This window comes from Polyodon spathula, chromosome 2, assembly GCF_017654505.1.
Source record: "Polyodon spathula isolate WHYD16114869_AA chromosome 2, ASM1765450v1, whole genome shotgun sequence".
Classification (NCBI taxonomy): Eukaryota; Metazoa; Chordata; class Actinopteri; order Acipenseriformes; family Polyodontidae; genus Polyodon; species Polyodon spathula.
In genome coordinates this window covers 41278603-41422781 of record NC_054535.1, presented here as the reverse complement: position 1 = coordinate 41422781, position 144179 = coordinate 41278603, and the positions used below count along the sequence as shown (strand labels likewise).

The 144179-nt window shown below is 37.2% G+C and overlaps 4 protein-coding genes and 1 pseudogene across 4 annotated transcripts; 3 read left to right on the top strand and 2 right to left on the bottom strand.

Moving 5' to 3' along the window:
* Positions 1-32499: 32499 nt before the first annotated feature.
* LOC121296508 (bone morphogenetic protein 2-like) lies at positions 32500-38260 on the bottom strand. The gene is made up of 4 exons (XM_041222146.1): positions 37945-38260; positions 36661-37273; positions 35614-35706; positions 32500-33617 (listed from the first exon to the last, which is right to left on the bottom strand). Exons 1-4 carry the CDS (start codon positions 38222-38224, stop codon positions 33485-33487), a joined length of 1119 nt encoding a protein of 372 aa, XP_041078080.1. The 5' UTR covers positions 38225-38260; the 3' UTR covers positions 32500-33484.
* Positions 38261-51341: 13081 nt separating this feature from the next.
* On the top strand, positions 51342-105776 carry LOC121296502 (FRAS1-related extracellular matrix protein 1-like). The gene is made up of 37 exons (XM_041222131.1): positions 51342-51541; positions 73991-74487; positions 76187-76281; positions 76664-76974; positions 77332-77528; positions 77609-77932; positions 78167-78275; positions 78535-78666; positions 79660-80004; positions 80223-80365; positions 82217-82413; positions 82752-82842; positions 83454-83621; positions 83933-84141; positions 84581-84674; positions 86825-87077; positions 87418-87612; positions 88060-88245; positions 88932-89128; positions 89367-89592; positions 89907-90051; positions 90397-90538; positions 91058-91253; positions 93133-93397; positions 93807-94221; positions 95532-95733; positions 95896-96040; positions 96450-96579; positions 97121-97193; positions 97610-97759; positions 98137-98369; positions 99124-99171; positions 100102-100269; positions 100652-100783; positions 101041-101156; positions 102197-102282; positions 103273-105776. The coding sequence occupies exons 2-37, from the start codon at positions 74254-74256 to the stop codon at positions 103473-103475; spliced, it is 6555 nt and encodes a 2184-aa protein (XP_041078065.1). The 5' UTR covers positions 51342-51541; positions 73991-74253; the 3' UTR covers positions 103476-105776.
* Positions 105777-111072: 5296 nt separating this feature from the next.
* LOC121327960 lies at positions 111073-113149 on the top strand. Its single transcript, XM_041272351.1, has 2 exons — positions 111073-112046; positions 112381-113149. The coding sequence occupies exons 1-2, from the start codon at positions 111486-111488 to the stop codon at positions 112675-112677; spliced, it is 858 nt and encodes a 285-aa protein (XP_041128285.1). The 5' UTR covers positions 111073-111485; the 3' UTR covers positions 112678-113149.
* Positions 113150-115268: 2119 nt separating this feature from the next.
* LOC121326584 lies at positions 115269-124962 on the bottom strand (annotated as a pseudogene).
* Positions 124963-137854: 12892 nt separating this feature from the next.
* LOC121296494 (60S ribosomal protein L34) lies at positions 137855-143468 on the top strand. The gene is made up of 4 exons (XM_041222120.1): positions 137855-137965; positions 138040-138139; positions 142493-142596; positions 143345-143468. The coding sequence occupies exons 1-4, from the start codon at positions 137901-137903 to the stop codon at positions 143427-143429; spliced, it is 354 nt and encodes a 117-aa protein (XP_041078054.1). The 5' UTR covers positions 137855-137900; the 3' UTR covers positions 143430-143468.
* The last annotated feature ends 711 nt before the right edge of the window (positions 143469-144179 follow it).

Genomic DNA, 144179 nt, shown 5'->3' with positions numbered 1-144179 from the left:
CAAGCACCGGTAACTGCCGGAACCACCACCACTGCCAGCATGGTTACTGCTGGAGTGCCCCGCATTGTTGTCAGGGAGGATACAGCTGGTGTACCCAGCGCCTGAGTGCCCCACACCACCATAAGCACCAGAGTGTCAAGCGTCGCCACCAGTGTCCTGAGTGCCCGCCGCCTGAATGTCCCCGCGCTGTTGCCACTGCCAGCTGCACGTCCGGAGGAACCAGCTTTTCCGCTGTCAGATTGCCCCGTGCTGCTGCCAGGGGTGCCATGGTCGCCATAGCCGCTACCAGTTTTTCCACTCTCTGTGAGGGATCCCCGATGGGTCAAGAGTCACTCGGGCTTAGGGGGTAGAGAGGGAGTTAATGGGCACCCTACCCTTGAAGAAGCCCAGGGGTCATCAGAAGGGTTAAACGGGAGCCCCTGACCAAAGACCCAGGATCACACCGGCAGAAAGAGACTTCCTCACTGCGCTGCCCACCAACCCACCCATCAGAATCTGGATGGGAAACACAGAACATGAGTGGAGGGGGTTTGTGTTTAGGGGGGTGGTGACTGATTACGGCCATATGCTGCACTGCGCCCTGCAAACTTTTTGGTGACAAAAAGAAGCTAAGGTGGGGGCAATGTAGCGATCCGGGTGCTGTGAGAGCGCACAGTCGTGCTGTAACAGAGCTTTCGACTCTGGTTTGGGTGCCGTGAGAGCGCCCAGTCGTGCTGTAACAGAGCGGTCGCCTCTGGTTATGGTGCTATCGGAGAGCGCCCAGTCATGCTGTAACAGAGCGATCGACTCTGGTTTGGTTGCTGTGAGAGCGCCCAGTCGTGCTGTAACAGAGTGGTCGACTCTGGTTTGGGTGCTGTGAGAGTGCCCAGTCGTGCTGTAACAGAGCGGTCGCCTCTGGTTTGGTTGGTGTGAGAGCGCCCAGTCATGCTGTAACAGAGCGGTTGACTCTGGTTTGGTTGCTGTGAGAGCGCCCTGTCGAGCTGTAACAGAGCGGTCGTCTCTGGTTTGGTTGCTGTGAGAGCGCCCAGTCGTGCTGTAAAAGAGCGGTTTACTCTGGTTTGGGTGCTCATGAGAGTGTCCAGCAGCGTGTGTCTCGTTTGGGTGCTCGTGAGAGTGTTCACCAGTGGTGTGTGCTTAAATTAAAAGGATTTGAAGAACAGGAACCAAGCGTGTCGTCTCCGTCCTTTCTGCCTGCCAGTGAAACACTACAATATCATTCTGCAAGTGCCCATCAACAAGCTTTAATTGTCTTGCAGCTGATTAACATGAACAGACTACTGCACTAAACACTTTAACATGTCAGCATTTTGCTAAAAGTTTTTTGATTGCCTGCTATAAATATCCCCTTTCTACTTTCAAGAAAAGTAAATCACCTCAAAACAATGTGCTTATTCTAGCTGGATTCAATATAACACAAGACACACATAGCATTTTACATTGTCCCAGCTCAAATGTTCAATGATAAAATTTGAGCTAAATAAAAAAATAAATAAATAAAAGCCTATATTTGTAACTTTTAAAAGGAAATCTGTTTTCTCTCTACACTTCTGCATTTCTTGGAAGAAATGCATGCCTTTTGTTGAGAATTGTTTTCTGATTTTGATTCAATTTGGAACCTTAGTTTTGTTTTTCAGAAACATAAGCTGTTTTTGGACTCGTTTCGGCATCCTTATAGGAGTCTCGATTTTGAAATAACGTTACATATAATTTTTAGTTGGTGCAGCAGTTTTCCATTTACAGTACTTAATCTAGCAATTAGAAAAGCCATATTTTTTTCCTGTTTTCATAGGTACATTATGATCCTACCTCAGCTGGGGGTACACAGTAGACTAGATTATTTGGAAAGGGGCATAAGGCCTAAAAAATTTGAAAACCACTGCTCTGGTACCTTGTTTTAATTATTTTTTTTTTCACTGCTGGTGCCATAAATTAAAAGCAGGTGTTGTGTTATTTTGACAAAAGCTGAAAACCGAGACTTTATAAAGATTTTGAGCAAAAGGTTGGGACACCGGGACCTTTGATGGAAAACTGGGACTGTCCTGGCTAAACTGGGATCCCTGGTCACCCTAGGCAGGCTGCATTTTCAGTGTTTTAACACAACCTAAAAACTTAGTGGAAACCCAGTATAAGACAGACTTACGATATCAGTAGTGGAAACCCAGTTTAGGACAGCTGTATGATATCAGTAGTCATGCAAGGCCAAATTGGAACTCAGACAATATTTAATTATACTCTCTCATACATTAACATTAATTAGGTTATTTGCATTTGGAACAAGTTCTCAGGCTAAAAGAAAACTCCATGGAAACACATACAATTCGAAAGTACCACCAAAATAGAGTGAGAAAAAGATGAGACTTATTTTTATTTTTCCATGGAAATTGCCCCATAGTTGGCTGACCCAGCCTTGTGTCAGATAATACACTGTGGTATTACTTTGATAAAGGTCACTATGTTTGCAGGGCTTGGCCGACTGGCACTAATGCTCAACGATGGATAGCGGTCACATAAATGCACATCTCACTGGGTGAGCTGAATCCTTTCCAGATAGGCAGCTGAGATGTCAATATATTTATGTCAACACCATCTGGATAATGTCACAGTAGATAACCCCCCGCATTTGTTTGTGCTGTGACCTCCATTTAGACCTCAAATAGAGGTTGAAAGGTCAAATTAGCACTCGCAGAGGTGAGGATGGGTACAACTTTTTGTTTTCAGTGACCACTGTATGTATAATGGGATTTAGTTATGTGGTTTTGTGACTATGCTGAAAAGGGATAGCCAAACATTAAAGACTAAATATGGTAGATAATTGCTACCCTAGACTTGATAATTGTTACCCTTGTGTGTATTACTATTACTGGTACTTTGTTTATTTCTAACAAAAAAAAAAAAAGATTTTTTTCTTTGTAACATGATTGTAGCACGCTGTAATTAGACGAGTTTGAGTTTGTCGAACCACCACTGCCACATTCATATTTGCAGGGTTATATAAACTTTTTATGATAAATGTGTTTGCTGACCATGAAATCGACCCATAGGACATGCGTTTCTTAATTTAAACCTCTGGATATATCAGTGATACAATCTTTTTTACATTTACAAACCATGACATAACCCTTAGATTATTTTAGTTAATTGTAATACTTTCAGCAAGCATATTGGCAAATAAAATGATTGTGTCATTGGAAAATTTCAAAAACCTCCCTCTGTTGCAGAACAACAGGATATGGAAGCAGTGACAAACCTAACCTTTTTACAAAATGTTGGTCAAACGTAATGGTGTATATACATACATAGCAGAGTACCCATTCGATCAATAATTTAGACATTCAAAAATAGATACTGAACTACCAGAAGTAGAGACACAGGGCAGGATTTTCAAAGGTTTGTAAATGATAACTCCAGCGTTCATCAGGAAATTGGTAGCATTAATTTTGGCATTTTCAAGCAGTCGTTGTGCCTATTTCGTTATTAAATAATTGTCACAATGTGATTTCCCAATTTATGTTAATTTGCGAAATAATGTTAATATCTTAACGAGCAGTGCTTCTTGCGACATTTGTTTGTTTGCTTGGAAATTTATAAGCAAATCCATGTTAATTGTTATCATTTATCAGGAGTTAATTTGCACTTGGAGAAACACAGTTTTAATTAATGAAAGAGTACATAACTCACCTTGAAACAGACATATAAGAGACGCCAATGGTACAGAGAGAGCGAGAGTGTACAGGACCAGGGTTCATTTCTTACATACAGTGGCTCTCAAAAGTATTCACCCCCCCCTTGGACTTTTCCACATTTGATTGTGTTACAACATGGAATCAAAATGGATTTAATTAGGAGTTTTTGCCACTGATCCTCACAAAAAAAGTCCATAATGTCAAAGTGAAAAATAAAATCAACAAATTGTTCTAAATTAATTACAAATATAAAACAGAAAATAATTGATTGCAGAAGTATTCTATATTATATAGTATTCTATATACCCCCTTTGCTATGACGCACCTAAATAAGCTCTGGTGCAACCAATTGTCTTTAGAAATCACATAATTAGTTGAATGGAGTCCACCATACTGCACATCATCCTGAGAACACCATCCCTACCGTGAAGCATGGTGCTGGCATGGATGCTTCTCTGCGTCAGGGCCTGGAAAGCTTGTGAAGGTAGAGAGCAAAATGGATGTAACAAAGTAGAAAGAAATCCTGGAGGAAAACCTGCTGAAGTCTGCAAGAGACCTGGGACTTGGGAAAAGAAAATTGTAGTGTCCAGATGTACAAAGCTGGTAGAGACTTATCCAAATGGACTCATGGCTGTAATTGCTGCCAAATGTGCCTCTACCAAATATTGACTTAAGGGGGTGTAACAAAGTGCCCGCCCCTGTGTATATTATCTGTTATGTGTTGCGTGTGGTGTGTTTAAATGTTGGTGTATAGACATTGGTACACGGGATATAAACGGGTCTGTGTAACACGAGTGTTTAAAAATGTATATGTGTATTTAGGCACGAGGATTGCACAGCACTTCACGTGCAAGTAAAATGTAGTAATATGTGAGCACGGGGAATTGCACTTTATTAATTCACGTGCTGGGATTCAAGTGAATAATTAACTGGTAATTGAATCCCAGCACAATAGTATATATAGATGCACGTTGTCACATACTGGCGGTTGGGTGTTCGGTGAGCGGAGAACGGGATTGGAGACGGAGGAAATTAGTAGTAGTAGTAGTAGTAGTAGTAGTAGTAGTAGTAGTAGTAGTAGTAGTAGTAATAAGAGGAGAAAGTATCCGCTCACCGTGTTTGTCAGTGTCTGTCCGTGCACCGTTTTGTTAAGTTTAGTCTGTTTTCGTTTGTCTATTTATTTTGGCGTAGAGTGCCGTGTCCTGTGTTTTTCGTGTTTGTGTAAACCTTTTATTTTGTATTAAACCGGCGCCAACAGGCGTCTTCATCACTTCATTTCATCCGTCCTGTGTTTTGTGTATTGCATTACTTTTCCTGGTTCTGACGCCGCCCACTTCGGCCGTCTCTGTGACAGGGGGTTAATACTAATGCAATCAATTATTTTCTGTTTTGTATTTGTAATTAATTTAGAACAATTTGTAGATTTTATTTTTCACTTTGACATTATAGACTTTTTTGTGTTGATCAGTGGCAAAAACTCCTGATTAAATCAATTTTGATTCCATGTTGTAACACAATAAAATGTGGAAAAGTCCAAGGGGGGTGAATACTTTTGAGAGCCACTGTACTACCTCGATAATGCAATATTTGTAGTTATGAAAATATTTGAGCCTTTTCTATACCTGTGGTTATGAATGAGATTTATTAATTTATTTTAATCTTACTGAACGTTTGTTTTATTGCTAAAATGATATACCATTATTTGCACCCAGTGTAATGTTACCACCAACACATTATCAATGCAACTGTAGCCTATTTGAATTCTGCATACGTACATTATATGACTTTATATTTTATTTGAATTATACAACTGAAATCTTGGTTTAGGAAGCGGCATATTAGATATTACAGTAAAGTTTCCTTAGGTGATTGTGGCTTTGCAATGCATCATTGGCTTTTAACACCAGTGTCTTATCCACACAAGAATAAAGAACAAGTGTCAAGGACACACACAGATCCACTAAGAATGTAATCGAGATCATTGACATGGAAAATGCCTAAACGTATTTCGGAATGTTGTCACACTGCCCCCGCACTTTCTGTACAATGTACACCTTCACTGTTTGTATGCATATAAAATGGTCTTATAATACTGTATGTGTTCGGTGGCTACATATTATAAAAAAATTGTGTATTGGGCTAGGGGATTCTATCGTAATTTTAAAAGCTTAATAAATATATAATGAAGTGTTACGTACATGGTGTACATGTATAATAACTAACAACTACAAACACCAATGGCACTTGAAACGTTTGTATGTATAGCCTACAATTGTACATACTAAAATACATACAGAAGTAGATGTCATCATAGGAAAATAAATTCCAACCAATATACATTGCTGGCTTACGGTATTTTTTTCTTTTAAAAAATGATTGCACATTAAAGTTGTATATAGTAAGCTGTGACAAAATATCCCCCTAAATGAGGGTAAATGGCTAATGGGGTTTAATTTTATTTTTTTAATTTTATTTTTTTTTAATCCGCACTGTCCAATTTTTACCCACACGCCAGATAATCGTAAATCGGCATTGTATATGTGAAGTTATCTAAATAAATGCATGACAAAATGCACAATTTTAAATGACGTTTACAAATTATACACAACTAGATATTCCCAGTAATTTTTATTTCCATTTGGCTGCTGCTCGCTGGTGGGAGAGCCTCCTCCCTGTACTCTAGTAGTAGTTCCATAACTGCAAATTGTGATTTCATTCATTTTTCTTGATCTCGTTAACATGCATTTTGATTAACGAGTTCGCCTTGTCCACATGAAGTACTGTATTGTTTACTTAGTGCTCCAACTGAGAGAGGTTTATTTTGTTTGTTTTATTAGCTGTTGTTTCGTCACACCAGTTTAAAACTGTAAATCAAGACTCCAACCTGATAATTTACACTGTCCTCAAATTCAAAAACAGATTTATTGCCCGTACACATCATAGCACTTGATCAAGTCAGTTTGCCCCAAAATGATTCTTATAAGCGGATTGCTTGATTCTTACAAGCTGAGTATTTTAGCATGGTTAGTATATGAATGATTTTGTCCCAGTGGCTTTGATCACTATATGCGGTTGATCCTTATATCAGTGATTCTTATAAACAGAGGGCACTGTATTCACATACATTATTTTTGTCCAGAAAAACACCAAGTATAAAGTCAGGGAACTAGTAGATATGGTCATACATACTAGATTCTGGGCATATATGAGGGTGTAAGTCTGTCTGTACATTTTTTATCGATCGGTATGTTCCACTTTCCATTGTGTGCATATATCTGGAAAACAACATATCCAACTGTGATGAAACTTGGTATTAAAATGATTTCTAAATTATTGAGAACATTATATTCCGGGGACATACTGGGTGCCTGTCTGTCTGTACAATGTTGTTTCACCTTTATATTTACATGGAAAGCTGCTTATTAAATGTTGATGAAACAGACCCAACATGATATAGCATAAGTAATTGAGAGTGGCAGATTCTGAGGATATATTGGGGTGTCTGTCTGTACCTACACTTGTCCATCTGTTACTGTAGCAGGATAGCGTCATGGCCCAAATTGTTATTGGCAGGATGCAGGGAGAGCATGCGCTTATTAATGAAGACACAAACCAAACAGGAATAAACACGGTTCAGGGACCAAAATAAAATGTTTTATTGTGTGAATTTTATGTTTATATATTGTGTGTTGTGTGTTACTGTTGGTGTATAGTCATTGATACACAGGATATAAATGGGTCTGTGCAACACAAGTGTTTAAAATGTATGTTTGTATTTAGGCACGAGGATTGTGTGTTAGGTGAGTGGAGAATGGTATTGGAGACGGGGGTTATAATAATAATAATAATAATAATAATAATAATAATAGTTAAAATATCAGCTCACCGTGTTTGTCTTTGTAGTCCATTTTGTTTGTCTCTTTAATTTGGCAAAAGTGCCATGTCCTGTGTTTTTTGTTTGTTACAACCTTTTTATTTACTGTTCTGTTCATTCATTAAATGCTGAGCGAAACCAATCGCTCAGCTCCACCAAACTCCACCTCTCTGTTGTTTATTTCCTGGTTCCTGTTTCTGGTCTGACGTCACCCACTACAGCCATCTTTGTGACAAAGGGATATAATGTGGAATATTTAGCATGAGTGTTGTTAAAATATATAGTTGTATTTGGGCACAGGGATTGCACAATCACTTCACGTGCAGATAAAGTATGTAATAATATGTGAGCATGGGGATTGCACAGATTAGTTCACACATTGGGATTCAAGTGAATAATTATTTAGTAATTGAATCCTGGAACAACTGTATATATAGGTGCACATTTCATTCACTCAGGGTTGTGTGTGTTCATGAGTGGAGAACAGGCGAGAGAAGGAGAGTAATTGTAATAATAAAAAAATAACAAATGCTACTCATGCGAGAGGACTTGCACTATATTTGTTTAGTGTTCGTTCACTGTGTTTGTTTGTCTGTTTTGGCCACTGTGCCATTTTATATTGTTAAGACTTCAGACTTTTTACTTATTAATACATGCAAGCAAGCACATTTCATCATTTCACTCTCAGTGCTGTGTGTGTTTCTTTCGTGTCTGACATCACCACTAAGGTCAGCTTGCCACAAAAAGTCACACACCAAAACCACCCTTCCCCTTCACCTTCACCTCCACCTCAACCCTCACTCTCACTCTCACCCAGCTTCCACCTTCCCCTTCCACTTGCCCTCCATCTCCACCCTCACCATTCCCTTCACCACCACTTCACCCTCACCCCACTTCCACCTTCCCATTCCACTTCCCCTTAACCTCCACCTCCACCCTCACCATCCCCTTCACTGCCACCTTGCCCTCACCCCCACCCCCACATACCTTCCCCTTCACCTTCCCCTTCCCCTTTACCTCCTCCTCTACCTCCACACTTACCTTCACCGCCACCTCACCTTCACCTTCCCCTACACTTCCTCCTCCACCTTCACCTTCACCTCCACTTCCACCCTCACCCCCATTCCCACATACCTTCCCCTTCACCTTCCCCTTCCCCTTTACCTCCTCCTCTACCTCCACACCTACCTTCACCACCACCTCACCTTCACCTTCCCCTACACTTCCTCCTCCACCTTCACCTTAACCTCCACCTCCTCTACCTCCACCTTTAGCTCCTCCTCCTCCTCCACCTTCACCTTCACCTCCTCTTCCTTCTTCACCTTCACCTCCACCTTCACATCCACCTCCACCTCCACCTCCACCTCTACCTTCACCTTCACCTCTTCCTTCACCTCCACCTCCTCTAACTTCACCTCCTCCTCTAACTCCTCCTCCTCCACCTTCACCTTCACCTCAACCTCCTCTACCTTCCCCTCCACCTCCACCTCCTCTACCTTCACCTCCCCCTCCCCCTTCACCTCCATCTCCACCTCCACTTCAAAATAATAGATCTTTATTTGTACAAACTGTGCACTGTTTACAGGCAGAGCTTCTGCCCTGCCACAGTCAAACTTACATTTTTGAATATAGGTGGAAAACAACTTAAACAATTGTTTAGAAAATTGGCATTAACATTATTTAGCAATAAATTGAGAGTATCAGATTTCTGTCTGCACATTAATTTGTCATATGCCACATTTACATTTTTATATCTGAAAACACAAGTTATTTCACTCAGTGTAAATCACTCATTTTAATATACTTTTTCATGCTGATAAAGTCTAATTTGCTTACCTTTAGGTCTTAATTACCACATGTAGTATACCATGTTCATTAAACTATTCATTGCATTTTTTTTATACTGTTCTGTACATACTGTTAATATGTATCGTTTTCATTATACCGAGGCTGTAATTTTGAATTTACAACTGTGGCTGGGGATGTACTTGCTTTAAATGCAAAGTAATAGAAACACAGTTCATTATTTCTTTAGGCTTTTTGAGTATAAAACCTTAATTATAGAAGCTTATCTTCTCTCCCTCCTCATCCCAATCTTTCTTGCTAGTGCATGTGTGTTGCATTAGTGATTCCTAGATACATAATTATTTATGGATTAGGAGCTGTGAGCAATTTATTTATATACTCACAATGTATGTATAATTGTGTTAACTTTTTAGTGATGTTTTCTATTCTGAAGAGTGAATGCCTTTAACTTTACTTACCAGACAGCAATCAATTAACCTATCTGTGGCAGGCTGGGCAAAGCCCTGCACATAATTAGAGAGAGCGGGGCAAAGTCCTGAATGTAATTAGAGGGGGCGGGGCAAAGTCCTGCATGTAAACTAAATATGTTGTTTTGTGTTTGTTTCGCACGTGTGAATGTTTTGTATTGTTTTGGTTTTGGAATAGGTGTTGCTGTTGTTTAATGATTTAAAAAAAATAGTGTTTTGTTTATTATTGTTGGTTTAACTGTGCTCTGGCAAAGGTGGTGAGACTGCATGGTCAGCAGCAAATTAATTAGCAGAGTTGCTGTCAACCACATTGCAAATTTGGAGATGGTCATTAAATTGGTCATCATATTAAAACCTGCAGCTTTTGCTGGTCGTGTGGGTGTTTGGAAGGAGGAACGTGAGTGAGCCAAAAGAAAATCAAAAACAAAAGTAAAAAGAAAAGAAAAGAAAGCAATTACTACCCATGCTGGGCAGACCAGCACAGTATTAGTTTGGGTATTTGTGTTCAAGATTTGTTGTTGTTTAAATATTAATTTTAGCTCTATGAGCAGTAGTGTTCTTGTACAGCCTTTTATTTATTTTTGTTTTCAATAAAAACGACACACCAGCGCTTTCATCCGGAGTACGTGTTTGTGTGTCTGTCAGCTGTCTGATCTGGGGATGTTGTTACTCACCTATCCTGTCACACCGCCATTTAACCTATGCCCTTTATACCGTATATAAACTAGGGTTGTGCAGATATTTGAGTTTTCTAAGTACAGTAATTCAGTAATAAAGTAAAATGTGTCTGCTTCTTTGAAATGACACCATAAATAGGGTCATGTCATTAAAAGAAACATTAATATTGGCCTTGGTACAATAAAAAAGATAAAAAATAAACAAAGTTAAATTAAAAATAGCAAATGTATTCGCAAAATACAATTCGTGTCATAAGGGTGCATTTCTTCTCTCAAGATAATTTTGAGTCTTTCAAGATGTATTGTAAGCGGGGTCTGAAAAGTTAATGAGCGATAGATTTTCTTATTCTTATTTATTGTGCATAAATATTTGTTATCCTTGTGCTCTAATTTTGATTGAAAATGTATTTAAAAAATAACCCCAAATTCAGTAAAAAGTTGCCTATAAAAAAAACAATTTCCAAATTGTGAATTTACAAAAAACGATCTCTATAGGATTGTAGTATTCATCCATCCTTTAGTTCTATTTTTGGATAGCCACCTGCAGTGTGCTGGTGATTGAGGAACAACTTTAACATCTGCTCCTCTTAATCAAAATGTCTCCCGAAGGTGCACCCTAACACTGCCTCGTTTTTCTCTTTATATCCAAGTGATCACACATACTGTATACTGGCATCTGTTAGGTCAATGATGTATTGCTTTGAATATCTAAAAGGAATTTGATTTCCATCTGCATTCACTACGTACTACAATGTTAAATAACCTGAAAGAGCTAATGTATTTATTGTTGTTGTTGCTCATCAAAATTATAAATTAAAATGGGACATGGCCCATTTAGAATTATTTCAAATACTTGTTATTCAATGAATGAAATATGTAAAAAAAAATATCACCACTATTTGATAACAGCAAAGTGAAATGCAGGGCGTTCATCTCGACTGTATTGCATGCAAATCAAGCGTAACTAGGCTTGTTGCGCATTAAACTGGTCAATGTGAACAAGGCTATTTATTATCTAAACTTAAGAACAACTCCTGCACAAGGCTAGGGGAGCCTAAGTGACGGGGCTGCACTAAAGCTCATGGAAGCTAAGACAATTATATATTTTTTAAGGTAAGTAAATATGCCTTTTATGGACAGAGCCTGTCTTGATGGCTTCTCTCGAAACCTTCTTGTCAGATTGTTCCATTTTTACTTTGAAAGCCACTGCACTGTACAAGTGTCATATAAATAAGTTTCTGCAAATCTAGCATCATGCCTGGTAATTGTACCAGAGCTTTAGAATGATTGAGACCTGCAGTTGCCAGTGTTTTCAACATCCTATATCTCTTGTAGCTGACCATTACCCAAGGTATCAAATTCGAGGGACACCATCAATAAAACTTTTTGCTACTCTGCTCAAAGTTTACATGTCCAATGCTTTGAACGCAAATAAATATTGCACATTCCATTTTTGGATTGAGATCATGCATATTTTCATGCTCTTAGTTATTTCACTTGGGTATAAACCCATTTGTTCTTGTTGATTTAGCAGTATATTTGAATATGGTATGCTACGGTAGCCGTGAATTGCAAGACACAAATATTAATTCAAAAACACAAATACAAATAAAAAATTGCAAATACAAATTGAAAAACAAATGCAAAAAAACCCCAACAGAAATGCTAATTCAAAAACACAAATACAAATAAAAAAAAACAAACACAAATACAAAAGCAGAAAACACAAAAGTAAAAGCAAGAAGCACAAATACAAACACAGAAAACACAAATACAAAAAGCCCACAACACACAACGGAAATACAGCAACATACAGCCACTCCCCCAGATACTCCAGCACTATCTCTGGAGAAATTGGAGCTGTTTAGAAAGTGCAGGTTGAGTTTTTACTAACTGTGGCCCTGTCCACACTATGCCTTTAAACCATATTAGTTGCATTTTAAGCCAGTGTTATAGGCTAGTTCTCACCACAGTGTCAAAGGCAGCAGAAATTTCGAGGAGAATTAGGACAGAGGAGAAAGAAACAACATGGGCAGAGTTTAGCGAGTTAGTGATCAGAGAGACCCAGTAGGATGACAGAGAGGGTGATGGGACAACAGGCCCTGGAGAAGGTGAGGTCCAGTTGACTGCCAGGAGGGGATGGAGAGAGGGAGAAAAAGGAGTGAAGGAGAGGAAGGAATCCAGCAGAGTGGGTAGAGTTGGAAAGATGGATATGAAAATCACCCAACAGGACAGTCGGGTAGACAGGGATGGGAGGGAGGAGAGGAAATAGTCGAGTTCATCAAAAAAGTGAGCGAGTGGTCCAGGGGGAAAGTAAAGTACAATTAGCAGGACTTGACATGGAGAGGTTAGTTGGATAGCATGGAATTCAAATGTGTTTACAGAGGGTAAGGAGAGGTCAGAGGGGACAGAATCGAGTAAGGAGGAAGAGAGCATCATTCATAGAATGTTTTAAACTGCTACAGATTTGTACTCAACAACTTGACCTTCCAGTCCTTATCAACAATCTCAAATACTGTTAAATAATAAAGTAGCTTGCAAGATCTGCTTCTGGGAGCCCCTGGTATTGTGCATTGATGAAAGAGTCCTCGGGATTGTGTTCTTCAAAGGATCAATAAAGTTTTAATATATGTTCTGCACCCACATGTACCTGGTGTCTACTACTTCAATCCCCATTGGCAGAGTCATCTCATTTAATCTTTTTTTTCCCTACTATTATGAAAATAATTTATGATACTAAGCCTTCAGGAGTTGAAAATATAAAAACAGCTGCAAGGATTGCATGTCTCTGGCACTTGGAGATCTCTGTGTGTATACCACCTACGTATATATTTTCCTAATTTTATAATTTTTTCAGTTACCAGGGCATGTTCATATAGTGCAGATATTAAAAAATATATAAATACATACGATGCTCTGCATACTACTTCATAATCAGATCTTCCCAGAGCAAGATCATATGCTAATATCATCAGTATTTAAAAAATAAATAAATAAAAAATAGCACTATCAACATGACCATTGTAACAACAAGCCCCCTTAAAAAAAAGAAAATATAAAGACAATTTACTTAGTCAACTAAATGTACTGTAAGTTTAGTAATATCATGTCAAAGCCCATAAAAGGACAATCGCTGTTATACTTATTTGTACTAACTTACTGTAACTTAAAATAGTATTTATCGTTAACTTTGGAGCTGAGAAGAAAATGACACTCCTTGAAAAAGAATTAAGGGGGAGAAAATTGTATTAACACTATAATGTGGATTCAAAATTAGCCTAAAAAAATCCATTTAATTTTGGGTGAATAAGAATAATATAGTATAAACAAAAGTGTATTTGAAACTATCCGTAGAATTATTTATTTGTTTTATTGTTTACTTCCTTGTTTATGAAATTGTGGATGAAATCTGTAATAAACTGTTTATTAATTGCACACTGACTCAGTGCTGTAAATGTAACAGCTTTGTTTAACCAGAAACGGGTCCTATGAATGTCTGCCTGACTGCTATACCTAGCACTGACATGACAATCCGATGAACCATGACACCTTCAGCCATTGGAGCTCTTAAAGGGATCATGTTACAAATAACAACTTTACCCTAAACTTAACGAAACGTAACAGATCTGTGAATGTACTACATCCCTCACTGGTGGTTTTTACTTTAACACTAAACTGTTTTTAACACCCATATTGCTACAGGTCCAGTCCCTGAGGAGTCCTGTGCATCCTTAATGATCAGTGCAGCTCTGGTGCAAGAGCTACAGCTGGTTCTGGCTGTAGGTCTAGTAGTAGAACCTCTGATTGAGCTTCGGGGTGTACTTTTGCAACAGTGTAGCCCTCCTCCCCTTGCAATTAGTCCTCCTCTGGCCTTTACACTGTGTGAAACATCCTCTACATGGCACTTTCTTAAGCAGTCTTGGTGATAGCGGATCAGTCTTCCATCTATGAGCTTCACTCTGTTTGAGACTGGTCCCAATTTCTCCAGTATGGTTCCTTGCGTCCACTTATCTTCTACTCCAAAGACACTTGCATAGACTTTGTCTCCTACACACAATAACCACACTTTTGTTTTTTGATCATGCTGAAACTTCTGTTGAGCTTGTGCTTCTCTCACTCTCCCTCCCGCTTCAGGTCCAAGCAAATCTAGGCTTGAGCGTAGTCTATGGTTCATTAGTAATTTCACTGGTGACAATCCTGTTGATGTTTGGGGTGTGATTCTGTAGTGGAACAAGAACCTGGACAACTTGATGTCAGTTGTCCCCTCCTTCATCTTCTTTAACCCCTTCTTCACTGTCTGAACTGCTCTCTCCACCTCTCCATTTGATACAGGATGTTTGATGCCATTTTTCTAGCAGAACTGCTGGAACTCTTCACTAGTGAATGCTGTACCATTGTCTGTCACTAGCATCGCCGCAGTCCATGCATTGCAAATGTATGCCTTAACTGGTTGAGGGTAGCTTGTGAAGTCGAAGAAGACATGATACGGAAATCCATCCACTTGGAATTGGCATCGATGAGGATGAGGAGCATCTTCCCCATGAACGGACCTGTATAATCCACATGCAGTCTTGCCCACGGTCTGTCTGTCTGCCGCGGATGGAGTGGTATGGGTGGAGGCACAGTACGTGTGCTCTACAAGTGGTGCACTCTTTTATCTTCTTCTCCAGAGCTTGGTCCATGCAAGGCCACCAAACCATACTTCTGGCTAGGCTCTTCATGCACGAGATACCTGGCTGTGCTTCATGAAGCTCTTCAATTACTTTTTCCCTGGCTAACGGTGATACAAGGACTCTGCTCCCCCAAAGCAGACAGTCATCATGGATACTTAACTCAGTCTTCCTTCTAAAGTAAGGCTTCAACTCTTCCAAATCCACTCGTACTCATAAGCCACAAGTAACAATACCCCCTGAATTCCACCTGAAGCTTTTTCACTGAACAGACTCAAAAAGGGCTTGTGATCTGAGCAGATTGTGAAGTGATGTCCAAACGGGTAATGATAGAACTTCTTCACATCAAAGACAATGGCCAGAGCTTGTTTATTCAGCTGAGTAAAGTTATTTTCAGCAGGAGCTAACACATGGAATGCAAAACATCAGGCATGGTGTGAGGCAATACTGCTACAACTCCATAGTGTGATACATTGCATGCCAGTATCAATGGTTTCTTATAGTCAAAATGCACCAGCAACTGTGATGTTTATAGTAGCTTCTTTGCTAACTTGAATGCTTTATCTTGCTTTGGTGTCCAATGCCAGGACACCTGCTTCTGCAGCAAATTATGTAATGGTGCCAGTGTGGTAGACATGTTTGGTAAGAAACGATGGGAGTAGTTAACCATTCTTAGGAAAGACTTCAGCTCAGTGGTATTCTTGGGTGCCAAAGCTTTTGCAATGCAACGAAACCTGTCTTCTGAAGGGTGCATGCCATTTGCATAAATCTTGTGTTCCAAGTATTGCATTGGAGCTAGGAAGGTACACTTCTGCTTCTTTACTCTCAATCCTGCCTCTACCAGTCTTCTCAATACTTCTTCCAGTAATTGAACGTGCATCAATTGGTCAGGGCCTGTAATAAGCATATCATCAAGATACATTAAAAGCCTGCTAATAAGCTCTCTAGCATGTGCTGGAGTATTCCAGGAGCCAACGACACTCCAAAAGGCAACCTATTGTAGCGGAACAAGCCCTTGTGAGTGTTGATGGTTAAGTGTACTTTGGAGCGGTCCTTCAAAAGCACCTGCTGATAAGCAGGGCTCAGGTCCAGCTTCGTGAAGCATCCAGTCTGGAAACCTTGTTAACCGTCAGCTTATAGTTGCCATAAATATGTGTTGAGCCATCTGTCTTCCCAATTGGCACAATAGGCACAGCCCATCTTGAGAACTGAACAGGTTTGATGCCAGCTTCTTCCAACCTCTCAAGTTCAGTGCTTACTTTCTCTTTTAGTGTGTATGGTACTGTGCAGGCTTTAAAGAATCTGGGCTTGACATTTTTGTCCCCTTCCATGATAGCCTTGGTTCCTCTTAAGTTTCCCAGTTCGTTTTTAAATACAACCACGTATTTGTTTAAAATGCACCATGGTGGTTCTAACATGGTATAAGTTAGACCAATCTAACTTGAGCTTTTTCAACTAGTTCCATCCCAACAAGCTAGGTCCATTACTCTTGACTATCAATAGCAGTAACATATACAGCTGCTGGTTATATTGTACTTTTACTGAAATAGTGCCTATCATTTTAATGTTATTAAAATAAACATGTAATGCATGTCGGATTTAGTGATGAGAAACAGAGTGTAGCTGTATTATTATTATTGTATGTGAATGAATTGTGCAGGTATTGCAAACTGAATCACATTTAAACCACTACTGGCCAGTAGAATAACTTGGCAGTCGTTTTATAAATCGCGTGTTAAGAAATTTACCGCCAACTTTATACATATGGGCCAATGTGTTATGACCCTTTAGGAGTGTGATTATCACAAATCCCCTGGAGTTGTCTTAATGCTTTTACACATTTTATATTAATAGCATATTTAGAAAATATTATTTCAATGTGCTGATTTATTTTCTTAATGTCCAAATGTGCCTCAATGCCACTGAGAAAGAATTACATCATAATACTGTTTACTCAGGCTGGTACAGTGAACAGAAATTTTACCAATTCCTTTTGCAGATTGGGTCTTTGTTGAGTGGGGTACTATCAAAATGTACCCTGGGTACATGTTTATACATCGAAGTGTCCCCTGGTTTAGTCTAAGCTATTGTTTGGAACCTTGGCTTGTTACAAATGTTACCCTGCCTTTCAAATTTCTCAAAAAATAGGAATTGCTGCAAGCTGTTTATTTTCCTCTCAGACACGACATGTGCTTTACAGTTCCCAACATAGCCGCCGCCAATCAAACTATTCTACCTCAGGGCAAATTGTTTGATTATCTAACGAGAGTTCAGACATATGCAGCGGCCAATGTGATGAGAAAGAGAAGGGAGATGAAGGAATCAAGATGTTGATATGCTGAGATAATTTATCCTATTATCTCAACATAATAGTTTGAAATGTCAAGATGCTGAGAAGTTATTTTGTGATCTTGACCTAACACATTTCAATGTATTTATTTTTTCTACTGTCCTTAATGAGCCAACGTTATTTACCAATAACCTGTGCTAAAGAATTGCCTTTGCAAGTTTCATCACCATTGAGTGGTTCACTGTGTGAGAAAAATGTAAGTGTGACATACAGACAGCATCTATAAACCCCAGATTATGATACACTCAACAACTTATACTAAAGGCAGTCCTTAGAAAATTGCATCACACCAAACAGTACAAGTACGCAAAACTCCAAGTATGAAATAGATGTACGAACACTCACCTCTCCTTTACTGGGGGAATAATAGCTTCTGAATCATATATACCACTTAGCATTTATTTTACAATGGGGGTAACCAACCCCAACACCATAACAGAAAAACTGTTTGTTTCTGAAAAGCATTTGTATTATTTGCCTACTTAGAGTTGAAAATTAAAAAAATATACTGTATAAACTACATCGAGATGAGGTTTCCAAACATTTGGTCTTATTTTGAAAATGGAAAACACTACAGCTTGCTGAATGCATCCCTTCTCTTTGTAGTGAAACATGTGAGACTTGAAACCAGGGTACATCTGTGGCATGACAGCTTTGTCTAAACCAGGGTATCTCTGCAGGGTACTCCGGTTGACCCTATCTGCTTTACCTTCAATCTTTTTTGTGCATCATCCAGATGATACAGGACCAATACAACTCATTTCGAAGTATACAATAGTTGAAATGTTGTTGTACTAGCATAACTAGCCTTTACAACTGTAGCAGTTGTAGATTGATTGATTTGTAGTTCTAGCTTGTAAAGCAATTCAGTCTGCCAAAGGACTGATCATTTCGAACAAAGTCCCATTCCCTTTCATATCTTGGCTGTCGATTACAGAGCTTCACTACTTCTTTTAGAATTATTCTGATACTACACGGGACTCATGGAACGATATTCATTTTCCCAAACTGGCACTGGCTTACCCCCTCTAGGCATTCCCCACATTAAAAAAAATATGCTAAATAAATAGCTTTGAGAATCTAGCCCATGCTACCTATGATTTAAATCCTGTTATTGATGTGCAATTTTAATGGCATTGATAACACCTGTTCAAATCAGGTGCCTGCAGATCAGCTGTTTTAAACAAAGAATAGTTTTGTTTCCTTTGAATGAGTCAGAGCTCTGGCTGCATCCCTGACATAAAAGAGACAATACATCATGGGTTGTTTATTGATATGTCTGAAATCCTGGGTGAACAGAAGTAATCTGAAATCCAGTTTGGGCAAACAACTTAATCCAAGCTTTGTGCAGGTTATTGTTATATGGATTTGTTAGTAGATAGGAAGCTTTGGGCTGTGAATGCACTGCTCAGCTGGGAGACAAAGAGAAATGCACAGTTCAAAATCCAATTGTGCAATGTACTTGATGGTCCAGGACATTGCATTGGCATGAAATGTTCAGCTCTTTATATAAATAAAATTATGCATCAATGGCAACATTTTCAATAATAAAAAAGCATCCTGTCACATATAAAAAACACAGATCTGCTAAAGAGTGTGAGGCAAATTAACCACCACCTTAGTACATCATGAAAGCATGTGTCTTGTGAATAACAAGAAACAAGTGAAATTCAAATTAACAATAAGATATTGCATTCTCCTATAGAACAAATATGTGTTTTAAATCAAACCAAACACAAAGAAAAGAACATTCGGAAGTACATTTAGTACAATAAAAATAATATAAACAATAAAAACAGCAAAAGAAAAGAACATTTTAAAATGATAGCAAATAAAGCAAAAGACAAAGCACTCAAACCAAATAAATATGGATAAAACTACATATAATAAGTATCCAGTCAATCCTGGACAGCACCGGCATGTGCTCACACAACTATATAGGTGTTATCAATGCCATATATATAGTTTTATCCCTATTTTCCTCCCTGCATAAAACAGGTGGAAACGCACATATTGTTTAATTTAATTGCATTTGTTAATTGTTTAATTATCACCCGCACCTGGGAATGATCGAGAATTAGTGCCATTTTGTACAAGCTGCAATTGTGACAGAACACTGTTTGGAATTCCAGAGAACAGAGCATTGCACTAATCAATCCTAGAAGATATGAAGGCATGCATCAGTCTCTCATCATTGTGCTGTGAAAGAACGCTTCTCACCTTGGCAATATTTCTAAGGTGAAAGAAAGATACTTTAATTATATTCTGAATATGTGGCTCAAAGGAGGTCAGGGTCAAAAATTACACCCAGATTCCTCATTTTCTGAGAGTATGGGAAACTGTCCTCGTGAAGGCAGACAGATCTATGTTTTTTTATCTTTTGATCCCAAAATCATTATCTCTACTTTATCTGAATTTAACATAAGGAAATTATTAGACATCCATAGCTTAATGTCAGCAAGACAGCTTATCACATTTTTTATAGAAGATACACCACCTGGCTTTAGAGACAGATATAGCTGGGTGTCATCAGCATAGCAATGAACGTTGACCCCATGTCTACGGACAACGTCACCCAAGGGCAGCATATATAATTAAAATAAAATTGGCTCAAGAACAGAACCCTGAGAAACGCTACAAGTAACCTCAGATAGTAAGGAGTTGTCGTCCCAGATTTTAACATATTGTTGCCTATTTGAGGGATATTGATTTAAACCAGGACAATACAGTGCCGGACAATCTCACAAGATACTGGAGACGGTCAATCCAGGTGGCATGGTCAATGGTGTCAAAAGCTACACTTATATCTAAGAGAACAAGAACTGTAGGTGAACCCGTGTCTGCGGACATAAGGACATTGTTCACCACTCTTACTAGAGCAGTTTCAGTCCCGAGTGGAAACCCGACTGGAATTTCTCACATATGTCATGGGCTGCTAAAAAGGAATTTAGTTGGTTAACTACCACTTTCTCTAAGACTTTAGATAGAAAAGGGAGATTTGAAATAGGCCTAAAATTATTCATTTGTAGGTTTTTTAAGCAGTGGTCGTACTACAGCAACCTTGAAAGACTCAGGAACAGTGCCTTGTGAGAGAGAGCTATTAATTACATTTAAGACAGTGTTATTTATTTTAGAAAAAATATCTTTGAGCAATTTAGTAGGAATGGGGTCCAAATCACATGTGGTGGTTTTAGTCTTACCAATTAGGTCAATAAGATCTGGTTGATTGATTAAAGTAAAAGAATCAAAGGTGTGGTCTGATAAAGCAGGACCCAGGCAAATCATTATGTCTTTATTGCTGAGCGGCCTGTTTAAGTTGTCAGTAGTATTAGAAATCTGATTTCTTATATCATTATTTTTTTGTTGAAATGGTTAATAAAATCATTGCTGCTAGCTGAAGGTGGTGCACCCAGAGAGCATTCTTTCTGTTGATTAGTTAGTTTGGCTATTGTTTTGAATAGGAAACTGGGATTTTCTTTGTTTCTATTAGGTTTGAGTAATAAGCTGATCTTGCTGAAGACAAGGCTGCTTTGTACTTCAGAATACTACAGTGCCTATAGAAAGTCTACACTCCCTTGAACTTTTTTTTCACATTTTGTTCTGTCAATACCTCAGAGTTTCATACATTTAAATGAGGATTTATTTCCACTTATCTACACACCATACTCGATACTGTTAAGAGGAAAAAAGTTTTCTGCGAGTCGGTTGGGATAGGTCTCTACCAGTACCAACTTTGCATACCTAGATTTGGCAATATTTGACCATTCTTCTCTACAAAACTGTTCAAGCTTTGTCAAGTTCCTTGGGGAGCGTTGATAGACAGCAATCTTCAAGTAATGCCACAAATTTTTAATTGGATTTAGGTCGGGGCTCTGACTGGGCCACTCAAGGACATTTATCTTTTTGTTCCTTAACATATCCAGTGTAGCTTTGGCTGTGTGCTTTGTGTCGTTGTCATGCTGAAAGGTGAACTTCAATCAAAGTTTCAGCTTTCTTGCAGAGGGCAGTAGGTTTTCCTCAAGGACTACTCTGTACTGTACATCATTCATTTTCCCTTCTATCCTGACAAGTGCCCCAGTCCCTGCCAAAGAGAAACATCCCCATATCATTATGCTGCCACCACCATGCTTCACAGTAGGGATGGTGTTCTTTGGGTGATGCGCTGTGTTGGGTTTGCGCCAAACATAACGCTTTGCATTTAGGCCAAAAAGTTCCATTTTAGTTTCGTCAGACCACAAAACTTTTTGTCACATGGCTACAGAATCTGATTTTTTACATACGTCAAATGGGATTCAAGGTGGTCTTTCTTGAGTAAAATACAGGCCAGATTTGTGGAGTACTTAGGATATTGTTGTCACATGCACACTTTGACCAGTCTTGGCCATAAAAACCTGCAGCTCTTATATAGTTGCCATTGGCCTCTTGGTAGCCTCTCTGATCAGTCTCCTTCTTGCTATGTCATCCAGTTTGGAGGGACTGACTGATCTAGGCAGGGTCTTGGTGGTGCCATATACCTGCCACATCTTAATAATCGTGTTAACCGTGCTCCAAGGGACATTCAAGGCCTTTGATATTTTTTATACCCGTCCCCTGATCTGTGCCTTTCAACAACTTTGTCCCGGAGTTCTTTTGAAAGCTCCTTGGTGCTCATGGTTGAGTCTTTGCTTTGAAATGCACTACCCATCAGAGGGAACCAACAGGAACTGCTGAATTTATCCTGAAATCATGTGAATCACTATAATTTAACACCGGTAGAGGCCACTTAACTTAATATGTGATTTTGAAGGCAATTGGTTTAGGATTGCTATTACAAGGGGGGTGGACACACCAAACCAAGCTATTTTAGGTTTTATTTTTAATTAATTTTCTACAAATTTCTAGAATATTTTTTTCATTTGGAAGTGGTGGGGTAGGACGTGTAGATAAAAAAAATAAATAAAAAAATTAATGCATTTTAATTCCAGGCTATAAGGCAACAAAAGGTGAACATTTTGAAAGGGGGTGTAGACTTTCTATAGGCACTGTATCTTTTCAAGTGAGAAGAGACTTGCAGTTTGGTATCTATCTATTTGCGTTCTAGTTTTCTGCATGCACGTTTAAGTGCACGTGTAATTTCATTGAACTATGGAGAAAATCTTGTAACAGTAACTCTTTTGTTTTTAATAAGGGCAATAGTATCAAAAATAGTGCTCAAAGTGGTATTATAGTAATCCACCTGCATATCCTCTGATTCTGCCAGGATTGGCGGTTGAGTAGGCAGTGCTTCCAGAAATAAATCAGTAATCTGTGAGTTATGAGGGCAAACTTTAACAAAGTGCATTGCTTTTTTAATAGAGCTAGGCAGGGATAATTAAAAAAGGATAGCTGAGTGGTCAGAGAGTGCAAGATCTGTAATATTAGATTTTGAATATTTAAACCACCAGTGAGAATTAAATCTAGACTATGACCATGAATATGGGTGAGACCAGTAACATGTTGGGGAAAACCCAAATTAATCTACCAGTGACCTAAAAGTCCCAGCAAAGGGATCTAGAGCCACATCAATATGTATAATAAAATCACCCAATATTAAAATTCTATCATGCTTAACCATCATTGTAGATAATAATTAAGCAAATTCAGAGAGAAAAAGAGAATTTGGTCTGGGGGGTCAGTAGATTACTATGTAGATAGATTGAGTTTTTTTTTTAGAGAAGCAGTAAGTAGTTCGAAAGATGTATAAACGTCATTATTCTCTTGGTAAAAATCGAGTTCTTCACCAAAAATGGTAGCAATGCCACCACCCCAGCCTTGGTTACATGCCTTCTGGTAGAAGGAGAAACCGGGTGGACAGGCCTCTATTAATGGGACAGTCTCGTCCTGTTTTAACCATGTCTCAACCAAAGCCAGGATGTCTATTTCTAATTCCAGAATAAAATCATTAATTTGGAGAGATTTATTACCCAGAGATCGTGTATTCAGTAATGTCACATGAAAAGAGGTTGGTGTTGAATTAATAGAATTTTCACTAGCTGTCAATTTAATTTGTATTAAATTTTTTGAACATGATCTCTGGAAAGAAGCTGGAAATTGATAACGAGGAAGTGATACTACAGTGATAGGGCAACCAGTTTGTGGCGTTTGTATGCATGGCTGGGAATTCACAATAAAGTCTCCTGGAAGCTTAATGAGTCAAAGGTTTTTAGAACAGTTTTGTGTATTTTCTACTAGTCTGATTGAGCATCTCTTGTTAGGATGCAGTCCATCTCTCTTACAAAACACAGGTCTTTCCCAGGAAGCTTTCCCAATTATTAACAAACCCTAGATTCTCAGAGGAACACCATTCTGCTAGCCAGTTGTTTAATGAGAATAGTCTGTTTAATGAGAATAGTCAGCCTCTCCTAATAACAGGTAGGGGGCCAGAAAATATAATATTCTTTTGCTTCATGACAGAGATATCAAAGTATTTTTTAAGGGTCTCAGATTCTCCATATCCAATGTCATTTGAAACCCTGCTATGTTTTTTGACCAAGTTTTTTAGTTTGGCTGAAATTCCAAGAACTCTATCACCTGACCCCTTCTGACTATTCACAAACAGCATGTTGGTATTTCTAACAATAGTCTCCAATAAAGAGCATCTCACTAAAGGTGGTATCAGAATTATCTTCTGTGGTGAGAGGGATAAATCTATTGCAATTATTGATTTTTGAAGACATAACTGTGAAAGTCGCAGCTCTCGACTTTTTTCTTTGATAGATCCATTTGTCTTGACCTCAGAAGTGTCGTGGTAGAGCGGCGGGAGGGGATGGAACCCCTGTATTTGACATGAAGTCTGCTGAGGCATGCTCCTCCTCCACTCCTTTATTTGTAATATTGACAGTCTCACTGTGGGTAGTACTGATAAATGAATTATCAATAAACTGTTTGAGTTGATCAATGTGTTTGAGGCTGCAAATTTGTTCTTCTAAATTTATTTTACTGATTCCTGAATGATACTGCAATTTGAACATACATAGGTATCCAGGTAATCATTACAGCTAACAACAGTAAACATAGAACATGAAATACATTGCATAGCTTTGTCATTAGGGTTTAAAGACATCATAGCTCCACAGGAGGATTGTACTCACTCAAATCAGTAAATACTGCGTCTTTTATTGAGGGCAAAAGTCAGCGACTAAGTAAAACTCTCTTTTTCCAGTAGAATGCTGCAGTCCTCTACTCGCAAACTGCAGGCCTCTGAGTCCAGAGCTTTCCTGCCTCCTGGAGCCAGGGACCAGGGTGGTGCAGCTCCTGGCTGCTGCTGGACTGGGGCAGAGCCTCAGGAATAGTGCTGGTCTCTGCTGCTGCTACTAGATTGGGATAGAGCCTCAGGAATAGTGCTGGTCTCTGCTGCTGCTACTAGATTGGGATAGAGCCTCAGGAATAGTAGTGGTCTCTGCTGCTGGATTGGGACAGAGCCTCAGGAGTAGTTGTTGTCTCCTCTGCTGCTGCTGCTGCTGCTGCTGGATTGGGGCAGGGCCTCGATCTTTAGTACTGCTGTGGTGGAAAATGCTAGAGAACAGGCCTCAGATCCAGCCTCTCAGTGCTGCTGTTTGTGGAAAATGCTGGAGAACAGGCCTCTATTCCAGTTTCTCAGTGCTGCTGTTTGTGGAAAATGCTGGAGAACAGGCCTCAGATCCAGCCTCTCAGTGCTGCTGTTGGTGGAAAATGCTAGAGAAAAGGCCTCAGATCCAGCCTCTCAACAAAATACATGTCTGGTTAGATATTGTAAACAATTGTTATACAAATATAAAGACAAAAATCTAATATTGATTAGCTTTAGCAATACTCTATACAGTCATTATTTATTTTTTTACATTTTTTTTGGTAAATGCTTGTTCCATTCCAAAAATAGATTTCAGTTAATCCTTTTGTAATAAGCAGAATAATTATTGGGGGACTTTTCCTACTAATGCACCAGTAATCACAATGATCCTGTTGCTGATGCTTGACTCCTGAGCATTCATCACATCGCCCACTGTGGTCTGGAATGACCCATTTGCAAAAATAATGGATGCCTTTGTTTAACCAGTGTTATTTCAGTTGTATATTTTTTTTTTATTTCAGTATCTAGTTCTATTACATTTTATAAAAAAAAAAAAAAAAAAAAAAAAAAAAAAAAAAAAAAATCAATATCAATCTGGTTTTAGTTTGTTTGGTTATGAAAGTTATTGTCAATTTCAATTTTAGTTTTTGTTTCAGTTATCATTTCTATTTTAGTTTCAGTTTAATTAGTATCAGTTTCAGTATCATGCGTTTCACTTTGTCAGTCATCTGTGTTTCTGTTGCTTTTTTTCTATAAAGCTCTTTCATCCTGTGCTTTTGTCCAGCATAAGACCCATACTTACCTATCGACTACAGAATGGTAAGTTGAATGGTAAGACTTTCTTCTTTGAACCGTATGGTTTGCAGTTTGCCTGCAACTCTTACCTTTCCATTTAATTCCATGGTCTCAGATGCTAGTTTATTACAGACTGTTTTGTTTAGGACTGTATTTAAGGCGCATGTAAAAAAAATGAAATCACATTTTCAGTTTAAAAATAATTCATTTTGTAAAATGGTGGTGTATATTTTCAAAGCTTAGTATCTCTGCCGAGTTAAATGAAACCTGCAGTAGGGGTGTGCCGATACTTACATATTTTCCAAGTAATTGCCTTTCAGAAGTTGAATCTGTTAGGTAATAATTAAATGGAATAAAACCAGTTATTTTCTCAACACAAAACAATGTGGTCCCTCGGTTTCCCTTGTTTACACAATTATTGACTATTAATCAATTACAATCTCAGAGTATTATATATCCTGTCGTGATCAAACTAACTAAAACGCTTTTGTTATGAAATTGTCTCTGATTAAACTGATAAAAAAATAGATATCCCAGTTTCCACAGCAGTAGTTCTTGTTAGTGTTAAGGAAAGGCCATGTTTGTGTGACGAGTCTGTTGCATTTGCTAGTTTGTCATTGTCAATTTACAGCCTAGGTATAGCAGGACAGCACTAAAATGTCAGTGCACCAAATGAGAGGAAAATTCACTTCCAGTCAGCTTTTAGTGCAGAAGTTAATTACCATTGATTGGTACTCGGTTGTGAAGATAGGCAGCTTTTTTTGCTTTGAAATCAAAATAAATAAATAGGCATGTTCTGATTTATTTAATACCTGCCAACAAATACTTCTTAAAGGCAATTACTCAGAAAATACAAGCATCAGCCCACTCCTAGTCTGGAGCTGAAATAACAGATCACAAATTTACTTAAACAACAAAACTCAATTAAGGAAACAGAATGCAATGCAAAAAAATGCAGTTACAATGCAAAAGCAAAGCAGATTTGTGCTTCTGAAAATGTTGATAGTGAGAAAAGGTGTATCAGTTTATCTGTATAACTGCCAAAGAAAAATAACTATAAGTGACTTGGGTTTTACCACACAAAATTGATTCTGCAATGTATACTGCCAAGGCTGGTCCAACAGTGGGTACTACACTTGTGGGAAGGATTTCTCATTAAAATCTTCTGTAAGATATTTTGAGAGCCATGGGTCTGAGTGGGCTAAAAAGGACATTATAGACCGCTCAGGATCTTTCAGACAATCAGAGTGCATGTTTCACCTTCTGTATTCCACAACACATCATCACGGAGAACCCCTATTCATGACATCAACTGTGCCACTTTCAGTTTTTACTGTGCTGCATTCTCCACATCTGCATGGTGGAAGTCGCCTGCTTAAAAAATCATACCTGAGGCACCTCTCGTAATTCCATTCAACCTCATTCAATGCAGTGACATCACAATCGGTCGCATACCTCAGCCACTTAACAGTAATCTTTTCTTCAACCTTTTCCGTCTTATTATTGAAGTTAACAATGTACTAAATAATTACATTTCAATTTCAATTTCAATTTCCATTTGGTAATGGTTAGCAAACAAATATACAGTAGCTGGATGTTTGACTTGTGAATTCACAATAAAGCAGCATATAAAATAGGGTGGTGAACGTCTGTGTATGGTTTACATCAACACTTGTAGTACTTAAATGGACCTCAGCTTTCAGCCGTGGTCCATTCACTTCTACTTGTGCTGATATTCTGTCATACACAATATAACCTTGTAATAAATCCCTCATCTAGAGACTTCTGCAATTTTGCAAAATTTTCCTACTGTACTTTGCATCCATTCTTCAAATTAATTGAGGCTGTGGGTGTGTATACCAGCATTTCCAGCAATGGCAACACAAAGAAATAGGAACACATATTGCACTGACCCTGATGTCTGTCAAGGAAAAAAAAACAACCTATGCTTTCTGGCTAAACCATATTCTTATTGAATTAAATCTGATTGAGTGTCACAATAAAGTGTAACAATTAATTTGTGGTGACATATGATAATGTATAACGCTATTATAAACTAACAGACCTCTCAAACACAGTTGGGAATGGTTTCATGGACTTATATTTCTCTCAGGTTACTGAATAAATACTTTTATTATATAACAAAAGCCTTTCTGTGCTGCCCCAATTTAGCTGTTCATGATATTTATGTTGGTACTTCTGCTTAGTCTTTCAGTGTACAATAATAGCACTAATCCAAGTTTCTTGGTTTGTTTAATATTAGAACCCACACCTCATATAAGTCTGTTCTAATTACCAATGTTGATAAATACTTATTTTTGGGGAATAAATCTTTTTATTTTGTCAACATTTTAATTTTTCCACAAAGGTGACTTCAAACACAAATAGAATATATTGTCAGCAACTACCAAGGGACTTACAGTTTAAAAAATGTATAAAGCCCATAGGGTGTAAATGACAAAGTAAATTACCTATCACGTCAAAGTGTTTTGCAGAAGGAAGAAAAAAGGTTGTAGATGCTGATGATATTATTGCCAGAAGATGAGCTGTAATCCTATTTTAATCGTTGTCGGCTTTATTAAACAAAAAGCAGCAGGTCCAGATCTTTTAGGGCATTAGCGCTGGCCCCAAGCAGATCAGCATTGAGTAACCAAGTGCACTTACGGTGCCACATTCGTAACATTTTGCAGTTTTGCATCCTTTGTCGAAAGCACTGCTGCCTGTTGCTCAGTATTTACTGTCCGGTATTAAAAGAAAAATAAGCAACTAGAACAAGGCATTCAGTTGAGGTGTGTATAATGAATAGATGAATTGCTCTGTTACTTGTAGTACAATTATTTAATTAATTAATTGTCTGACTGTTTCTCCTACATTTCTCCACAGTTCTCTTCCTATTGCACTGTATTTGGTTACTATAATAAAGCAGACTGTTTGCTACCCAGTTTAAAGATAGTCATTTGAGTTGAAGACACACAAGCTGCCTCCCTGTTGTAAAACCTTCTTGGCACTTTGCCACTCTGTGAACTGAACATGCAGGTCCCTCCTACTACCTAAGATGTATTCCTACCAGCAGGAGTTTATGAATAACATCTGCAAGATTTCCTGACTCCCACAGTGGAAGAGGTAGGGGCTGGTGAGGCAGAAATCACTGTGAAGAAGGCATTGCATTGCACATGTTCTGTCGAATGCCCAGTACGTTAAATGGCAACATTTTAGTTATATTCTGTCTCCTTGGTAATGCAAAGCACTTGAATAAAGCAATGACAGATTTTCCGAAAACATAGCGGACAAAAGAACCAGTATAAAACGCAAAGTCTCCTGGGTGTTCCTGGAATGGCAACCACCACCACTACCCTGGCCTTATGCAGGTCATGATGGGACGAGCTTGCTCCTCACTAACTAACTAGCTGAATCTATATTTTTGTCTTCAATGACTTCAAAGAATAATATGCACAATCAAAGTTGCCATAAATATGGATTTGGTTTGGAAAATCTTTCTGTTCCAGGTATGTTGTATAAAAATATTAACCAGGCCCACATTAACTGCCAGTTCACAATATTAATCTCTATACCGACTTTCAAGTGCATCTGTTGAGGCACTGCATTGTGCACTACAGGCAGCAAAAGTTATTGTTTTCACAAGAGTTCTTATCTCTCAAACTACTACAACACCAGCTTTTCTACACATATAGCTATGGCCAAAAGTTTTGCATCACCTGGAATTTTTGGATTGAGATCATTAAAAAAAAAAAAAAAAAATATATGAACATAATTTAGATATTTTATTTAACATGTAGTCAAAGAAACTACAAAGTGATATCACAAAAGTCTACCAGAAGCCAGAATAGCAGTACAGTATATCATGTTAGATTTCGAAATGTCACATTTTTACATTTTTGTCAGTTAAGTATATGGAAAACTACAAAGCAGTATGTAATTCAGCATGTTCACGTAACATTATGCAGCAGGTTTCATTTGACTTTATGAAGCAAAATATGTTAATTCTACAGGGTGATGCTAAACCTTTGGCCATAGCTGTATATCACTTGTTGGCTTTAAGAAAACAACTCATCAGAAATCATCGGTATGAGCATGTGCATTGTGCCATCTAGTGGAAAACTCTTACCTCCTAGAGATGATAACCATGGAACTGTACTCTTTAAATTAAAACTAGTTGTGAGAGAATGTCCAAGTACAATATTACACACACACACACACACACACACACACACACACACACACACACACACACACAAATATTGCGTCATTGTACCAAACTTACAGTTCAATGTCAAATAACTTATGGCAAGTGTTTTTCTGGATAACCCACACACTGAAAATAACCAAGGCACTTTACAAAACAGAAAACTACTGAAAGAGCCTTGCCTGACCACTTTCAAAGCAAAACACTGTTGTAGCTAAAAAAAATAAAAAATTCTTATTTTAAAAGATGACCAGATAATTGACTATCATTTTTCAGAAAAAAAAAAAAAAATTGCCTAAGCATTGGAGTTCAACATTTAAGTTATCATAAAAGAGAACTACAGTATCTCATCTGCAGGAGTAAACTAATTCCTGCCACAGGCTAGGATTGTTGCGCTTTTATTATGGCAAATAGTTTTGTAGTTGTTATTTATATACTTCAAAGAAACACTCAAATTAAAATGTAATCCCTGCCACACTCACACTAGCAAATCCAACTGAGTGCTGGGTCTCAAAATTAAACCCCGATTACCTCAAGAAAAAAAGAACAAAAAAGCTTTTGTTTTATTCTCAAATATACTATCCAAAGATACACCCTGGAGGGAATCTGTCCAGAGCCTTTGATATTTAAAAAAAACAAAACAACAAAAAAAAAAAACACAGAACCCATTTAATCTCCTTTATATACTGTATGAAACTATAAATCATATTAAAATAATCCCTATCATGCTGTTCCGGAATGATTAAAATTATAAACTGGATTTGTATGGTCATTCACACTGTACGTAAAAGAAAGACTACAAAGAAGAAGAAAAGAAAACTGGACCTTTAATACCCAGAAGACATGTGAGGGATGTAGATTTATCATATTATCTATAATCAATATTGGGTGTGTAGTTACCAAGTGTCAAAGGAATCTGATCAATAATTAAAATGTCAGCCGCACTGTAATTGTTGACTGGTGCTTGAACTGACACGATGACATAAAGCTCTAGTTTCTGGCAAGGACAAGCTCTTTGGATTGGCCTTTGCCTCCAAATGCAGACATTACATGATTCTCTTGCTGAAGTGATGCAAATGTTGAAGAAACAGTAAATAAAAAAGCATATATCAGCCACTTTTCTTTTTATTCAATTTTTCCAACTATATAACAAGTCTGTAGCGGGTGGCCAGGGTCTCTTAATATTGATCCATATACCCTTCTGTATAAAAATACATTTGTATGTGCCATTCTGTTACATCTTAATAAAGAGTCAATAATATTTAGTGTTCCCAATTTTTTTACCCCCAATTTTCTCTCCAATTTGGAATTTCTAATTTTTTTCCCCTTTCACAGCAGAAATTCCCCACATAGTTCAGGAGAACTGACGGTTCAGTGGGTGGCCCCCATCCCACAACCAGCGAGCTTTCAACATCTGGAGGACGAAGGCCAGTCCTGCAGCTGCCCACTTTTGAGCTTACTGGCTGCCGGGCCAGCTGGGTTCGATGTAGCGTGATGAAGAGAAACATTACCAGTCGGTTAACCAAAGGGAGCGCCAGAGCCAATGTGACGATCCCTTCAGAATCCCCAGCAAAGACCGACATTTCGCACACCCAGGATGAGAAGCTGCATTGTATGATTCATCCTGCACACCACACAGCTGTGATTTTACCAAGTGAGCCACTAGGAAACCTCAAAATCTTAAAATATACATAGAAGTACTTTTATTTCTTAAATATTTAATTTCAGACAACTACCATTATTACTAAACAGACTCCTCATGCATGGTATATGTGTAGTGGCAGTATAATGCTGGATACATACAACCACCCCTATTTCATATTTATTGGCAGTGAATGACATGTAACTGAACTTCAATAAATGGGTATTTGAATATCAATTGAATACTTATTTAAGCATTATCAATGCTACTTACTGGTAACTGTTATCACACATCCCGCAGCACTATACTGTATTTTAATGCTCAGTGATGATCAACATACTAGATTGTGTTTCTACTATGGGGTTGTGAGGTGCAAAAACCCCAGTGTAAAATGTTCAACCTCACATTAAATATAGTTTGAAGTTACAGCAAATTCAAACTTTCTGAGAGGAATACAAATGTTGTAATGTTATATTAACTAAAACTATCAACTATACTGTGTGTTTTTGTGTTGTTTAGAGTGGATGTGAGTGAGTCTGTAGGGTGGATCTGTGAGCAAGTGAGTTTGTGTGAGGAATGCGTGGAATGTGCCTGGACTAATGAGGTGTTAATTAATCAATTAGTCCAGGTACCTGTATAAAAGGAGAGTGGTTGAGAGTGTTAGTTGGTGTGTGTTTGTGAAAGTGAGAAGACCTGTTTGGTAGCAGTGGATTTTTGTTAGTTGTTTATTAGTTATTGTTTTGTGTGTCTTTTTAGTTGGCCATTGTGCCCTTTTGTTTTGTGTGTTGATTATTATTGAATTAAAAGTATTTTATTTTCTGCATTTTCTGAGTCTTTCTGAGTCTCCTCACCCTGCCACAACCACAAATATAGATTTTTATTCTTATGAATTAGAAACGTGATTGATATTTTTTTTTTTTTTGAAAAGGCAACCTCCTTACCAGCATTGTCCCTGTAAAGAAGATATACTGTAGACATAATATATGCGTGTTTATATTTTGTTTGACCACCCACCAATTTTGCATTGTCATTTTATGCCAATTCAGTCAGTATTGTTGTAACACTCTCTGTATACCTTATAATTTACTGTCCAGTTGTTATTGTACTAAGATTATATACTGAATAACTGACAGAATGTGATTGTTTTGGAGTGTTTTTGTTTTACCAGATAACATGTATTTAACAAAGGAGCATAGCTTTTCAAAACAGCTTTCCAAGGGCAGCAGAAAATAAAAGAATACAAAGCAATACTTAAGAAACAGCACTCAGAACTATTGCAGATATCATAAACAGCTTATAATATGTCATGTAAAAGTATTTATAATGCAAATGTTGTTATAGCAATATACTCCACAACATAATGCTTTGTTAACCAACATTATTAAGCTTCTATAAAGTGATAATAAAGTATGAGTATAAATGTTGAGTTGGGGTTTGTGTGGTTATATAAACAATTCAAAAGCTGTAGACAGAAGATGTCATAAACTGAGATAGATTGATGCAGTATTTAAATTGACATGGCAGGTGCATGCAAGATTCTAATTCATGAAGTTAAATCAAATGCATAATACTTTTGCTTATGTTTAGTAAACTGGGAAAGTGCATAAGAGGAAATTGAAAAATTTGGGGAACAACAAAGAACAATTTTTCTAAATTTAAGAACAGCTGAATTGTGAATGCAATTTGATCTATTTTTCAAGTTCAGAAAAGGGCACTTCTTTTTAAGTCACTACACAGTGTCCTCGGGTATCACTGAAGTGGCTGTAGCATGCACACACAGTTTTCTGCTCTCATGTCCTTCAGGTTTTCGATGATGATATCTTCTGATTCTGAGACATACATCACACTTACTGGCTTTAGTCCCTGTGGGGTACAGAGAGGCCTAAAAATAAGAAAACAAATGAAGAAAGCATTTCTTTCTTTGCTCTTGTTTGAACATCAAACATCTATAAGAGCAACTTGAGAGGGATGTGAAACACAGTGTCACAGTTATGTTAACAAATGCATTCTTGTTTTTTAGATTTACTTTATATCCTTTTTCTGTTCCAGTCACCACATCTTTGTGACTTGTTGACAGAAGTTCAAAGCACTACTGAGGTATAGCTCTCAGAATCATGTTGCAGAGGGTAATGTTCATGGTGACACTCTGGTGTAACATATATACCTGGGGGTTAGACATGATTCTGTGAGCTCTACTGAGGTCTCCAGGGTGCTTTAAACATTAAAAATTCATGACAATGCCAAGGCTGAAATAGAAAATGGGTTAACACAAACAACAACAAGAATACATTAGTAAGTCTGATTTCTCAAGCCCATCCTTAAGTTACTCTTTAAAGAACAACTAGGTCCAGGAACTGCCCTTTTAATATATATATATATATATATATATATATATATATATATATATATATATATATATATATATATATATTTAGATCCGAAGGGCTTCAGGAAAATAAGGTATATTTAGGGTTTCATGATGATACTAAATTACGAGACCGAAAGTCAAGTAATTTATAAACTGTCACAGTGTCTTTGGATGGAACTGTTTTCCTATAACTCACTGAAGAGGCCGATTTATTTATTTATTTATTTATTTTTTAATATCACAAATATATGGACCTATTACGAACAATGCGAATTTCCTTTGCTCCAAGTCGTCATGTATTGTGTTTTTTTTTTTTTTTTAAACGTAGTGTTTCAGTGCTGTACAGACGTTCTATGTCGTTATCCGTTAGTGCTTCAACTTTATTTGGATGATTGCTTTTACCTTGTTTTAATTTCCTGTTCCTCTTCAGTTTCTCTGAGATACGAATGTACCAGCTTTACATAATTTCTTTTTTTTTTTTAACATAGTCTCATTTTCTGTACCATTGGGTGTTGTCGAGTGATTGAAAATTTGCACAGCCACAGGTGTAATTAATTAATTTAATTAATTGATGTCACCTGCCTGTAATCAGAAGACAGGTATTTAAATAGGAACCAAAGGTTTGTTTGAGGCAGTCTGTGAGAAGGAAAGAGGCTTTCAGTGTGGCGAGACCTGTGTGGCTTATTCCACAGCCGACCGTGGATGGGAGTTCCCAGGAGGCGGCGCTCAATAGGCTGAGCGTTGCCAGATGGGGGAGTGGTCTAGCTCAGCGCACCAGCGACCCCTGTAGTCTGGCCGGGAGCCTGTGGGCTTGCCTGTTAGCTGCCCGGGAGCTGCGTTGTCCTCCTACACTGTAGCTCCTGGGCAGCTGCATAGTGAATCCGCAGTGTGTAAAGAAGCGGTCAGCTGATGGCACATGCTTCGGAGGACAGCATGTGTTCGTCTTCGCCGCTCCCAAAGAAACACATCCTGTGGGACAGATTTTAGAAACCCATCCACTTTCTTTGCAGTGTAATGAACTGGGATCAGGTGAGGTGCTAAGCATGCTCAGAAGAAACTTGACATATATCCATCTGCAGCCAGTGTAAACTCAATCTCATATTATTCCAACATCAAATTGGGGCTGGTGCTGGTGTCATCTGCAATCTACAATCCAATTATTTCCCTGTCCTAGCAACATTTTTTTTTTTTCCTTCTGGTGCTTCTCTCGTGTCCTTTGTGTTGAATGCTTACTTGGCAGCTTCCACCATCAGTGTGCATTGGAGAGATCAGATTCGGACATCCCGCAAACCTAATTGGGGCTGCCAATTGAAATCGATTTTATCTTGATCTGCTATTAACAAGAATGATTTTCAAAAGGCTTTCAAGTCTGTTCTAGTGACAGTGCTTCAACTGAGTAAAAACATATACGGTATGGCGGAAAAAATTATGTACTGAAAGAAGGACTAAAGAAAGATCTTTGGTTATTACATCTAATAACATAATCCATGCTAATTGATGAACAACTTACACGTTGGCTGTCCAGTTTACACTGCCTGCTGTCCTGCGGATGCCTTGTTCAGCATCTTGGCTTGCTACAGGTTTTGTGGGGTAGCAAAAACCTCTGAAAGACATTGAAATACATAGCAGTTTGATTTAGTTTCTGTTCCATTAGGTATTTCAAGTTGCTGTAGTTAGTCACAAAATAATTCCTCAAATCATTAGATTTATATAGGTCTCAAGAGTCCAGTTTTAAAATCAACAAATGAAATAGTGAACACATTTATTTTAAAACATGCTTCTACAGTAAGTTAAATAAATCTTTTTTTTTTTTTTTTAATTGGTGGGTGAAATAGTCTTCACCCCATCAATGGTTTATTTCCTGCTATTAACAAAACAGCAGCTTCCCATGCTGAATGACAGGCTTTCAGCCTGTAACATGCTTTAAACTAGGTGATACAGGTGAAATGACCCAAAAAAGAGCAAGTGAGACAGGTATCCTGAGAATATGGCATAGCAACTAGGAACTGATGTAATCAGATATCATGTGTAAGTGTTGGTTTTGTTTTCCTCAAAACCGTACATCTGAGACCTATGGAACCAATGGAAGAGCTAAACGGGTAGAATTTATGCAATTATTTAGTTAGTTACGATTACTTTTGAAACCGAGGATGGTCGGATATTGTTCTACCAGATGATTTTACTCCTCCAAAACACTACACAATACAAATACCTCTCATCCCTTTTATCCTGTTGGAATTGAAGAGTGCCTCTAAAACACATAAAAAAAAAAAAAAAATATTCGTATAAAACAAATATTCGTACAAGTGTTGGGGAAATGTTAAGGGTTACAGCATGGTGTACCAGAAGTACTTGATATGTTGAGCCCACAGCGGTATTTTAAGCTCTTTTTTTAAGAGCCTCCAAGATGTGATGACTGTCAACAACAAGAAAAATGTATTAGTTAAGATTACTCTGACATTTCACACTAATATGCTCTTAAGCCTGGGCCTACTTTAAAATTATCCAAATCGTTTTTGATAGCAACTTGAATTAAATACTGTACACATCCATTTACTTGCAGAAGCTTGCATTGAACCCAGGTGGTTCAAGTATCCAACGATCCAGCCTTATAGAATGGAAGTTGACATAGTGCTGAAGGAGTCTGCACTCTAAGGAAGAGGTCTCTTGATAAGCAGGCTCTTGGAGCAGTTGTCTTCTACTTCTGGTTATTCTGCAATGCTGTTGCTGCCTCCCATCAGGAGTCCTTGGGGTTCCACTAGGGTCATGCTGGTGAAACTGGTAGACAACCAGCAGGGGTTCATTCTGAGAACTTGTGTTCAGGCAGTAAAGGCTCTGGGTCAAAGCCTCATGCAAAACCAAGCTCCCACTTTCATCAGTGTAGCGGAATTGAAAGCCCACCATGTCAGCGACTCTTTGACCAAGGACCGCAGAGACATTGAAAATGTCATAACCAGATGAGGGAAGCTCATCTAGAGTCAATGCCTTTTCATCCAGAGGCTCACTTACTGTACTGTTGCCCACCACGAAGATGCTGTGCACAGCCACGTTGACTGTCAGAGGCTCCGGGTGGAGGGTTTTACGCAACAGCACCAACTCTGCAATTTTCATTGAAGGTTTCAGGCAAGAGACATTGAACCAAATCCAGCCTGGGGTACCATATTTTGGATCTGCAAAGCAAAGGCTGTAATGTAATGCAATTGTTGTAAAAACACAATTGTACTGAAGATTTAAAAGCATAACAAGATAGTGGTGAGGAACAGAACATGTTTTTCAAATGCTCTACACAGGACACCAAAGAATTCTAACAGAATTCAATTCAGGTGACAATTTCAACATAAATTGATACGGCGAGTAAAAGTAACACATTTTATTAGACAAATACAGTTCATGTCTTCCAGTATTTAGTGTGATACAATTTGTCTTAATACCATAATATAACAATTTATATGCATAATATTTCATTTAATTGACATGAAAATCTGTGCATTCTTCCTAACTGTAACAAGTACCAAAAACAGTAGATTAGTCTGCAGAGTGTTTATTTGCAAAAACAACAAAGTGTTTTTAAATTGTATTAGCTACTGTTAACAGAATACAGGATTTAATTGGGGGTCTTTATATAGTTCAGGTGACTCATTTTAATTCAGTAATGAGTTGTTTAAAGGAAGTTTTTTAAAACTATGAAATAGGCCTACAAACCTAAGGAGAGAGCGTTGTGAAAAATGGCTGTCCTAATGTAAAGCATCATTTGTTTATGCTTTTACTTTTTTAGCTGGTGGTAACATTAATATGTCTGTTATGGTCTAGATTTAGATCCCTGAAAAAAGACATCTCCTACCTTGGATACTTCTGAAGCTTTGGACCAGGGTTCCTTCCAAATTTGTTAAATCTCTGGTAGCTGGTGAGTCAAGGAACTGGTACACTAGTTTCATGTAGGGGTGAGGCCTGGTCCTGTGAGGTACTGTCAGTTTGTTAATGTGTAGCATCTCCAGGATGGCCTTGCTTAGTTGTTCATCCCCATAGCCATTCATTTCATCTCCCATCGCTCCTAGAAACGGCCCATAGAGAAACAGAAGAATCCCTGAGTGGATGTATAAAACGGTGCTTCCCAAACCCATGTTTATGTTTGTGATTGGAGAATTTGAGGAGCTCTGAGCCGATTCCCTCTGTGTGCCTCATGACTGTAAAAGCTGTGGGGGGAGATTATAATCTTGAGCCAGGAGGCTGCTGCTAATTAGTTGTAAATGCTTATAGGTCTATTGACTCAGATTGGAAAACCAATTACCGGTAACAGAAGGTTACTGGAATTTCATGCTCCAAATTCTGCAGCAGGGTTTAAGTTGTTGTGAGCAGGCACTTGCACTGTATAAAAAGGTTTTAACTGCTGTCACAGATCATTAGAAAATGCAAGTAGCGATATATTTGTAACTTCAATCTTGTCTTACATAAAATATACAGATGTCAGTATTAGACTTCTGCTGTTGATTATTTATTTTCAACAATAATTTTATCTTTCAGGAGATGTTACAAACTGGAATCATGAATATTTACATTATTAGTAAAACTAGTAGTGGTCACACTGGTATTAGTATTTTTATAGTTGAAATGTATTTGTGTTGCATTTTTATTCTGTTTACTCCATGATCACTTCCTTGTTGTTAAAATCACAGTTGCACTACATGCTTTTTACCACTAGATGGAGTCGTTGGAAGTTTGTTGTTCTTCCATTGTCCTTTTAAACTTTTGTTTTGCATTTGTGCAGCAATGCATACTGTACCCACATTTTCTTTAGCTGTTTTAATTTCACTCTAACATCTGTTAACAGCATTTTCCACAGTTATGAGATCATATTCATAACTTATTTCCCCAATACCAGTTTACCTTTCATTTAAGTGAGAAATACACTGATTTTCACTTCCTGTGGAAGACCATTTACCTTTTGGAAATCACTCTTAATACTTACCCGGGGTCCCTGGCTAATGTATTTAGGTCATTTATATAAATATATTAACCCTCAGCTAATAGCACATTTAATAACCTCGTAAAACACACTCTAACCCTCTCAAATGGTAAATTGAACCACAGTGTCCTGTTCACAAAGCTTTAACTATTTTTTTTGTTTGTTTTTTTTTAATCTGTGAATTTTTGGTTTACTGTTAATAAGCTAAAACAGTGTTTCACGAGCATCAGACTTTAATTAAATTTGCAACATTTAAAAAACATTTTCTTTTCTTATGTTAGGGAAAGCTTTTTTTTTTAACCGTAGAAAAAAACTCACACAAAGAAGAAAACAGTTTTGAAACACAAAAACACAGTATATTATCATGGGAAGTGTAATTCCTATTTAACATATCTGTCCCTTTGGAGGCAAAAGGACTATTACTTACAGGCAGTATGGACCATATGGCCCAACTGATGAATGCTGGGGCAAATTACTTCTGAGTAGTTGTGTTCATCCTCAGCGAAATAGAGAACTCATGATGACTCATATGTCAAGACAAAAACTCTGCAGTGAAACTAAATACCTTTATTTACCAAAACACACAATAAAAAGGCATGAGGGCCAAACAAAAGGTAAAAACACAAAACCTAGGTTTCCAAACAAAACACAAGAACAAATAAATTGAGCGTCCGCCCTCCCTCCCGCCCGCCCCCCCCACGTCCCGTCCGTCGTCCGTCCGTCCGTCCGTCCGTCCGTCCGTCTAAGCAACTCCACCCAGACAAAGGATTTCTCCTGGCTTTTATAGTCTGTGGCTGGAGCCCAATTAATCAATAATTAACAATTAGCTAGTTAAGGCTCTAGCCACATTCTCACATGCATTTGGCAGGGAGGAATTTAACTCCCTCCCTGCCAATCCAAAACAAACAATAATACAAATTATAAATTATAGGGGGCGTGCACTCCATCACAGGGCTAAATGGCCTCCCCCTTGTCTATTATTTTTCTAATGTATTGGAACAGTATATCACAGGGACAAATGAAAAAGGTTAGTTTGTGAAAGAGTGGTTCAGGGTCTTGGCTTGCCCAGTCATATAAAAAGAGTGCATTACCTCACCCGAATAGAAGAGTTGGGTTTGCAAGACCTGCTGTGTGGTGCTTTTTATAAAACAGTTGTTCTCAAAGAAGACCAATATGAAAAAACCCAGTGGGGTGAAATTGCAGTCTACATTACCAACACTGATTAGATTTTATACACAAGGCATTCAGTACACTGCTAGAATTGAAAATGAGACTTTATTCCATATCTGTAAACAGGAGACAAGCGCATTTATGGTATAGAATATAGCATCTCTAGAAAACAGGGCTGAAGGCTTGCTTTATTTTATAGCCTGCTGAAAGAAAAGTAATAAGCAGTATGCTGTTAGCAAGGGCTCTTCTCTAATTCCTGTAAAAATACCACAACAAAGTCTGAAGTGATTTGAATATGGATTTGTCCCTCTGCCACTGATAAAACACAGTAATGTGGTGAGTATGACGATGTCTAGCCCCTGTAGCAAGCACTGGTGGGCTACGGGTGTCTTTTTTGTGAATCTGAACTACAATATTCCTGGCCTAATAAAGTCCTTCTTTGTCAAACAATCACATCTGCTTACTCAACACTTGAAACTGTGACAACATGGCACTTAATCTGAATTTTGTAAAGTAAAATGCATGATAAATGCAGTAATCTATGACGTGGAGCAGTTAGATACTGTCTCTTCCATTGCTGGGATGACTGCTGTTACAATAACAATTATAAAAAAAAATTAAAAAAACCCGCTGCAGAACATTACTTCAGAATATCTTCAGGCAAAAGCATTGAGCCGTCTTCAGAACACTGCTTTGTAGTAGTTTCCAGCCTAAAAGTAAGATGTCCTGTGCATCACATTGGGCCTGGGTGTATGACATCATCATTTGAGAATAATTGGTTCTGCTTCACGAAGTGCTTTGTTTTATGGCCCAGCCTAAGAGTGAATAGAAATGTGCCTTTAAATCTGACACAACATATTTTGGGTAAAGTTAGCTTGCATTAGGTGATCAAAGCCCATCTTCAAGTGGATGAAATATGTCCATATAAAACCACCACCACAATTACCATCAACTTCCAGTGCCAGTCAAATCAGGGCCTACTTCTTTTCACAAGCACGTGTCACAAAGAATGTATAAAACACAAAAAATATAAATAAGAGGGAAGAGGAAACATGTTTATTGAAGGTTGAAAAAAGCAGTAAAATCCAGGGGAAGTTTTGTTGTGAAACGACCCGGATGTTGCTCTACTTTTATATTTATTCTGCATATTTTCCACCCTGTATGTGGCCTCTGACCTGGGACCAACATCACATGGTCTCAATTAATGCCAGCTGTAGTGTTTTTTGATTAGGGATGAACTGAAGCCAGCAACTCAACTGAGACCACATTTCTCGTCAGCTCAATGACACTACCACAACAACGAGAGGGAGGCAAAAGACCAGTGTCTCACTCATTTCCTATGTAAAAGGTATTCAACAATCTAATTCATGTAATGTAAAAAATTTCAATTGATCATTTTATCTGTTGCATAAAGAAAATTACTGCAATTAATGTGTGGCTTTAAGGTTTGGATTAAGTTAAGGGTTTGGGGTAAAATTGTGATTTAATGTTAGGATTTGGTTTATGTGTAGATGCCTCTGGAAAAGCTGATGTTCCTGGATAATTTGCCTCTGGACACAATGACAACATAACAGTTTAAACCCTTTAGTTCTCAGCTGACATATATATATATATATAGTTTTTTTTACCAGAATGGGAACATATAACATCTACATGTTTTGTGCTATTTGTAATGTCTCACATGCAGAAAACAAAATTCTTTATAATTGTAATTAAGAAAAATAATTGCACAACTCGGCGCGAGACTTGCAAGCTCACACTTCATGGCAGCATTAAGCATCAGTACTCCCTCCAGTGGAGTGTACAAGTTTCTGGCCCTTTTTACCTGTCCATTTTTAACTGTTATTGTTAGGTTCAAAACCAGTCAATGTATTCAAACAAGAATCCTGTTTCCAAACCCCACATTTTGAAATACTGTAGTATGAGCTATGAAATTATGATAATGATTCAAGTCTAAAACTTAACAAAACAAAACAAAAAATTCTACATCTTTCAAATTCTTCAAAATATAATGTGAATTGCAGTTCTTATCTATTGACTACAATACAGTGATCAAATGCACCCATTGTATTTTGTTCAGTTATGCAGTATGTAATAAGATTATGAACTGAGAAAGGGCAGGACTGCCTTTCTCATCTTGTTGGTCCATTGGCAGCAGATGCCTATCCGATGTTTTCCTCAACAACGCAAGCAGACAAATAACAGGCTGTGAAGCAAGCACAGGATCTAATGCTTGGGTGACAATCGCAAGGTAGGCAAATTTCAACAGCTGTGGTATGCTTTCATCAGAAAAAAAAAAAAAAAGATTATTGCCTTTGAAAGAAGAATGTAAATAACATGCATCCAATACCCCCATCATCTACTGTGACTACTGTACACACATTTTCTATAGCTGGCTGCTTCCATGAAGTTAGTGTACAGTACAGAGTTCTGTTTCTTAAAATCCACACGACCTTGATGGATAAGTGGGTTTTCATTGCAATATGAAGTCTGGAGTGGATCCAGGACACTCATATCGATATAGCGAAATGGCATAAACACTTTTCACATACTGTAGCTATAGCCTATGTACCTTAGCAGGCAGTTTGGGTCGACATCCCTATGGACAACCTATATATTTATAATATATATTAAAGTAGCAGTATATATAATTTGTGTCCATATATTTTTCTCATAAAAGTACCATATATGATAAAACATATATGCGATATTTAATACATAATATAAGAACAGAAATGTATTTGATCAATTTTAAATGATGGATGCATTCTTTTGATATTGCTTATTTATATTTAAGATACATAATAGATAGAAAGAAATATTGTATAATGTGTTAAAAAAAGTTGCAGTTGCCTTGCTTGTCATTTTGTTAAATGTTTTGTACTCAATTAAAAGTAATTTGCATTTTTAAATGTATTTTTAAATGCATCCATTCTAGTCAATGAGAAACTATGGAGAATGCTGTTTGGCTGCCTCAAGGCCAATATGGGAGATGACTGGTTATATTATCCAACTTTTTATTATATTGTTTATAACATGATGCTATGTCTATCATAGCAGTTTTATGTTAAATGAAACCCCCTGTTATGTACACTGATAAACATCCCTATTAGCAGCAATTGGACCTTGAACAAGGGCGGTCACTTGTAGTGAGGATGTGCAATATAAACATTCTTGTTGTGGGTGTCTGTTCCTGTTTGGACAAGTTTTTAATGAAAAAAACCCATATTGGTTCACTGACTTTTCACAAGCATAGCACCCCACCACTCGCCCCCTTCCAGCTAGTCTTTTCTGTCACCTGGAAGCTTTTAAAAAGTAAATGTATTATCTCCAGACCAGTCAGACAAGCTATCAGGTCTTTCAAAGGATATGATCAATGTAGAGCCTATCTAAACCCAATCTTGCAAGAGCCTTAATGCACTACACCCACTCTTTTCTGCAGCTAAGTGTTGACAAGTGAGGTCCCCTGTGTTTGCAAAAGGGTGACAGAGTTTCAACAGAACAGGAGTAAACATTGCAACCATGGCAACAGCAGTAGTTTATATTATTTACAAATGGGTTGAGATTGTTGATGGTACTGTATTAATACGTTTTATATTAAAAGTGATGAAATTCTCAAAGCTTTATTTGCACAGTATTTCTAAAAGGGAAAAACACCAATTAAATTTATAAAATTAATAGAAAACTATTTGAGGTGTCTCTGGTTTGATAACTTTATTGGGTGCATTTTGTATTTCTGAAAAGGATTGTTCTATTGACCATTTGGAGTAAAGAGCTCCCTGAGATTTTAAGATCTAGGACTTTCGTATATTTTGTTTACATTTGGTTTAGGTCTTAGGGCAGTTTTTTTTGACTGTTTAAACAGAGCCATCCAACTATGACCTAAAGTTGGCCTACTCTGAGCGATGGCTTTAAGGCTAATAGTACTAGCACAACAGGTACAATTGTATGATTTGACATGAAAACCTGTTCAGATAAAACATACTCCCATGGGTGAGTAGGATTAATAAAACCATATTAATTACACAATAGAAAAACCTTTAAAAAAAAAAAAGTTGCACGGCTACATTGCCATCCTGCAGCAAAACAGAAGGAGAACAATTGTATCATATATAGTTTGTTAGAAGACAAATAAGGACCCCATAGTGAACTGTAAAATGGACAAGGGATGTTTGAATCACTTGTAAACATAGAAAAATAACAATTGGTATGTAACTGTCATATTAACACTGTAGAACACACTGTATGTAGGATGGTAATGATGTTCTGAGGACACACTTTAACTGGTAAGCTATGCAGGACTATATGCAGCTTAGAAACCAGGTAAGTGTAAACGACCACTTTAACTGATAAGAATCTTTAAACCGGGTCCACACCTGAGCGATCAATTTGTACATTTTTTATTCCATACAAGATGAGGTAGGTTTTTTTTTGGTTTTGACAACTGAGTTCACATTTATTTATTTATTTATTTATTTATTTTGTCCTGTGTCTACAAGTTTCGAATTGTATTTATTTTATTTATTTTTTGACATCTGAGGTGACACTTTCTTTGGTCAGTAATTTACGAGGAAGAGTTGGCTGTTATTATTCTTTCAATTGTTGTTATTTTAAATGCCACATTCCCTAAAGGAAAAAAAAAAAACAAAGCCACGTAAAAGCTGGATGAAACTGTGGCATCGGCAGAAGCATTGGGCATATTATGTCCTTGTGGAGGAAATGAGGCTCGAGGATGCAGAAAAGTACCTAAACTTTTTACGGATGGACACCCAATCATTCGAAATACTATTAAATTTAGTAAAACCTTTTTAAAAATTAGCACTTCTTTATGACAGTATATGCAAGCTGGGCAGTCAGCATTATAAGAACCAATCAGAGTTGGTGAATTGCCATGTGATCGCCTATAGTTACAAAATTTGCTCAGGAGGTTGCTTGGAAAGTAGAGCCCGGCTCTACTTCAAGCAACTGGTTGCAGGGACGTATAATCACATATAATCGACTCGGTTGCTTGCAACTAAGTTTTGCAATTGATTGCTCAGGTGTAGACCCAGCTTTAGAGCTAGCCAACCCTAAATGTGCTTTGGTCAGTGTAAACTCTGTAAGGCACATACAAGTATGATCTGGGTACTGAGTCTGTGTTAGCTACTCTCAGTAAAGGACTTTTGGAAATGCAGATTGCAAGACAATGTAATTACCATACGTTCCATTAGTAAACATTGAACATGAATCTTATGCAACAGATTTTAAACACAGCTTAGTATTTATTTATGCTGTTTATTTTGAGAACACTTCATGTTTTTTGTAGGCCTACATTATATTGGTAATGTTTCATTCTTAAACATTTGGTTTTACATTGTAAAGCTCAGAGTTGCACTGGTATAAAAAAACACAAAAGATAAATGTTGTAGTATATTTAAAATAAAGAGTAAAGAAACTCAGCTACAGTAATGAATATTAACCAAAACTGTATTAATCATTAATCTGCATTGTATTATCCAGTTGAGGGATTAGTGTTGCTTCAGAGCATAACATTGGTTCAGGGGGTTGCTAAGGATACCTACTTGGAAACAAACATGGGGCCAATTCAAGGAATATGAAGCCCTAAATTAAAAAGGAAACAATTACAGATAGACATGATCTATGAAGGACTGCCTTTTAAATTTATCTTCACATGTTATAGAAGAAATATTCACTGTTCAGCACAGTAAGTGCAGACCACTGGAAGGAATGGCATACAGTACTTTGAAAAGAACCAGCTGTCTCCTGAAATTAGTCTGTGTTAATGAAATGCTGGGCCTCCTACCAGTTAGTAGGAAAAATAAACCATGATGACTAAATGGCCCACTGTTTGTTTCTGCTCTGTAATTGTGCTTGTTCAGCATACATCAAATGTGAAAGGGCTGTTGTAAGTTTTAATGAGTTTCTAAAGCACATCCTTAAGCAGTAAGTAGCGGGGTTCCGAAAAATATAGCGTTACAAGTCCCCACGTGTTACTACAACTGTTTAAATAATGTACCTAGAATTTTTCTTTTAATTGTTAACATCCTGACAACTTTTTACACTTATAACTTTAAAGTCTGTTTCAAAGTTATTTTCAAAATGAGCACTGGGGTTTGAGATATGTCCTCTAAATTACTGCAGGATGAGCGATTTAAAAAAAAACAAAAACAAAATCAACTCTGGCTTTTCTGTTCGGTACACATAATGGATTGTTATTGTTGTTTTAACTGTTTGACAATGTGGACAATAATCCTTACACTCAGTGCACTAAAGTGGACATTTTGAAAAGAGTTTTGAAACACTTAAAACTATAAGTGTAAAAAGTTGTCAGGATGTTAACAATGAAAAGAAATTACAGGTGTGTTATTTAAACAGTTGTTTAAAAGTGGGGATGTGTAACGCTGTATCTTTTGAAACCCCACTACTTACTCTATAATTCTGTTCACTGACAAAACAATCAGTCCATGTTAGAAGTTGGTTGCTTAGGTTTAGAACTGTGTCATGTATCAAAATATAATAGACCTCTGAGCAGTATTACCTGTTAGCTAGTATTACAAGCACAGCTTGTCACAAACTTTATAACTTTTTTTTTTTTTTTTTGCTTTACAAAATGCAATTATGGCACGAAAAGGTTATACCTTCAAAGTGTCTCAACATGTGTTTCCATATTTCAAAAACATTCTATAAAATTTAACTTTGAAGAAAAAAAGAAAGGGTAGGGCATTTGGTGCTGGTATTACTTCACTCAGTCCTCTTTCTGATTAAATACCTTGGTATCTCTGAACATAAAGATCATCCGGATCTTCTAGATTTTGAAAAGCAATTGGGTTCACAAATTCAGTGATTCTCCAAATAATATTGTATGACAGGTTTGAACCTTTGTTCTTCATTTTACTCCTGATTTTTTAAATTATTTTTATTTAAGGTGCAACTTTAATGTCAGTTGGCCAGTTGCTGTTGTTGCTGTAATTCACCAGAAAGCAATACAACTCGCAATACAGCAACGCTTATGGACATTAAGATTCTGTGGCCATGCGCCATCGAGGGTGATGCTAAACTCTTCCCACATTAACTTTGCAACAAGACAACCCTTCTGTAGCTAATAAAACAGCATCAGTTCCTTATATACTATGGGAACATACCCACAACTGGGGATCACACAGAGCTGCATAATCCTGCAACTTCTACACATAAGTAAAGGCGATTTCTGGATTTCAGACAAATTAACATTTATTTAAAATGTTATAACCAAACAATCAATTACAGACTTCTAAATTTCATTACTATATTTTACAGGAAAAAAAAAAAAAAAAAAACCCTGTAAATTGTTACCCTTTTTGTATTAACTAATTATTTTATAATTTTAAGTATATTTTTCCCATATGACTGTATGATAGTATGATAGTATATATATATATATATATATATATATATATATAATATATATATATATATATATATATATATATATATATCTTTTTTTTTTTGTTTTTTTTGTTTTTGCAGGTGTACCACAGAAAAGCACAGCAAAGTGTAATAAAGTAACACCTGAAACCTGCTGAATAATGTTACGTTAACATATTGAATTTCAATGCTGACTACCTGATGCTGACGCAGGCCCTCATGAGTGCACAAAATATATATTTTTTGCTAGATCACATACAGACAGCAAAGTTGGTTTGGTTTAAATGGCAGGTTTGGTACATACTAGACAATTGTATGGTCAGTATCTCTGATAAACTGACTTCATATCTGACCATACACAATTTCATAATTCCAGTCCTCTTTCTGCCATATCTTACTTGTGAAATGTTCCTCTTCAACTTCTTTCACCCCAAATATACACTAGCAGTCCATTCTCTGCTGACTTTTGACTGCAGGTTATGCAGTAATGAGGATGACTTCAAGTCCCAGCTATGCATTATTTCTTTATTCAAAGGTTATCTGACACGCCTCATCAGCGAGGCGCTCACACGTGTTATAAACAGCCCTGGAAGCTGAATCCCCAGCAGAAACCACCAGCCAAGAAACACATTCTACCAGCTCTTCCTTTCCACACCAACACCTATCGCAGGAGCATTAACCAGAATATACAGTATTAATCTTCATACAAACACCCCCCTTTCATCCAAACGTTTCTCCTTTCCTGTTACCATATATAAACTCAACAAGGCTGTACAGCTGCTTGGTTAATTCGACTGCCATTAAAACAGACTTTAGACTTTAAATAAGTAACACAGAACACCCTGCTGAGTTTATAAGAAAAGCGTTACTTTGTCTTTGTTGAATTCCGTATGTATAATACTTAAATCATGCCTTCATGCAGCTTATTTTCATGCTAGTTTTATTTCATCTAGTGGCGTCATTTCAGAAAAATGCTGGGAGGAGTTGTGTCAGCATTGAACATTATATGTCTCAAATAGCATCATGAATGAGAAAAAAAATAGGCAGTAATTGGGCCAGTTTACAATGAGATAGCATGCTGTGCTTTGTCAACATTGTTCTTAGTCTTAAAATAAATTATACAAATTGTGTAATGCAAGTATTTTTAAAGCATGCTACTGGTTTATAACAAACTCAAATGTTGTTCCACTAAGTATTATTTTATGGTAATAAAATGTTTAAGGTTAGGGTTGTAATTTTCACTGAACGTTTGTATTTTAAAAGTGGGTATACGCTTTAACGCTAACCAAACTGCTCTACTGTCAGTTAAGTATGAATGTAAACAAATGGCGGTACAATATAATTTTTAAAAATCATTTTAGAGTAGCTGGAAATTACAGTATAAAAACACAAATGCACAGATCGTTACATTGCCCCCTTCTTAGTCTCTTTTTGTCCCCAGGAAGTCTGCAGGGCGCAATGCAACACCTGGTGGCAATCGGCCACCTCTCCCCTAAAACACCAGCCCCCTCTCTTCTTGTTCAGTTTTCTCCCTCCGGATTATTTTGGGTGGGTTGGCGGACGGTGCTGTGATGGAGGTGGTCTCCTCTCCTCCTTCTGTTGAGGAGACTCCAGCATGGACGCAGGCAGTGGCAAAGCTGGCAGTGGTGCGATACACTCCCTCAGTGGCAATACTGTCAGCGGCAATGCTGACAGCATCGTGGGCCACTCCAGCAGGGGCAACGCTGGCAGTGCCAATGCTAGGAGAAGTGCGGGGACCCCCTAAGGGGCAACACTGGCAGTAGCAATGCTAGCAGCGATGCAGGGCACACCACCCTGGCAGTGCTGTGGGGAACTCTAGCAGTGAGCACTCTGGTGGTGGTGGTGTGGGGCACTCTAGCAGTGGTGACACTGGCGGTGGCTTGGGGGCACTTTGACAGTGGTGAAGGCTACTCCAACAGTGACGACGCTGGTGATGGCACAGGGTAATACGGCAGTAGCATGAGGCACTCCAGCAGTGGCAATGCTGGCAGTAGCGCAGAGCACTCCAACAGTGGTAACACTGGTGGTGACGCAGGGCATGTCAGCGGCTGCAGAACCTCTCTCTCCGGCACTCGGGTGGGCAGCACCTTCCTCAGTCACCTGGGCAGGCAGCACCTTCCTCTCCAGCACCCGGGCAGGCAGCACCTCCCTCTCTGATGCTATCGATGGCACCGGCTCCCTGCTTGCCTCTGGGAATGGCTGCCCTCCTCCTCTTTCATGGCAGACAGCTCTTCTACCTCTTTTAAGGGGCAGCAGTCTGCCCGTGTCCCCGAACTCCCCGCAGTCAAAGCACCAACCCTGGTCCTCGAAGTCATCGAGGAGGTCCTCCTATCCACAATCCCACTGGATCCAGGATGTTGAGGATCCAACAGATCCAGTCACCCATCTCCAACTCCTATCAGTTTATGTTCTACGTGACCGGCTTCAGCTCTATCCTGCTCTGACACCAATGTAGCGTTTCACGCAAGAGGCGGAAAACAGAGAGATACTTGTTCTTATTCCAAATCTTTTCTTTATTTAGATGCTCGATCAGCACCCACACAGAGTCCACAGCTCTGTTAGCTTCACAAGATACAACACAGGATACAGGAACATTTACTCAAAATGGAAACCAACAACAACTAATGACGGGCACAGCCCCTTCTTATACCCATAGCTCCACCTCCGTATGCAAATTGGGGAGCAGCGCTTACACACATCCCATTGGTCCTCGGCCGCATACTAGGACCAATGGGCACAGACAAACAACAGCCAGTGGGGACAGACAGATAACAACCAATCACAGTGAAGACACAGAACATGCACAAACAGGCTGACACAGAGAAACAGGACCAATCACAAGGGAGACACAGACCCACACGCAGGCTGACACAGAAATACAGAGCGGGGGAGCACAATTACAGCGGGTATTACAGTACGGGAATTACAGTACAAAAACACAAATGCACTGATTGTTGCAACATCAATAATATTATATAATAGAAATAATAGAACGCAATTCTGTGTTGTCAATATAATCACTGGACAACGATGAACTATCAATCAATAATGAATGAATGCTGCCGTTGCTTTGAGACTCTGAGCATGAGCAACTACATCACATGGCAACCATCGCTGACATTCTGGATCTGGGTTAGATTAGAAAAGAATGATATTTGAAAAAAGTATTTTATTAGTTTGTGAAGAAAACTTTGACCATCTTATATGTGATTATATTATGTGTCTGGAGGGTCAAAAAGTGGAAGACATAATGCCATATAGATAGTCTTGGGGGGGGGGGGGGGTAGTCATATGGAACGTTTCTGTAGAAAAACTATGACGCTAACAGTGGCCGTGTTCAACTGGATAATGTCTTTGGTGAGTAGATAATAACTTTGCAAAGTAGGGTTGTCTCATTTATAAAATTAAACAAAGTTTCCCACCAAACGGTGTGGGATGAAAAATGAATATTATTTTAAGCCAGAGACCATACATGCACACCCACTCTAAAAGTTGACTCGGTTATGCTGTCTCCCATTCCACCTCCTGTATCCATAACCTAACTCTAGTTTAATCAGATAAAAGTCACCACCCGTGTGCCTCTAATTATGAAGTGGTGAAGGTGTTGTCACAACCCAGAGCGCTCAAAGAAAGGAAGGAGGGGCCTTTGATCTGGGGCCTTGCTGTTTATCTTTACTTCTTTATACTCTTAGTTCTTTTCTGCTCAGGGTGGGAAGCCCCAGTGCGTTATTTTGGTCTCTGAGTGAGGGCAAGGCTTTCTCATAACAAGCCAGGTTTGGAGAAAGGGAGGCTGCACCTTAAGCTTTACTCTTTTTCTTCTCCTCAAAAGCAGAGTGAGAGCTTATTTATGTTTTTCGTGTGGCAGCTGTGCAGTGACCAGGTAAGAGTCTGTAAATAATGAAGGTATTGCATAGATAAATGGTGGTATAGGTTGCCTACTAGTGTGGTTTAATGGTAAGAAAATCTATCATTATCCTATCTGGTGCACTGAATATGTTTTTGACTAACTATATCTCAATTTGAGGTAATTATATGCAGTAGAATATCCAGTGAATATATATATATATATATATATATATATATATATATATATATATATTATATATATATTTATATTTATATATTTTTTAAAAATGACGAAATGCTTTACTATTGATTAATAAGGTAATTGTAGGAGAATACACCACATGTATGTGTTGTGTCATGTATTATATTATATGATACAGTAAAGTTGGTCTTTTTATAGTGGAAGAAAGTCTAGTGGATTACTGCTGTGGTTTATTCTATGGTAATTTCAAATTGGTCATCTGTGATACTGGATGGTACAAACTGTCTAGAGAGATGGATCTTAGTTTGGGAGGTTATTGTGGGTAAGGGATAGAAAACTACTTAATGCTTATAAAGTAAATTCTTTGTCTGTTTGCTGCCGTTTAGTGTTGTGATACATCCAACTCTTTTTGAGGTGCAATATGATTGCATGCATTTTAATACTGGATAAATTGCCTGTTGAAAGGTGCAGTGTCTCATATGTTTTTACATGTTTAAGAAGGTTGTTGCTATAAATAAGAGTTCCCTGTAAAACATATTTAGTTTCATTGCAGACCTACTACTCAGTTTGGTTTTAATTAAACTATGTTCTGTATGACCATGGTGTTAATGCAGCTTTGCATGGTTTATGGGCTTTGTAGAAATGCTATATGAGTAATAATGACAGATATTTAAAGAATGCACTTATATCTGAATTGCCATTTAACAGCATTTGTACTTAATGTAACATTGGTCATAAATCACTGCATTGTTGTTCAAGTTTATGTAGAAGTTATTTTAATTAATTTATACAATTGCTTCAAAAACACTAAAAGTTAATGATTTTTTAATATTTGTATTGCAGCTGTATTTAGATTACTTGAATAGACTTCCATAATTTCAGTAAGGTTTCAGTAGTAGTCTCATATCACTAGTGGCAATGCAGTTGCACTGTAATGGCAATACAATCATTTTGATGATACAGCAATCTCTGCGTATAAGAACACCTCCAAAGAGAACACTTCGTCTAAGGGAACACCCTTGTGGTGAAACGGATTTCGCTTAAAAGAACACCTTCTTGGCAATATACTTCACAATGTACTGTTTTGTAAAAAAGCGACTTGTCATCGTGAGAGTGTCTTGAGGGACACTGATTGTTTTATTAAGTCTTTCCAGAACTGCTGTCATATCATTGAATTGTTTTGTATTCTGATTTCCACAAGTGCACCTCATTGCTACAAAATGGCGTGTAAACAAACAGCAAAATGCAGAGCTGTTTCTCTTGCTACACAAACTTGAACATTTTTCAAACTCTTAAAAAAAAAAAACCTGTATCAGACACAAGTTGCTGAGCAATTTGATGTTTCCAATTAAATATTGTGCTTGTCTTTTATATTGCTGCTGCATTTTGTTATGTGTGTGGGGGTGCTGTGTTAATTTAGTTTGACAGTTTGTTAAAGTTAATTTAACCCAAATAATGGCCATTATTTTTACCTCTGTCATTGTGACAGCCCGAAACACACCAGAAAATGTCATGGTATATAGCGATTTAAGCTTTTTGACCGTGTTGTTTTGCTTTAGTTTTATTAACATTAGTTTGTCTGTTACTTTGTTGTTATAGTTTATTAACATACACTTGCTTTACTGTTTTGCTTTTACTTATTCAGTTAATTTCATATGTTGATGCACGTGCGTCATGACAAGTAATACATATGTATTTGTTTATTGATTGATTCATAATACCGTGTCTGGTGGTAAACTCCGTTTTAGAGAACACTTCGGCTATAAGAACACTTTGCTTGCCTCCTGAGGGGTGTTCTCTTAGCTGGAGACAATTGTAGTGCAAAGCAATGCTACAATGATTTGTAAAATAGTACCACAGTGCTACAAATGTCTTATTTGTCATATTTTTACATACCATTCATATGAATCAATACACATCTTCAGCAGTAACTTAGAGCCAAAATCAAACGTGTTGCCATTACTGGCAATGCAGTGTTCAGTCAATGGCCGTGCATGGGTTTCATCAGGTTACCGGTAACAATTAATTATGATGCACCAATAATAATTTGTAGTTTATATATATATATCGAAATTAAATATACAAAATATCTTCTAAAATGGCTTCATTTGAAAGAAAATAACAAAAATCTGATTAACTTTCTTTCATTTTGCTTGGGTGTGCAAAATCCTTTTACATGGGTGAATTTCACCACTGTATTACCTAACACCACCTTCAGGATATTCACTGTGGAAGGGCCCACCCAGCAAGGCGCTGGTTTGGAACATTCAGAGTTGGTGGGCTCTGGGTTGGAGCCCAGCACCACAGAGATAAAATCAGGTCTACCCCTAGTTTGGGGTGGAATATCCCCATGCCTCTCCTTTGACCCAACCCCAATTCACCAGTATTACAGCTCGGAAAACAGTATTAAAAAAGAGTAAAATACAAATCCCACTATATGTTCAACTGTAAAGACATTGTCAATACCCCATATATTATTCATATTCCTTGATCTAAAATCAATATGTTTTTTCATATTACATATTAAACATATTACATCCTGTTTGGAAGCAGCAATGTGTACGTTGCATATCATTCTTCATCAGATTCTGTTGGAGAAAACTGAGTAATAGCAATTACAACTACAAACATAACTACAAAGTATTTTACTTACATTATTGTCACCGATTATAAGATTAATTCTCTGATATTTCCTCCAGCTACTAATAATCTTCAGCAAAAATCATGTTCAGGGGACCAAACACATGAAGCCAAATCCTTTTTGTGATCATACACATCATGCTTGTTATTTTAATAATTATTACTGTGGTGCTTCAAAGCAAGCTAAAAAACTATAATTGCCATAACCACCACAGCCTACACCACTGGGGTATACAATCTTGGTCTTGTAGGAAAAATACTGGATTTTCTTTTACTACAGCCTGATGCACAGCTGGGAATCCTTTAGGTCCCTTTCTGGAGATTTAGCTCTGATGCCGTGTTTCACAGACCATCCAACTCTGGTCTTCTCTCCAATAAGGAAGAAAAGTACAAGCCAAGTTTTCTGAATCACAAAGGTGAAACAAGAAGCCAGATTAAGTACAACATTGACTCTGTACTTCAAATCCCTTGGAAAAAAATGCATTAACTAGAAACTACTGACCAAATTTGAAAATGCCCAAGCCTGCAATGTATGTCAATTTATGTGGACATATTATGCGATCCACTAGACCTATAAAAACGTGTTGTGTGCAACTAATCAGCAACAATAATGGGAAAGCAGAATGATCATTTCAGTGACAAGCAGCAGGCAGGCCAGAGTGACCTGAGTCACAGAAACCTTCAATGCTTAACAAGACATCACTGTTTCCACTTGCATAATATTTTGGGAGATATACATTGTGTGGGCTGTCAAAGCCATTATCAAATGGGACAGTCAACGCATATTGCAAGTCTAAATAAAACTATCAATAATTTTGTCTTGTAGATACATGTCATTTAACTGAAAGACAGATCTTACTGTTTAGTGCAACTGCATTTGCTTATATAGATATTTATTAAGAGACTGTTACTCCAGTGTCCATGTCTCTTTAGACACAGTCAAAGCAGTGCTGTCATGTTAAATTAACCCAGATAACAGCCACCTACTTTAGGCCAATCGTTTGCTCTGCTCTGTGAATTGCATCTTGATAGTCTCTTCCTGGTTAAAAGTTTTGGCAATTGCTTGCAACATTCTTGTATCTGTTTGCAAGTTTGCAAGTCCTTCTCGACACATACATTTCTGCTGCAAATGGCACCAATGAGTTAGGAATGCCAGTCATTGATGAATGCATACTGCACCATCCCTAAAAATATTTATACTGTATATCTCCTGTGTTAGGTGACTTGAAACATCACTGACTGAAGGCAGTACTAATTCGCAGATTTATTAACTCTCTTTCTTTGTTTATGGTTCATACAATAACGGGTTTGGAACTGACACTGTCACACACATCAACAAAGTGAAAAAAAAAAAAACCTTTAGAACCCTACAGTATCTGAAGTGATACCATTTTTTCAAAGAAAAATAAAACACTATTGTAACATTATAAAACTAGCCTGTAAATTACTCAGTTATTGTTATATGTAGTTTCTTGCTGGTTTTATACTTTCTAAAATATTCTATTCCCCCTTGCAAATTGATGGCAGATCAGTGCTGTTTAGATAATCCAATCTGATAGGGTAAGATTTGGATTTCCAACCCATTGTCAGGCTTAAAATGTCAGAAATATCTCTGTTGCTTCCCTAGGGATTAGATACTGGCATGCTTAGATCATGTCTGAACCCGTGCCAGTTCATTCCATCCAAATTTGATGAGCAAAGCAATTCAAAAGCAATTATTCTTTATACTTTATTTGAAAAAAAAAAAAACTAAATCCGATTACGGTATTAGGAAGTTATAAAGCATGTTGTTTCTTGATTTCTTAATCTGTCCTCCTTTAATCAGCTGGTTTTTGTTAGATTTTTTTTATTAAAACATTGTTTATATTGAGTTTTTTTTTTCATTTTATAATATGGTAATAAATTGTCATCTCAGTCCATTGAATTGAATGGAAAGGCAAGACATGAACTGGAGACTATAGGGTTCCAAGATGAATGCATTACCATTCCACTGAAACACAAGCTCTGCCCTGAGCAGGGAAGTGTCTTAAGATGATGTCAGTATTATTAACTGATCCATCACTAGGTGATGATTTATTACAATATCATTCAAATAAAAATGTAAAAAAAAAAACAATCCTTCTCTTGATTTCATTAAATGTAAGCAGTTAGAGGCAGCTGCTGTTGGTACAAAGCTCTGGCCTCGGTCACTATCGGTTCATAAACAGATTTCTTTTCACAGTGGCAGCAAGTGGGATTCTGTCAGTTCAACATTCCTAAAGGCAATGTTCAGATAAACAGACCAAAAAAAAATGGATTATGATTCTAATCCGGTTTTAACTTGACCACTGGATCACCACACCACTTAGCATGTTTGGCAGACAATCTCAAAGGACAGCTATGGTTTTGATGGTCATGAAGACTGAACCTGTCCTTCAAGATGATGTTACCAACAAAGCAGCCTGAAGAATGCTTACTGAGCAAGGCTGCTTTGGTGTCCAGTGCTTCTAATCCAGCATCCATCAAGATCAAGTATCGTTATAACACAACCACAATGAACACACTGACCAAGAATGTCAAAAGATTATTTTTAATGCAGTCCTAAGATTCATCAGTGTTTAAGGTTATGGATGACCTTTCAAAAGCAATGATAAAATCTTATTTTTAAGGTTCTACCTTTTAGAATGATCAGTTTTTTAAAAACAGCATACATGAGATACTCTCCATAACCAATATCTGTTACAAGGTAATTATTTACCGTATTTTAGATAGACAATCTCAAAGTCACTAAACTGCCCTAAAGATGGATCGAAATTTTAAACCGTGTTGCATTTGTGTACAGATTTATACATGTTGTAGGATAACCTCTTATTATCAGAGGGTCAGATGTGCTGGTTAAAATTACAGTTTGCAGTTTTCCTATGCTTTTCCCAAAGTTACATACTATACATTTACAAAAGTTTTACCACATGGTCTGCGATGTCTTTTTTGTTGGCTTTTTGTTTTATTTTTTAATATGCTTTAGCATACCTCTTTGAGCTTCACAATGCCCTGTGCTTTATTTACAATCCTTTCACGATACTTTATTACACTATGCCATGTTTTTGATATACACTTTTGTAAGGGTTATTCTCACCAAAAAAGGCATTGTAGTCCCACAGTAAAAAACAACAATATTTATTTACTTACTTGTTTTGGAAACATGTACAGCCTTAGGAACAGCTGAACTGGATGAACTTTATATGTTTAGGCAGGATAATACAATAATTGGAGTTTGTTTTACATAGTTAATTGCTCTACTCTCAAGATCACATCATTTGCCAAAATGCTTATAGTGTTTTAGTGTCACACATTCATTAGTCACCCGGCTTACATGGATTTAGGGCTATGGAGTTTGAAATAACAACTGGACAATTTGCAGTTCCTAGCCCAGCTGGGAAAGATTAAACGTTTGACAGGATTTAGCCATTGTGTTACTTGTTTAGTTTGGAAGATATCTGTGGTTTTGTATCTTATGGGGTTTAAAGTTCCCTGCAGTTCCACTGACCATCCTTTTAATGTTCCAATTCAAACTGTAGGTTATCCTTCTAGAAGACATTAGGCGGGTGTTTGTGTTTATATTATCGGTATTATTTATTTTTTTATTACGATTACTCTATGTAACACTACTATGTAGTGAGTAGTTTTTCGAGATTTACGATTATACTGTTTTTACAGTAGAATCGTAAATCTCGAAAAACTACTCACTTCTAAATCTTTTGTAGTCATTTTTGTATTACTTTAGTATAAATACATGTTAATTTGGATTCATATGTTGTTTTTTTCTGACTTTATGTGAACTAAAAGACACACATTTGCATGTTTTCCCATTGGAAATAGTGATATTTTGAAATATCTCCGTCCTGGTCACAAAAGCGAAGTTTGTGGGGAATAATAGCCATTTTCTATACTTTTGAGGCATAAGCAATTAGGAAATAACACTTACTACCCAGGAACAAAAAACAAAAAAAAAAATTGTCACACGGTGTTATTTTATCATGTGCCACTGTCCTAAGTAGACTTTGCATTCTGGAAAAGGAAATACAAATGCCATTTTCCATGTGCTACATTTTGTCACAAAAAAAAAAAAAATACCAAAACAAACAAACGAAAAAAACTTTGACGAATAAATAAGTTGCCACACATACAGAGGGGTCATTTATTCCTCCTCAAGTCCCTTTGAGTTATAGCCAATAGGTTTTCATTCCAGCATGCCTTGTTTTTTACTGCATGAAACCCTCATAAATTCTATCAGCAAACATCTAGAATTCAGTTTTGTTTTGTAATGCGTAGGCCAAGAGTACAGCATGTATTTCTGACCTTAATAAGACAAATATTTTTTCAATACACATATAGTCCAGGACTGTAGATATAAAAGCTTTGCTGTCAAAATTACCATTAAAAGTCCACTCATGAGTCAGACCACTGCAAATTTTATGGAGTTTTTTACTGACAAAACCTCAAACCTTTTCTTATATCACTTTGTACTATTCAACACCCATCACTCACTGAGTGCTCCCAGATACAGGCACATCTTTTATTATGTATGCACCAAAGGTTTATGACAGGCCATCATAGAAAAGATTGTGTAGTGAACACTAGTTTAGAAACAAAACAAAAAAATCGGATTAAAAGTTTGAAAAGTGAAGAGTTTTGGCTTGAAGAATGAAACAGGTTGTAGCATGCTTGTTACTGCTCCCCTGTTGCTGATAATGACACCAGAAGATGAGACATGGTGTTATATTTTTTGATAGCAGTCACCACCTTTTACATAAGTGTCACATAGAAAGACAAAATTATATACACCATAGAGAGATCATTTGCCTATTTAATGTAGCTGTTTGGAAGGGTTTGTCAATGTAATTTTTGGGGTTTGAAAGCCATTATTCCCTAATCTATGCTGATTGCCTGTTATGTAGACTCTAATCTCTGGTCCCATCTGCTGTTTTCCGTGGCATCTTATATATCATGTTGAGATGTTTTCAGTTGCTTAATCTCTTGGTAAATAAATTAGAAAGTCACTTGCTGAGCGAGGTTAGACTGTGTGTCTCTACACATCTGCTGCCTTGGAATGCCTTGCTAATTTCAGAACATCTACTCTCCACCCACTGAATAGTGGAAAAATATGTCCTTGCTGTGGTATTTTAGTCATCTCGGTTGTGATTTGTACTACATAAGACAAACTACTGGGATAATTTGGAGCAATGACTATTTAGGTTTTAATAAATTATAAATATAGTAGTTTTAGTGTTTCCAAGTTGTATTTATTGGACACATTTACAGCTATGGCCAAAAGTTTTGCATCACCTAGAATTTTAGGATTGAGACAAAATATAAAATAAAAACCATATGAGCATAATTTAGATTTTTTATTTAACATCATGTAATCAGAGAAACTACCAAATGATATTATAAAAGTCTACTGGAAGCCAGAATACTGGTACAGTATTTCAGGTTAGATTTTCAAAAAAATGTCACATTTTTAATTTGTCAGTTTTCGTTAAGTATATGGAAAACTACAAAGCAGTAAATAATTATAATGTTAACGTAACATTAACATATAATGTTACACTATGTAACACATTTTTTGTTCCTGGGTAGTAAGTGTTATTTCCTAATTGCTTATGCCTCAAAAGTATAGAAAATGGCTATTATTCCCCACGAACTTTGCTTTTGTGACCAGGACAGTGATATTTTGAAATTTACCTATTTCCAATGAGAAAACGAGCAAATTTGTGTCTTTTCATTCACATAAAGTCAGAAAAAAACAACATATGAATCCAAATTAACATGTATTTATACTAAAGTAACACAAAAATGACTACAAAAGATTTAGAAGTGAGTAGTTTTTCGAGATTTACGATTATACTGTAAATCACTTTCATGAATCAGCCCCCAAATGTAGTCTCCCATCATGTTCTCGTTATACTGTCCTTGGTAACGACGTTCAAAGTCCAGTATATCCTGGTGGAAGCGCTCGCCTTGTTCCTCCGAGTACGCTCCCATGTTCTCCTTGAATTTATCTTTGAGGGACGTCCTAAAGCCCATTGTGCCGTAGTTCCTCACCAGAGTCTCAACCAGCTCCACATAGTTTTCGGCCTTGTGATTGCCCAGGAAGCCCCGAACCACTGCGACAAAGCTGTTCCAAGCCGCTTTCTCCTTACTAGTGAGCTTCTTGGGGAATTCATTGCACTCCAGGATCTTCTTTATCTGTGGTCCGACGAAGACACCGGCTTTGACCTTTGCCTCAGACAGCTTAGGGAAAAAGTCTTGAAGGTACTTGAAGGCTGCTGACTCCTTATCTAGAGCTCTGACAAATTGTTTCATATGGCCCAATTTGATGTGCAGTGGTGGCATCTGCACCTTTCGGAGGTCCACCAGTGGCTCCCACTTGACGTTGTTCCTCCCCACAGAGAACTCGGTCCGCTGTGGCCAGTCCTGCCTGTGGTAGTGCGCCTTGGTGTCCCTGCTGTCCCAAAGGCAAAGATAGCAGGGAAACTTGGTAAAACCACCTTGGAGACCCATCAGGAATGCCACCATTGCAGCATCTTGATGCCATCTCAGTAAAATGCAGATATGTATCCATTTAGGCAGCTGGAACTAAACTGAACTGGTGGGCTTAAGGCCCCTGTATTTATACTACTATTGATATTACTGGAAAGTTCTAGAAAGTTCTAGAAGTTACTCCAAGTTTACTCAGCACTGAATCTATCTGGAATGTTCTGGAAAATAGGTACATTTCAAAATATCACTGTCCTGGTCACAAAAGCAAAGTTTGTGGGGAATAATAGCCATTTTCTATATTTTTGAGGCATAAGCAATTAGGAAATAACACTTACTACCCAGGAACCAAAAAAAAAAAAAAAAAATTGTTACACTGTGTTATTCAGCAGGTTTCATTCGACTATATGAAACAAAATGTGTTAATTCTATAGGTTGACCTTTTGCCAAACGATACCTACATGTAATCTTCTTTTTGTTAGTAACGCTGGGGTCTGCTAATTGTTCTGCTTATTTGTGTTTCGGATAGCTTATTGTAATGATGTTTTTCCATGATGAAAAGAAAGCTGTTTCTTTTGATATCTATAGATAGGACCATATATATATATATATATATATATATATATATATATATATATATATATATATATATATATATATATACACACACATATATATATATATATATATATATATATATTCTTTAATACTTCATTCACACAAACAGATGTTTCATTGATCTTTTACCAGAAGATGCATGCAAGCAACGTGTCAGGTGTTGTTATTGTGAGGTTGTGGTGAAAGCTTGTGGGAAAGGATTCATTGTAAATCTCTTCAAGAGTTTGAGGAAATTCAATTCAACAAGTTTAATCCTCTTCACATTTGAACCGCCAAAGTAATGCAACTTTAGTAGCTCATTTTACAACAACACAAGGGAGTTTTATTTAATGTGTTACTGGGAAAGAATGAATGCTTGCCCTTTGCCCCCTGCTGCATTGTATAAATGAATGAGAAGAGGAAGGCCATATTATTCACCACACTATACACCTGTTTTAATTATGAACTGATGTCAGGAGTTGACAGTGATTACTTTTTTATGACTGTATGATTCTTAAAGAATTACCAGTGCTTAAAATGAATTGCTTCATATTTATACCTTTGCTGTAGGTCTCATGGTCTGATTGCAGCTAGAGTGAATTTTAACCACAACACATGAAATGATTAGATATGAGGAATAAGCTGCAACTTTGTAGCTTATAGCATGGTATTCCCAATTTGTAGTATAAAATACAAGTAAAGAATCACATAGTGCAAATATGAGGTAAGAACAGTGATTTTAAACCTTGGTTAGCAGTAAAACAAAAAAATTGCGAGTGGTTTAAAAGGAATAGTTTACAAGATTTTCATTGTATCGCTCCAGCAGAACAGAAACAAATCCCAGACAGAAACTTTTCTGGTGGTATGTATAGTCCTGTAACCACAAAACTGTTTTTCCTACATAAATCTGAATAACACACCTTGTCAACAGGAAGGGATGGTGTTACCAGGTATGGGTTTACATCTTCATAATCCCCTCCTTGGCTTGATAAGATCACTGTTTGACTTTATTACACACACTTCTTAATCCTCCTTCTCCTCCGAGCACTGAAACTCGCTGCACAGTATAATTAGAACATCTCAGCTAGAGCAGGTCCGTCACTCAGGTAAAGCTCTTTGATACGGTCTGTGTAACTCTCTTCCATGTAATTACTCTCAGCACTCTGGCTGCGGATTTGAGAAGATCAAAATACATTTGCTGCCTGGGAGTCTGAGGGGCACGAAAGGGGTGTTTTTTTTTTTTTAAATGTTGCATTCGTCTATAGAGTCACTGACAAAAACAAAACACCTGAAAGGTTTAATGCATGAATATTCAACTAAAACAATTAATTAATTAAAATTCCTGAGCAAAAAAATTACTTTTGAAATTCTTTCACAATAGAACAAATAATATCAAACTGACTGTGTACTAGTTTTGTCCTCCTTCTGAACACCAAAAAGCATGAATTAATTGATTACCATGGTGAGTACCTGAACCATTTCAACAGAAAAGGGGAGGTTTTGTTCCTGTTTATTATATCTTATGGGATGCGATTAATAAACCAATTGGAATGATGGATGTAATAATAATACTTCATTTACTGATACTTTCAAATACTTCAGTCACTTACAAGAACATCTCACCCAAAAGACAGAACACAAGGAGGTGAAGTTACTTGCTCAGGGTCACACAATGAGTCAGTGGCTGAGCTGGGTTTTGAACTGGGTACCTGCAGATTACAAGGCTGTTTCTTTAACTCCTTGACCACACAGCCTCCTATGTATTTGAAAAATGGCCTTAAAGTGTAAGTAGTGGGGTTCAGAAAAGCATTACACGCCCCCTCGTGTTGCTACAACTGTTTAAATAAAGTTCTTTTCATTGTTAACATCCTGACAACATCCTGACAATATAACAACTTTTTATACTTATACGTTCAAGTCTGTTTCAAAGCTCTTTTCAAAATGTTTGAAAAATATTTTATACCTAACCTATAACAATCCTTTCCTCATTATCATTGCTTGTAGTTGCATCATTCGTCAATAAGCCTTCCTTCATTATAACTGCTTTCCAGGTATTGCTTGACCTAGCGTCTTCCCATACTATATCTCCTGGTCACTACTAATTCCTGCTCTTTGTTTCTAATTATATTTACTCTTGCTACTTTTCGATATTAATTGGTAAAGCTAGTTAAACGTCGAATTCCTAAAAATATAAGTTCGACTGAAATAAATTCTTACCAAAGAAATGTTTTTTATCATTTTTGTGTACTGGTGGTTTGGTCTGTGCACCTTGTTTTGTGTTAGTTCTCAGTTTCAAAACCCTTGATTGACTGGAGTATTGTACAAATCTCAATAAGAACCACTCAGAATGACTGCAGATGTCATAAGAATGCAAGAGGATATTTAAAAAACAGCTTTGAAAATAATTTGAAGCTCTCCTATGTTCTTCTGGGGTTTGCATTTATTCTAAATGAATACATTTCTGCTTTTCCAATACTGAGATTTGTATTATTTTTAATAAGTGACAGCTATTTTTTTTTTTTTTCTGCAGGCAAATGTTCTTGGCACTTGTTTATTGAGAAAAGAGAGGGGTGAAGCTGTCCTTTAACTTAACTGATTGAAAGAAAAATGAGGTATCATCTTTGTTCATACTCTGGACATACAAATACGAATTTGTGTATTTTATTTATATGAACATGTCTTTCATTGAAAGAAGGCTGCTTTCAAATAGTCAGCTTCTTCATTTAACAATCACATCAATGTTGGGAAACTGAAGAGAAGTTTTTACAAGAGATGTAGAGTAGCCTAATTTTTATATCATAAAATAACTTCTGAGTCAACATTATGGCTGATATGATGTGTAGGAGTTATGTAAACAAAATAAGGTAAAAAAAAAAGTCCTTGGATGCAGGACTTGGTGTTTTCCTGTAGTCTTCATATTTTCATTGTCAGCTTTAGTGAGGAGAACCTGAGAGCATGATCATTAATATATAGAAAGGTACCAGTACTGTGTTCTTTTTAATGTTGTGATTAATCTGGGCTGTCCTTGTACGACTAGGAGACCATGCAGGAACAACATGCCTACTCCTCTTATCTCCTTGACATCATGTCTTCCAGACTAAAGTCATACCAAAGGAGCTGTATCAATCAAAACAAGCACATGTAAATGAAACGGTATGCTTCAGACAGTTAGAAATTCCTGCTGTGGCCTACACTGGTTTTACTGGTTTAAAAAAAAAAAAAACACACACTTTACTCTATTTTTCAACTTAATTGATAGTTATTCAGCATTACACTTCAGTAAATCTAGCTGCTGTAAACCACTGCTCTCTCTTGTTTTATTTCCTAACTCCCAACTTGAGCCAGACATAAGGCTTCAAGAGGGTGCCTGACATTTCGACAGAAAAGTAAAGAAAAAAAAAAAGGCCTGCGGTATATTTACACTTAAACTTGCTGGAATGAGATACAAAATCACATAAACATTGTGATGTAGATTTGGAAGGAAAATCTAAAATCTGTTGTAGCGAAGGAGTTTATGACTATGAGTGCTGGCAGTCTTAGAACTGCCGTCAATTCCATTTGCACATACTGTATTTATATAAAAAAAAAATACTTTGTAAGATTTTTTATGTGTTTTATACTATAACAGTTATTATTATTTTCAGTATTGTCTTAAGTAGATTTTTGGAAAATAATCCTCGGTTAAGCCTTTGCAGTTATCTTGTCCTTTTGCATTTTAGACCTGCCTCACAAGATTTCATCTTCCCAACAAGATAAAAAAGGGGCCACACATAGCTACCCCTGACTCTCTGCAATGTCTAAAACAACCTCTCAATCTCAGGATAATCACATCAATCATCTCCTGTAAAGTTTATGTTTTAAAGTTTCCATTACAGACTAAGATGAATGTAATGTTGTGAAACAGATGGCCGTGAGTGAGACCCCTTCACAGAGCAGAATGATTAAGATAGACATCTGTGAGGGTGGTTGAAAAAGTTATTGCTACCAGGGCTACAGTGTATTTTCATATTTAAATCCCTACCTTATTTTTCAAAGCAGTCATCTTTCTATCAGTGTTTGTAAACACTGGTGAATCCCTCCAAACAACTAGGCTGACCAAAAGCTGGACCTGGTGCTTGGAAGGATTAATACTGTGTTTATATAGCAAAGTTAGACCATGTAGACATTCAAAGAAATTCTAGTCACTGTGGGTGGAATTTACAAAAGAGCAAAACATAAACATTGAGAAGCAGGGTTTTCATGACGTTTGTCAACCATTTTGGTGGTGCTATACATCTCAGACATCAATGTGACAGGAAGAATTTCCTGAAATAGTTTTCACTGCAGCCATACAGTGTATCAGCTCTGATCCCTTTAAACCTCAGAAGTCAAGCAAGATTGCTCAATACTTGGGGTGGATTTTGCGAGAAATATCAGGAATGCTGACCATTGCATATGCACAGTACAGTAATCTCTGGCTAAGAGACCCCCCTTCAGGAAGCAAGTGAAATGTTCTTCTAGCCCAATTGTTCTCCAAGATGGAGTTAACCACCAGACACAATATAAATCAATCAATAAATAAATGCACATGTTTTGCTTGTCATGACGCACGTGCATCAACTTATGAAATGAACTGAATAAGTAAAAGAAAAGCCATAGGCAAGTGTATGTTATAATAATAATAATAATAATAATAATAATAATAATAATAATAATAATAATAATAATAATAATATAATAATAATAATAATAAAATAACAGACAAACTAACAGCCAAACTAACGTTAATAAACTGTCAAACTAAATTAACACAGCACCCCTACACACGTTAAAAATGTATACAATATTCAAGACATGCAGATTATTTAACAGAATGGTGAAGCAACTCACCAGAAAACACCAAATTGTTTGGCAACTTGTGCCTGATTCAGGTTTTTTTTCAAGAGTTTGAACAATTTCCAACTATTTGTAGCAAGAGAAACAGTGGAGCATTTTGCCATTTGTTTACATGGCATTTTGTAGCAATGAGGTGCTGTGGAAAAGATGATGTGTGGGGTGACGTCAGGCCAGGAAGCAGACAGGACACAGACAGGACTGGTGAGTGAATTGTGCTGGTTTATTATAAAATAAAAGGTTTAAGCAGAAAAACAAAAACACTTTGACAAAACAAAATGGCGTGTTGGCCAAAATAAAGACAAACAAAACACTGTCCCAAATTAGTACCGAGCAGAGGTGGTTTAGCACAAGTAGCAATTGTTATTATTATTAAAGTTTCTCTCTCTCTCTCTCTTTCCTGTGCCGAGATTCAATTACTAATTAACCATTCACTTGAATCTTGGCACGTGAACTAATTTGTGCAATCCCGTGCTCACATACTATACACATTTTAAACTGCACGTGAAGTAATTGTGAAATCCCCGTGCCTAAATACAATTATACAGCTTACATCACTTGTGATCTATAACCCACACTCCATGCAGCACTACAATACTACAATAATACATATAACAGACAACATGAAACACAAAATGTGCACAGGGGCGGGGCACCCTGCCACAGTGTGCACTCGTGGAAATCAGAATAACAAATAATTCAATGATATGATGGTGGTTCTGGAAAGATTTAATAAACCAATCACTGTGCCTCCAGATACTCTTGCAATGACAAGTTGCTTTTGAAAAGACTGAATAAAGCATTTTAATTTGTTTGTTGATGATGAGTTACTCAATCTATTGATTCCAAGTGGAATCTCCCAACCATTGACTTTCATTATGACACAGCCATGTGTTTGGACTAAAAAATAACTGTCATCGCACCCAAAGGAAGGAGCAAGCTGGCTTCCAGGAGGAATAGCGAGGTACTTTGTTTTTGATAAAAAAAATAAAATTCAAAAACACCAGCATGGTCAATTCCATTACAGATTCTTTTTTTTTGCCTGGCTAGTTTTGATTCCTATTGTACTGAACTGAATAGGGACATGAGAGCGAGAAAGCTAGCAATGAGTGGCACTGCATAATGAAAACAGATTCTGCACAATACTCTAATGCTTTTCATTTGAAAGTAGCTGACTAGGAGAAATAACACTGTAACAGGATACAGTTTTTAATAAGCTAAACATAAGAATGTTATGGGTGGTGGGGGTGGTAGTAGGCCTCATTTACAACATCATTCTCGTAAGTTTTGCAACAGAGAAACAGTCCTATTGCCCTTTTCCTCCAGTTGTTTATAATATACGTTTAAAGTAAATCAAATCAAATGCTTCAGTATGCTACACCCCCACCGGCCTTTCTCACCTCTTGCGGTTCCTGTATGATGTATGTGTAACAGAAGGCTTTTACTGTATTGACGAATACAAAGCAGGGATGCCGACTGCATAACAAATTATTCATTCATGTGAGGGACAACCCTTTTTCATAAAAATGGAAGCTGCTAACCACTGTGTGATGGGGTCACCCCTCTCCTGTGTGCATTATGTGTTTGTATTATGTATTACTGAATTATGATTTAAGTGTTTGTTGTGCACTGTTGTTTTAGGTAAGCAGGAAAAGGGTTAATTGCCTTCCCTGCCAAATCACTTCATATGTAGAATGTGCCTGAGTCTGACTGAATGACTAACAAGCAGTCAAGCTCAGGCACAGCTGTATAAAAGAGGCAGGAATCCCAAAGTCTGGGTTGGGTGTTCAAGGAGAAAGAACAGGAGAGAGACATGAGTGAAGAATATAAACAATTGCTATTCATGTTGGCTTTACACCAACACAATACCTGTTGCTTTATTTTACCTCTTTGTTTTGGCAATCGTACCTTTTGTTTTATTAGGTGTTTGTTTTGTGTTAAAACATTTTATTTTACAATAAATAAGCGCACCAGCGCTTCATGCCGCAGTATGAGTGTCTTTACTTTCTGGTCTGACGTCACTACCAAGCTAAACGTGACATCCTGTTAGTATATCAGTCCTGAAGGATTTGAAAGTTATTGAAGAACCTTACAGATGATGCAGAACAGCCAGTGCAGCCAGAACCAGAACCGGGTGTGAGAACGAACATCCTATAGCTGTGAAGAATATTCAGGGATAAATATTGGGACTTTCTTTCTATGCATCGGGATGCAGGACATTTGCTAGGAAATCAGGACTGTCCCGACCATATGGGGGTTTTACCTATTTTCCCAGAATACACAAGAATATTGCTGTGTGGTGGTGCTGCCTGCTTACATTTAAATAACATGTGGGGGTTGCCATCATGCATCCATCATGCATGCATCACATAATCAAAGAGTCGCATACTAAAACGATCTTTTATGTTAGCAAAATGTTCCTCGAAGCATGAAAACTCCAGGCTGCTCTGCAAAACATGTTCCCTTTTTTGTCTTGTATACTGAGCTTCATACCATAATAAAACAGGATCCACTGTATATTAACTAAACTACAAAGGGTTAGATACAGCAGGCAGTTATTCCTATTTAAACTACAACTCCAATTTGGATTAAATAGAAAGATGGATGCAACAGTACCATCATATATACTTGTTTAGTTTTGGCCAAGGCTCTCCTGGAACCAGAACACAAATTGATAATGAGACAGACAACACAAGTACTGACAACTAGCAGGCCTCCCAAATCAAAGAGCAACTCATCCTTGTAGACTACAGGAAGAGAGGGTGTTGTTGAAGAGGATAGGGGTATATGCCAAAAAAAGAAGCTTGGAATAAGTAAACAATGGCTTTTCAAGCAATGAGACTGTGCAAACTGATAATGACAAGGGAAACACCACAAGAATGAAAAAACACCAGGAATTTTCATTATTATAGGTTTACTGTGTTATACTGTTGATTTGCCTTGGGTTACATATATATATACAGTGGCTTGCAAAAGTATTCAGACCCCTGACCAATTCTCTCATATTACCGAATTACAAATGGTACATTGAAATGTTATTCTGTTTGATATTTTATTTTTAAACACTGAAACTCAGAATCAATTATTGTAAGGTGATATTGGTTTTATGTTTGGGAAGCTCCCAGTTTGCACCGATGAAAGAAATTGCTCTAACGACGACACAATTACCTTACCATTGGCCTGCACTTGTGAACCATTAAAGTTGCTGTCACATTTTCTGGATAAAAACCCCACTGTTGAAGGATCATTGGTAAGGCTGTGAATCTGAAGGAAAATGAAGACCAAAGAGCATTCTACAGAAGTTAGAGATAAAGTAATACAAATGCATAGATTAGGGAAAGGGTACAAAATAATATTCAAGTGTTTGGATATCCCAGTGAGCACAGTTGGATCAATAATCAGGAAGTGGAAGCTGCATCACACCACCTAGGCACTACCAGGAAAAGGCCGTCCCTCAAAACTCAGCACTCAAACAAGAAGGAGACTTGTGAGAGAAGCCACAGAAAGGCCAACAATCACTTTGAAAGAGCTACAGAGTTCAATGGCTGGGAGTGGAGTAATGGTGCACCAATAAACCATATCAAGAGCTCTGCATAACACTGGCCTGTATGGGAGGGTGGCAAGAAAGAAGCTGTTACTCAAAAAGTACCATCTGAAAGCACGTCTGGAGTTTGCCAGAAAGCATGGGAGTGACCCAGCTGCGATGTGGGAAAAGGTTTTGTGGTCAGATGAGACCAAGAGAGAGCTTTTTGGCCAAAACTCAAAGCGCTATGTGTGGCGCAAACCTAACACTGCCCATGCCTCAAGACACACCATCCCTACAGTGAAGTATGGTGGTGGCAGCATCATGCTGTAGGGATGCGTCTCATCAGCAGGGAATGGGCATCTTGTTACAATTGAAGGAAGAATGGATGGTGCAAAATACAGTAAAATACTACAAGAGAATCTGCTTCAGTTCGCTAAAAAACTGAAGCTTGGGAGGAAATTCACCTTTCAGCAGGACAATGATCCCAACCACAAGGCCAAAGCAACATTGGAGTGGCTCAAGAACAAAAAGGTGAATGTCCTACAGTGGCCCAGTCAAAGTCCTGATCTCAATCCCATTGAGAATCTGTGGCACTATTTGAAAATTGTGGTCCACAAGCATCATCCAACCAACCTGAACAACCTGGAATGAATCTGCCAAGAAGAATGGGCCAAAATCACTCCGACACTGTTATTGCAGCAAAAGGTGGCTCTACCAAATATTAATGTGTGGGGATTGAATACTTATGCAAGCAAGATATTTCAGTTTTTTATTTTTCTTAAAAATATTTCCCAACATAAAACCAATGTCACCTTACAATAAGTGATTTTGAGTTTAAGTGTTTTAAAATAAAATATCAAACAGAACAAAATTTCAATGTACCATTTGTAATTCAGTAATATGAGAGAATTGGTCAGGGGTCTGAATACTTTTGCAAGGCACTGTATGGTTTAAATTACACTATATATATATATATATATATATTATATATATATATATATATATATATATGGAAGTTTCACAGATTAAATTGTTATAGAGGTCATCATTTACAGGTTAAAAATATAAAAATGAAGTCAAGAGAACCTAATTGTCCAACAGACTTTACCTCAGTGTTTATGATTGAGTTTATACATTTATGTCATTAAAGATATGAGAGAAAAAGTGTAGGCAGTATATTTAAAAAGTATTATATAAAAATAGAAAAACAAATATATTGAAGGCTATTTTGTTGGTCAGCTTTTTAAGTTTAAAAAATTTCAAAAGGGTACATCATAATAAAAGAAATACAATTTTCCTTAGGATGTTTTAAATTCAGTTGCTTTGAATGCAATCAGTTTGACTTCCCAGAGCAGGTTTATTAAGAGCACTGTGTTTAATATTTTACTTTTTTTTCTATTTTTATTTTTTTTTTTAAATTAACTCCCAGCACCTTCCCCCCCTCCCCCCTCCAAACACTTAACTACTATGACCCACAGCCATTCATAGTGGGAAACATCCATCCATGACCACGATTTAGGGGTGTCTGCCAGGAAACCAGGAATTGTGTAAACAAGCAAGCCAAGGCGTCTTTAAAATGTTGCAGTTATCTGAGGGAGTTCAGAACCCTCCTGGAAAGCTTCAAGTCACCCGTCCCACAGACACTGATAACAAGCAGTTGTGTAAAGCACAAAGGAGGTTCAAAACCAAGCTGTCCAGAAAGACTGGAATTCCAGCTTCCTTTTTATCCAAACTCCCTTCTCTGTCATTTTTGCAAGACTGTTCACACCAGATATTACTGCTCAGTCGCTACCTAGCCTTTCATCACTGTGATCGGTCTATTTGTGTTGTCTGGGAACTGCTCTTGTGTGTGAGTAACTTATTTTATTCTGTTTTACTTCACCTTTAAAAAAAAAAAAAAAAAACATACACATTTACTGTAATCAGTTTACATTGCATATTTATGGTGTCCTGCTAATACTTCACTTTGCCTTATACTAAAAGATACAAAAAAATTGTTTTTTATTCCCTGTGCACTCTGTCTTTAAAATAAGGATAGATGGTTCATTTAACTGAGTACAATCCATTTTTACAAACGGATTGCTGTATTTTGATAATGGTTTTGGAGGAAACTGTCAGTGACACAGTATTCATTCTGCGGTTTTGGCTACCACCTGTGGATGTAAACTATTTGTAATTGCTTTGATATGTTTGTGGATTTAAAAAAAAAAAAAAAAAAAAAAAAAAAAAAAAAACACTCAAAGTGCACTAGATGACCTGACCACATTCAACCTTGACACCAACCAAAAAGGAAAGATCAATGGATGTGAGGCAGTTGTGAGGTCGGTTAATTGACTCTTTAATAAGTAAGTAGGAGTAAAGCTGCAGTAAACCAAACCTTTTTTACAACCATGGGTGTAAAGATTGTAAATCTCTTAAGTGAGGCATGAGATGTATCCTGCCTGCTTTCATCACTCCCGAACCGAATGCAAAAACAATTGTGAATCATCAGAATGACCTGGAACCTTTTTGCTGGCCCTATTAAAAACCAAACACAGGCACATAAGTGGTTATTGGAGACTAGAGGGTAAAATAATTTTATAGCTTTACATTTTTGTCTCTGCAGGGCACACTTTTTCAACAGATTTTAAGCTTAGACTTCTGGTAGTCTACCGACGTAAATAAATATTAATAACTGTGCTGTTCACACTGGTTCTTGGTTGTTTGTTAATTAAAATGTAGAAGCACTGAAAACAATCAAAATCTATCATAGGCTCATGCAGAAAACCTTCTCTCGAAATAACTAGGCTTCGCAAACAGTCTTAGCCAACGTTAATACTTTTAGATGAACATTTGAGGTTCATTAAAATAATTATCTTTAGTATCTTGGATCTCGTCATTTTGATCATGCATTCCTTTGTGTCAGATTAATTTGTTTTATTTTTAATTGTATTAATATAAAACTAGCAAGCAACACTTCAAAACTTTCTATATCTTCTTTTACCTATGTTGTTTCTTCCAAAAAAAAAATTCTTTGAAGTGGGCTGAACCTGTTGCTTGTGACATGTTGCAGGTGTTTTGTAGTTTATTACAGTCTAATTAATCTTTTAACTATCCGTTATTTTAGTCTTCAGTGTTTTGTCCACGTATTGCAATGCTCAGCTATTATCAACCAGTATCTATTACAACAAATATCTATTTCATCAGAAACATTTGCCATTTTTTGGGGGTATGATGTGTTATGTAAACGGCCTTGTGATTAATGTTAAACTCTATGCTACTTCTGTAGATAGTATTGCACCCCTACGGTATGTGCAGTCTATCCAAGTATCTTTTCTCCTGTGGGTTCACAAAGAGTTGCTTTTTTAATATAACTCCATATGAATGTAATTAAAATGCTATGGAGGTAACTTGAGAGGCTGTAGTGGAACCCACAAGGAGACTGCATTAAAGTTTTGTAATGGCTCGTAACAAAAGACAAACAAGCACTGTCTTCTCTGCTACCACCTGTCACATACAATGTATACAGTAAAAAAATAACCTCTTTAGATCAAAAGGTGCTTTATGTCTGTGTACAGGATTCACCTTAGTTCTACAGCATTTGTAGAATGCATGTGTTGTACATTTTAATTTACAGTACAGTACCATGAGGGTACAAGAAAGATGCTCTTGTTTCTTCCGAGAATCTGGCAGTGTTGACTATGAAATGTATATGTTTTGGGGTTGTATAGAAATTTAAAATAAATTGACAACAGGGATTTAATTTTAATTTTATTTTATTGCCGTCAACAAAAAAAAAAGCATTATGTTTGGGTGTGAAATTATTTGTTATTACATACTTTACAGCTTTAAATTCAAATTTGCCTCCCTACATTTGTTCAGTACATAGCTATAAGTTTATTATTATTATTTTTTTGTAGGACTTGATCAGCTATTTAGATGGTATTGTGGATTTGAAAGATGTCTCCTGTTGATGCGTGATGGTGACATCATCGAAATAACTTCTATAATACTCATAATGCCTTAGGGTAGTAAAATCATAAGCTAATTTGTCAATCTGAGTACTGCTAAATCCAGGAAGTAATAAAATGTTTGGGATGATGAAGTAATATATCCAAGAAAGCTGTATTTTACTGTTTCATTTGCAGACTATCTGGTGAATCTCGAAAGCCATTCTCATCAACCAGTAAATCAGAGAGACATATTGCAATAATCAGAAGCACCTCATGAAGATTTCCTTGCTGTGACCTCAGTGAAGAAAGCCCTGTTATTATAAACACATGTCACCACTTCACACGAGCAACAAACACAAGCTCAGCTAGATACAGCCTTAACTGGAAGGGAGCTTGCAGCAAAAGGAGATCTCCCTTTTGCCTTTTCTATACACAAGGAGGCTTGGTGAGATATTGACATGCTGACACTGATTTCCAGCCTTGAGGTGCTGGTATGTCTGCTCTGCACCACACACTCAGCGGAGGGCTCCTTTCTCATAGTCAACAAAGGGCTGAAGGTAATGAAAGGGCATTCAGCCTTCTTGGCAGAGGAAGACCTAAAGTTTGACATCCCCAAAGAGAAGGACGCATGCAAGGTAGAGGTGGTCACCAATGAGCCCATCACCCAACGGGTGGGCAGGCTAACACCACAGGTACGTCTATGGGGCTTCTTATTCTTCTGGTACATTTGTTACTTCAGTTACCTCAAATTTGACCACACATGGACTGAACATTTGTGGCTATTTTAAAGTAATTTCCTGAACTTGTTGTGCACTTCTATTCTTGTGTAGTTTTGAAAGAAAAAACATGTTAAAGCAAACAGTTTTTAAAATTATTTTAAAACCAGATATCCGGTACTACATGAGGTTAAATAAATCTTTTTTGGTGTTGTTGCATTTCCTTGGTCATTTCATCTCATGAGTACAATTGTCTTCATCATTAACCAACCCACTGCTTCCCCTATTGACTGATATACTTTCAGTCTGTAACATACATTGACTCAGAAGACACGGCTGAGGTGAAATTACTTAGAAAATGAAGCTGTAACAGACTTCCTGAGAGAATCTCATAGGAAATGATTTACAGATATCACTATTTAAAAAAAAAAAGAAAATGCATGTTTACTACAACATATACAGTTGCAGACAAAAGTATTGGTTCCCCACATTTAATATAATAATTCAAAAAAACATGTTAAATACTGGCATTTAGTGAACATTATCTACTAATTAATATAACCGAGACCAAAATCACAAAGTTGGTAGTTTTAACAAATAATCTTTATTAAAAAAACAAAAAAACAAAAAAAAAACAAAGGCACTTTAGCAGTTTCAAATATGTGTTCATGACAAAAGTATTGGCCCCCTGCTTTAGAATTTTGTGTGTCTTCCTTTTGCTTTTATTGTGGCTTCAGACATTTGTGATCATTCTTTATCAGTATGTTACATCTTGTTGGGGAAATCTGGGCCCATTCTGTCTTGCATATTTCCTTCAGCTCAAACAGATTTGATCCACAATGCTTGGCTACAACATTTTTCAGATCAGTCCAAAGTATTTCTATTGAGATCTAGTGATTACGAAGGCCATTCCAGAACCATTATCTTTGTTTTCTTCAAGAATTCCAGTTGACTTAGTTGTATGCTGTGGGTCATTGTCCTGTTGGAAAGTAAACTGTCTGCCAATCAGCCTACGAGCAAATGGTGTCATTGCACTTTTTAGAATGTTTTGATACATGGCTGTATTCATTCCATCTTCAATCACTTCAATGCCTCCAGTCCCTGAACTGCTAAAACACCCCCATATCATGATCAAATCACCTCCTTGTTTAACTGTAGGTACACAGTTCCTTTATTGAAGGCTTTCCCTTCAATGTGAAGCAGGTTACTCTTTAATTAGAATTATTTTGATAAGCCACTACCATCACTTGCTTTCTGCTCAATGGTTAAAATGTTACAGCTGGCAGAAACATTTAAATGTCTGTTTTTTTTTTGTTTGTTTTTTGTTTTGTTTTGTTTTGTTTATTGTTTTGAAGTTCTGGGTACAACCTCAAGCCAGTCTACATTTTTGTTAATAAGAAAGCCATTTATTTTATTGTTTTTTCTTCTGTCATGTCTGTAATTATGTCTGAATTATGTCTGTAAGCACAGTTGAAATTTGACTTAACTTTGAACATAGTCTAGTTTGCAAAAGGATACAAACTTCACACACATTAAGGTGCTACATTATTTTTCTCATTTTAGCAACGAAAGCACTGTTTTCATGTATTGTATAGCTAATATTATAGTGAGGTAATGTGATGAAAGGTGAGTTATTCAATAGCGACCTGTAATTATTTATTTTTTTATGTTGCAGGTGTTTGACTGTCATTTTCTCCCACATGAAGTAAACTATGTCCACTACGGCTGTCCAATTCTCGATGAAGACACCATCTTACTTCGGCTTTACAGGTATTTATACCAGAGGGATAAAAAAATACTTTTTGATTTGGGGAGGGCTTAGCTAAATCTTTGGACAGTGAACCAAGGAAGCATCTGGGCTTCAGTACACAACAATCAACTCTAAAAAGATTGTATGCTCTAATAGTTTGTTAATATAGCAAATAATTATCTAAGCAGAAACAATAGAGCATTGTTCAATGCACACATAATAGGATATTAATCAAGTAAGGAGTTATATATTTTAGAATATTGTAGATTCTAGATCTGTTCACAGTTCATAATCTTTCGCTTCACTGACTGGAGACAAGGTCAGTTTAGTATCTGGGTTGCAAGAGTTCTAGTAAAAGGGTTAGATGTATACCTTGTGCTTATACTGTGGACTTGATTTCAGGTTTACTGAGACAGAGACATTCACAGAAATGTTCCACCTGCACGTGAAGCTGATTGAACCTGACTGCAACATCATCACTCTGGGACCCAAGTCCTTGGAGGTGCCAGAGTTCTATGGCATCTCCAACGTTATTGACAAGAACTCGCTGTCCTTCGACTATGACCGGAAGCTGAATTTAGAGTGCACAGTCAGGGTGGCCACTCAGGAGACTCTTCTTCCTGTTCACGGACAGCTGGTCATCGGGGAACCAGAGAGGACAGAGCCACGAGGAGACGTGCCACACAGCTTTGTCCCTATAGCCCAGAGAATAAGTAAGTGCTTGGACTTTATGTAACGACAACTGAATTTAATAATAATATTTTACCGTTTACAGTTTACCGTTTACAGTATGAAAGTATAGTATACTGGGGAAAATGGTCAAGACATTGTGTTTTTTTCAAATAAACTCTTAATAATAATGACTGTTTCCTGTTTCTTTTTTGTGACCCAAGGCCAAACCAAAATAAAAACTCTACGAACATCCTCAGACCCTGATTTGTACTTCTGTAAGAAAAATCATCATATGCTGTAAAAATCTGGGGAACTGAACAGCAAAGATTGAAATACCTGAGGCTGGAAAAAAAAAAAAAACAACTCCCTGCTAAACCATGTACCCCTGCATTCCACAGTGAATAGGGCAGGAGTGAAGTGTAAAGATGAGATCTGCCGGCAGGGACTGAAACTGGTTCAGACCACCAAAGTGAACTGTGACAACTTCCTACTGATGGGCCTGAGGTACCAGCACCTGGATCCACCCTCACCTGATATTGACTATATTGCTATAAGGCTGGACCTCACTGACACCAGAAGCAGAAATATTCACAAGGTAATCTTATCTTTCTAGTTTTGTATTGTCTCCTGATTTTCTGGTGAATGTTTTTCCAATTTTTGTTCTCTTATTTCCAGTCCGAGCATGCTTGGATCCCAGTCCGCATCAAGAACGCAATCCCAAACCAGTCTCCCAAACCGGCCTTCATGTCCATGTTCATCCTGGAGGTGGATCAGTTCATTCTCACCCCTTTGTCTACAGGCGCACTAGACGCTGAAGACAGCGAGACCCCCAAGTCTTTGCTCATCTTCAACATCACCAGGCCTCCACCTCAGGGCTACATCACCCACTTGTCTGACCACACAAAACCAATCTCATCCTTCACCTGGAACGACCTCAATGAGATGCTGATAGCCTACCAGCCCCCAAACAACAGTCACACAGAGCGGAGGAACTATGAGGTAGCAAATAAACAGTGCTGATCTTTTAGGAAAGTTTATTGATGCTAAGATGATGCAATAGATTTCATACAGAGCCAGGTATAAACATAAATAGCAGTCTTGAGGGATATGAGGGATGATGAGAACTACAAAATTATATTACCTTTCAAAGTAGTCATCCAAACCAGGTTGGGCTTACTTCATTTATTTCCCAGTATTCAGAAACACAAAACTATTGTGTTATCTTATAAACAGATGGAGTTTGAGGTCCATGATTTCTTCTTCGAGAGAAGCTCACCGATTATGGTGCATATCTCAATCAGAACAGCAGACACCAATGCTCCCAGAGTTTCTTGGAACATGGGTGAGTTTTTACTGCTCCTTTCCTGAAGCGTTTTATTTATTTATTTATTTTTTTACTGCTTTTCTGTAAACTCACTGCCTCAAGACCAATGGCATTTCAAGATTGTCCAAGTCAGCATGGTTCAAGCCCAAATCAAAGTCCAGGATGAGGCTGCTCAATTTGCACTGTAAAATATAGAGCACCATGGACCTTGAATTTGATTGACCTTATTTAACCTGACATCTCTCTTGTGTATCTGTCTTTTTTTTATTCCCTGAAGGTCTTGCTCTCTTAGAAGGACAGTCCCGCCCAATCACCTGGGACCAGTTTCAGATTGTAGACAACGATAACATAAAAGTGGTTCGTCTGATCACTGTGGATGGGCTACAGCATGGCAGGCTTACTGTAAGAGGTAACATTTTAACATTCACTTATATATACAGTGCTTATATACAGTACTTTTGTATAAAATGTAATGTAAGCAGAGATCACAGTGTAATTAACAATTACCTGTTAATTTACAACTAATCTTAGAATGTACTGCTTTGAAGTATTTAAAGCCCCTTTCACACTGGCATGCTCTACCTGGGTCGGAACCTACCCAGGTCAGAACCCAGTGTCATGCGGATTGGCTACGCAATTTCACACTGCTTTTGATAAAGGAGCTTGTTACAGACGCTTCCATCCAAGCTTCTCTGGATTGATCCTTCTACCCAAATATTGATTAGAGCAAGTGTTTCTTCATCTCTGCTGAAATCTGGCTCATGGTGTGTCTCAAGCAACAAAAATATGCCTAAACAGAGTAAATAAAAACGTTCCTTGCGGAAGTGAAACCTTCACGCAGGCATGGCTGTTTGTTATTTCGTCGCCTTAATAACGGCCGTTATGTTTCAAGCATGTTGACCCACATCCTGAGGTTCAAGACCAAGTCAAACAGCAGTTAGTTTGAAAGGGGCTTTAGATACAGAAACCATTTACATTAAGGCTAGAGGAAAGACATGGGTAGCAAATCGTGACACAAACATTTAGTCATCTTAAATACATTTCACCTATTTCAATTGTCAAATTGTGTCTGTGGCATAACTGTCTATGGAAAGCAAAGTCACTTAATTTACAAGTATTGATTTGCAAGTATGTTGCACATAAAATATAATGACAGTGCCAGTAGTGAAGAAATAACCAAGTCATTGGGGAAATCATAACTATGTCAGAACTCTATACATACTTTGTAGTATCTTTCTTCCTTTTAATTATCACGTCTTTTTGCTCCACTTTTGCTTGGCAGGTGATTATGTATTTGATCGCAGTTCTGCTTGTACAGCTGTTTGCATGAAGTGGAATATTTTGAATAAACGTATGCCTGTTGTTTCTGAGAAAATATTTCTTACTGGTTGCTTATTTGTAGGGGGAAAAGGTTTTGTGTTCACCGTGAGCGACATCAAAGCTGGGGTTGTGCGTTACCACCACGACGACAGTGACACCACTAAAGACTTTGTAGTCTTCAGGATATTCGATGGGCGTCATAGCACACGCCACAAGTTCCCCATCAACATCCTGCCAAAGGACGACAGTCCACCCTTCCTCATCACCAATGTGATGCTGGAGCTGTGTGAAGGCCAGACCGCCCTCATTCAGAGCTCCATGCTGCAGGCCTCTGACATGGACTCCAGTGATGACTACATTGTCTTCAACATCACCCGCCCGCCACAGGCCGGGGAGATCCTGAAGAAACCAGGCCCTGATGTCATAGGCAAGAATCAGAGGACTGGTTTTTATTATTATTCTTGCATGGACATTCTTTAGCACAAGTTATTGAGTGTGTCATAATCTGGGATTATATGGAGGCTGATATAAAAACAACAAGGGAAATGCAATAAATCTCCTTAAGTGATAGTTGAAGCTAAGTTCAGGCTCAGTCCTAATTGCGATCTACTGTTGAACTGACTTTCCTTTTTATTTTTGTATCAGGTTATCCTGTAGGTCGGTTCCTTCAGAGAGATCTGTTCAATGCCATTGTGCATTATCGGCATCTGGGAAATGAAGTGTTTGAAGATTCCTTTGAGTTTATTCTCTCAGACAGCCATGACCCACCCAATCTATCAGAACCACAGGTACACAGATGGCACTAAAACAGTGTTTTTATTACAGCTGTGGATTTTGCATCACACAAAGCACGGTCACAGACAAAACTGAAGCAAACAAATACAATAAAAAAAGTTAATTACTAAGATATAAATTGCTGAATATAAAGTAACAGCAAAAGACTGGACATGGTTGTCAGCTCCCAAAGAGAGCACCTTGACCATTGCACAAAAGAACCAGGCTTGTTTCCACAAGCAGTTATAAAGCTTATAACCTTGTTATAGCTACAGGGGTGCAAATGGCACTGCATTATACAAAATTATCCATTACATGAAGTCCTCAAAGCAGTCCTCCAAGTTTTTCCATACTGTTTTAAGCAACACATCCCTGATGTTAATTCAATATAGAAGTACTTGTATATAACAAAATAGTTCCTTACATGTTCTCTATCATGCGCATCCATTCATTATTTAGCTCTCAAATGTGCAGTTATGAAATAATTTTTTAATGTATTTTCGTTTTAAAACTGAAGTTATATGCAGTGGTTCACATAACTGGTATGCATGTATGCATGCACACCAATAAAAAATACATTTTAAGAAGCAAATTTTTAACAGGAAAGCATTTTTCATATAGGCAGCAATGGTGCTCATGCTTGCAAGGTCAAGCATATTATCTGGCTGTGACCCATACCTGCCTCACCTCCCAATTTTCTGTTGAGTCTCTGGAATCTGCCAATGGTCGCTGGTAACTGCTTATTTTCGCTGACCATAATTAAATACAGTCCTCATATTTCACTTAAGGCCGGAAGGTTCCAATTCATTAAAAAGTCCATCATAGCTAGTGCTCATAGGCTGCCATTTTAGAGCCATTACATTTAAATGTGAGTTTAAAAAAATAAATTTCCTTAAGCAATTTACTTAAAATAATATTTTTTCTCTCAATTATATAGTTCTATAAATACCGTTGTGATGTCAAGCTAACGCATGTTCAGCACCACTAATAAAGTGAATAAGTGTTTTGTTTTTTGCTTTTGAATCCCCAGGGCTAGAATTTGGTAGTAGGCTATTGAAATAAACAAAGAATACGTGATGATTTGTTAACAATTATAATATCCAGCAATCCGGACTCCTACTTAACATTCATAAAGTATTGTTGTTGTCTCTGACCATTCAGTGATGCTTGCAAGAGTGGGTTTCTACATTTCAGCATTTAACAAAATTCTCTCTCTCTCTGTCTCTCTCTCTCTCTCTCTCTCTCTCTCTCTCTCTCTCTCTCTCTCTCTCTCTCTCTCTCTCTATATATATATATATATATATATATATATATATATATATATATATATATATATATACACACACACACACACACACACACACACACATACATTAGTAATAGACTTCCTGGATGGCATTGCTTGCTAACAGAGGTCTTGAATACTAGAGATCCTGTTTTAAAATGAAAATACATGTTTGATAAACATGTGTTTCTTTAAAAACTGCACATTGAGACCCATGTAGCTGATGTAAGGGCAAAATTGGTCCGATTTGTGGAATTATTTTGTCAGCTACAACTACTTGTAATAATAGCAAAAGCAGACTGTTAATTTACAACAACTGACACCCCCACTCTAATACCCAATGTAATGGCCCCTATAGCAACCCATTCTCATAGCTCCAAACAGAAGCATTATGTGTTACTGCCTGTGCCATGCCTTAAGTGGAAAAAAAAATGAAGAGAGAGAGAGAGAGAGAGAGAGAGAGAGAGAGAGAGAGAGAGAGAGAGAGAGAGAGAGAGAGAGAGAGAGAATATATATAAAACCTCACGCAACTCAAATAGCTTAGGGTTGTTTTTTTTATTAGTTTTTTTTTTTTCTCCAGGTCGTCCTAGTGCACATAACTCCTGTAGATGACCAGCTGCCTAAAGAAGCACCTGGGGTTGTTCGGTATCTGGTTGTCAAGGAGACAGAGGTTGTGCACCTGACCAAGAAGCAGCTGCACTTCACAGACGTAGAATCACCTGACAGAGAGCTCACCTACACCATCACCACCCCTCCATTCTTTACCTCTGTTTATGGGTGGGTCTTTTACCAGTTTAGCAAAATAAGAAAAGTGTGTTTGGTTACTGGGCATAAAATGGGCATACTTATCTAAAACACTGCTTACATCTTTGGGAGTACAGGTACAAACCTGTCACACAAGTCCTAAGGGAGTCCTTACTGAATTTCCACTTTTCCTAAATATTACACAATTATAATGATGGAAATACAAATGTGTACAAATGATCATGAATGGCATAATGAAAATTGAAGGTTGCAGCTCAAATATGTCCTTAAAATATTATCTTTTATACTTTAATCAAATTGAGTTTAACTTTTACAATTATGGTTATATTTCAAGATGTTGTGTTCTGCAGGAGACCTGATGCTGGGAAACTGTTCCTGGTCGACAGCATCCCTAAATTTACAAAAGATCCGGCTGCTCCCATGCTGAGGTCGTTCACACAGGTGGGTGCTTTTGGGTTTCAGTTCCAGTTTAACAGAAAAAAGCCCCAGAATTACTCAGTGAGAACAAACAACTTACAGGGCTAGATTCTCAAAAGTCTTTACCCCAAATCATTATTAGCACTTTTTTTTCAGAATGGAAAAATGCACCCAATAATTTTACAGGAAACAACTCAGATATTTCAGTTTGGGGCATGTTGGTCATCTTACATTTTTTATCAATTGTATTTGAATTATAAGTGGAGTTTTTTTCTTCCTGAATAGTACTAATGGTGATTTGATAGTAAATGACTGAGAATTTGGCCCATGCTGGATTGAAACCTGTCTCTAAACATGCATGTTTTTTTTTTACTTAGCTATACTTGTGTGTGAATACATACATTGTGATGTAGAACATTAAATAAGGGGAGTAAATAAAAATAATCTTTGACATCCATGACAAAATACTTAATTGTGAGAACTTCAGTAATACTGAAGCAAACTGTTTCGACAACATTGTCACCTCAGTTCAGGTTTTTTCAGATACTTTTGACCAATAACCCTCTCATTGAAGCTTTTAAACTCTCTTTTAACTCTTATACCTGTGTATGGTGTGCTTTATTTTTTGTTTCCAGCATGCTGTGAACTACATGAAGGTGGCCTACATGCCTCCAATCCAAGACATAGGACCAGACCCTCAGAACATACAGTTTGTGTTCTCTGTCACTAGCCAACATGGCGGCACAATAATTGACATCTGCTTCAACATTACAGTCCTGCCAGTGGATAACCAGCCACCTGAGGTACGCCATTCTAGGTCACAAACTATATCATTAGCTCTTTACCAGGGTTTGCTGGCAAATCCAGAAACAACTACGGATTACTGTGGAACTGGGGACAGGAATTGTACATTTACAACGTATTTCTCTAGCTTTTTTATTGTTAAAAAGATTTTTAAAAGAGGTTCACAGCAACAGGTTACAACTATGATCCAATGAGGTTATTTGTAAGCACTCTTTTTTTGTTATATTCCTTTTTGGAAAAAACATTTTGTACTGATAACAAAGTTTATTGTAGATATGTCTTACCCCAAACCTGGGGTTTGTCTTCTCAGGTGTTCACCAACCAGCTGAAGGTGGAGGAAGGAGGGGTATGTCTAGTGTCTGTGGACCAGCTGCTGGTGACGGACTGGGACACCAGAGAGGAGATGATATGGGTTCGACTGGAGAGAAAACCCCATCATGGTGAGGTGGAGCTGGATGGCTTCCCCATCAAGGAGGAGGGAACCTTCACCTTGCAGGACATCAAAAACCAAAAAGTTAGGTCAGACATTTAAACTTATTTCAGACTACTCTTCCTTTCTATGTATATTTTGTACAGCTTATAAGATGTCTTGTTTAGTGAAATGGGCATGTTTTTTACATCAAATATATTCATGGCCAATGGAAGGGTAGGCCAATGCATAAGACACATTGAAATATGATTATACTAGTGTTCCTACTGCACTCGGTACAGATAAGATGTTCAGAAATACACTAAAAAACTGTTAGTACTCAAGTTTTCTTAGAAAAGACATTGGTAGCCCTTGACATGTGTCATGTGTGCAAAGAACAGTCCTTACGAAATGGATGGGCTAATAATGTAATTGTTGGCATACTGTAACTATTAGTTGTTAAGGTCTATATTTACACCCCAAAGGACCAGACGAAGGTTAAAAGGCAAGGTTGTCAATATTTTATAAGGTTTGGTTTTTCTCTCACAGATATCGCCATGACAGCTCTGAGACGCTTCAGGATGACATTCTCTTTATTGCTTCAGATGGCATCAATTCTGCAGATTTTGTTCTGCAAGTCAAGGTCAGTTCAAGGCTTGTGTTGCTTAATCCCTGCTAACTACTGAATGATCCATCCCATTTTGTATAAATTATGCGAGGAACGCCATTAATTGCATATTATTTTTTAAACACTCTAAAAGATGAATAATAAAACAACTGTTAGAATTGAACATGACCTGGATAGAGTTCTTTAGTTATTTAAATAATGTTTTTTAACATCTGCTTTTTGGATTACGAAAGATCTTAACTGGGTGTACCTTTTCCCATTGCCTTTTAATTATAAGTTTAAAAGTTTATTATTACACAGTTATAATCATAGTGCAACTTAAAACGTGTTCCGATAAAGACACTTGGATAAATGTTTGTTCATTTCAAATTACTGTAGTTTTACTATAGAATCTATGCTTGAGTTGAGCAGTGAGCAAACAACAGAAGAACCTCAAAGTTTCAAACCCCACAATTACGAGCTGTCAACCAAACACCTTTTGAAACCAGAAACAGGCACCCTGGCAACTGTAAAATCTGTGAAGGTCAGATGGACGATATGAATTTTATCAGTTAAACAATACTCTCCTGTCTTTATATTGTTTGTTTTTTTTCTTATTACTGTTACTCATTTTAAAAATTAAGCTATTATGTCTTGAGATAAGCATATGTCCTGTCTTTCACTGTGCTGTAATGGTAAGATGCATCTTATTTATATAGTAAGGAAAAAAGAAAAAAGCTATGTTTCATATTTTATTTGAACTCCTAAGTCACATTTATTTTAATATTGTATGTCACTTAAACTAGAATATTTAAGAACATGAGAAAGTTTACAAACGAGAGAAGGCCATTCGGCCCATCTTGTTCGTTTGGTTGTTAACAGCTTATTGATCCCAGAATCTCATCAGGCAGCTTTTTGAAGGATCCCAGGGTGTCAGCTTCAACAACATTGCAGTGGAGCTGGTTCCAGACCCTTGCAATTCTCTGTGTAAAAAAGTGCCTCCTATTTTCTGTTCTGAATGCCCTTTTATCTAATCTCCATTTGTGACCCCTGGTCCTTGTTTCTTTTTTCAGATTGAAAATGTCCCTACGGTCGATACCTGTCAATACCTTTTAGAATTTGGAATGCTTGAATCAGGTCGCTGCATAGTCTTCTTTGTTCAAGACTGAATAGATTCAAATATTTAAGCCTGTCTGCATATGACATGTCTTTTAAACCCGGAATAATTCTGGTCACTCTTCTTTGCACCCTTTCTAGAGCAGCAATATTCTTTTTGTAGCAAGGTGACCAGAACTGAACACAATATTCTAGATGAGGTCTTACTAATGCATTATAAAGTTTTAACATTACTTCCCTTGATTTAAATTCAACACTTTTCACTATATATCTGAGCATCTTGTTGGCCTTTTTTTATAGCTTCCCGACCCCACATTGTCTAGATGAAGACATTTCTGAGTCAACATAAACTCATCCTTACTATACCAGAATCTAAATCATTAATTTAGATTAGGAATAGCAGAGGACCTAATACTGATCCCTTTGGTACTCAACTGGTTACTCACTACATTTGAAGGTTTCTCCTCAACATGTTAACCACTCCCTAATCCATGTGCATGCATTTTCTTGAATCCCTACTGCGTTCAGTTTGAGAATTAATCTTTTATGCAGGACTTTATCAAAAGCTTTCTGGAAATCTAAATAAACCATGTCATGTGCTTTGCAGTTATCCATTGTCGATGTTGTATCCTCAAAAAAATCAAGCAGGTTAGTTAGACACAATGTCCATTTCCTAAAACCATGCTGACTGTCTCCCAGGATACTGTTACCAGACAGCTAATTTTCCATTTTGGATCTTATTACAGTTTCCATAAGTTTAGATATAACAGAAGTGAGGCTTGTTGGTCTGTAGTTACCTGGTTCAGTTTTGTCTCCATTTTGTCGGATCGGTATTACGTTTGCAATTCTCCAGTCTGTCGGTACAACCCCTGTGTTAAGAGACTGCTGCATGATCTTGGTTAGCGGTTTGTAAATAACTCCTTTCATTTCTTTGAATACTATTGGGAGGATCTCATCCGGCCCAGGGGTTTTACGATAAATAAATTGGCATTTTCAACACAGCTTAATAGGAGGTGGAAAAGTGGGAAATCCAGCTCAGCATCTCTATATAATGTTCATGTTATTTGTAGGTGTTGCCGATTAATGATGAAGCACCGGTGTTAAAACCAGGCCTTAATCCCATGTTGCATTGCGCAGAGGGCCAGGAAGTGATTATCACTTCCGAATACATCTACTCCACCGACAGTGACAGTGATGACCAGAAGCTCACGTACATGATTGCACGTCAGCCATACCATGGAGTAGTCCTGAAGAATGGTAACATTGTGGATCGATTCATCCAGGCTGATATTATTGCTGGGACTGTCACATTCAGACATACAGGTAGGAGCATATAGGCAAGTACCAGGATTGAAACTGTTGCTTGGCACATGAAGCTTCAATTTTTCAGTTGCTTAACATTAAATAACTGTCCTAGAAAAGATTTTTGAGATTTTGCAATATACATGGTGGTTTTCTACCTCATTCACATCTCTCTCTCTCTCTCTCTCTCTCTCTCTCTCTCTCTCTCTCTCTCTCTCTCTCTCTCTCTCTCTCTCTCTCTCTCTCTCTCTTTCTATGAATTAACTCAGCAGTCACAACACTATAAATCTATTTGGCTGACCCCATCACAATTGGCAGGGGTTTATACATTGGATATTCATTGGTTAATTTCCTGTTCTAGGAGGGGAGATTGGACTGAGTCCCCGGTTTGACTCCATAACCTTCGTTATCTCTGATGAGGAAGCCGGCACGCATCAGAGCTGCTGCTATGATGGGCCTCTTCCACCCGCAGTGCGGCTTCATGATTTGCTTCCTGTGTACGACCTTAACATCACTGTCTTTCCTGTTGATAACCAGCCTCCCACCATCATCACTGGTAACTGTCTTCATTTCAAACTTACCCTGGGTCTTGTATGTATCTAAAGAACCAATAACAAGGGTTTTAGCATTAACATACAGTATATGTCACATAATTAATCACTTTTTTAAGGTATGAGAACAATGTTGGACACTGTCATGAACAGATTGCCTGAAGGAAGAATTAAGAGCTGAAGATCATCAAATAGATCATGAATCAAGGACAGGGTTTATTCTGATTTATATATGGATATAGATATCAAAACAGCTGCTAATATAAAGCTTAACATTGCAAGGTGAATTTTCAGGCTTTGTTATAAAAGGAGGCATTTAGATGCACAGTTGCAACAGTGACACCTAGTGAAGGCTTCATGTGCTCTGTTTTGTGTATTAACCATGCAGTCAACATTAGTAGAGAAAATCGGTCGCCAGTGTAGACAAACCCTTGTGACTCTGTATTCTGCAGGGGAAATGTTTGTTGTTGATGAAGGATCTTCAGCCACAATAACTATCAACCACCTGATTGTCAGCGATGCTGATACTCCTCTGGAAGAGTTAAAGTGTGTCCTGGCTTCTCCTCCACAGTTTGGCTACATAGAAAACATTCTGCCAACTCCAGGGTTTGAAAAGAGTAATATGGGCATCAGCATAGGTAAGTGTGAGTAAACATGTAATGTGAATCCATTGCGCAGTTTTGAAAAAAAAATCTTTTCATAGCAAACACTGATTTTCATTTCAAAACATGATGTCTGGTACGACACTAGGGTAAAAAAAAAAATCTGTGGAAGCCATGCTTTTTTTACTTGTACTTCCTAGTTAATTTCACCTGGAGAGTGAAACTGTCCCCACTCCACTGGCTTCTTTCCTGTCAATAGTCAATCAACTGTTCCCCTATTAACTGACATGCTTTCAGCCAATAACACGCTTTACCGAGAAGACACTGCTGAGGTGAAATGACCTAGTGAGTGCAAGTGCAAGCAACACAAGGATAAGAGACGTATGTAGCTAATGGAATTGCAAAACGGCTAAGATGTATTGAATGTTGTTAACTACATTTACTTTAACATAAACCTCTGTAGCCACTTATTTTATGAGTTTTAAAATCCTGCCATTTGTAATATCTCACATCACGTGTAAAGTAGAAATGGAATCTATTTATTTTTGCTAAGTCACGCATACATCCTGTTTAACTGCTGCAGTGAGTCCAAATCACAGGAAGGTGCCCCAGCATCACTAACTGTGTGACTGTACTGGGACTGAAACCCAGAATCTACTAGCGTTCACAGCTCTGGTGTACATCCTCACTGCTGCATATTGGTTCCTTGTTGTGTCTGCTAGGCTCATTTACCATGAAACACGTGAAGGAACTCCAGATTAACTATGTGCAGTCTCGACACAAGGGGACCGAACCCACTGCAGACCAGTTCCTGCTCTATGTCACGGATGGCAAACACCGTTCCATTGAAACACCCTTTTACGTCATAATCAACCCGACTAATGATGAAGTCCCACATTTTTTGGCAAGGAACATCACTGTAAGTTTGAGAGGCTGTTTTTGAAATGAATGACTTATTGTGATGAATTATATACCACAGGTTATTGAGAGCATCATACTATGGGGGTATGTGGAGGTATCTGTCTATCTGTCTGTGTCATTTGTTCACATGTAAATAAAATGGATGTAAGTAATTTTTTCATGTTACTGATAGCTCTAATTTTGTATTAGCAGCGGGGGCTGTAAGTTTCTGACATGCTTGTTTTACTACCCTGCAGGTGCAAGAGGGCCAAATGAAGGAACTGGGCCCATCTATAATCAACGTAGTGGACTTAGATATTCCCCCAGACAACCTGGAATTCACCATAATTCAGCAGCCACAGCATGGAATGATTATGAATAGAATCTATGGAAATGACATCACACACTATAAACAACGTATCCAAGGTCACCACAATCATGAGCTTCCTGTACGTGATTTCACAATGGATAACCTGAAGCACGGTACTGTATAATATCTAATCAAGCTTTGTATGTTTGTTTATAATCAAAAACACTGGGCATTGATAAGCAAAGTATGCCTTTTTTTAACCAGAGATAGACACACAATCTGGAATGCATTTTCCCTTTAAATATTGCCTCCATAACTAGAAAACACTCAAAAGTTATATATTTAGTGATACCAAAACGCATAATTCTTGGACAAACATTTTGACTGGAAGTTTTTTTTCAATGTATTTGTAATAAAATGGGAAAACAATTGTTGGTCTATGACTAGGCTTGCAAAAAATAGGCTTTTTTTCATTTTCGCTGTCCAGGAATGAAGCTGATGTACTTACATGATGACTCAGAGAATATGGATGATGGCTTCACGATTCAGCTGTCTGATGGAAAACACAATGTCCGCAGATTTGTTTCAGTCAAGATCTTTCCTGTCAACGATGAGAAACCCCAAGTTATAAAGTACATTTATTTTATGGTATCTTCTCCGTTTAGTTTGTAGTTTTATTTGTGTTTCTTATAAATAATTGATTAACACTTAAAAAGCCAAGCTTATGAAGATTTGCAGTGCTGTACACAAAGAAACACTCACTTGACAACACTATTCCCTGAGTAGGGAAACGTTTCATCTAATGCTTTCATCAATGTAATTATATCAAAAAAATTTGATAAAACATTGGTCAACAAGACTAGGAACTTAATTGTACAATTGTTGGTCTACTTGAAATTTGTCAACTTGACTTGTAAATGTGTATAATATTGTGTCAATGCTATATCTAAACAACTGCACTGTTTTGACTTGGTTAGGAACAATGGATTGGTTGTGGAGATGGGAGAGTCCAGGATTATCTCCAGTGCAGCCCTTTTTGCAGAAGATAATGACTCTCCAGGCGAACGTCTCTACTTTATGTTTGATGGTATTCCAAAGCAAGGAGTACTTCAGAGGAAGGTCAGTGAATGCTGATGGCTACACAAAGGGTTCAGTTTAAGGGTGTAATTAAGAAGATGTAAAGCTATTTTCTAAGGGGTTTTCACACAATATTACTGTTGTCTTCAACCATTCCTGCAGATGTTTCATTGACATCCTTAAGGAAGGCTATTGTTGTGTATAGTTGCAGAAACTGTTATAAAAAATATTAACCTACGAATGAGTTAGCCCACTTTCACTAATATGACCATAAAGGTGGGATCAGGGAAAAAAAAACTAATAAGTTAAAGCAATTCGCCCCCTTGTTTTATTTGTACATATCGTCTTAAGCATTCATGGTGAACTAATGTGCCTACTGGCACAAGTGGGAAAAGCAAGTGTCAAGAACGAGACAAAAAAGCTATTACTGTTTATATATATATATATATATATAATATATATATATATATATATATATATATATATATATATATATATATATATATATATATAGTAGTTTTGTCGCTATAGCAACAAGCCTATTTCTTATTGTTCTCTCAGGTACGCTCTGACTGGGTTGCTGTCTCTGTTGGGATGAACTGCACTCAGGAGGACATTGATATGAACCTCCTGAGGTACATGCACACAGGAGCTGTAGGATTCCTCGGCCAGGATTCCTTCAGCTTTCATCTATGGGATGGGAGCAACCGGTCTCCAGCTCAGCACTTCTACATCACAGTCAAGGACATGGAGAAAGGTAGAAAAAAATGTAACCTGTCTTTAAATAGTCCTTCTCATTGTATCTTTTTACTGTTTTTCTTGAGTGGTGACTGTATAGCGTTACACTTCTCCATGTGTCCCTACAACTGTTAAATAACGTACCTGTAACTTTTCTTTTCATTGTCAGTTCAAGTTGTAAGTGTAAAAAGTTGTCAGGATGTTAACAATGAAAAGAAAAATTACAAGTGTGTTATTTAAACAGTTGTAGCAACACGTGGGGATGTTTAACCATAGGTGCCTAAACCATCATTAATCATTGCGCCTAAATCACACAAGTCTGATTTTACTTAAGTGAAAAAGTTTGTTACAATGGTTTTTTCATTAAAAAACGTGTAACTTAGTTGCTCTTTGCTGATATTAATGTTCAGCTTTCATATTGAAACGTGTGTACTTACTCATAATTTAAACTAACATTGGTTTAATAATATATGTCCCTGAATGACTAAAAATGTAGACGTAAATGCTGATTGATAAAAAGGGTGACTCAATATTTACCAATGTAGCTCATGATATATCATCAACTCCATTGGTCTGGGGCAGGTAAATTTTGCATCCATTTTTATTTATTTTGGTGACTAAGGCTGTGGCAAATGTTGCCGGTGCTGCCGAAAACAACTGTACTCTTGTTAACGTATAAATAGTGTATGGGTGATCTGCACTGCCTGTAATAGTGTCATGAATCAGGTGTTTTAACCAATTAGCATTTTTGTGTGAGGGTGGGTGCTTATTGTTTCAACCTATCAACACCAAGCACTGCCCTGCTATGGAGAGCGTTTTCGAGTCTTGTAGTAGCTGGTTTCGCTGAGCTCAGCAATGTCTGATGACAAAATGTGAAAAACATTCTCTAGCATTCACCACTACATTTAAAACAAAAGCTGAGCACGGCATATTTGAACTGTGTAGTATGGTGTGTAGATAAGTGGAAAAAAATCCTCATTTAAATGAAACTCTGAGGCACTGACACAACAATGTGTGAAAAGTTCAAGGGGGTGTAGACTTTCTATAGGCACTGTATCTATGTCAATATATCTGTCAAAAAAAAAAGCCATATTATAACATTTTGTACATGTTATTGTTTGTGTTTGTTTAGCACATCCTTTTGATAAGCTGTATGTTGGAATTACAGGTACTGTACAGCACTGTGCAGATATGCCACTGGAACTGGTTCTGCAATTTGGTTTTACTTGTGTTTGTACTTAATACATGCTCAGTTAGTAGGTATTCTGTATTGTATGCTGAAACACATGTCCAATTTTGTGGGTTTACTATTACAAAAACAGTAACTTGAAAAAGTAAAATTGAGGTCTACCAGAGCTGCTTAGCAAAAGTTCTTTGCCTTTACCCCCCCCCCCCCCCCCCCCCCCCCCCATATTAAACATAGTTAGGCACCCCTGTGTATAACATTGTGTTTTTTGGCACCCCACTACTTACTGTTTAACAGCAGCTGTGAACCTGGATGAACCCACAGCAACAATAATGTGGAATGTACTTGTGTGGTTACAGAGCCCAAAATATAAAATGTACTATGCTAGTCTACCTAATAAATAGCAAATATAAAAAATACACATATACTGTGCAAGTGTTCCAGTGAATAAGAGATTCATACATTGTCCACCTAGCAAAGGAAGATTATTATTATTATTTTTTTTTTTTTATTTCAGTTAAGACATTAATTTCAGTAGTGTCTTAATTAGAAAAAGCCAATCAGAATACATTTCACACCACAACAATGAGTCATTGTGATCATTTACTGTGGGTCTCATATGCATTGATTATTGTAGCATTTTCCTGTGCAACAGAAACACTGCTGCACTTTAATGAACTGTGCAGTGACCCTTTTTTATGCTTCCTTCCAGGAGACATTGCCATTTTTGTTAAACCCCTCAAAATCTCCAAAGGAGAGCAGGTCATGTTGACCACTGATACTTTGCTTTCCGTGGATGGCACTGACAAGCCTGAAGAACTGATGTATGTCATTACCTCTCCGCCTGCCGGTGGCCACATCGAGTATGTCAGCTACCCCGGGGTGCCCATCACCACTTTCAGCCAGATGGATATCGCCGCACAGACCGTCTGCTTTGTTCATGACAACAGAGCAGATTCACAAAAGGAGGTGTTGAGGTAAGACTGCAGGGTATGTGCTTGGAATTCTATAAGCACTATCAAAATGAGAGGTATTACTGCCCTTAATACTGTAAAGATAATAAGGTGTATTTATTTACATTGACACACATTTTCAAAAGGAGCACACACACAACATTATTTAATAACCTACTAAAAGGTTTACAAGATCTTTAATTTGTTACACATTTCAATAGTTTCACACTAGCACATCATATAGTTATATGCCTTGTTAAAAAGGACCAGAACGGGGACAAAGCTCCTGGCTGCTTTGAGAGTGTTACATGGCTGACACAGGACTCAAACCCCCTGTAGTAATAGGTGTGCATTATCATTTCATTTCTGTAGATGGGGCGAGAAAAGAACACACACACATGCTGAAGGCGTGCCTTGCCTCTCTCGTTGCCAGATTTGTTGTCAGCAACGGCCTGTCCACTCAAAATGGGACGATGGAGATTGCCGTGGAGCAAGCTGGCCGCGTCCTGCCTACGGTCTCCCGCAACGCGGGCCTGCTAGTGCTGGAGGGCTCGATGATGGTGATTCCACCCGAGGCCCTGCAGCTCTCTGACCCAGACACCCCAGCACACAGCCTCACTTTCCAGCTGGCACAGCTCCCACAGTACGGGCAGCTCTCCCGGCGCGGTGCCCCACTGCTTCAGCACAGCTTCACCCAGCTCGATGTGAACAGCAGGGACCTGGCCTACAAACACGCTGGAGGGGACTCCCAGATTGACCGCTTCAGCTTTGTGGCTTCTGACGGGACCAACCACGGTTTCCTCATTGATGGGGAAAAGCAGACAGAGCCAGTCTTCTTCACTATCCAGGTACTAGCACAAATCCATCATTTAATTGTAGCAATATAACTGATTAATGAGCACTGTATCGGTAACCAGGTATTACAATGACACAATAAGGTTTATAATCCATCCTGACTCTGTGCGTTATAATTAGGGCTTCTGTTTTTCAGTTTTTATTCATTTCATTTTTCTGTACTTATTTTTAGCTATTTTTGAGCTTTGTGTAAATCTGTTTTTTCCCAAGCTTTCACTTTTTATATACTGTATGAAATTATTGTTTTTGGTTACTTTTCAAAATTCTTGGCCATTTTTTTTTTCTGTCACACTATGTATAGTAACTCGACAGCACTTGCAGATTTCAGTTGTATCTTGTTTCCTTTGTTGTCTTCCACAACAAAATCCTTATGGTCACGGGCATATTCTTCTAGGGTTTTTGTGTGTTTTGGCATTTTTTTACATTTCGCCACAATTTGCAATTCTGTTTTAAATTCCAAGAGTGTGTAACTTCCTATCGAACTGTAATATAGCTTTAAATCTCACAAGCGTGTTACAATCCGCCAATCGAAATGTATGAATTTGCTGCCACTCGGTAGTTGGGGCGGGTTTAAAGTATTCAGAACGAATCAATGCGAGATACAAGTCAGGAAGGAGGGACATTGTCCAACTGCACTGGCAAAGTTTTTTTTAGGTTATTTTATTTGTTCATTTCAGTGGTCAAGACAACGTGAGTTGAATAACCATTTTCAGTGTTTTTCCAGTGTTTATTGGATATACACTGATTTATTTAATTTTTTTTGTATCAGGGGTGTGTTATTAGTTTTTATTAGTTAAAACCGAAAATCAGAAGCCCTAATTATAATGTAAGTTGTTTTTCAATTGGTTATTACTGTTTCCTAAAGTTTAAGAAATTATTTATTTGGGTCTCAATTATCATTAGTTCAAAGGAGAATGAAATGCAATTAACAGAAATCTTTTGGGTCACAGGAAATAATGCCTTGAAGATAGTGATATTGTTTTAGGTTGTCAATTTCTGTATTTTTAAAATTTTAAATGGTAAATAAACACAAATAAAAAACAGGATTCATATTATTGTCTGTGGTATAATATCAGTTTATGTAAAACCAAATGCCGTTGATAGTTGAATATAGCTTATAAACATTTAAATATAATATTATGGTTGCACATTTTGAGTAATTTAAACAGTTCATATTTATATGATATATTTACAAATTACACTACCTATAATTTAAAGTCGTGTAGTTCTGTATTTAAAGCAGTGTAGCACCCAACCAGCCCCAAGCCACCAGTCCCCTGCCTATTTGCTTTTTGTCATCTAGATAGCGCAACTAGACAAGTCTTCTCCTAGAATTGTTCACCTTCAGTGCATATCAAAGGTGGAATTGTTGAAGGATGGCCGTTACGGGAGCTACATCTCCTCCAGAGACTTGAAAGCAACAGACGCTGATACCAAGGACGAGGAGATCATCTTCCAGATTCTACGGCCTCCTGATTTTGGTTACCTGGAAAACACAACAACAGGTAAGTGACAGGAGTTTGCAACAGCAAAACCCACCTCTCATCATCTCTTATCACAGAAACTAACCATTAACAAATTAAGAATGATATTAATGAGTTTCATAAAGGAAGTCTGATGAAATATTAAAAACTGTGACAGTAATTTGAAGTGTTATTGGTTTCAAGGAGACTTTGTTCGACAGAGGTTTACTCAGAAGGATTTAAACAGAAGACATATTCTTTATGTCATCAACCCATCTCTGGAGGCCCTGTCTGACAGCCTGGAGGTTTTGGTCTCAGACCCAACAGGAAATACTGGCATTCCAGAAACGTGAGGCACTTTCATTTATTTTTTTTAAAATGTAAATGAAAATCACCAAACAATCACTTACGATTGGCTTTAGAGCTGATTTACAGGCAGTCACCAATAGAGATTCCCAGTTGTATTCCTCCAGGACAGAGTAAGCAAACACTGTCACTGCTTGTGTTATCCCTGCATGGACTTCGGTCTACAATGTTTTAAGAGCAGTAAGTAAACCTAACATAAATTAAATTTAAAGTCACATAATCGCCATGTTTTTGCTACAGTATGAAGGCAGGTTGTGGAGGCTAGGTGGACAGCATCCTAAAATTAGTATGTTTTACTAATTATTAACAATAATAAAATTGTAATAAAAATAATAACTTGTATACTGGTAACCTTTTAGTTTTCACATGAACTTCTACTGAATTTACTGCAGGCTTGAACTGAAGTGGTCTCGAATCGAGTTCTCCCAGTCTGAGTATGTAGTGTGTGAAGATGTAGGGACACTTTCATTGCCAATTACTAGAGAGGGCTATGCGATGGAGTCTTCTTTCATTGGAATCAAGGTAAATGCTAATCCTGGTTGTCTTACAGTTCAAGAGAATAAATCTTTTCAATTCAGTGCAATTTGTTATCTTAATGCAAAACTGATGTGACAACTAATTGATATTTGCATCAACATACAATTTAAATAAGCTTTACAATTGCTTAGCTTTCATTTTCTAGGTAAAATAAACAGTGCTTGAAAAAGACACACAATATAAAATAAGAGACCTTCATGAAGGAATGTAAATTCAAAGCAGTTACTATTTGAACATTTACATTACCTTCACATTCTTACAGAAACTGCATGGAGAATGCAGATGGTGTGTGTCTTCCTCTGGTGGATAACTAGTGTAATAACAGGTTATCATTAACAAGAGCAAGCATATCCACAAATATAACTTTTCTTCTTGACTTCAAAGATCTCAACTTCAATTCAGTCTGCTTACACTTAAATAACAGGCCTTAAACACATTACAGGTGTGGCTGAATCTATTGTAAATGGGCAGAGAAAATAAACCTGCTTGTTTGTTAATCTTCTTGTGTTTATATTTTATTATTTAGATCAATGAGATCTCTGCTTCTGTCGGGAAGGATTTTACTCTCAGCCCCTCCAGCTTGATCCAGTTTGATCCTGGTATGTTATTAATGTGTTTCCCTTTCATTTCAAGAGTAGATTTGTCAAATACTTGACTGGATCTGGGAGGTAAAGTCAGCAAAGGAGTCTTTCTTCTCAGGCACCTGCAGAGCTCAAAGTGGACTCCTGCAGGGTTGACCTTTGTTCTCTAGGTTGCCAACATGGGTGTAAAGAGTCAATTGGCTTGGCAGTTGGATCAGTCTGTTTTAGATGTTCATTCAGAGATGTTCCTTTAAATATCATACAAATCTAAAAAAAAGTCTTTGAATTTTTAGCAGAATCTAGCAGATTCTCCCATGATAAACACAGCAAGTGCTGGCAGGTGTCAATTACAGTGACCTCCAGTGTTTTTTCATCCGTACAGGCACTGTGGGATGATGTGGCTGAGAGTCAGTGTATTTTTCTTTCATTCCCAGGGGTTTCATCCAGGACTTGGAACATAAGGATAACAAGTGACAGACTAGAAGAAGCTGAGGAGGTGTTTGAAGTGGTTCTCAACTCACCTGTTAACAGTGTGCTAGGAAGCAAGATGAAATTAGTGGTGAAAATCATTGACTCAAGGAAAGGTATTAATTGATGTGAAGACACCGGTCTGACTGTGAAATCACTCGTACTGCAACTGTCTGTGCACGCTATAGAGGATGATGTGGTTTCTATGCAATTGATTGAACTAGTGATAGATCTAAATATCAACATATTTTTATCATATATTTTTACATAGTGTAATTCATTTCCATTATGTACTGTAATTCAGCACTTTATTTTTGCAAAACCAGCACAATCAGCCATCTTTATTTAGGGAGAAATAAAATAATCAGAAATGTATTTTAATTTGGAAGTACTGCACCTCCAGTGTGTTTTTTTGGAGCTGGGTTGTAGGGTAACAATAAAATTAGTATGTGAATGTGTTTTGAACCCAGTGGATCTTGTTTTTTGCACACAGGTCAGTGTAGTAATGGTAGAAACACTGGCCAGGTCCCAGCTGTCCCTCGACTAAGCGGTCAGCTGCCCCCAGGCACTGCTGAGTATCCTCCCCCCAGTCATGGTGTAATCCAGGTAGAGAAAATCCCACTTACTCCTGTGGAGGGCACTGGGTGGACAAGAGGCGACGTACCACAGGAAAACAACTCACCTCCACCAAAGAAAAGACTCAGGGTCATCGGAAATGGAAAAATGGTAAGCAACTGGCAACAATTTTGATGGCATTAAGCATAATGTATGTGTTTTTCAAAAGTGTTTTAGGTGACTGTAAAAGGTAACAATTCCTACTGTATTTCAGGCTGAGATATTCTTGTATAAAAATAGGGTCAAAATCATTACAACGATTGTATTTTTCGGTAAACATGGAGGTGGGGAGATACTGAGTGTGAACTGGGAAATGGTCATGATATTAATGAAGCTGTATATTTCTAAAATTGGACTGTGAGGAAACCAGAATATACAGGTTTTATGCTGTTTTATCAACCATAACTTAAAATACTCACAGCTTTTAAGAAAAATGGTAAAACCTATAATATAGTATTACAACAAATGCATTATTTAAGACTACATCTAATTCCACCAACTGTTACTAATGAAATAGCATGGATTTTGTTGTTGTTTGAGAGGGCAAAATTGTGGGTGAAAATTGTTTTTAAAAAAAGTATATCTATATATATATAGAAAAAACGGGGCAGTTCATGTTCCTGCATTTCCCTATAAATACTACTTAGAGAAATGGACTTTCCTTTCATTTCAGGACATCATTATCATAATAATAACTTTTGATAAAACCAGGAATTTTGGAGTACAATATTAGTAAAGGCCATAGCTTTTAAGTTAAAAAAAAATATTAGATTTACTATACTTGATTCACCTGGAAATGATTCTAAATATTTTCTTTTCCTCCATTACTTAGCATCTTCCTGAAGTGCTTATTTCTTTCTAACAGGTCCGCCCTTCATACATTGAACAAAATGGGACAGATGTAGTGTTTACAGTAAGTTAATTTCATTGGGTTACACTATTTTATATTATTCATGTTCATGGCTAAAGGTTAATTCTAATTACTACAAATTTTGTCATGCCCTGTTTGAGGGCATTATTGTCTTTGAAGATACATTACAATGTACAATACAAAACCATATTTAAATTAGGTCGGGGCTCAACACAATTATTAATATAAAACATTAATCATCAGATGTTTTAAATAAAGAGTTTTAAAAAAAATACAATCTAAAATTAAAATAGAAGATCATTTTCTTGCTTTGGCCCAGTGCTTTTTATTTTCATTCACACATCATGGGACATAAATGGAAATTCGACTTTTATTTTGCAGTGCTCATGAGAACATAAGAGCATTAAAAAAAATAATAAAAACGAATGAGAGGAGGCCATTTAGTCCATCTAAGCTTGTTCGGTTCCTAGTAGCTCATTCCTCTCAGAACGTTATGAATATTCAGGATTCCTCTGTGTAGTTAATAAGTAGAAGCTATGCCTTTAAGGACTGTCGTGATATTCAGGACACTGACGTAAACCTGGTTGTTAGTGTTTTCCGGTCGAATGGAGATAGAGAGCAACAGCTAAGAGAGTGAGTGAAAAACAACGATAAAGTTCAGTTACAGTTTAGTTACAACTGACTCCTGCATTTTCACTATATCACATTGAAGTTGGCCTGTATCCAGATCATACTCATCCCTGCAACAATGTTGGTGCTCTGATTGCAATGTGTGGATTGTTCTGGAAACAGTAAACAAGCATTGTTGCAGATTTGCACATAGATCTAAAGGCACATTCTGAAATATATTTGCAACCAAAATCATTTGTGCTGCCCACAACTATTCCTGTATTTTTGTATCATCTCACTTAATTCACTATCATCGCTCTTAACTGTATTGTCCTCCCTTGAATGCTTCCTCTTTGTATTCAGTACCATGGGATCATGTCGCTCAGAGTGGAGGATGATAGCTCTCCATCTAGCTCTGGCAAAAGAGCCAAGATACTGGTGACCAGTAGAGGGCAGCAGAGGTATCCCGTTAGTTCTCCTACCACTGAGCTCCTGCATGCTGACAAAGCCGCCACCCACTCCACAAAACAGGTACTGAAACACAAGTAGTGTGAAACTACAAAATCCACTCCTATACTTTGTATTACTTCTGTATTGCAAACTCTTATTGTCATGCTTTACCAAATCCTTTATGGTAATGGTCTTGTACTAAGGGACAGTGGTCACACAATGGCAGCTACACTGGTATGAGACTTTGTTAGACTGGACATTTATGTCAAAAATCTTTTCATATTTTTGACATAAAAATGTTATCACAATAGTACAAATAAACAAATACACACATCAAGTGTAATTACTTATGGACAGTGGCGTGTCAAGAATAGTTGAACTTGATAAAACGATGTTAGAACAGAAATGTATTACTGATTACACACTGGCACACAAAGTAAAGCTGATATTGGTTCTTTTGTAGGATGACTACAGTAAATCCTTTCCTAAGCCCTGCACAACTGACCTGAAAGGTCTTCTTCATTTTGACCAAAGTGCCCAAAAACTGTTTCATTGTGATGGGATTTCTTGGAAACCGTGGAAGCCAACTAGTGATGTAATTACCTTTCTGCATTAAATGACTATGTCTTGCCACCTTGTTGCAATATACTATATTTTTTTTGCTGTCAGTTTCTAATACACTCTTGAAACATGCTTCATGAACAGTTTGACAGATTATTCAGTTGAGATGATTAGTTAAATTAAACTGATGGGATTATTTTTAGTTTAAAAAAAAAAAAAAACGGGGCAGTTCATGTTCCTACATTTCCCTATAAATACTACTTAGAGAAATGGACTTTCCTTTCATTTCAGGACATCAATGCCAAGAAATGTTCTCTTGGATGGATCTACCATGGAAACCATTGCTACTACATCAGCACAGACAACAAATCAACATGGAATTCAGCTGCAAGAGCGTGCAAGGAAATGTAAGGGCAATATTGCATTGCTCATGCAAATAATGTAATATATGCATCTGAAAATCTGATACTCTTGGTTTGCTGCTTGATTGTGTATTGTATTATCCCCACTGGTGGATGTGTGTTGTGTATCTCCAGCAACAGAAATGCAATAGGCACTGTTTTTAACGTATGTGTAGAGAACTAGTCATTCAGTTCAGAATCAGGGTCATGGTGCCCTATGTATTCTGGCTAGTGATTGTTTTGTTAATGGTTTTATCATACTTAGATGTTTTACATGCCTTGAAAACTGCTTTTCAAATTGTGTTGAAACAGTGTATCATGGGAACAGTTTGTCTGATTTTGATCAATCTTTGCATGGACAGTTGTTGTATTAAGTTATTGAACATGCTGGCATGTAACGCAGGACTCAGCATTGTACAAAAGCATACAGTTAATGGAAACTATATATGTTTCTGAAAGGAGGATCCACCCCAAATCACATAGGCAATCAGAATGTTCTTATAAAGAGACCTATGCCCATGCCTCCTTGTCGTTTCTTTGTTTGGTCCTCCTCCTTCCCTGCCTTCACCTTGTAGTGTGCCTTGTCCAGGGTGTCTGCTGCCCACTGACTATAAGCTGTCATAAATCATCAAAGTGCCACTCACCCTACCAATAGCTGTCATACTCATGCATCCACCTCAGCAGTTCAGCCAGCTCACAAGGGGGGGGGGGGGGGGGGGGGGTAACGTCGCCCAAAGTGCCACTTGCCTTGCCGCAGGCAATAACTGCTAATAATCATTACATAACACTTCAGCACCACATGGGGAAGGTGGCCGCTGGCATGACTGTCATTAATCAATAACCATAACAACTCATTCAGCCAGCACACGGGCTGCTCTAGAGCTCATTGGACAAGGCCATGGGCCAAAAATTATATTACGTTCTCTTGGTCCTTCTGTCAAATGCAATAAAGGTTCGGTCAAATCAATCTTTGGTGGATGTCTCCTGCCTGAATTGTTTACTTATGACCGGTGGGGAATCTTTATTTTCTGTTTATTTTTGGACAGACATCGTGGCAATCTGGTTAGTGTCCTCTCAAAACCTGACATGACGTGGCTGTGGGACTTCAGCGGAAGGAAGCCATTTTGGATTGGTATGGTTTTTAGAAAATAATAGAGTGTAATAGATATTGTGTCACTAGCGTGTAATAAATAGTGTTGGTAGAGTGTAATAGATACTGTGTCAGTAGAGTGTAACAGATATTGTGTCACAAGAGTGTAATATATGTTGTGTCACTAGAGTGTAATAAATAGTATCGGTAGAGTGTAATAGATACTGTGTCAGTTGGAACATTATTATGAAACTAAAACATTTTTCTGAAAGATGTTGTCATGAATTAAAATTCACGAGATCCCACTCATAATTTAATTTTGTGCTTTTAAGGAGGACTTATTTGATGCCAATTTCAGCATTTTTTGAGCAGTAAAATGGCTAGCATAAGCAGTTACAAAGTGAGCCACTTTCAAACCCGGGCACCCAGTGGTAATCACCTAGTTCATTAAAGGCATACTTTATATCTTCAACATTTTGCTAATATTTACATTTTGTACCTGTTTGATACCCTATTATGTGTGTGCTCTATCAGTCTATATTGCTGTGGTTGCTGAGATCATCAGGCTTATAGCAAAAATTGCCTTTTTCAACCAATTCTAATGAGTAATTGCTGTGAATAATTTTCAGAAATGACCACTAGGAGTGTGCAGCTGTATATGAGGCAGTATATGGAAAATCTCTCATCAAAAATATGACCCATGGTCATTTTTAACCACCTCAGTTCAGAAATTCTGCTCTTGAAAGTTTTTGAAGAAGGACATTTTTTGCTGGAAAAGTTTGTAAAATATGTTTAAATATGGTGTAAGCTGAAAACAAACCCAGCATATAATGACAGAGAACACACTGCATTATCTAATCCCTAAAATATGATTTTACAATTGGTTTGTGACTGAAATATAAGAGATTTTATAACCACCTACCAAAACATAATAAAGACTGTCATTGAGAATTATTTCAAGGCCCAGCAGTTGGCACCAATAAGATTAGTTCTGGATAATATCAAGAATGAATGCTTTCATATTTCCCGCAGGCCTGAATGACAGAGTGAAGGCAGGGAAGTGGGAGTGGCTTGGTGGAGAGCCAGTGTCCTTCACGAACTGGAGGAAAGGACCCCCACGGGCATCAAGGAAGGCGGGACAGAACTGTGTGTTAGTGCAGAGAAGAGGGAAGTGGCAAGTGAAAGACTGCAAGAAAGGAAAAAGCCATAACTATGTCTGTTATGTGAAAACATAAAGGAGAAAACCTCACCATCTGTGGGACATAAAAAGGAGGACATTAATTATACAGTACAGGGATCTAGTATAAAACAGTGGCCTGAAGGTTTGTTAATAACAGGCAATTCTTTAAGTTAGGGGGTTATCTGTGATTATTGTTATAAACTGTATGACATTTTGAATGGGGTTACTATTTCTGCACTCAAAGAAGAACCTTCTTTAGGTCTGTTATCTGAATACTTTTTGTGCTGTGTATAGCAGTACCTGTAAGTGTCCAGTGTCACCCTATAGAAAAAGGAAAGGGGTATTTAAAACTATTTATGTAGCCATGGTCTGCTTGGTTAAAGGTAACCAGAATACTGTGTTATAAAATAACATCTGCTTTTATCACATATTTTATTCTACATATATTTATTTTTTAATCAAGCACACAATGCTAAAAGAAAATGCTAAAAGCTCTGTGCAACTAGTGTCTTTGCATACTGGTGATTCTAGTGCCTTTGACATTCATAACTGTTACAACCTGGTGTCAAAGGTGATTGTCCAGTACTGCTTTAGGTTGTGTGATTAACTTGCATTGCAAGTTACAGTAACGGAAATGTTTAAATACTTTGCAGTTGAGGGCATTTATGATGTACTAACAGTGCATTTAGTAAACAGCACTGCTATTCATAACAAGAATGACAAGAATGAGAGAGAAACAAAATAAACTTAATTTCACAATAAGCAAATGTCACATGTGTAATTGCATGTGCATACCTGTCATCTTACAAAGTTGTACTGAAACACTGGTTTAATTCTTATGATGACTACAATTTTTGTGATAAATTAATTCAAATATAACAATGCTATTTAACACAAGAAAATAGTGTTTTCACCAGGGTGGTTCCTATAGTTCAAAGGTCGCCAACTCTGTTCTTGGATAGCCCCAATCTTGCAGGTTTTTTAGGTGTCTTTACGTCATCAATGGCTAAAGATCTACAACACATGTTAATCTTGACTAATTAAGCCAATAGTTGGTACAATTAAGCAACTGAAACGAAAACAAGAAGACCCTGTAGCTCTTCAGGACAGGGGTTCGAGAACCATGCTATAGACCAATATATTGTAAAGGTATGTATGTAATTGAATTTATTAAGTTTTAATACTTGGTATCAAAGGACCATGGTAAGTCCAAATACATTTTTCTACTACAAATCTAGAATGGGTTAGGACCCAGAACAGTCCACAAAGGGTGTATCTGGATCTGCACATGCATTGTCATGGCACCCACAGACATTGAGTGGCTGGACTATGACTATGCTGTTTGGGCGTTAACAAAGCTCTGTCTCTATCTGGTCCACCTCTCGTATCCCATACGACCGGTTCTGGAACAGACACTATTTCACATTGGGAGTGGACGAATCTCTTTGGAAACTTACCATGATCCTTTTGCCAGATTTTCCTTTTTGATTAGAAATGTACATTTGCATTGTTCCATGGGCTTGGTAATATACACATATGAAAATGCTTAATGTCAGCAAAATGTTAAAAAAATAAAAGGGAAGAGAAAAACAGGACAGGACAGTGTGATGTCCGATTTGCAGATAAACTGCAAATACTGCCTCAGCACGTAATAACACAAAATATCAAACAAGCGAGGATGGCTCACTAACAGATGAGTGACAAAGACTTATTTCTCATTAAATGCCGTCCTCATACATGTCACAAGACTCATTACTTAAACCAGATGGCTCTGAAGATGTGCTTTTTATCTTTGAATTTAAATAATAATAATAATAATAATAATAATAATAATAATAATAATAATAATAATAATAAATACAGCTTTTTGTCATTTTTAACATGTCTATTCTTGCTGCCTTTTTAATGTTACTAGGACCCAGTAGAAACGAAATGTGTACATTATCTCAAAAATACCATCCTATGGCAGTAGACTGTGGTTAAAGAAACTGAACATGTCAAATATTTGTTAGAACTGGGTATTTCCTGAGCAATTGTTTGTTTAAATGATATTGCCTTTAAATTTTTCTCTTAGAAACTGAACATGGTGCTAAATTAATAAAATTCTCGTCAGGTTTTGCCAAAGATAATGTTCCCGGTTTACTAAGCGTTTGCTTCAGTGCAAAATTTGTCAATGTAGCAAAATGAGAAGGTTCATTTGTAAATTGTTTATTATCAAATGGGGTCAACTTTGCTCTGCAGCAAAACACTGGTTTAATGTTTGTCGATTTATCAAACTTGTATGTTACATTTATATTACAGTTATGTATAAATATGCACTGTATTCATGTTTGAGTGTAATACAAATGTAATTAAACTTAAATATTTTAGGGTGTGTTAATATTGTTTTTATATACATTTTTATTACTAGTTTCATGTGTTTTATGTAGTATGTAAACTAGTTGAAAGTAGTCAAATGAACAGTCACTTATAAATTTGATTATACACGTAAGCTAATGATAACCCCTGATTATATTAGAGGGAGACAACCTAACTCTAATCATGCAATATGTATTTGTATTTAAGGACCAAGGAAAAGTTGGGCTTTCTGGCCTTTTAGATATATACAGTGGCTCTCAAAAGTATTCACCCCCCTTGGACTTTTCCACATTTTATTGTGTTACAACATGGAATCAAAATGGATTTAATTAGGAGTTTTTGCCACTGATCAACACAAACAAAGTCCATAACGTCAAAGTGAAAAATAAAATCTACAAATTGTTCTAAATTAATTACAAATATAAAACAGAAAATAATTGTTTGCATAAGTATTCACCCCCTTTGCTACGACAGACCTAAATAAGCTCTGGTGCAAGCAGTTGTCTTTAGAAGTCACATAATTAGTTGAATGGTCCACCTGGGTGCAATTTAGGTGTTTCACATGATTTCAGGTTAAATACACCTGTCTCTGGGAGGTCCCACAGTTGATTAGTACATTTCCTAACAGAAACTACATCATGAAGACGAAGGAACATTCAAAGCAAATCCGGAATAAGGTTCTTCAAAAGCACCAATAGGGTAGGAAATATGAACATTTCCAAGGCATTGAATATCCCCCGGAGCACATTAAAATCCATTATTAAGAAACTGACAGAATATGGCACAACTGTGAATAAAACAGGCTGTCCCCTTATCCGGGCGAGAAGGGAACTAGTCAGGAAGGCCACCAAGAAGCCTATGGCAACTCTACAGGAGTTACAGTCTTCCACGGCTGAGATGGGAGACACTGTGCATATGGCAACAATAGCCTGGGTGCTTCACAAAACTGGCCTTTATGGGAGAGTGGCAAAAAGAAAGCCATTGTTGAAACCTTGACATGAATGTGGGTATGGCAACCAACAACCTAACAGAGTTCCACTTCTTTCAGCAAAACACAAGAAACTGTGGTTGCAGTGGGCACAGGAATGAAAACACTGGACACTGGAGGATTGGAAAAACATTGCCTGGTCTGATGAATCCTGGTTCCTGCTGTTTCACGCTGATGGGAGGACTAGGTTATGAAGAAAACCACATGAGTACAAGCATCCATCATGCCGTGTGTCAACATTGCAGGCTGGTGGTGGTGGTGTGATGGTGCGGGGTGTGTTTTCATGGCACGTATTGGGCCCCTTGATAAAAGTGGAGCAATGTTTGAATGCCACAGGATATCTGAACATCATTGCCAATCAGGTGCATCCCTTCATGGCAGCAGTGTATCCATCTGCTAATGGATTTTTTCAGCAGGATAATGCCCCATGCCACAAGGCTAGGATTGTCCAGGAATGGTTCCACGAACATGACAGTGAATTCAGCTTACTGCAGTGGCCTACCCAGTCACCAGATCTCAATCCAATTGAGCATCTGTGGGATGAGATGGAACGAGCAGTTCGAAGTAGAGCTCCACTACCAGCCTACTTGACACAACTGTGTGAAGCATTGGAGTCAACATGGGCCAGCATCCCTGTGGAACGCTTTCAACACCTTGTAGAGTCCATGCCCCGACGAATTGAGGCTGTTCTGAGGGCAAAAGTGGGTGCAACTCAATATTAGGAAGGTGTTTCTAATGTTTTGTACACTCAGTGTATATAGTATGTAACACAATTTTAGGTTCCCAATAGAAGAAAAATAAAATCAGTCCAAAAAAGTGAAATATACATAAAATATAATCCCCCAATAATATACCAAGAAGACACATATATTATTGTGATGCTAATATTTTTGATCCATTTTTTTTGTTTGTTTCTCAAATAGAGAAATGTCTGTAGAATCCCTTTATCTTCTATTTTCAAGTTTGTGCTCTTTTAAAAAAAATGTTTTATAAAAGCTTGAGGAAAGCAGAATATACAGAATGCAATTATTTCACAGACTTTAATGTTGTAATATATAACAAAGAAATTCTCCAAAATAGAGACCCCAGGGTCATTTTTTTGTGACAGACCCAGGCTGTCAGTGTCTACCAAAGGGTTGATGGAAACTTAATAGTATATGAATTACTATTCCACATTGCATAAGTTAAATGTTCTATTCATAGCTGTTTATGTCTATATATGCAGAACAGAATAATACAAGTCCACTGGTTGCTTATGAAACACATGATTTCCTATAACTCATGAACATAAATATTCTTAGCCTAAACCTGCATTTGCACATTTTAAACCCATTGAGTCTGTCTGTCTGATGAGTTAGGACAGAGGCTCAAATGACCCCATACAATCCCCCCAAAAAACTTGATTGATACGAGGCTCAGATGTGCTATGTGAAGTGTAACAGAGACTGTTACTGGCTGTTTGGGATTTTTTGACATGGGGCTGTGGTTAACCACCATTTCCTAAAATGTATCGTTGTGTTCCCTTTTAAAATCGGTTAAGGCATTTACCTTTAAGGGACAGTAATGTATTTGTTTGTTAAGTTATATTGTGTCTTTTGTACTAAAAGACAGAACAGAATTATCTGCTTACAGTTAGTTGTTTTTTTCTGTATTATCACTACCCAATCGAAGTACCCCCCCCCCCCCCCCCCCAAAAAAAAGTATTTATTTAAATTTGATAGAAAGTGTGATTTTCTGTTTGTTGTATCTTTTCATTTATAGCATCGCATTTGTGTGTATTCAAGATTGGAATGTCTTCTAAATTGTAACACTATACTGACTATCAATGTTCTTCACCTTTAATTAGTATGTTACAACAAAGAAACCACTTATCCATTTGCTTCAGACTAGCAATTAATGCCTTTAACCTAAGAAAATACTTTAGCATCCTGCTGTTAAATAGGTTGCTTCCGTAACAGCTTACTGGCTGGTGTAACTTGCATCTGCATCTGCATAATAAACAAAACATGGAAATGCAGCTTTTAAAATCACTGTTCGAGCTTTGATGTTCTCCCAATTAACTAAACTCTCACTTTAGCTAGAAGTGTTTTCACTCGTTTCTAAATTTTATCAAAGCACAGAGAGCGATTTGAAACAGGAGCGTAATCTCCAAACCCTGTAAAAAATGCTGAGAAAAGTTTTATGAATAACAATCCTTATTGAATTTCTTAAAATGAAAGCTTTGAAGAAACAGTCAAACATTGTGAGTTACAACCAACAAAACAAACAACTATGTTAGACATCACTGGTGGTTGTGGGCATTTTATACAGTGTTAGCATTAAATAATTAGACAGTCTTAGTTTTGTAATTTGGTACCTTTTAAAAGCTGCTACAGAAATAGCAGTTCCATCATTAGGAGTAGATGTCATTCACAGTACAAAAGATGTACCTGACAATAAGCCTTTTTTCTGGTTAAAAAAAAAATATTGTTTAAAATCTTAACAATAAATAAAAGTTAGTATTTCTAAATTCTGTTGTTACCTTGCTTTTTTGATTTTAATTGTATGCAGCAAAGCATTAGAAATTCCTTTGGGCCATATTTATATGTAAATGTGTGTTTTGTTTGTAGGCCTCATAGGCTAGGCAAGCGCCCGAAAATAGTAACATCTGTCTACATCCAGAAAAATAACTCCTACAATAAAGCTGAGCATATGGACATTATGCATTACAATGTGCCTTGCCCAATATTTACTGCCATGACGTATTTACTGTATGATCTAATTTCATAAACTTATGAAGTGCTAAAAACAGAAATGATATTAGGTTTTTTTTTTTTTTTTTTTTTTTTTAATAGGATTGCAAAATGCATCTGCCAGGAATACACAGACAGACTGCAGCATTTTTAAAAGGCTAATATGACTAATTAACTATGATTACCATGCCTTGATGAGGAAACTGCTGCCAACTAAATTGTTGATTGGAAGTTTAAAATCAAATCTAGTATGCAGGGAGCAGTGTTAATAAATGTTAACTCACAATGTTAAAACATAAGTGTTACCTCAGGATCTACATGTCTTTGACAGTTTAGTTAGAAAATGTGTATTTGTAACTATTAATATATATATATATATATATGATTTTTCTTCTACTACTTGCAATGGTTCAGCTGTATTTTGCTTCATGTACGTGTCTGGTGCATGTGCATCTGTACTGATAAACTTGTCACACATTTTGCTTAAAGGCTGAAGGGAAAGTGGGGAGACACTTTTCTGAAAAAAAAAACAACTGTCAGTAAAAGCCTGTTTCTAGCTAATCGCTTCCGGCTTTTACAACCACATCTACTGGTAAACCGCTGACAAAAAACACAACTTTTTTTTTTTTTTAATTTGATGCATTTCAATGGAGTAGACCTAAACAGAAATCATTATTTATAAAATCCAATAATTTAGCATCACAAAGGTTGGCTTCTCTGCAAAATGGATGCCTTTTAACCACCCAACAAAATAATGTACATTGTACACCAGATATTGAAGTAAACAATTAAGGAAAAGTAACTCCTTTTAAGACTGCAGACCGCAATCACAGCCAGGGAAAGATAACTCCATTTAACATGCAAGCTACTAATCCAGACAAGGGAACTGGGATGTCAATAACAAACATGTATTACATTTTCAGTACAGACACTGAAACTATGTAATTTGTTATCTTACTGTTATCTAAAGCAGTCTGCTGAGTGGTGACCGCTGCTGTTTTGCTAGTACAGCCCTGAGAATGAAATAAACAAAGTTGAATTGATTGGTCTAAGCCACTGCTTTCATCTCATTCACTTGATAAGAATTCCACAACTTTTGGTTTATGGGCTAGAGGCAAGACATACAATTCTCGAATGGTTTGACAAAAATCCTTTAGGATTCTTACTTATATAGCATTAGGGCACTTTAACTGAAACTGATTATCATGTCAAATAGGTCTGTTTAGAAGAGCAACCACACAACTGTATATGTATTTCCTATTACCATGGCTACCACCTCATAATTAATAGTTTCACAAGGCTTATAGATATTACACATCCTACACCCTATATATATATATATATATATATATATATATATATATATATATATATATATATATATATATATATATATATATATAAGCTGTTACAGGTATATACAAGCTGTTTACAACATTAATTAAAATTTACGTAAAAAACCTGCAACGTTTGTTGCAAACATATTAAACACCGCCCCATTTAACCCACCCACCCTGCAAACGTATAACATAAAGATATGATATCTTATATTTTACAGTTTCCATTGGGTTTGATAAGGTTTTAAAATCACTAAAACTGTATTAACAATATTAAAATACACCGACTGGTATTGTACTTCTGACGCTACAGTTTTCAAGATGGTTGAGGCAATACACATCGGCGAGCCTCAGACATTACAATAAACATCTTGCTTTCCCATTGTTCGCCATGGGGACAGACACTTCAAAGAGTGCAGTTTCTGACCAGTAACACTGTCGTGACAGCAGAGCTGAATTAGCACGTGCTTATCATAATTAAAATCTCCAGCAAGTTTGTTTGTGAAGTTTGGCAGGTTCAGCCCCCCACTGACAGCCGCCCAGACAACTTGACTGGGTACCTTTAAAAAGGTTCACTTTCATAACCGACTTGCTACAGCCAAGCTGACCAGCCAACAAGACAACAACCACAGACAATCCCGCAAAGAAACATGTTTTTGATTTTACTTCGTTTGCTGGTGATCAGCGTTCTAACCAGACCAGGAAGTCACGGGTGGACCTTACACAATCACCACAGGCGGAGGGTAACTGGTTCAGATATTGAAAACCGACTCCGGCAGGCTAGTTCTTCTGGTGGTCTGACAGCAGTGGATTTCACCGATAGAAGCAGGGACGAAGAATCCGAGTTGAAACTGAAACAAGCGATCGAAGCACTCGTGAACCAGACACAGAACAATAACGAAGACAGCAGGCAGGCTTTCGGGAGGACCTCCTTATCTGGATCTCAGCCCCAGGAACTCGGTTTGGACGGTGGTCGACCCGGTCGTGGAATGAGCGTGAGTCACGCAGCGATCACCAGCATCATGGCCGGTGCCAGGTCAACACCACGGGACAGTTTTAAGAGACCGCCGCAACCTCCCCCTTTAAAACATGCAAAACAATTCTGGAACCACTTCGTGTTCAGGAGAAGGTCAGACTCCCAGGAAACGATTGTACCTATCAAAACCACAGAGGTTCAGCAGCAAACTTGTAGGGCGTTGCCATTTTTACAGGTAAGAACACTAACAGAGAGCCTGCGATAGGCTTAGTTTAATTTGGTGTAAAGAATAATCGCGTGTGCATATGCTACACTTTGAGGTATAAAATAGTCTGTGCGATAATTAGAGGAGAAACCCACTGTGACTGACTGTATTTGCAGGAAATTGTGATGTGAAAACTTTCTAGTTTAAAGTATTTTATTAAAGTCGAACAACATATCAGTAGACCTAAATGTATTCTTCTGGTACCTGTGGTTCATGAGAACTAATAAGCATTTTATATACAGTGCGCCTATTTAATGAAATGCATTAATTACTAAGTTAATCAATACTTTTTTCTTAATTCTAGAGTGTAGTCCATGAGAACTGCGAGAAGGTAGTGCTGAAGAACAACCTGTGTTTCGGGAGGTGCAGCTCTATCCATGTTCCCGGAAACGAAGACCATATGTACACCGTCTGCTCGTACTGCGTCCCCACCAAGTTCACCACAAAGACAGTGGAACTGAACTGCAAGGGTTCCGTCAGTGTCACCAAGCTGGTCATGCTGGTGGAAGAGTGCCAGTGTGAGGCGCAGAAAGGCCGGCCTCCGCAGCTGGGGCCCTTCTTATTGGACCCTAGTTTAGGCATCTTCACCAACCAAGCATAAGTGGATTACAAGCAGAACCTGAATCTATACAGAACGTATATTCTGTTTGTCAGTTCAGCGGCTGTGCCTAAGTGTGCTGTTGTACTGTATATTAGGGAATAGGTACTAAACAATGGAAGCACAATTTCGAACATGATTTCAGATGTTGCATTGAAATTAATTGTAATCTAAGCATTTCAGTGCCTTGCTAGCCATTGGTCTTTTTTATATTGATAATATGCAAGTGTTATTATTGTAGATGCTATACACACTTCACTTTCTGTACCCACTGTACTTAAAACAAAATTACAAATAGTTACTTATTTTCACATTTACAATATCTGTCTACTTATGTTCATGGCTTACTACCGTTGTTTGCATTTTGGACCACTACAAAAAAAGATGCAATTAAATATGTATGAATTGTACATCTAAACTGTATGCACACTAATGACAAACATATGTACTGCTGAATTTGAAATAAAAACATGGAATCACTTACAAAAGAGAACTGTGGATCTTCATGCACATAGGGCCTTGTTAAAACACAAAGATACATTTTCTGAAAGGATGACAACTTCTAGGTTTCTTTCTCCAAGGCAACTTAGACTAGGGAGTGTGAACTGTGCATCAGCTGCAGAGTCACTTACAACAACATCTCATCCAAAAGACTGAGCACAAGGAGGTTAAGTGACTTGCTCTGGGTTGCACAATGAATCAGTGAGTGAACCAGGATTCCAACCGGTGACCTCCTGGTTACAAGCCCATTTCTTTAACCACTGGACCACACAGCCAAAGCCAAGCAAGAAACAGCTTAGTTGTAGATACAGGAAGAGCTGTTACTGATGTGTCTTCTTGCTATTTTTATACTGTTAAAACAGTTCTATTTCTTTTAGAAAATGTGTCTTTGCACTTATTGTTGAATTGTGCCCTTAGTCTTTTTTGTGTCTTGGGCAGGTTAAGAATAAGAGTTTGAACACAGAACACGGCCCAGCTCAAAGTGCTTGGCTGGGTTTACTGGTTTGAGTGAGCAGAATGCAGAACTTCCTCAGTCAAATTTAAGTCAAAATTAATATATATATATATATGTATTATCTATATATATTGATATATATATATATATATTCTTTTATATATATATATATTATATATCAGGTATCAAAACATACATTTCAATATCACTGTGTATTGAAGTACAGTCATGTGCAAATTTATTTGACTTTTTAGAAGTTGTTTAAGATGCCTAATTCAAGCACAAAGTGGTCTAACATTTTCACAAGTATTTTTTCTATACCACCGATTACTGTCGGAAAATTTAAATTCTCGTACCCAGAGGTTTTCATGCAGGTAGTATATAAAAGGATATCAATTACAAATCTTGAGGTGCTCCAGTACATTTGCATACCACTGTACATTTGTTGTGTTTTATATTTCATTTACTATGCATTTTTACTGTTACTTCAGTAGTTCCAATTTTTTCCTGTATTCATAGACATTTCTTCACTGTGAGTGGTTGACTGATGCAAGCAGGCCTAACCAGTAGGAAAAAGTAAGAAGATCTTTTCTATGTATGAAAAGCTGAAATGATGACAGGAAAAGGATTCACGTTTCAAAAATAGATTTAATCTGGCTTCATGTTAGAAACATATTGTCTACATTTTCTATAACACATGATGGTTACAGTAACAGGATGGATAACTCCCATTGGCATGGGGCTCCAACTTGCAAATTACTAATGCATCATGGGAGAACTGAACAAATGTTTGTAAGTCTTGCCATTTGGGAAATGGCTGCCTTAGTCATGATCAAAACCGCTGCATATTGCTGCAAAAATGATCTATGTTAACATGGAGAAAAGGGATTTTGGAAACCATTTATATACCTTTTCTTTCTGCGGGATATGTGGCAAACTAAGGAAAACTATGGGGTTTTAAATTTCACACAAACTCCAAAATCACAAGAGATTCAAATTAATGACAAACATTCCAATAGAAAAAAAAGTTGAACAGATATAAAGTAATTTGTGTATGGGGCAGCTAGCATCATTTCTGAGCTCGTACAAACAGGCCAGACGTTAAAGGCCCATGTAGCGCAGATCCAACATTACCCACGCCATGATTCCTGTAAACTAAACAACTGTAAAACATGTAAAAACTGAACACAAAACTGATATTTTCTACATGATTATTTTTGGTAAGAAAATGGTGGCGTCATAGCGAGTGGTTTTACCAACATTTATTGTATATACATTTATTTCAGTTTTTGGAATTTGACATTTAACAAGCTTTACTGATTAATATCGAAAAGTAGCAAACCTAGCTATACACAAAATCACTAGGTCTGACCGAGAAAATTGCACTGAAAACAATTCTGTATCTGTGTGTACAGTATCTGTAAAGCTAAGCAAGCTTCGATGGGTGAAATCCAAAGAAAAGCAAACAAATCTAGGAAGTGGTGTTAGTGGCAGAGTGTATACTACATTCCACACAAATAAGGAAAAAAAAAAAAAATGCTCCAACTCATATTTTAAAAATAGCATTGATAACATAAAAAGGTAAGGATTTGATCAAATGTATACTAATACCATTTGTTCATTAAACAAGATTATGGACCTATTTAATCTTCTTCTTCTTCTTAAGAAGAAGAAGAAGAAGAAGAAGAAGAAGAAGAAGAAGAAGAAGAAGAAGAAGAAAAAGAAGAAACAGGATGATATTCTGACTATCATGTCCTACCAAAAGGAAAGGTCCCTTTGCTTCCCAGTCTCTTGAGCTGCCTGATCCATACTCCTTCCCTGTCAGGATGATAATAGGAAGGTCAGCCTGCTGATATCACTCAGCGGCATCAAACACATCAAGCTGTCAGGGGGAAATAAAACCATCAATGACATTCAACTGTATGCGACAGATCACTACATGCTGCTGTATTAACCCTCTATGGTACACAAATCAAAAGCCACTCCTTGCCTCCAGTAAAAACAAAAATTGGTACTGTAACTAAATAGCACAATAAAGGTTCTCTCACTGTTTCTCCAGAAGGTAAACGAAGGGTTTGTGGTGCTTGTTTGCTCAGGAACTTGTTAAAGAGACGGATATTTGCAAAGGTGCCCCTCGCCGTGGCAACGATGCAGTCACGGCGAGACCCATACAAGCTGAATTCTTGGGAGGCCAGACTGCAAGAGAAAAAAGATGCTAATGCCAAACTGGGCCAGATTCACCACACATTTGTTCTATTGTGTTCTCTATCATTCTATATTGTTGTTCTTGTTAGGTCATTGTTTATAATGACTATTAACCATTCAAAAAATACCTTTTTTTATCCAAAACCAAAAGCTGAAAAATTATCACAAGGGCTGCGATTTCTATCCTCCCCGAAACTTTGGTTTCATACAGATTTTCAGTTTACTAAACACAAAGCTGTAGAGGGTAGAAATTACAATTGTTCAGAAATTCAGCTTTTAAAATGTTAAAAAAGGGCATATTTGCCAGAGTATTTGGCAATTATCTAAGTAGAAACAACAGTAAAAAATGAAAGATCTAATAATAATAATAATAATAATAATAATAATAATAATAATAATAATAATAATAATAATAAAAACAGTTAGCTCATAACATTATTATAGACTTGTTACTTGCAATTTCTGAAGCATTACCAGACTGGTTTCATGGACCTTGATCAGCAAGAATCTTGGACTACTGAATGTTACCAACTGTATACATTTTTTGCTTACAAAAGAACAGTAAAAAATAAACATGTCCCAAATCTGTTAACACGGGTTTCAATAAACAGTATTTATTGAACGTTTCTACTTCTGTCAGTGCATTTAAAAATATATATAAATGATTTCAGAAATACGTGTAGCAAATTAACTTCCCTTTTCTTACCCTCTGCCAGATAGATAGCGTGCTGCAAGGCTGTTTCTTGCAATGTTCCCAGCAGGGGAGATGTGGTCTGTTGTCACAGAGTCTCCCAAGTTTAACAGCACATATGCATCAGTTATCGACTTGGGGTCTGGAGACCTACAGTCTGTGAAAGTAAAGCTAGGTCGTTACAGAAATCTAATGAAATAAAAAAGAACTAGCTGTAACTCAAAGGATCTTGTTTGTTTTTTCAGCTAAGCTTTCTCAATTAGAAGGCACAGCTGCTGTTTCAACCTGTCAGTTTTAAATATTTTGCTTCCTGAAAAACAGAAGTCCTATCTCAGTGGGAAACGACAAAACAACAAATTCCAAGCCTGTGGATCAGAGGGAGGAAGGGGATATATCATGTTTGACTCCTGCCCTATGTGTTATTGAACATTCTGACATTAGACAAATGCTGGGAATACATTGAATGTGGTTGAGCCAGCCTGATTTGAAAATGTTCAAAAAATTGGGTAATTTTCCAGAAACTGATTCAAACAACTACAAAAGAAACACATTTCATATACTACTCCCATTTAAACAATTAGTTTAGAAAAACACACTATGTGCATTTTGGGATAATTGAAGGTGTAAAACAGCCTGGTCACTGCATATGGTTAAGCTAATTTACTAACTAAAGTGGTGCCAGAATGCTGATCTATGAGAAAATAATATAGAATACTCACCAGACTTTCAAAGAAAGGCAGTGATTTGATGTATGTTGATTTGGGGTCCCAGGTGTACAGCTCATCAGAAGGTGCTTTTAAAGCATTCCAACATTCATCGACTGTCTAAAGGAAGAGACAGAAAAAAACAGAATTTCATTAAAGTCCTCATTTTAGCAATTGATTAATATTTATTTATTTTTCACTTTGTCACACAAAGTAAAAATGCTTTTGCAAAACCAACCCCAATTTGTTCAGAGCTTGTTTTTATAAACTCCATTCGTTTTTTATAGTGTCCATTTAAGTATAACCTCTATTTGTTTTTATAGTGTCTGTTTGAGCACCAGGATGTGTGGACAGACTCCATCTAATACAAAGGTGCATGTGCATTCTGAGAACTGAGGAAATCATGCAGTTTCTAGTTTGTGGTTTATCAAATCAAACAATTTTTGAAAATGTAAATATATAAGATATGTCTTGGAACCAAATAATTGTGGCAGATAATGAACATGCTAAAATGACACATTCAATTTTTGTTTTAATGCCTTGGTTGAGCTGGCTCACAGAATTTAGATTGAATCTCTTTAAGGACATTTTAGATATTATGGCCTCTGTTGAAATGACAAATATTGCATTTCAACCACCAAAAAGGACCTAGGCCTATAGTCAGTGTCGAACATAATTTGAGTAAAATTAGTTTTTGTGCCACAACACCCCAAGAACCTTGTTTTTCTGTAGATTTCTTGCAATTTTTAATTTTATTTTAAACGTGTTGTCATGAAAAATTAACAGTTTGACACAGGTCATTATTTGGTAGAATTCTAAGCCTCAATTTAAAAACATCCCACATTTCATCCAATGAATAAAGGTTATTTAGGGGGCAACACCCATTCAAGTTGCTTTGTATCATTTATTGGAAGAATAACACTATGTAACACAATTTTTTTTCCTGGGTAGTAAGTGTTATTTCCTAATTGCTTATGCCTCAAAAGTATAGAAAATGGCTATTCTTCCCCACAAACTTCAAAATATCACTATTTCCAATGGGAAAACGGGCATGTATGTGTCTTTTTGTTCACATAAAGTCAGAAAAAAAACAACATATGAATCCAAATTAACATGTATTTATACTAAAGTAATACAAAAATGACTACAAAAGATTTAGAAGTGAGTAGTTTTTTCGAGATTTACGATTATACTGTAAATACAGTAGGTGGTATTGTATGGCTTTCCTCAACATAAAATATGTAGAATGTTAAGTTATTATCATAACCCTAGTCCTCTGAAATAGAAAGGTTAATGGTTGCATTTCTATTTCAGGGAACCAGGGTTATGATAATAGCTTAACTTTCCCTTTGAAGTCAGAAATGTAACCATTAGTGAATGGGTCAATATATCCAAGCCATCGCAAGGGCAAGATTGCAGAACAACTGGAATGCTACAAGGCTAAGCCGAGAGACTGTCCTGTGCATTACTATTCGGAATGCCAGTAATTAGCTAGGGTGAAAAAATGGATGGAGAAACTCACCTCTATGCCTTTGTTGTAAGGGTCGACTCGGAAGCCACCCTTAACACTTTAGTTCCAAAGCCAGGGTTTTGAGGATCCACTATATTCAGTCTGTAGAACCTAGTAAGGTATGGGGAATAGCCCACACCGCTGCATTGCATATGTCTTTGACAGATGCATCCTAGAATAAAGCCTGCAAAGATACCATGCCCCTGGTGGAATGAGCTTTTCTGGAGGGGGCAAGTTGGCCAACTCATAGGCAGTCCTGACCATCTGCTATCCACATGGACAACTGCTGCTTAGACAGGGCTTCACCCCATAGCCTTTCACCCCAAACATTGTTTGGACTGCTTCCAACTTTTCGTCCTGTCAACATCGTAAACCAGGGCCCAAACTGGGCAGAGTATGGAGCTGTCAGACTGGGAATGAGGTGGATGGAAAGCCTTCAATTCCACAGACTGGTTGACATGGAACGCAAGATAGTCTTTGGCAAAAAGTCAGGACTGATACGGACAGGGACGACAGTACTTGGGGGTGGGGGGGCTTGGAGGTGCTGAAGCCCTTTAACTTAGCCCCCCCCCTGTAGCCCCGCCACTGTAAAATTTAAAAGGGATATCTCAAATTTATGATTTATTGATGTGACTTAATGTTGTGTAAGACTTTTCAGAGACTTTATGTGGGTTTCAACAATCGAAAACCATTCCAGGTGCCGTCTTCAACAAGATGACTTTAATCAGGGACCAACAATACAGTACAGACATTCAACATGAACTCAGGACTGGGCACTTGCTGTGTGAGCACCGACAACAAGCTACTCGCTTTGGTGTTGGGCGGGGGAAATGCGATGCTACTAAACATTCCCTCCAGCAAATGCTATCTCACAGACTCTTCTGTTGATTCCATTTCAGCAGGTTCAAAAGTTCCTACTAGTTTCTATTTAAAAAAAAACAAAAACAAAGAAACACAACACACATATTTAGAAACTCTTAATGGTTTACTTTTAAACATTATCAACACCATCACAAAGCGCTTTACAAGATGCAATAAATACAAGATAATCCATAATACATGTATCCATTTTACAATCGTTTTGCTCTGCTTTAAAATCTGTATGCTTAAAAACTCAAAATAATAATAAAAAATGTCAAATGAAGGACTGGGACTACTTAGCATCAAAGCTATTACCAACTGACTCTGTTGAATAGATCTGATTTCCAGAGCTAGCAGAAACTTTACAGTGTATGAAGATTTAAATAAATATGATCATACATTTTGCGTGAACCCAGGGCTGGTGTGATTACAAACAATCTGCCTCCAGACTGGTTAGAATTCACATAGGGCAAAAAGAATAGATCTGCACCAGGGTCGATTGCCCTATATATATATATATATATATATATATATATTATATATATATATATATATATATATATATATATATATATATATATATAAACACACACACACACAGTATATTATATTTATTTGTTTATTTATTTATTTATACACAGATAGAAACAACAAAGTACTTAAGGCTCTCCGATTAGGTCAATCTTGAAAGTAAAAATGGTACAGAGATCTGTAAGAGCAGATCTGCGTCACAGGCTCGGTGAGTTGGCTCAGCTTTGGAATACAATAGTCAGGATTCGGGTCTTTAGGAGGTAAAGGTATGGTTACATTTCATACTTGAAAGGGAATCAAGTATATACTGTCATAACAATAATGTCAGATTAGACAGGTGTGGATTTAAAGAAGAATTCAAATATAATTACCTCTCCACATACAATTAACTGCTGCTGTGCTGGATACTGAGAACTCTCAAGCGACCCACCTCAATTTTTCGTAAATCTCCTTGAACATTGCTGGAAAGACAAACTGACACTCGATCGCTTGGATCTCATCCCTGGTTGGCCAGATGCACCTCAGAAAGATTTATTTTCCTTGTGGGTTGACACCTACAACCATAGATATGTATTATGTGTTAAGGTTCATTTGGATTCAACTTTTTTTTGTACAAATAGTTTGCTCTCAGACACTTTAACAACAGTCACTGCACCAGTCAAACATGCTCTTAATTCTAGCTCAGTGCACTCTACACTCTATAGATCTACACTCTGCAACCTAATTCAAGTGTAAATGTGTGAAACAGAAATCGAAATACCATTGGAAGAAAACATCAAAGATTTACACTGTGTTCCTACTGTAGAACCCTAACGCTCTGCAGCACAGGCCTCCAGACACTGTCAAACAACAACATTGCCAAACCACAGAGCTACCCAGTGCCCACAGTGTCCAGGCATCTTACCCAGAGGTTCTTTCTCAAAGTCCATCTGTACGGTCCCAGCAATGGCATAAGCAATGACCAGTGGAGGAAACGCTAAGTAATTGGTGCGGGAGTTGCAGTGGACACGCCCTTCAAAGTTTCTGTTTCCAGATAGTATCCCCACAGCCACAAGATCCCCATGAATACACCGATAGATACAACACATTGAAACACCATCTTCCAGAAATTATAAATCTGAGAGCACTAAAACTAAATATTGGATTATATACATTGTGGGTTTTTTTTTTTTTTAATATATAAAAGAATAGAAGTTAACAACCGTAAATGTTACAACACTAGTAACAAGCAATTCGGGAGGTTAATTTAAGATTTTGTCACATTCGAAAATATTAACAGATTGTTTTCCTTTCACGGAAAAACTGCATTTTGGTTTAAAGGCCTTTAGAAAAAGTGTCTGCAGGTTAAAACCTTTTATTTATTTGTATTGTACTGGTCACCCATTTACCTGAGTAATGGCTTCCACAACTGGTTCTGGGATAGGCCCGCTGTTTCCAATGCATGTCATGCAGCCATAGCCGACCACTTCAAATCTATTGGGGGAGGGTGAAAAATACAACAGCCAATCAGAGAGGGATGTTATTTTATGATGAGCTTATGCAAGGCTATTTGGGAAACATCTGTAACTATGGAATTATTATGTTAAAACTAAAATGATGCAGCAAGCAAAGGCAATATCTTTTTTCAAGCAACCACACAAATCATTCTTCAATTTTAGCTTTAGTCACCAGATGTCCAGACATGAAATTAAACTAAAGCACACAATTTAGAAGGGAATACATTATCTTCTAATGAAAGACAGACTCCCATAAATCTCAACTGGTACATACTGATCTATTTCGCAGTCAAATTTGTAATTAGAAAAGTGGTGCTCGCTATTATCATCAGGATGCAAGGGCAGTGGTCAGCATAAAACAAGATTAAATAAAAAGTGTCCATCTGGAAAAGCTATACCTCAGTGTCTTTTGGCTCTCAGTCCTTTGGTAGACTAAACTCTGGTAGAGATTTATTATTTGGAAAAGTGAATACACATATGACAACTACCCCAGCTGTGAGAGGAAAGGCATCACTCCACTCTCTTTCAGGTAGTAAGTGACAACCCCACTTCAAGGCAACAGGCTGGTTTTCACATAAGGCTTCACACTGAGCCTTGCTTCAAAGGCCTTCTTAGCCAACAACCCTTAAAAAGAAAAAGAAAAATCATCCAAAAGCAGTTTCTGGCTCTTGTTGACACTTCCATTTTTGTCAGGGTCTTTTGGCATTCTAGTATGCATTTATTGATTTTTGTCAATTAAAAATGGGTTTAAAAAAAACAGGTTTAAATCCAAGCAATTGAAAATCATAACAAGACAATGTTAACTAGTGATTTCAAATATTAAACTTTTTTTTAAAATTGCAATAGGTGTTGATCCTGCTTTTATTTTTTCCTGCTGGTAGCCCTGCTATGTTAATAGTCTGTTGTAATACTCATTTGGAGTATTTTTTGTATTGTTTTGTGATGTTAATTTGTTGAATGAGAATGTATGAGAGTTTAAAACCATGGGGACATGGTAGGGATGGATACTTGCACCCAGAATGACGGAGGGGATGCTGGTGTTGGTACAGCTGGTGATGGCTGCTATCACCACAGACCCATGGGAGAGGGCAAACTCCTGGACGTCGTATTTAAAACTGACTTTGGCAGCATGATGTTCAAGTGCAATTTGGAAACCTTTAAATTCTTGCTACAAAAGACAAGTGCAAAAAGAAAAAAAAAAAATTATTCTATTAAAAATAAATATGTTCTCCCTTGTTATTTCAATATCTGCCTTACATTCACATGGTAAATTCATTACAAAGAACAGCAATGTATGTGAACATAGCCTATCCTTTAATTAAACAAATACATGGCAAGTCTGCTAGATTTGGCTTCTAAAAAGCTAAAAGTTCTAATTAGCATCTCACTGGAAGAGCAAATGTTATGTTAAATGGAATGTCGAACCATGTTTACCATTTGTCAGCTGTCACAGAGCTGTTTGATAGGAGGGGGTGGGTGTTGAGCAAAGGGATAAAGGACAGCCACCACAGGTTTCTGAATAAATAAACACTGGCTGTGAGTAAATATCTATATAGCCCACTTATTAACAATGTTAACTGCAGTGCACTGTTAGTTATCACAATTGTACTACTGTACAAGTTTTTCCATTTGTATGGCACTGGTTACTGGAAAAAAAGTTTTATACCACAATTGTAAGCAATGCTAACACGGCATAGCTATTAATAATAAAAGAAAAGTAAATAGGGGAGAGAAAAATTATTTTATAGTTCCAATTTATATTGATTATATTTATAGACAATTTTGTTTGTTTCGGGTCAGTTTTTCCAGCTTGACAGCTTTGTTTTGTCTTGTTTGCTGTGCTTCATCGTGGAAAATCATACAGGTGTTCTTGTTTGTGATTATAGCCTTTACATGATTATAGTCTAATAAATTGAAATAACGTCTTACATTTGCACCTAAACAGCTTTCAAAATATTTCTTCATTTCAGAAACAACTACTTTGTCTTGGGGGCGTTTGGGGCCACTGCAGCAGGGGACTACAGTACTGAGGTCCAGCTTTACCACTTGGGGGGAAACAAGGACGATAGAATATAAATCTGTTTGGACTCTTCAAAGGTATGACTGTTTTTTTTAGTAAACTGTACACAAAGTATTCATGACCGTTTCAAAAGAGGTTCTTTTTTCAAACACGTTACAGTGGAAATTACGTTTTTGAAGCTGTTTGAACATCATTCGGTTCAAACATACATTGTGATTATATGTAACAGCATCACTTGCAAGAAAGTAATGTAGCTGGTACAATGACCAAATGCATAACTAGCTTTTTACCTTTGCAGGCTTGTATTTGAATCCTGTGAAATTATTTAGGTGGTTTCAAGAATCACAAAACCATCAAACAATTCAGAATGATTGCGCCTTCACAGGCAGATTAAAAAAAAGAGACCCAGGACAGGAGAGGAATGAACTACTTACTTAACACCACAAGGGAATGGGCTCTCCAATGCATGCACACAGGGAATTACAGGGAAGCCCACATTGCAGTGTCAAATACAAGAATCTTTTATGAACACCAAAATTTGAAAGCTGAAACAATGCAACAGGAACCACCTTTAGTAACATAACAGTAGTACCTGGGTAAAGTTGGGGCCCCGAGAAGAGTCGCTGAAGTCTCTGAACATCCCGACCGCTTTGAGATACCTGGTAATGTAACTTAGCTTGTCTTTGTCTCTTCCTGAGCAAAATGCTTTTTTTTTTTTTTTATAAATACAGCATATCCATGAAATCATTAATGGTATAAAGTGTGTTACCGCAGTCCCATTTTCTACCACAGAAGGTCACTGTTCACCACATGTCCCAGGGAAATAACAAGGAGATATTTTTTCAAAGGGTTTAAGTGTCAAGAAAAAATTAAAAATGTTATTGAAACATGCCACTCCACTCTATAGAAAATTACAAAAGGTAAAAGATATCTCTTAAAAGTAAACAAACCTTTAAAACCTATGTCATATGGCAGAAGTGTACTTACTGTACTAGACCAATGCTTTATTAATACAATCCCTAACCATATTATTTTTCAGTCCTGCAGACATAGTTGAGAGAAAAGTGTGGGATTACAAAACATTCTCAGAATTTGGAATACTCAAGTTCCCATTTCTATCTCTGCTGATCTCTCTATCTCTATTCCTCTTGAATCCACCACCCTCTCTCCCTCCTCATCCACCAAGAACCTTGGTGTTACCCTCGACCCCTCCCTCTCCTATTCTCAGCACATTTCTACTCTGGAATGATCCTCTCGTTCCTTCCTCAGCAACATATGCAGAATTCTTCCCTTCCTCACCAATTAATCCACGCATCTCCAAGTTCAGACCCTGGTACTGTCCCGCCTTGATTACTGCAACTCCCTCCTGGCCGGCCTTCCTGCCTTTGCTATCCGTCCCCTCCATCTCATCCAAAACTTTTCTGTTCGCTTTTCCCTTCCTCGGTTCTCCTACGCTACACCACTGCTACACTCTCTGCACTGTCTCCATATTGCCGCTCGCATCCAATTAAAACTCTTGTAATTGCCTATTGCTGTCTTGACCTTTCTGCTCCCTCCTATCTCCAGACTATCATTTCTCCCTACACTACCTCTCGCCCCCTCTGCTCCTCCACCACCGGCAGACTACCTCTACCCTTGCGGTGGAATGACCTACCCACGGATGCCAGGACTTTAGTCCCTGACCACCTTCCAGCACCTCCTCAAGACACATCTGTTCAGACAGTATCTGTAAACCTCACAACTCTCGACTATACTGGACTATATGCAGGGCACAAGGCCACAGTGGGACATAAACAACAGGCTGTAGTGCACAATATACGCACAATTATTATTATTATTATTTTTTTTAACTATTAGTGTAAATAAATGAACACAATAATAACTGAAAATTATACAGTCAACAAGTACTTACCTAATAGACCCCTCCTGTCAGGTCAGCTCTTGAAAATAGTGCTGAGATAGTGCCCGGAGGTTTAGTCTTTCTCACGACTTATCACGGGCCTCCAAATCAGAAAGTATCGTATATATAGTAGATAGAGATATATAGTCTTTCAGCAACGTATATATATATATATATATATATATATATATATATATATATATATATATATATATATATATTACTGCAAGTTTCTTCTGGGCTACGCTCCAACAGTTCAACTTACAAACAACCTCTCTACGATCAAAGCTCATAGAGTCTCTGTTATATGAATGTCAGATTCTTCACACATTTTAAACAAAGAACCTTTAAAGGTTTTTTTTTTTTTTTTTTATCAAATTCTCAAATTCTTCCCATAAGGTTTAATACATAATTTCAATCAATGTTACTGTCAAGTTCTTATCAGAGAAAGATGTATGCAGTATTATCTCACCTCATACTTTTCTGGTCTGTTTGGATGCTTACAAGAATAGCGCCACAGACTTCAGAAGTGATGGAGAAATCGTGAACATACAGTGGTACTACCAAGGAGATCAATTAAATCAAAATCAATTTTTCAGCAATCTGCCCACAGACATTGCTGATTGTCCAGTTTGTTTATCATTTAATAATGTTATCTGTCAGGGTACATTGGACATTATTTTCCAAAGTACTTTAACAAGGAATGACTTGTTTAATTTACTAAGGGGGGAATAAGTTATAATAACACTGGTTTACAAAATTATTCTTCAATGGAGGGGCATTTTCAACACCACCTAATAAGGGAAGTGGAATAGCAAGACCATTATGCGGTTGGTTTAATTAACCAGTGATTTGCTAAATAATGCCTTAAAAATCTTGAAAATAGTAAATACCTGTTCTGTAGTGTGCTTGATAAAATACAACAAACTAAATTAAGCTCACCCATCTTCTTACCTTTCTTTAAAAAAATGGACTACAGTGTGTCTTGTTTATTTTACTGTATAACCAAAACGGGTTATTATAGAACTGTTCATGAGCAGATAAGAAACTGAATACATGTTTACTGTGAACGTCACGTTCAGTATTTGGCAGTGTTACAAATCAGTTCATTTCTTATATTTTATTCATCCAGAGGAAGAAAATAAATCTGATAAATTGTGATGTTGCAGATCACCACCACTGGATATATGTCCACAACACAATAAAGCCTCTATCATGCAGTATATTGTAAAGCTGCCAAACATTTATGGGTAGTGCTACTGGAAAAAAAAAAAAAATTGCTTTGATATCTAGAGTTACAGTACCAATTATACAAACTAAAAGTACAGTCAAAAGTTTACATACCCCTGTACTTTTGAGCATTAGCATTTTGTGGAGTTTTGCAAAAAAATTGCTGAAATAAATAATTGTAGACATTTATTTCTTGTAACTTTTTTCCTCATCCACAAAAGCAAAACTTTTGCTACAGAATATTTTTCCTAAAATTCTGTGTTTCGAGAAATTTCTAGAAATTATACATTTCAATTGGGGTATATCAACTTTATATGGAAACTAAATTACGCTTTTTGGAATAAATAAGCTAAATCTACCACTAGGTCAATGTATTAAAGTTTTAACAGAATCACTGCATTTTGTTAGGATTTATCAATACAGATATGTTTACTAATTAAATTTCTTTAAAAAAACATCAAAAGGTAAACAGGATATTATGATAAGAAACTGTCAAAATCGGTGGTTCCCAGCCATTTTCAATGTAGAGACCACCTTGGTGTTTGGATTTTTCCCACTGACCACTTTCCACACATTTTTTCACAACAGCATTTATAAATATATTTGTATGTCTATATGTAGAAAGTAAAGTATTTATATAATGTGCCTAACTTAATGAGATTAATGGGCTTGAATCTTAGCTACCAATTCATCAAGCAGTGTTGTCATGTTGTGCATTGAAAGTTGCTGATAGCAAGGTTCCCGTTTCTTTTGTTTAAAAAAGTCCAGTGTTTTCTTTTTTTTTTTTTTTTATTCTGAATGTTTTGTAGATAAATGGCGGCTCAATTTTGCAGATGTAAGAGCTTCCTTTCACAAAACCTCTTGACAAATAACATATAGGGCTTTAGGTCGATCCAGTGCATGTAAATACCAGTGCTAAATATTCTGGATTGTATTTATGACACTGAAGCTTTCTTTTCTTGGAAGGTGGCTGAGATTTTATCACATCAAACTGTTATTTTCAGTAAAAAGTCTGGAGTCACGGCTAAATTTAAAATTCAAAAGGATATAGCCAAAAAAATAAGTGCAACCTCTTCCATAAAGATCAAGATCAATTAAAGAAGTCCAGAAAAGATTCTGGGACCTAGTTTCTGTCACTCTGGATAAAAGTGTCTGCTAAATGACTAAATAATAATAATAATAATAATAATAATAATAATAATAATAATAATAATAATAATAATAATACAGCGTGCCTATAGAAAAAAAAAATCAAAACACTCCTTAATTATATAAAAATGTATGCACTGATGCAATATTAATTATTAACATACTCTTTACATACAATATCTGAATGTTTCTGTATTTTTGTGACCAATCATAATAAAAATGTTAAATATTAGCATGTGTTTGTTTCATGTTTTAAAATGGTAATATGTTAATTATGTACCTAATATACTATAAAATTAACCCGCTCCACTTAGAAGACCCTGTTTGAATTTTTGTGAAAAAGGCACTGTTCTCCAGGATAAATGAGTTGTGGCATGAGCCAGGGTACTTGGCAACAACATCAGTGATAATACATTGAGCATCTCATAAAACTTGCACAATAAAAGGATGATGTTTTCAGTTCCTTGAATCTGGGGCTATTGCAGCATGTGTGCAATCTATTACACCTAGCACGTTTGGGAAGCCAGACAAATGTTCATATTTGTGTTTGGCTCTATTTTGTTCCACGTCCCCAATTGGAAATATTATATATTATCTTGCCCTACAGAGAAGTGCATCTGTGACATCAGCCAGTATCTCTGACATAGAAGGGCTGCTGTAATCCTTATAGGTACAGACATGGAGTTACTGCAGGTTGTTTGTGATTCTAAATTAGACTTAAGCAGATCACATGACTGTATCTACGCAGAACTTGTACTGGAGTTAGATCTAGAAATGTCTGAGTTTAGGGTAGAGTCGTTTACTCCTCCTCTGTGGTGGATTACAGCTTGGTAGCCCTGTCAGTGGGCACAGGTTAAATAAGAGGGGTTGTGTCTTAATTTGCACAAATTTTGGAATTTAATTTGGAAAAATATTTGCAAATAGAACTAATTACAGATTTCAATTACTTAACAAGCTGTAATGCGGGTGTATTTTCAAAAATTGCAACCCTAGATGTCACTGTGCAACTGTTATACGACTTTGGAAAATACAGTTTGCCACCTATCTTGTAACACAGATGTTTTGCGACCAATTTTTCACTTTGCCCCTTTTGAAAAATATGAACACACCTGTATTAAAAGAAAAGATATAAGGCGGGGGGGGGGGGGGGGGGGGATGCAGATGACATACATACATTATAGTTATTTATAATGTGGTTAAAGCTGTTTGTTGTGTTGCTTAGTAATACACATTGTAGTTACACAACATGTGATTGTGTAGAAATGGGTTTATGCAAGAACTGCTTAACTGAATTTTGGGAGTTGTATGCTGACCACTTGGAGTTCACTCACGGATCACAACAACAACAAAAAAAAAAGTTCAGTTGTCATATTCACCATGTAGAATGTCAGACAGACTGACCTGATTATAATGCTCCACATTTTGAAGGAGAACCCTATAAAATGCATCATTTATATTATATTACTTACCTTCCAATAATAACGTATAGCTAACCACAGAGACCATGTAATTTCAAACCTGACAATACCAACAATATCATATTTTAGATGTTTGGTACCAGTTATCAAGCACTTCTGTACAGCTGAACAATGATCTGCAGCAATGACAATTTATGTATCCAGTCTAGACAGATACTGACTCTAAAGCAATCACCAAACATGCAAGTTTTTTTTTTGTCTGTTTTTTTATTTAGTACAATAGTGTAGTGTAATATCAATTTAATTGGCCTAAATCGCTCAGAGAGGTATTCAAATGAGTACAACCCTTCACCTTGAATGAAACCTTCAACAGAAGCCATTCGCTGATTTTCTCTATCCATGCAACATGCTGTTTTTTGAGGGTTTGTTAAAGCAGGCCTAGTGTCCCAAACTGTTTTAAAAAAAAACAGTTTTTTTCAGAAGTATCTTGTTAGGAAAATAATGAATTAGAGTTGTGGAGATTCTCCCCAAAAATGTGTCAGCATATCAAAATCATCTTATTATTTCGCACCCTGAACTTGTGCAGTTGTTTATTGTACATTAACTGCAGAATGGCTCTTACAACTATCCAGCCACTTTCCTGATGTAGCCTGCCTTAAATATGTCAGTGAAACAGAGTGGCTTCTGTAGCCAAGTGTCAAAAAAAAAAAAAAGTACCAACTTTGAAGTACAGTATTACACATCTGGTTATTGGGTGCCTGGCTAGTGTAGCTAAACGTAAACAGATTAACTGTGGACTTCACCTTAAACTATGTTTGTTTTTGTTCTACTTATGTGCACGGTTTTCTGATGTACTGCCAAACCAGTAAATATGTGCCTTTTTTATTGAAGGCTACTCTTGACCCGTGGTGCAAAGCTTTACAATTGCTGTAAAACACAAAGTTCTATCTTTTTGTTTGAAAATCGAAACAGAGATCTTTTTTTAGGAACCTGGTAAAGCCTCATGTATTTCCTATAAATTACTATACTGGACTAAAAAAAAACATATCCATTTCAAGTTCACAGATTTATTGTAAAGTTAATCAATGACATTTTAAAAATGTGCAGTCAATTTTGCACATACACTATATATAGCATATATATAAAACTATATATATATAAAATATGTTATTATTTAGATTATCTTACCTAATCAGTAAATGGAATTTGCATTTACTATTTTCGTGCAGGCAAAAGAACCACAATTGTTAAAAAAAGACAAAAGAAATGATACACCCACACAGACAGTATTTGAAGAGGAGCAGTTTTGTAATTTCCTAGAAACAGACATTCTGCCGCGTTAGAAAGACTTCACCATAATGTCCAATAACATATTTATATCAATATTATTTTTTATTTATTTATTTATTTACTTATTTTTCAGCTTCAAAATAATCTCATATTTTCAGCACTTACCAGTCACGGTCTGCTTGTTTTCTATGAACCAAGCAGTGCAACTACGACTGGAGTAAGGTTACTTCGGAGTGGTACTTTTTTCGGCCCAAGGCATATTTCCTATTTCTTCCGCAGCCCACAACACAAAAAAAAAGACGGCTTCTAATCTAGTCAAAAGTTCCCTCCAAAGAACTACAAACCAAAAAAACACCGATATACGCAGCTGCATACCAAATGGGCTACAAAGCCAGCCTTTTGGCCCAGTCCACAGTTTTAAATGTAAATGACTATTTTTAATGTTATTATTTTTTGTGCAATATTCTGTATGTAGAACCTAGTTGACCTGTTCTAACAAGTATTTAAATCCCAGATGACATTTTTTCACGTATGCTGGCAAGTTGCTTTGGAGAGGTACAATGTGAGTGCCTACATTATGCTAATCTTCTGCACTGTGACAAAATGTGGGGCAAGGATAAACAGGCCCTTATTATTTTTACAAATAGCCTAAAGCAATAAGCATATAATGGCAATTCTGCCAGTAGTTTTATGCTTTGCTCCAGAAAAAGTTGCTATGAAATTGCATGTTCTTACAGAGCTAGATTTCATACAAACTCTTTTAATGCACAAAATGATGACCCCCCCCCCCCCCCCCCACCTGCTGCCTTCCAATAATAATTAGCACATGAGAAAAAATAGGCAAAAACAGGAATTTTTGATGATCTATGCTTTTAACTGAATAAACTTGTCGATAAACACTTAATATTTCATTATATGATACGTGCACTTATATAAGCAGATAATCATAAGTGAATTGCATTCAAAAATTTAATTTTTAAATGAAAATGTAAATCTTGTCAATTTCAATGAAATGGTCTCCCAAAGCAAGGGGATTTCAATCTGAAGCCTAAGTCAGTTAAAAGTCTGAAATGTGTATAACACATGTTAGAACACTGGCCTAAGTATAAAAGTGTTTTTGTTAGATGTTCTCTGAGTTAACTAGCATGTTACCTAATTAACCTTTTGTCACCAATTATTGTTAGCAGGTGAGGGTCCATGATCACTATATATATAGGTAGCATAGGCACAAGTTTGTCATTCCTGAATGTAAGGGAGCAGAAAATGACAAAATACACTCAATTAACAAAGGAAAAAGACTAATTACTTTAAGAAATGAAGGTCAATCTTTAAGACAAATCACAAGAACTTTGCAAGTGTCTGTAACTGCTGTGGCCAAGACCATCAAACGATTTGAAGAAACTGGCACTCATGAGGACTGAACAAGATCAGGCAGGCCAAAGATGACCTCACAATCAGAGAACTTCATTCAAGTCACAAGTCTGCAAAGAAACCATTGTTAAGAGTGCAGAATAAGAGGAAGAGACTTGCCTGGGCCAAAAAACACAGAAACTGGATGTCTGAGGAGTGGAAGTCAGTCTTATGGACCGATGAGTCAAAATTTGAAATATATGGGTCCAACTGCCGAGTATTTGTAAGACGCAGAGAGGGTGAGCGCATGTGTTCTGCATGTGTGGTTCCCACCGTCAAGCATGGAGGAGGCAGTGTCATGGTCTGGGGTTGCTTTGCTGGTGACAGAGTTTGATCTTTACCAAGTCCATGGCAAGCTCAACCAGTATGGCTATCATAGCATACTGCACAGGCATGCCATTCCATCAGGATTATGGCTTTTTGGGCAGTCCTTCATTCTTCAGCAAGATAATGACCCGAAACACACCTAAAAGTTGTGCAAGAACTGTCTGGCGAAAAAGGAAAGTGAAGGACAACTCAATCTAATGACCTGGCCTGCCCAATCTCCAGACCTCAATCCCATAGAACTTGCATGGGTTGAACTGGACAGAAGAGTCAAAGCAAAGCTACCTTCAAGTGCCCTACATCTCTGGGTATTGCTCCAGAAGAGCTGGGAAGACATGTCGGGTGATTTCATGCTGAAACTTGTTAACTGAATGCCTCGTGTTTGTGAGGATGTTATTAAGGCAAAGGGTGGCTATTTTGAGGAATTCAAGATTTAGAGACAATTTTCAATTTTCTTGAACACTGCTTTGATACTCCTTATGTTTTGTTTGTATAGTGTAACAAGTGTTTTCATTTTCAAGTATTTACAGAAACATATACGACATAAAACATTGTCAATTATGAAAAAAACCTAGTTTCCAGCAAGTGTACTCAAACTTTTGACTGGTTCTGTGTGTGTGTGTGTGTGTGTGTGTGTGTGTGTGTGTGTGTGTGTGTGTGTGTGTATATATATATATATATATGTAATTGTAGCAATCTCAGTTAATGCAGGCAGGCGCATCACACATGGCGAGGCAATCCACACACAGGCGGAGTGCAGGCACAAACACGGGACCTCTCGACACTAAGGATAGCACTGATACCACTGCACCAAGGAGCCGGCTCCTTTGCAAGGAGCGTATATCAGGCTCATGTCTTCAGCATATATATACATATATATATATACAGTGGCTTGCAAAAGTATTCAGACCCCTGACCAATTCTCTAATATTACTGAATTGCAAATGGTACATTGAAATTTCGTTCTGTTTGATATTTTATTTTTAAACACTGAAACTCAGAATCAATTATTGTAAGGTGACATTGGTTTTATGTTGGGAAATATTTTTAAGAAAAATAAAAAACTGAAATATCTTGTTTGCATAAGTATTCAACCCCTGTGCTGTGGAAGCTCCCAGTTTGCACCGATGAAAGAAATTGCCCAAACGAGGACACAATTACCTTACCATTGGCCTGTGAACCATTAAAGTTGCTGTCACATTTTCTGGATAAAAACCCCACTGTCGAAGGATCATTGGTAAGGCTGTGAATCTGAAGGAAAATGAAGACCAAAGAGCATTCTACAGAAGTTAGAGATAAAGTAATACAAATGCATAGATTAGGGAAAGGGTACAAAATAATATCGAAGTGTTTGGATATCTCAGTGAGCACAGTTGGTTCAAAAATCAGGAAGTGGAAGCTGCATCACACCACCTAGGCACTGCCAAGAAAAGGCCGTCCCTCAAAACTAAGCACTCAAACAAGAAGGAGACTTGTGAGAGAAGCCACAGAGAGGCCAACAATCACTTTTCAGGAGCTACAGAGTTCAGTGGCTGGGAGTGGAGTAATGGTGCACCAGTCAACCATATCAAGAGCTCTGCATAACACTGGCCTGTATGGGAGGGTGGCAAGAAAGAAGCTGTTACTCAAAAAGTACCATCTGAAAGCACATCTGGAGTTCGCCAGAAAGCATGAGAGTGACCCAGCTGATGTGGGAAAAGGTTTTGTGTTCAGATGAGACCAAGACAGAGCTTTTTGGCCAAAACTCAATGCGCTATATGTGGCGCAAACCTAACACTGCCCAAGCCTCAAGAAACACCATCCCTACAGTGAAGTATGGTGGTGGCAGCATCATGCTGTAGAGATGCTTCTCATCAGCAGGGACTGGGCATCTTGTTACAATTGAAGGAAGAATGGATGGAGCAAAATACAGGAAAATACTGCAAGAGAATCTGCTTCAGTCCGCTAAAAAACTGAAGCTTGGGAGGAAATTCACCTTTCAGCAGGACAATGATCCCAAGCACAAGGCCAAAGCAACATTGGAATGGCTCAAGAACAAAAAGGTGAATGTCCTACAGTGGCCAAGTCAAAGTCTTGATCTCAATCCCATTGAGAATCTGTGGCACTATTTGAAAATTGCAGTCCACAAGCGTCGTCCAACCAACCTGAACAACCTGGAGCAAATCTGCCAAGAAGAATGGGCCAAAATCACTCCGACACTGTGTGCAAAGCTGGTACATACTTACCCCAAAAGACTTAAAGCTGTTATTGCAGCGAAAGGTGGCTCTACCAAATATTAATGTGTGGGGGTTGAATACTTATGCAAGCAAGATATTTCAGTTTTTTATTTTTCTTAAAAATATTTCCCAACATAAAACCAATGTCACCTTACAATAATTGATTCTGAGTTTCAGTGTTTAAAAATAAAATATCAAACAGAACGAAATTTCAATATACCATTTGTAATTCAGTAATATGACAGAATTGGTCAGGGGTCTGAATACTTTTGCAAGCCACTGTATGTATGTATGTATATATATATATATATATATATATATATATATATATATATATATATATATATATACACACAAACTTCAATATACAAAATACTTGTATTTTTTTGCTAAGTAATATTATACATTTTAAAACATTTGCATTACAAACTGCTTTCTCAAATGTATTTGTACTGTTTAAAAATAAAACCATGTCTAAAGTTCCAACAAGGGGAAATTGGGCACCACACTACCGATGAAAGGCAATAATCCTGTTCCTTTGTCATGATGCTATTGCACCAGCAAGAATGTTCTTGTCAACACACAAAACCAAAAGATAATCCAGTCTATGAATTGGTTAGGACTATGGCAAATCAGGACTGAGGTGTGCTCACAGAGGCTGGGGGAAGTTAGTTGCAACTACACCATCTACTGGTACAAATATAGTGTGCAATGGACGGCAAAGGTTAGACAATAACTTTTTTGCCCCCTTTCGACTTACTGTAGAACCTCATTGGGAATGGAGATTGCTAACAAGTTTAAAATGTCTAACTCTGAAACCAGTGTTATTTCCAGTGATGTAATGTATTAATAAACAGTTAACAATTTAATCTGGAATAACAAAAAATGAACTAGGAGAGCTATGTTTAGTAGATAAGAAAAGTCTGATAACGAGAAAAGGCCATTTGGCCCGTCCCATGTTAGCATACCATTTTTCTCTACTGCGGAGAACTAATTTAAAAGCACAGAATCTAGTCTTTTTTTTATATTCCCAGTGTTTTAGATCCACTAAACCTGGTAAGCTATTCTATACATTTATAACTCTAAAAAAGTGGTTCCTACCTTCTGTTCTAGACTTACTTTTACTCATCTTCCGCTTATGTGTTAAATTTGAAGTAGTGATAAAATAACATGTCACAGTAGCCTGGAGTCCTGTTTCCAGTTCCAAGTGTACTTGGTTGACTGGTCAGCTGTGTGGTGATCATAACTGTAGGCTCTAATGTAGCTATTCACTGGAGCACCAGGTGTTGCAGGCAGTATTGTGTGATGTAATCCTTCTGAACCTATGTACTACTTATTAGGTAGGCCAGCTTATTGGAAAATGTGAACATGAATGTTCAAGAGGAGGTATGCTGTAGCATTTGTCACTTACATCATCCTATTTTTCTAACAATCTAATCTAATGCTTTATGGTTAAAACATCAATAACAAAACAAAAAAAAGACAGCAGTTAATCATCCACATTTCCAAAAAGTAACATAAGACAAATCTTTTTTTTTTTCTTTCTTTCTGTGATCTCCCAAATTATACAAAAATAACAACGTATATGCAGTCAATGTTAAAAATTCCAGCTATGATCTGTATTGGTGTCAATCCTGGTGAAAGCTGGTTGCAGGTATTTAACTGGTCCTGCTGGCTGAAGGGGGGAAAAAACTATTTAAAGTTTCCTGTAAAGGTTATCCAGCAGGAGACAAGTTATGTTTTCCCAAGTCTGTATTTGTACTGCAGAAAAGCTACCTTAAAGTTGCCGTACAAGATGGCGTCTACAGCGTCGTTCTATTTCCGGTTGGGGGATGATTTCAACCACAGAACTATATTAGAACACTAGAAGCGACACGGTGCACTGGGGAAAAAGTAGATCGCAGACTAAAATTTAAAGGAGAGGTTCCATTGTTTTACGCATAGATCGCTGTACTAGTGTTACGTAGGGGGAACTAGTAATGGAACACAAGTTTCCAATGTCTATGGTTAACCTAAACTTGACAGCTCCTACTGTACATCAAATGCTCAGATAAATAGGTGTTAATTATTCTGATTGTCCGTCCGAGCAAACGCAGCAACCTCAAAACATATTATTATTATTAGGTTATTATCAACAGACTGAGGGACATTAACATGTCCTGTGTTAAAGAAATATTTTAAAATACATTTGTTAACTATAAAAATTAAAAAGAACAATGTCATATTTTGTTTTGCACAGGAAGTGTAGTTATTGTTAATAATTTTAGAGAGGTATTAGGGCAGGTTATGTTCTATAGCGTGGAGATCATCGGTTGGAATCTAGGCTATATAAAATAACAGCCATACGTGACACATTCTTGTGGCATTTTTAAACTTAATATCTACTCTACTAAAAATGCCAACCGGTAACCATAGGAACAATAATATCTCAGACCTACGTAAGATGGCCGACGCTTGACTTACTTATCCAGGGAGTGTGTGGCTTCTAGTGTAATAATATATAGTTCTGTGATTTCAACTCTCACCCCCGCTATTGTTCTTCCTCTTCCGGTTACGTTGGCTTCAGGTATGGCAGATATAGAAGCTTTGGGAGATTTTACATTTGCAAGAATCCTGTTTAATCTGTCATTAAAATGAATCACGTCACATTAGTTTTTATTGAGTATGTATCTACGAAGTGTTAGAGGCTCATTCATTGTTATATTGTTTGTATTACATTTGGGATACTTCTGTTAAAAGCTGGTTCATGAGGGGCTCCCAAGCTATAAATAAAATAACGCAGGCCACAGAAAGTGTTGCACTTTTGTTTATTTATTGTATTATTTCAACGGGACCCTCTTCCTAACATAAAGCTAGCTGGTATTCCAGGTAGTAGTAAATGGGTTTACTGTATGTTTTATGTTAGTTGATGGAAATTATGCTTAAATACAAAGGGATAGATGTGTACCACATATATTGGTCAACTGCAGTTAGATCCGCAAACTGAAGCTTATATTAACGAAGAACATTGATGAAGAAATAGATATCTATATCTATATATATATATATATATATATATATATATATATATATATATATTGTCTGTCAGACATACGGCCATAAGTGGCCTCAAAACAGAGCAACGAGTTTGTTTTTACTTTGACAAAAGTATCGTTAGTTAGGTAATGTGGTAAAATGGAAATTAACTCGCTAATCAGTGTTGACGAGGCAATGTATAGATCGTGGTGTAAGTTACATGTGGACAACATATGGTTCTTTTTTAAATGTAAAATCTTAACTGTCTATGATAACCTAAACTTTGTTTTCAGGTTTAAACATGGTTCAACGCCTGACATACCGTCGTAGGTTGTCCTACAACACGACATCCAACAAGACTAGGCTGTAAGTACATTACATTAAATTGTTAAAGAAATAAGTGTGAGTAAAACCGCAAATAACATGTATCCGTTTAACAGGTCACGAACTCCTGGTAACCGGATTGTGTATCTCTACACCAAGAAAGTTGGCAAAGCCCCCAAGTCTGCCTGTGGCATCTGCCCAGGAAGACTCCGTGGTGTAAGTATATTGTGTTACACTTTTTACCGGTGTGTTGTAATCGTGCATTTGAACAGTAGCCAGTGCTGTAGTCCTATATCTGAAAGTACCGGAACGCCAATAAAATATATATTTTTCTTAAACAAAAATGATACAAATGAGCGTTTTATTTGTTCATTGAGCTTGAGGGAACAGTAGATTTTTCCCTGGACCTAGTGCATTTAATCTGATCAGATGATAAAAGTGGTTCTGCTACTGTATTGCAACTTGAGGGGGAGGGGAGGGAAGCAAAGCAGATAAAAAAAAAAAAAAAAAAAAGTAATGATAAACTATTTAAGTGCAGCACTTATATTTGCTTTTGTAATGTATGTAAAATGTTAAATGTTTCTTGGCTGGAATTTGGCTACTAATTCATCAACATTTTTACTAAAAAACATTGTTAGCCTTACTAAACTATTGTACTGTAGTTTGTAATAGAAGTTCCTAATGTTCTTTTCATAGCATCACAAGGATGACTGAAGCATACAATTGTGTGGGAGTCAGGAGATTTGTGTGATCTGACTGCAAACATTTAAAATACACACTGGTTAGCAGCACAATATAATATCTGCTAGAAAGTGTCTTTAGTTTCACTGTGTAAAAAACCTTGAATAGTTCATAAGTGTAATTATTTTTCATTAACAGTAATACCCTATTATAAATGTTTTACACTTCAAAGAGTTGTGGTATTCAAGTTTGGTATATACTGCGGCTGTAGGATTTGAATTATTTGATCATGTGGTGTTTTGGATAATGTACATTTAAAATTTTCCAGTGACACTTAATTGTTTACAAATATAAATCAAGTGCAGTACATGTATCATTTGTTAATAATTTAACATATTTATACTATATATATATATATATATATATATATATATATATATATATATATATATAATATATGTGTGTGTGTGTGTGTGTGTATAATATATATAATCATGCACACACACTGCCTTGCAAAAGCATTGAGACCCTTCCTATGGTGTCCCATTTTGTGAAATTACAAAATGACGCATACACATTTTTTTTTAAACTTAATATTTTATTCGAAACTTGAATGCTCAAACTGAAGACTTCTAAGGGTAAGAAGTTACAGTAAATATCAACAAAAACTAAAGAGAAAAAACAAAGGATGTTTGCATAAGTATTCAGACCCATCAACTCAATATTTGGTGGAAGCACGTTTGGCAGCAATTACAGCCGCAAGTCTCAAGTACCAACTTTGCACACTGGCTTGGTGCAATTTGTGCCCATTCGTCTTGGCAGATTTGCTCACGGTTTCTCAAGTTGCTTGGGGATCGCTTATGGACAGCGGTTGAAGTCTTTCCACAGATTCTCAATAGAATTCAAGTCAAGACTTTGACTAGGCCATTCAAGGACATTTACTTTCTTATTCTTAAGCCACTCCAGTGTAGCTTTGGCCTTGTGCTTTGGATCATTGTCCTGCTGAAAGGTGAATTTTTGCCCCAGTTTTAAGTCTTTAGCAGACTGAAACAGGCTTTCCTCTAGTATTTGCCTGTACTTTTGCTCCATCCATTTTTCCTTCATTCCCAACAAGCTTTCCAGTCCCTACTGAGAAGCATCCCAATAGGGTGATGGTGCCACCACCATGCTTGACTGTAGGGATGGTGTTGACTGGGAGATGTGCTGTGTTGGGTCTGCGCCAAACGAAACGCTTGGCATTTAGACCAAAATTCCAGTTTGGTCTCATCTGACCACAACACCTTTTGCCACATTTTTGCAGGATCACTCAGGTGCTTTGTTGCAAACTCCATGCTGGCTTTGAGATGGCTTATTTTTAGTAATGGCTTCCTTCTTGCCACCCTGCTATACAGGCTACTTTAGTGAAGTGTTCTGGATACTGTTGACTTATACACATTTTCTCCCATCTCCGTCATTGAACTCTGTAGCTCTTTCAAAGTTGTCATTGGCCTCCGTGGCATCCCTCACCAGTTTCCTCCTTGCCCAGCTGCTCAGTTTGGAGGGACGGCCTGAACTAGGCAGTGTCTGGGTGGTACAGTGCACCTTCCATTTCTTGTTGATTGAGTAGACTGTTCTCACAGGGATATGTATAGACTTCAGTATTTTTCTGTACTGTTCTCCTGATCTGTGCTTTTCAATGACTTTATCCCTGACTTGCTTTGAAAGCTCCTTGGTCATCATGGTTGAGTCTTTGCTTGAAATTCACTTCCTGACCAAGAAACCTCAGAGACAGAAGTCTTTATTCTGAAATCATGAGAACCACTAATATTGCACACACAGAGGCCATTCAACTAATTGTGTGGCTCGTTAAGGTCATTTTGAGCACCTGAATTTAGGTTTAGTCACAGCAAGGGTTTGAATACTACAATAATAATACAATCATGACTATCATTTTTTAATATTAATTATCTATTTACCACTTTTTGTTTTGAATGTATGGAATAGGTTGTGTATATAACACATTAATTCCTACTTCAGTGTCATTACTGCAAGCTTTAAAGCAACAAAATGTGAAAACTGTGAGAGGGTCTGAATATTTGTGAAAGGCACTGTATATATAATTTTATTATAGGGGGTCTACTTAAATCTCTGTAAATTTTACTTTTTCACGGGTAGGTTGTGGAATAAATGTAGGATTTCGCAGACCTGTTAAAACATTAAATAAACCTAAGTAGACAGTATTTCAGAACAATATAAAGCCAAAAAGTAGTAGTATTTGCTTCCTTACTAAAACAGAGTGCTGTCATTTGTTAAAGGCAAGCATGCATTGAGACTATTTTCTGCATCCACTGAATTCGTTGGAAGTGCAAGGCAAAGCTTTGCCAAGTTATACAGATGTGGAAATCGATTAGAAACAGTCCCAAAACTTTGTTACCGAAGGGCATCTGGCATACTTTAATAAAGGAATGTATGCAGCATGTTCATTGGCATGTTATTTGTTCCATCAAATTTATTTTATTAGTAGAGAGTCAAAACAAAATGTGCCCATATGTGTCAAATTCTAACTGCGAAAAAGTAAGGAGCAGATTGAAGCAAGGTGGCTGTGCTAGATCATTTTTAGTACTGATTTAACTTGCAGACAGGAATACTTTTTGTCTGGGCTGACTTTCCAGTTTGGTTTCTGAAAGCTGTTTATTTAATGTTCCGGTCAGCAGTCTCTGTAGTAGCCTTTTGTTTAATGTGTGATTCTGAAGCTAAATAGCGGTCGATCTGTATTTTCTCCAAAGACACATTAAGATATGCAAAACAATTGCCTCAGTCTACATGTACAGTTTATTTGGGAAATATCTTGAAACGATCATCCGCCAAAATATACTTTTTGTCGTCCTTTTCTACTATTTTACCTCCAATGCTGAAAACTAATTTTAGCAACCTAAATCAAAACAATGCAGCTCTAACTTTTTTGTCCCACCCCCCTACTGCACAGTACAGATCACAGAAAAGCGGTACAGACGCACTGGTAGGACCATTAAAACTCTGTTGTCATTTGAATAGTAAACAACAGCGTTAACCGCTTTGGATATATATTTTTTTGTAAATGTTTTTTGTGGACGTTTTTTGTTTGTTTTGTGCTTAAGTGCAGTACACACAGGACAGTGAAGGAAGTAGTTAATTTAAACAAGGTTTATTTTTTTCTCTCTCTACTTGTCCGGTATGCATTAGCCCATAAAAGAGGTGCATTTCGGGGCGACCCCACAGTTTCACGATTTCTGCAAATACATGTAATGTGTGTGTAGTTATATTGTACATCTACATAAATGTATGTAGAGAATTGCTTATCCTGTTGGATTTTAATTTGGTAAGGATTTCTTTTCTTTGAAGATATTTAATCTTCATTTGGGTGAAGGTGCCTGGCTGCCCTACCTATGTTTTACTTGTTTTAAAAGAAGTGTTTTTTCAGGTAGTGTTCTTGAGCCTTGCAGAATATTTGGAATGGCACTGTTCTTTAAAAAAAAAAAAAAAAAAAGAACTAATAATGAATTGATAAATCATGTTGATATCCGTTAACTACGATAAACTTTTTACACCAGCTGTAAATTCTAATAGAATTTAGTGGGTGTAACATCTACCATTTTGTTTTCCAGTTGTATAGTTATACGCACACATCTCAATTATAATTACAAGAAAATGTATGCTTTTATCACCAATGGTTGCATTAGTCAACATTTGTCTTTTGACCTCACTTGAAGGTGTGAACTAAGACCACTGTAGAACGTGACTGGAAAACTTGTGTAATTTCCTGGCACTTAATTTTGCTAAAGAAAACAACTTAAGGGATACTTCATAATTGCTATAATGTGTGAATTTATTTTTTGTACAACTGGGATATTTACACTGCTTTCTTTTCAGGTGCGTGCTGTCAGGCCCAAGGTTCTGATGAGGCTCTCAAAGACTAAGAAGCATGTCAGCAGAGCTTATGGTGGTTCCATGTGCGCTAAATGTTTGCGTGACCGGTAAGCAGACTAGCGTGTACTTACTTTGTGGGTGGGACGGATGCACATATTTGGTTTGCTTTATCTGGCGTGAAGTGATCTCTGGCCCAGCAAGATATTTAGTAAAGCTTTCAAATGGATAATGTTTTCCTTTGTTCAGGATAAGTAAGGGTAGAACCTGTTTTTTTTGGATGATGCTTTAGGTAGCATGACATTTTAATTGAAGCATTCTCTGAAATGCAAGGTATTCTACTATTTATATTTAAGTGTTAGTATTGAGACTTAAGGTTTGTGCTTAATCTGGTCTAAAATCTAAGTAAATATTGATTCATAAAGTGAGCAGTGTTTGCATGAAATTATGAATATTCTGCTATTCAAAATGTTAAGTATTTGTATTGGCATAGTGTGAACATTCTAAAAACACGTCCTTTTTAAATAAACCTGAAACAATGGAATTCTGCATGTATATTGCTGGGAATGGAGGTACTGGGGAAATAATAAACTTGTTTTGAAGGTACACTCACCCTTATAACGCTGTAGTCTGGACTATAGTTAAGAGACTGTGCTATTTGTGTTCTGCCTTATAACGAGACTACTAGTATTATGGCATTATGGGGAAAATGGGAGCCATGACTGTACCGTCTTATAACCTGCTCCACAGTATAAAGGGTAATCTTATAAAGGGGGAGCACTGTATCTCTTGCGGCTTGAAAACAAGTTTCGGGATGTGTATGAATGTGTTTTTAACCACTGTTTTTTTTTTTTTTAGAATCAAGCGTGCTTTCCTTATTGAAGAGCAGAAGATCGTTGTCAAAGTACTGAAGGCACAGGCACAAAGCCAAAAAACGAAATAAATGTTTGATTTGTACCATCAATAAAATAATTTAAAAGGAGATTGAGTCCTGCATCTTTGAATAAGCCTGATTGTTTGTGAAACTAGGCCTTGGCACTGTGTGATTTGTTTCTTTTTGCATAGAAATTATTTAATTTTAAGCTTGGTAATTATTTGTAGCCATGTGCTTACCATCCACTTTGAGACTGGTTTGAAAAAGATTTAATATTCAAGAGTGATTTATTTTTATTTTTATTTATTTTTAACTTTTTTTTGAGGAAAGTTAAGTAAAGCTTGGTCTCAATACAATATACAACTATTGAAGTAGAGCATATGCAACTTGCTGCTGCTTGTGCTTCATAATTGGTCAGGTGGGTGGCCCCATTGAAAAGTCAGCAACAGACAGGGCAGGGAGGCTGAGGCCTTGTTGCATGCATTCAGTAACTAGACCTTGTTTGATTACAATCCCCAGAGGTGGTTTTTGCTATAGGGAAACAAGATGCCTCTACTCCAGTGCAAAAGGCATGGTCCTGCTGCTCCTAGTGTTCTTAAAATTTACACACACACACACAAAATTAATACTTGGAGTACCAGGTAACTTTAGGTTGTCAAACATTAATGTTAGTCCTGCATGTGCAACCAGCCACTTCTATAGCAAGCTTTTTTTTTTTTTTTTTTTTTTTTTTAAATCACTTCCTATACTGTTGCTAAACAAAGACTAAGGACATATACAACAAGATGGGAATGTTTACCATGGAAGTTGTTTCACCTT

Bases quoted from the DNA above. Each gene is read 5' to 3' on its own strand.
- LOC121327960 (XM_041272351.1), top strand. From the start codon at position 111,486: ATGTTTTTGATTTTACTTCGTTTGCTGGTGATCAGCGTTCTAACCAGA. The intron at 112,047-112,380 runs GTAAGAACACTA...TCTTAATTCTAG, and splicing joins GGGCGTTGCCATTTTTACAG to AGTGTAGTCCATGAGAACTG.
- LOC121296502 (XM_041222131.1), top strand. From the start codon at position 74,254: ATGCTGACACTGATTTCCAGCCTTGAGGTGCTGGTATGTCTGCTCTGC. The intron at 77,529-77,608 runs GTAATCTTATCT...TCTTATTTCCAG, and splicing joins GAAGCAGAAATATTCACAAG to TCCGAGCATGCTTGGATCCC. The intron at 87,613-88,059 runs GTAACTGTCTTC...TGTATTCTGCAG, and splicing joins GCCTCCCACCATCATCACTG to GGGAAATGTTTGTTGTTGAT.
- LOC121296494 (XM_041222120.1), top strand. From the start codon at position 137,901: ATGGTTCAACGCCTGACATACCGTCGTAGGTTGTCCTACAACACGACA. The intron at 137,966-138,039 runs GTAAGTACATTA...TCCGTTTAACAG, and splicing joins ACATCCAACAAGACTAGGCT to GTCACGAACTCCTGGTAACC. The intron at 138,140-142,492 runs GTAAGTATATTG...CTTTCTTTTCAG, and splicing joins GCCCAGGAAGACTCCGTGGT to GTGCGTGCTGTCAGGCCCAA.
- LOC121296508 (XM_041222146.1), bottom strand. From the start codon at position 38,224: ATGGGTTTGGGAAGCACCGTTTTATACATCCACTCAGGGATTCTTCTG. The intron at 37,274-37,944 runs GTAGGAGATGTC...TTTGCTTTGCAG, and splicing joins AAGCTTCAGAAGTATCCAAG to ATCCAAAATATGGTACCCCA. The intron at 33,618-35,613 runs GTAAGTTGTTCA...TCTTATTTTTAG, and splicing joins GTAAACTGGACAGCCAACGT to GCCTCTCTGTACCCCACAGG.